We start from the raw sequence: 142,655 nt of genomic DNA on the forward strand, positions 1-142,655 counted from the left end.
TGAAATCAAAAAATAAAAGGCCCTGAAGTGCTTCGGGAATCTCACCCTTCCCAATCCATAGGGTGCCTCCTGAGTGGCTCGCTACATATGCGGCCACCCAGTCGGCCGCCCCATTAGCTTCATGATATATATATGCATAGCCTGAAATATAACACCCTCTCTCACCATCATCCAAATATTGCGGAGCAGGGGATGAACTCCTCTTTCACTGCTTGGGCCCTGTTGGACCCAGCTGATCACCGTAGCCGAGTCACCCTCCAGCAATACTGAAGTCGCCTGAAGCACCCGTCGTACGTAACACATACCCATCCAGGCCGCCAGCAGCTTTGTGCCAAGAACCGAGGTATCGAAAATCTGATAGACCTCCGCTGCCACCACTCTGGAGCTCGGGCCCCTGATGATGAAGCCAGCCCCTCCCCTCCTACCTCCATCCAATACTGAGCCGTCAAAATTGATCTTGAAAAAACTCGGAGGTGGGGACTTTCAGGTAAAGAATACCTTATGAGGAACTGCCAAAGCAATGTGGGGGCCCCAGATGTTCCGAGCTATCAACGGTCTATGGTCTAGATCAGCATGGATGATCTCTGCTGCCTGTGCATGAGCCCGCTCCATGACGAACTGCGGGGATGGACTAGACTCATCAAATATTTGGGTGTTCCTAGCCAGCTATACCTGATAAGTTATACAAGTCGTCCTAATAGCCACGGGACGCATCTGGAGGATACCAAACCATCGCCGAACCTCCTCGAGAAAACAATCCCTCCGACTCCAAGTGTCCCCCGAGATCCCTGACAAGCTCCAAGCACCCCTCGCCCACACACACTGGAATAACACATGATCCACCGACTTGTCTACCCCACAATCCAGACACAAGAGAGAGATGCTCACTCTTCGTCTACTCAAATCTGAGCAAGTCAGCAGGCGCTCCTAGGCCACCTTCAGAGGAAAAGAGTAATCCTCTGATGTAGCCCAAACCCCCACACCTAGTGACAATCTAAGCCCGACTCTGACTTTCGCTAAAGAATTCGGAAAACATCGCCGATCCCGACTCTGGCTCTACAAATAGTGCTCCAAACCCTAACATATGGACTAGCAGATCTCGGAACAGGGAGCACCCGAACCCGCTCTGCCAAGTGCTCTCCAAACAACTGGCCCAGTCTTTCGCCATCCCACTCCGCCACCCCTGGCATGAGAAGGTCACACACCTAGAGCCCCGTCTCCCCCTCACCGCTAACCATCGTCGGCCACAGTCTTAATGGAAGTGCATCCACCCACAGGTCCTCCATCACATCAATGCTCTGTTCGTCGCCGATCAACCACCTGGAGTGCGCCAGGACCAGAGGTAAGTATCCCCCAATCTATCGCCACATAAATGTCCTCCTCCGACCACCCCTTGCTGCCCATTAGACTCTGCCCAGCCATATCTAACCGTCATGACCTGACTCTAAAATCCATGCGGCTCCAATACGAACTGCATCGCCCGCCATGCCAAGAGTGCCTCGCGCCTCTCCACCAGTGACTACACCCCCAAACCATCCTCGCACAGTGGCTGACAAACACACTCCCAGGCCACTAGATGTATCACGTGGCTCCCTTAAGGAGCCCTAAAGGAAGCTCCACATAAGCCGCTCAATCTCCAGCAACACCATCTCCGGCACGATAGTGTGTGCCATCAGATAGATGGGCATGGAGCACAGAACTGACCTAATTAGCATCAATCTGCCTATCATGGAGAGTGATGATGCCCTCCATCCTTCTAGCCTGCTCCGCACCCTCTCTACCAGGGTAGAACACTCTGCCACCCGCAACCTCCTTCTTGTGAAGAGAACCCTAGGATAGACCAGGGGCCCCACCTGCTTCTGCATCCCCAAAATTGCCCTGACCTCCTATCGCACCCTTCGCTCCGTGCTCGGATTCAAGTATATGGCTGACTTTTGGAGGTTGACTCTCTACCCGAACATCATGCAATACTCTGTCAACACCCCTTGTAGGGCTCTCGCATCCATTGCCCTCGCCTTAGCAAGTAGGAGACAATCGTTTGCGAAAAGCAAGTGAGAAATGGGCCGGGCGCCAGGGGTTAGACAATAGGCTACCAACTCCTGGTTCCCACAAGCTGCATGCAAAGTAAGAAAAAGTACATCAGAGCAAATGATAAATAAATATGGAGACAGAGAACATCCCTCGTGAAGCCCTATAGTAGCTCGAAAGAAGGGCGACGACGTGCCATTGACCAAAATAGAAAAGCTAGGCCCCTGCACGCATCCTAGAACCCAATCAATCCAAAGCTAATAAAATTCGAAGCTCTCAAGCGCTGCTCCATATCCAGCTTTACAGCCATCAAACATCGTCTCCTCGAGGCTCGCTGTAAATCCACCATCATCTCCTAGGCCATTAAAATATTATCTGAGATGCTCCTCTCCCCACAAAGGCTCCATACTCCTGGCTGATGACTCTCGGTAATAGGGTCTATAATGACTCGGCTCCAAAGCATCCTGACGCTTCGGTATCAATGTGATGTAAGTGGCCTTCCAATCATCTGCCATCACTGCTCGGTTGAAGTAAAGCTATACTGCCTCCACCACTGCCCTCCGAATAATGCACCAATACCTCCGAAAGAAAAAGGGTGGGAACTTGTCCAGTCCAAGGACCTTGTCCTCGGCAAGGCCCCATACCGCCTCCCGCACCTCTATCTCTGACATCGGCCGAATCAAGGCACATTTTCTATCTCTGCAATTCTGGCCTCCGGCCTGGGGAGCTGACCAATCTCATGTGTCCCACTATCCTCCATCCACCTAGACCTGAAGAACTCTACTAATATCTGTCTCATTGCCGAGTCCTCCTCCACCTGCTGGCCCACCCTAACTCTCAATGAGCAGATCATGTTCCTCTGCCTCCTAACAATTGTTGATCGGTGAAAGAAGCTGGTATTCCGATCTCCATCCTTGACCCTCTGTACCCTGGATTTATGTCTCCAAAGATCTCCTGCTGGTGTAATATGAGTGGTGGAAAACTAGTGAGTGCCGCAAATCCGCCATATCAGCCTCCGTAAGCTCATATATCATTTTCTTAAAATATACATATAAATAGATGAAAAACACTAAATGGCATGATCAGATTCATATTTTATAACAAAGTTATTTTGCATCAAAGCATTCATAAAACTATTTTTCATAATAAAGCACAATTTTTATGACAAATATGTTAATCCATAATTTAAGAAAAGTATGATATTTCTACGAGCAGATTTTATGCATAGAAAATATGATCATATAAAAGATAATAAGGAGTGCAAGATCTACTTACAAGTTTGAAAGCTATTGAGGAGTATAAGATTTACTTATCTCTTTCCTTTTAGACCGTCAAACTTCATCAGGCTACTCAGTTAACCCTATAAAAATATTAAAAGCAAAATTAATTTTTGTTTGACAATTTTAATCAAATTAAAATAATAAAAATAGGGACGAGCATTCGACGATTCTAGGTGTGTCAAGTCTGAGCGATTCGATCAGTAAATCATAGGGCATGGACTCGATCAGGACCAAGGTTAATCAATATTATTCATTAATGAAGATTTCAAGGACATACAATAGGGCCAGAATGATCGGTCCAGTAAGTAGCCTGGACATTAGGGCGGATCAGGACCCTTTATAGGGGTCAACTTAGGTTCGTAGATCAGGTCGACATGACCCGATACTGGATTCCTTAGATTTCTAAAGAAAGTAAATAGAGAGAGGAGAGAGAAGTAGAGAGGAGAGAGAGTAGAGAGAAGAAAGAGAAAATAAGAGAGAGGAGTAGAGAGAAGAGAGAGAAAATAAGAGAGAGAAAGAGAGGGATGGTTGGCTCTCTCCTCCTCTTCTTCTTCTTTCTTCTTCTTTTCTTCTTTGTTCTTTCTTATCAAAAAAGAAGAGAATGCAGTTGGCAGGTGGCTACCGTGGTCATAGTCCAATGAAGTAGCCATAGGTGGCAGGGTGGCCAATAGAGGGCGGACGCGGCGGCGGCTAGGGCTGTTAACGAGCCGAGCCGAGCCGAGCCCGAGCCTCCGCAGGCTCGACTCAGCTCGTTTCACAAATTTCTCGGCTCGGGCTCAGGCTCGGGCTCGGTACCGAGCCTTGTATTGGGCTCGGGCTCGGGCTCGGGCCCGCCCCTTCCCCATCCCCATCCCCGTCTCTGTCTCCGTCTCCGTCGGAGAGAAGAACGAGTAGCCGAGCTCAGTTCTGACGGTTCGTCGTCAGAGAGAAGAATGAAGGAAAGAAAAGAAGAAGAAGAGAAGAAAAGAGGAAAGAAAGAAAGAAAAAAAAGAGAGAAGAATGGATTCACCTCGTCGCGTGCAGCAGCCGCCGGCTTCGGCCACGAGCACCACCGGCACGAGCGTCGGCTGCAGGCACTGCCGAGGATGCCACGAGCGCCGTGGGCTCGGCTGCGGGCGCCGCCGGCCATGGCCCGACCCTCCCGTGCGAGGGACTCCCCTCCTTTGTCACAGTCTCGCCGATGGAGCCGTGGAGGAGTCGGCAAAGAGAGGAAAAGGGAGGGGGAGAAACGGAGAAGAAAGAGGGAGAGGGGCCTCGGGTGTGATTTCTTTCCCAGCAGCGGAAGGAGGCGGCGAGGCATCGGCGGCGGAGGAGGAAGGCGAGAGGGTAGGGGAGGGACACCCGATGCGCCGGTGCGGGAAGCTTCTGGAGAAAACGAGAAGAAAGGGGAAGAAAAAAAAAGAAAGAGGAGGTGGAGGGAAGGGTTAACGGATTGGGTTTGGGTTAACGGGCTGAGTCCGAACCCGAACCAATCCAATTCGATTTAAAGAAATTAAATGGATTTGAGTTAGCTCGGGTTGGGTCTAATTTAAATCCAATTGGGTTCAATCAGATTGGAATTTAAATTGATTAAGCCAAATAAAATTTAATTGGGTTGAGTCCAAATTTAATTGGGACCCAATTAAATCGTTAATTGGACTGAGCCCTCGTTTGGGCTCGCGAGCTGCTCGGGCTCGGGCTCGGATTTAAACGGGCCTCATTTTGGGCTCGAGCTCGGGCTCGTTTGACTAACGAGCCGAGCTCAAGCCGAGCTTTTACCGAGCCGTGTCGAGCCGAGCCCGAGCAGCTCGGCCCGTTGACGGCCCTAGCGGCGGTCGACTAGGCGAATTCAACCCAAAATATGGCCGAACATAAGAGTTTTGGGCTCGATTGTCCTCGAATCCTAGCTGCTCGTCGATAGCTGGGGGTCCGACTTTGGCCAAGGACTGATGTAGGGTAGCAGCCGTTGGTTTCGGCGATGAACCCCGACGGCGGCGGTGGCCGGAAAATAGGAAAAAGAGAACTGAAACAAAGGTACCCTATTTGGGATGCAAATCTAGTGATTACGGCTCCAATCCATGGGATCGAAAACCCAAAACACAAAGGAAAGAAGAAGATGGAGAGCTCGTACCTCAGTCCAACGAGGCTTTCCAACGACTCTTTCTGACGACAAATCGAGGAGGAGGCTCGAAGAAGAAAAGCTTAAATTAGAGGATTTCTAGCCTACTCTTGAGAATCTCAAGGAGGAGGATGGGGGAGTCTTAAAAAGACAAGAGTCCTTGTTCTATTTGCCTTGAATCGCCGATTTTTCAGGCGCAATAGGCTTCTACGATCGGGAGGAAGAAGACTCCAGTTGGAACTGGAGTCTTCTTCAAAGAAGAAAAGCTTAAATTAGAGGATTTCTAGCCTACTCTTGATGGATCTCAAGGAGGAGGATGGGGGAGTCTTAAAAAGACAAGAGTCCTTGTTCTATTTGCCTTGAATTGCCGATTTTTCAGGCGCAATAGGCTTCTACGATCGAGAGGAAGAAGAATCCAGTTGGGAGTCTTCTTCCCCAATTTTTCCTTATATGCCGTGCATGTGAGGCATCACGGGATCATGGGCTTGACCACTTCGGGCCGGCCCAAGATCAGGTTAGCTGACTGCGCTGGGTTCTTACATACGCCCCCCTTAAAATAACTTCTTCCTCGAAATTAACTTGCTTAAGACTTATGCTTTGAAAGTACTCAACCATCCCTCTTTCGCTATGCAACCAACTCTTCTAAGGCTCAAAACTCTGGACTGATTTGTATTAACCCAAACTTCTTCATCTAAGTGATAAGATTCTTAAATAAAATATCTATAAGAATAACTTTCTTAAGAGAGATGACAACACATAAAGGCTTGTTCAATTCTTCAAATCTGCGTTCCAAAGAGGTAGAAACTTAGAAGATGCAAAGGAATAGAAGAATCACATTATGCATGAACATTTATAGAGTTATCTAGAATCATACTTGTCGCCACTTAATCACTTGCACTAGCATCCTGCTAGGTCAAAGCAAACACTTGTGCACTTCCTTTTTGTTTTTGATCAACTGGTTTGGTAGGTTTTAGATTATCCTTTTTCTTGATATAGCAATTTCGTGCCATATGTCCCACCTCGCCGCATGAAAAACATGCTCCCAACTTCTTAAGACAAGGTCCATGATGACTCTTGCCACAATACCCGCAAGTATCTAATCCATTCTTTTTGTTAGAGTTGTTTTCTAAATTTTTGCACTAGTCGTTTTGAGTTCCTGCGGGTCTGAGCTTCTTTTTGTCACCCCTTTTCTTCTCTGATTTCTTCAACTCTAATTCGACCTTCAGGACTCTTTCCATCACATCTTTATAACTACTGAAGAGGTGATACGACAAACAAGATCGGATCGGAAATCTTAGACCCTATTAAAATTTATTAGTCTTGCTCCTTTCGGACTCTAAGAGTTGGGGACAGAATCGGCCTAACTCATTAAATTTGTTTGCATACTTTAATATTGTCATGTCATTCTTCTGCCTCAAGGCCAAAAACTCATTCTTTTTTGCTAATTTTACTGACTCGAAAAAGTATTGATCATAAAGTATTTTCTTAAACTCTTTCCATGTCAATTGGTCATCCTCATTCCCATTAGCAGCTTTTATAGTAGTCCACCAAAACTTAGCATTTCCCCTAAGCATCAGTATGGCCATTCTAACTTTTACATCATTGGGGTACTATAGTGCACCGAACTCTTCTCCATCTCCCGAATCCAAGTCTCTATGGTCAAAGGATCAGCTCCACCCTCAAATATTAGTGGGTTGAGCTTTCGGAACCTCTAATAATAGGACTCTCAAGCTAGTGTAGGTTTAGAAGCGGCCTGCATCTATTGCTGCTACTGAAAGATCTAAGCCACCACCTCGCAAATTCCAGCAATGTCTGCCCTAGTGGTTGGTGCATTTAGAGCTTGCTCAATCGGCTGGTTGGCATCTCTTCTCGCAACCAGTCTTGCTCTTCTTCTAGCAGCAAAATTTGCTAAAACTTCTCCTCTCTATTGGTCATTACCATGAAAGTGAATTCTTAGGTTCTTCGGTGTTTAGCATGCTGAATTTTTTTTTTTTTTTTGGAAACCATGGCTGAACCTGATCGGGTTGCCTACGTACCCCTTCATAAGGGGGATCAAGCCATACGTAGTTCTTTTTAAGTTTTAAAACGCAGCGGAAAAACCGAATCAAACAATTTAATTCATGCATGCTTACAAGATCAAATCTAGAAATCAGCACCTTAAGAACATATAGGATTATGCCGGAATCGTTTAAACAATTATGCTAAAACTTTTATGCATGATTAACTATCAGATCTGAAACTTAAGAACTCTATTCCAATTAATCTCCGAATATCCATCGAATGGATTCTGGAGATATCTCCGTGAGGAGCCCCAAAAGAGGGTAAAACCTCGGAGAATTGGACCTAGACCTTGACACCATAATAAATGATTAATGCTAGATTAATACCTTTTATGATGGATGAAAGTTGTGAATCTGATTCTTGACTTCACAGCCACGCACACGAATGGCCTCTACGAGAAGTACACGCGAAGTCCTGAAGGATCTTCTTCCGCAACAGTGCTAGCAGCTGCAGAACACTTGAAAGCTGAAATCTGCCCGCCGGAATTCAATCAACTCTTGATCAATCGTCTTGAAGCAGATAGAGATGAGGTTTGTAAGGGAAGTAGAGGACTCAGATCTGATCTTGAATCTTCTAGATATTCACCCTGAAAACCCTATCTAAAATGGAGAAGAAGAGGAGGAGGAGGCGGGTGAGGAAGAAGGCTGCAATGGATGTGTTTTTGGTGCTCATGTTTGACCCCTTTTAATGGCCTCCGAATTTTCATTCAAAATTCGAAATTTATTTTCAGAAAACCTCTTTTAGTTGGCACATGCAAAGAAATAGGAACAACCCAAATCAGATCTCAACCAAATCTGATTTAAATTCAAATTTTAAACACATGTGCAAGAGGGAAGGAATTTGAAATCCATGCGGCAAGGTAAAACACTTCATAATTTCGAAATCACCTCTTGAAATTCGAATTTAATCCATTCAAAAACTCATACGCCACCTTGGCTGATGGTTTGAGTGATTAAAATCATTTAACACATTGCTTAATGTTTGAATTTAAATTCAAATAACAAACAATGTCGCCATGTGTCAAGCAATGGGTCCATGTGCCATGCAATAATTTTGGTTTATTTAAAATTCATGAAATCCAATTCCATGTCACCAATAATTGCCACATCATCTGAGCCTAATCCCCTTGGGTTGCACCTAATCAAATTTGGTCAAACCCGAATTAAAATAAAGCAATTTGGTTGAACCCAATCTAATCAGGTCAGACCCTGATTGAGCTCAAATTGAATCCAATTCAATTTTGGCTCATGCAAACTCAATCAAATTGAATTAATTACTTTGTGTTGGACCTAATTCAATTAGGTCAATCCCCAATTAAGAACAAATTAATTTAAAATTAATTTGATCAGCTTAAGTCCTTTTTGGTTCTGACCTAATCCAATCAGGTCAAAACCCTGATTGAGCCCAAACTTGAATCCAATTCAATTTGGCTCATCCTTAGCACAATTACTCAATCAAATTGAGTTTATTAGTAATTTAATTACTAATTAATCCTTCAATAATTACTTTAATTATTTTATAAGATAATTTGCCAATCAAATTGACCAAATTACTCCTGAATGATTCTTAATCATTCATCAGCTTTCTTGATCAATCAGGAATCTTCTATGCGTGTGACCTCATAGGTTCGAACCTAAGCCGGTAGTATAGGAACAATTTTCAACACTAATCGATGTGACCATCTAGCAATGGTACCCGACGTCCGGATAGGTTGAATATATGCGAAGCAAATATTCTGGAACCCTGAACTATGGTTACTGTATAATTCAATCCCTTTGACTCCTAATGCCAGGATGACTTAGAGCTCACTGTCAACCCTATAATTAGTACATCCATTATGTGATTAACTTTAGATATCCCGTGACTCCTCACTGGGATTACCCTGGCCAAGGTTTTGCTAAATTAATCACAAGACATTATCTCCTGTTTTCAGGAGGGGTCAATTCCATCTTGACTCACAACTGACTACGCAAGTACTTGACTGCACCCAGTGACCTTCCGTCACTGAATTAGAAATTCAGGTAGTCCGGTACCAAAGTACAGTGAGTTGCTTGCTAGTCACAGGTTGCGGTCTCAGGTCAGAGGGCCAAACTTATACCCATATCCACTCGGAACATCTCTCGACAGTAGAGCGTTCCGGAATTGGTCACGTTTAGTGAAATGTACTTCTACACTTCACTTGTGTGGCATACCAGTGTCTCCACACTCCTTGGTTAAGAGGACAACCAACGTATATGTCACACAACGACCTAATCTCGATAATGTTGTCGTCCTAGTAACAACATATCATTTCGTCGCAAATAAGTTTAAGGACTCAAAGATAAATCCTCCTTTATCATAATATAAGTCCTAAGGACTTCATCATATAAGAGTTTATTTGAAGATGAAATGATGAATAATGCCAAATAACACTTTATTAATTTGTCAATTCATTTACAAAATTCAATCATCAATATGCTGACGATTGACATTTAGGATACAAATTCCAACATACCACCCATTAAAATACTAACATTAATCAATTTCTATGGTTAAGCAACAGTAAAATTAAGAATAGCTATCTTTTCTTATTCAACTACACGGAATCTAACAAAACGAGACATAACTACCTATTGTTACACTTTAAGTTTTACCCACAATCAAACCTATTGCTCTGATACCATATTTGTCATGCCCTAGATCCGAAACATGATATAGCCATACTACCGAGGGGATACAGTTTACGATAACATGAAGCTAACATTATATTTAGTTTTCAATTCTATTTCATGTATAATAGAATAAATAGAAATCTAATTTCATTATCCATTAAATAAAACCAATATTGGTTCAAAGCATTTAAATCTAAACATAAATACTAGATCCATAATATTTACTATTCAGAAAATTACTAACTACAAATTCACAATCAATTGAAAAACTAAAATTCTGCTCTGCTATATAGATCGCCAAACTTGCTAGTGCGAACTCCAAGCCAGGACCATCCTTCATTTCTATCGACCCTATTTGTCTGGAGAGAAAAAAAAATAGAGATATATGAGCGACACAACTCAGTAAGTAAACCTCTAACTATCTTACCAGATCAAGCATAAGTTTTTGTATGTCAATGCATCATTTAAAGAAAAATAACGTATATTACAAAATAAAGCATTTTATAGTACAGTAAATTAAAATATGTCATAAAGCTAATCATGCATACATAAATCATTCATATTTCATAAGCATGGCTCTAAGTTTATTTTGCAAATAAATGCTTAAATCATAGTACTATGGTCACTTTATACCGTGATAGGCTAGTGTTCGTAATCGATATAGATTCATATTTCGTATGCCAACTTTATACTCGTTGTGGGGCCAGTGTTCGTATGGATGTTATTTCTGGATGTCAATTTTTTTAATTTTAAAAATCATACATAGCTATCTGAGTGTCTTTAAAAATTTTATATCTTTTTTTAAAAAAATATACATATAAATAGATGAAAAATACTAAATGGCATGATCAGTCATTTCACAACAAACAAAGGTATGTTCCATCAGATCATTCATGAAACCATTTTTCATAATAAAGCACGATTTTCATAACACATATGTTGATCCATAATTTTAAGAAAAGTATGATATTTTCACAAGCAAATTTTATGTACGGAAGACATAATCAGTTAAAAGATAACAAGGAGTGTAAGATCTACTTACAAGTTCGAAAACTAGCAAGGAGTATAAGATTTACTTACTTCTTTTGTTTTAGACAATCAAACTTTACTAGGCTATTCAGTTAACTCTATAAAAATATTAAAAGCAAAATTAATATCTATTTGACAATTTTAATTAAATTAAGATAATAAAAATAGAGAAGAGCGTTTGACGATTTGAGGTAGGTCAAGCCTGAGCGATTTGATCAGTAAATCATAGGGCATGGACTCGATCAGAATCAAGGTTAATCAACATGGTTCATCAATGAATGTTTCAAGGATATTCAATAGGGCCAGGATGATCGGTTCAATAGGCAGCCAAGGCACCAGAACAGATGAGAGCCCTTTATAGGGGTCAACTCGAGTTCATAGATTAGGTCAACAAGATTCGATATTGGATTTCTTAGATCTTCTAGAGAGAGAAAGTAGAGAGAGGAGAGAAAAAGTAGAGAGGGAATAGTAGAGAGTAGAGAGAAGAGAGACAAAATAAGAGAGAGAGGAGTAGAGACAAGAAGAGAAAATAAGAGAGAGAAAGAGAGGGATGGTTCTCTATCGCCTCCTCTTCTTCTTTTCTTCTTCTTTCTTCTTCTTTTCTTCTTTCTTATTTCTTATTAAAACAGAAGAGAAAGGGGGTGGCTGGTGGTTGCCGTGGTCATGGTTCAGTGAAGTAGCCGCAAGCAACAGTGGCGGTCAACATAGTGAGGCTGACGACGGCGGTCGACCGGGCGAATTCAACCCAAAATATGGCCAAACATGGGAGTTTTGGGCTCGGTTGTCCTTGGATCCTAGCTGCTCACTGGCGTCTAGGGCCGGCTTCAGCCAAGGACTGATGCAGGGTAGCAGCCGTTAGCTTCGGCGATGAATGCCAACGACAGCGGTTGTCGAAAAATAGGGAAAAGAGAACTGAAATAGGGGTACCCCGTTTTGGATGCAAATCTAATGATTGTTGGCTCCAATCTGTGGGATAGAAAGCCCAAAATACAAAGGAAGGAAGAGAAGAAGATAGAAAGCTCGTACCTCAGTCCGACGAGGCTTCCTGACGACTCTTTCTGACAACGGATCGAGGAGGTTTGGAGAAGAAAAACTTGAATCAGAGGATTTCTAGCCTATTCTTCGATGGATCTCAAGGAGTAGGATAAGGGAGTCTTAAACAGATAAGAGTCCTTTCTCTATTTGCCTTGAATCGTCGATTTTCTGGTGCAATAGGCTTCTGCAATCAAGAGGAAGAAGACTTTGCCTGGGAGTCTTCTTCCTCGATTTTCCTCACGTGCCACGCATATGAGGCATTGCAGGATCGTGGGCCTGGCCACTCCGTGCCGGGCCACGATCAGGTTGGCTAACTGGGCTAGGTTATTACACTTGAATTCCCTAGTCATATGCACACTTTATTTCTAGAAATTTGTAGAATTAATTGCTGCCTTTCTCCACCGCCTGAAGGTACCCGAGCTCTCCCACTCTCATTTACTTCTTTTTGTGTGTGCACATGTGGAAATGGCGAGTCCTTGTAAAATGCCTAATGTCATGTTAGAAATTCGATATTAAGCTCATGGATTTGCAGATCTGAATTTCATTCTATCTTCTTGACCTCTTTGCGCTTTTCTTGGGAGCCGAATACAATGTCAACTAGCAGAATTATTTGAAAAAGACGCAGGGTGGCATAAGGTTTTCATTCGAGGTCTAAATGGGTGACATCAATGGGAGAGAATGCTCACAGCCTTTTGCCATCCGATTATGCTTCATTCCTCGGCCTTTCTTCCTCCCAACCTCGCAGCATTGCATCTCTCAACCCATCAAGACCCCTGGAAAGTGGGCCTTCCTTGTTGAATTTACTTGATGGTGTTTAAATTTTTGGTGTAGCAACATGATAATAAAGGTTTTTTGATGCACTTAAGATGTTTGATGGTTTGCAAGTTTGAAGGTTGGACATAGACTGGGCTGTGACAATGTGAGGGGTCCAAAGGCAATCCCCTGGTGAGCGGGTGTGAGCGGTGCTTAAATCTTCGTGCGACTGAATTACGGTCGTTCAGGGATTTCCTCGAATAGGGGGTGGGCGAAAGGGATGGCGGCACCAGAGATGGAGAGGAAGACCTCGCCAGAGGAAGGATCACATGGGTATCCCAAGCAAGCCTATGCGGGAGTAGGGGAAAATGGCCTGTCGTGGTCGGCGGTGGCAAGAGGAGTACAGAGTCGCCCGTTTTGGACGAGCCACCAGATCCCCGCCCGGGATTTGGAAGCAATGCAAAACCGGTATAGCGACGTGCTGGAAGTGGCGGAGGACAAACTGATGGAAACTAGGAAGCAGTGGAAGGACTCGGCCGTGTTGATCCGGAGTCTAGGGAGAGTTGTCCCGGCTGAGTGGGTGGTTCGGGAGATACGGCGGGTGATGAAAATGGATGACAACCCCAAAATCTTCCTGTTGATGGATGGATTTCTTACGGTCTGTTTTGCTTGCAAGGAGCTCCGGGAGATGGCGTTGAGGTGGGGACCGTGGATGGTGGCGGGGCAACTTCACGCTATGGAATGGTGGCATCCCAATTTTGTCCCCGGCTCCGATGAGCTTAGCAAGGTGGTTGTTTGGATGCAGTTGCCCCGGCTACTTATAGATTATTGGGAGAGTTCCATCATCCTTCAAATAGCGGCGAAGGCCGGCAAGCCCCTGGCGGTGGATGAGGTGACGGAGAAAGGGAATAAATTGGGCTTTGCAAGAGTTAAGGTGGATTTCAAGACCCCGCTGAGAGGAGGAACCTTTATTAAGGGGGAATTGGAGCGGCCGAAGAAGAGATTTTGGCAAGCTTTCATCTATGAAGACCTGCCAAATCCGTGCTACAAATGCGGCAAATTGGGCCATGGTGAGGCCAACTGCAAATCACCCTCCTTGACTATGCAGGCCAATGACTCAGTGGAGATTCAGGATGAGGGGATGGAGGATGATGGGATTACAGTTACAAGGACTGCCACATATGGCAGGGCTAAGGGGGTCGGCCTAGTGAAGACTCTAGGGTATGGCCCGTGGCTGGTCACCCATAGGCTTCGGCCGCCGCAGACGGCCAAAGGGGGAGGGCAGCTGAGGAAGGCGATGGCGCCTAGGGTTGGAGCAAAAGTGGTAGCTACACCGTTGTGGTCAAACCCGTCTTCATCCGGGGGGGACGAGTCTACCTGAATCACCGGTGGATTTGGATGGATGGCAGAAGCCGTCCAAAGTAGCACGGCGGAAATCATCGGACAAGAACCCTGGAGGAAGTTCGAATGGCGGCTCGAAAGGAGGGGTGAGTCAACTCAGACAAGTGCTGGGAACCCAGGCCGAGTTGAGTGAGGTGGTTAGATCGGACATCCCGGGCCAGCTAACTGCAGGCTGGGCCGGGAGTCAAACTCTTTCGCGACCCATGGCTCCTAACGGGCCGCGGGTGGTGAAGGCGGGCTTTGGCCGGCATAAACCTAATGGAGGGCCGGTTTCCGAGTCGGGCGATTGGCCGGACCGAAGCCTAACTTCCCCAAGTCAGCCCAGCCAGCTCAAGCAGGCCAAAAGCCCGTCGAAGCATACAGCGAGGAGTTCAGCTGGATCCCGTGGCCCACCTGGCTTTCCCTCTGCGACCGAGGCTTCAAGAAGACGGGAGGTAGGAGCTCGCCAGAGGAGTCGAAGCTCCCCCCCCCCCCCCCCGTCGGGTGCGACGGCGAGCGCCCGGCCACCCAAGGCCACGTCGACGACCGGAGGTGGGCATGAAGACAAAAGCAGCGAGGATGGACAGGCTCCAAGATGGAGACTCATCCGCACATCATCGGCTGGGGGCTTCATGGTGGGTAGGTTGCCGGTGGATGCAACGACGGCGGCGGCACGAAGGCAGGTCGGCCCTGATGCAACAGTGGTAGGGGAAGGTGATGCTATCAAGAAGGGTGATAGCGGCAATGAGAAGGGAGGCAGCAGTGATCTTGGGAATCCAGGAGATGGCATTGTGGACACTTCATCCCATTTGGCATGGGCATGCAGTGGCCCAAGCCATAGTCAGTTACTGAGACAGGTTCAGGCAGCAGTGAAGAAGTTGGCTTCAGAGGAGTTCTGTTGTGAAAAAATATTGGATAAGTATAGTGGGATCGGCTCTAAGAAAGAGAGCCGAACCAGCAGATTGGGTTGTCAATGAAGATTATGCTTTAGAATTGTCGAGGGGCGGGGAAACCTACGTTTGCCCCGGCTTTCCGGAGGTTAGTGCAGCAGCACAATCCAAATATCTGTATTTTGTTTGAGACTCGATTAGTCGGGAGGAGTATCACAAGAGCTAGAAGAGCAGTGCTGAGATCATAGGGATTCTATGCCGTAGAATCCCATGGGTTATCTTGAGGTATCATTGTTACTTGGAAATTGGAATGTTGTGAGATGGACATCTTTAATGTGAGTAACCAAGAGGTGATAATGGTGATTTCGGAGGGTAGGAAAAAACCATGGATATTTGCAGCAGTCTATGCGAGCACAGAGTACAGGGTTTGGAGGGTACTATGGGAGGAGGCATCGAAGTTGGTGGACCAGGGAAAATCAGTACTGATAGCAGGTGATTTTAATTGTATTGATGGCCCTGAGGAGAAGATGGGGGAAAAGGATTTCTCCTACAAAAGAAAGGTGAGGAAATTTCAGGAGTTCATTATTGCAAATGGGCTGATAGATTTGGGTTTCTCAGGGCCAAGATTCACTTGGTGCAACAATTGATAAGGCCCGACTAGAGTTTGGGAGAGGCTTGATAGGGCATTTGCCACTGCTGGTTGGATTCAGGATTTTCAAAATTTCCACGTTAGTCACCTGCTGAGGATAGCATCGGATCACAGCCCTATACTGGTAAGTATTGAGCTGCCCATTTCATTTCATTGCCCTTTCAGGTTTGAGAAGATATGGATGTGCTACCCTCGTTCATGGGATGTGGTGCGTGAGGCATGGGGTATGTTGGTTAGAGGGGACGCTATGCATCGAGTGTCCCACAGATTAGAGCTGACTAGGAGACGATTATGGAGGTGGAACAGGGAGGAGGTAGGAAACATCTTTAGAAGGATTGAGGAGTTAGAGGATGCCATTACCAGGTTACAATCATTGGAGGCCTCGAGGGATTATCGGCGGACGAGTTAATAGAGCTTAGATCTCTCCTAGCTTTGCATAACTCTCTCCTTCGCCAACAAGAGATCTTTTGGAGAAAGAAATCAAGGGTACAATGGATTCTGAAGGGGGATAGGAATACCAAGTTCTTTCACCAGTCGACACTGATTAGAGGCAACGGAACAAGATCATAACTATTAGGGAAGAGGATGGACAGATCACAGAGGACCCGAACACGATTCGCAGGGTGCTGGAGCAGTTCTTCATGGCTAGATGGACTGAGCAAATAGAGAGTAGGACTCTGATTGACCTCTCCATGCCTTCAGAGGGAGTTTCAAATGAGGATACATCAGCACTGATTAGGCCGGTGTCGGGGAGGGAGATTCAGGAGACGGTGTGGTCCCTAGCTTGGGATAAGGCACCCGGGCCGGATGGCTTCCCACCGGTGTTCTTTCGTAGGTACTGGTCGATAGTTGGACAGGATGTGATTAAGGCCATCCAGCAATTTTTCAGTACAGCTACGATGTCTCCGGAGTGGTAGAGGACTTTTGTTACTTTGATGCCCAAGCGGCAGGATGCCACCGAGCCGAGCTACTTCCGGCCGATCAGTCTATGCTCCACATTGTACAAGGTCACAATGAAGATCTTGGCAATGAGATTGAGGGATATGTTACCCAGGATCATTAGTCCAGAGCAAGAAGCTTTTATAAGGGGGAGGAGCATATTAGATAACATCCTAATTGCCCACGAGGTTATGTTTGAACTCAACAAGGCTCCGATGAGAAGATGTCTTATGGGGGTCAAGCTTGACATGGAGAGGGCATATGATAGGATGTGCTGGAATTTTATTCGGCATTCTCTGCAGAGCATCGACTTCTACGAGACATTGATCAGATGGATTATGGGCTGCGTGAGGGTGCCCTCCTTTGCCATTTTGGTAAACGGTACGCCCTTCCGTTCTTTTGTTACATCTATTGGGCTCCGCCAGGGATGTCCTTTGTCCCCCTTGCTCTTTATTATTTATGCAGATGCACTATCCAGAGCTCTTCGACACGCCGTGGATTTGCAGATCCTGGAGGCTTACAGGCCAGTGCAAGGGGCTATGTCGATATCCCATTTGCTGTTTGCCGATGATTGTTTATTATTGTCAGGGGCGACCAGACGACCGCCTATGTGATTAGGAGGATCCTTTGGGCATATTGTACTGCTTCTGGCCAACGGATCAATCAGGCCAAACCTACAATCTTTTTCAGCCCAAAGACCAAGCCTCATGTCAAGGCCAAGATTATGGAGATTTTGGGAGTAGGCGAGCAGAAGGGTACACTGAGATACTTGGGTATTCCGATTCCGGGACAACGATTGCGCAGAGGAGACTGGTCCTCTCGGAGTTCAGTATCAGACATAGGATTGAGGGATAGCAGATGCATGCACTCTCCATGATGGGTAGGGTTACCCTGGCGCGGTCAGTGCTTAACTCCATTCCGATATATGTTTTGTCTAACGCCATTCCCCCCGTGGCGTCATTGATGTCAGTAAAGCAGCTCATCCAGAATTTTATCTGGGGAGGCGAGGCAACAGAGGCAGTGTCCATTTGATGGCCTGGGAGGTGGTCTGCCAGCCAGTTAGGTATGGTGGATTGGGTGTGCCATCATGATGAGAGTACAAAAGTGAAATTTTCATACTATCACAATTAATATTAGAGCTAATCTTTATTAATAAAATTGATTAATTAATGTTTTATTTGTGTTTGAGTGCTAGTAATTCAAAAGACCCAATAACGCTGGATTTGAGCCCAATGCCCGGCAGCCCGAGCTCAACAAATTTTCCAACGTCTGCAGCATGGGGGCTTTGAAATTTCCCAACTTCTCAACTGTCCGTGACCTCCCAGAACATGCAACAGGATCAACATCCCATCTCCTCTGTTTAGCAACACCCCAACAGTTTTCTTCATCCCATCTACCGTGGCTCCCAACAAATAGAACACGCGTCCGTGAGGAGCTTCCCAGCATCTTCAAAACCGTCCGTGTGGCTCTCCAAGCGGCATCCGATCGTTTCATCTTCAAACTCCCTTCCCAGCGAACAAATTTCATCCATCTGAAGAGTCTCCAAGCGATCATGGCATCCGATCGGTTCATCTTCGAATTCCCTTCCCATCAAAACAAATTCCCAACGGCAGCAAGGGAACTCCGAAGACCAAACCGTCCGCATTCAAGCCATCAGCCCGTGTCGCTTCCACGTTCAATGCTCCCCATCCGTTCGGTTCGTCCCAGCAGCGTTCCAGCTTCTCCAATCCGGTGAAGGTGTCTATAAAAGGGGATTGAGCTTGCATCAGAAAAGAAGGAAGCCAGGGAGGAGAGAAGGACACGGAGCAAGGGGGAGAGGCGACCAGGGGGATCTATCGGCACTTTTCCCAGCCGGACGCAACAAATCAGGAGGAGGAGGCCGGATCCATCCAAGTCTGGGCGAGAGAGGAGAAGAAGCCAAGAAGGAGAAGCCACGATTCATCATCCAGCCGGGCCACGGAGGGGAGAAGGCAGCCGGGAGAGAAAACAGAGTGCCCTGTTTTCTGAACCAAAGAAAGAAAAAAAAAAGAGATTTATACTTTAATTTATTTATTCTATGCTAATCCCTTTTATAAAAATGCTTGCATCTCATATGGATAGCTAAATCTCTTTTAGCTAAGGCTAGGGAAAAGCCTAACATTTTCTTCATGTATTTCCTTTAATCATCAATGGGATTTTAATGTTTTTGATTTGATTTATGGTGCAGTAGATTGATAGAAATTATTTCAAACTTATATATTTTCTTTGATTTGTTATTTCCTCCGGGTATAACAGATGCTTAGAAATCCCTATAGTTTAAAATAGAATTATTGTAATGCTGCCCATAAAACTAAATCTATTTTATTATGATTAATAGATGATTTTAAGAAAAGAATGATGAAGTGCTAGGCTGAATCCTAACGCCTTAGTTATATTTTTGTCAATCCGAATATTATTTAGCCTTTAGTTTTTGTTCACTGTCAAATCCCTGTGGATTCGATCTCGGACTCACCGAGATTATTACTTTGCTACACCCTATACTTGGGGTATTCTACATTTAATTTTCCTTTTAAAAAGAGCAAGATTAAAATCGTAGCAAGTTTTTGGCGTCGTTGCCGGGGATTTGCAACGTGCGAACGAGAACAAGGCTGCAAATTTTAATTTTTAATTTCTAGTTCTTCAATTTTTCTTTATTTTTAACAAGATTGAAATTTTAAATCTTTTCAGATTCAAGGACGACACAAAGCAGGACTAGTAACGAGGAAGATCAAGATCAAATTTTTGGATTCCTGGAGTGAACAAACTCCGGCCGTGAGTATTTAAATTATTTTTCCTATTTTGTTCATACTAGTCCTATTTTAATTCCTAGATTAGAATTTTACTCTTGTTAAAAAAACAATTATTAATTAAAATAATAAAAAAATAAATAAAAAAAATTAAAAAAAAATTAGCTAGTTTGCTTGATCAACTATTCAAATGCAATTTAATGTCATGACATAAAATGTTAAAAATCTTCTTGATTGTTGCATATAATATAAAGCATTTGCATAAAATAATCTAAGGGCTGAACCCATTAAAAAGATAAGGTCGGGATTTCATCACTCGTCCTTAGCCCAAAAATCATCCCAGTGCATAAATATCCTAAGCCTAATTAAAATCAACTACACGTTGGCCCCTAAGGATATTCGAGCTCAATAGAACGAAGACCACTGAAAGTTGCACCAATTTCGCTCTATGGCCTGGGTCGATGTCTAGGCAAGCTTTGACCCTCTAAGTGATTGAAGGGAGACAGTTTCTGTTCGAGAAAAGTGAATTTTAAGTGGGACCTTTGCTACACGCATTGTGATCCTTCCACTTACCTGGGAGCTTACCTGGTCGACTAAGGTTACTAGACCGGATTGGAGGCTTAGGTGTCATCTTCAAACCAGTTAGGAGCTGTCTAGAATTTTTAGGAAAATATTAGAAATTGTTGGGTGATGTTTTAATGCATGTTTAATTTTAATTAAATTTTTGTTTTACTATATTAGGGTGTTTGTTTAAAAAAAATCAAAAAAAATAATATATATATATATATATATATATATAGTTTATGCTGTTGTGGGAGAGAGATAAAACGAATAGATTATTTCGAGTTGAATCAAGAGATAAAAATTTAATTGTTCAAAATTCAAATAATCAAATGGAAGATAATAATAGTAATCAGGGAGATAATGAATTTCAAAATGATTTACCTATTAGAACGCTTCGTGATTATCTACAACCCACTAGGACCAGTACCCCATCCTGTATGGTTATTCTTACTGCTGCAGGAGCTTTTGACATGAAACCAGGAATAATCCAATTCCTCCCAAAGTTTCACGGACTTGATTCTGAAAGTCCCTATTTGCATTTGAAAGAATTTGATGAAGTGTGTTTAACACTTCATTTCAATGATGTCACTGAAGAGGTAGTTAAACTTAAGTTATTTCCTTTTTCTTTAAAGGAAAAAGCTAAGTCATGGTTTAAAGGCCTAGGACCATAGCTACCTGGCAAGAAATGACAAGAGAATTTTTAAAGAAATTCTTCCCAACACATAAAACAAACACACTTAGAAGAAATATCATGAAATTTGCACAAAAAGATGGAGAAACATTTTTTCAGTGTTGGGAAAGATTTAAGGACCTTCTGCTTGCTTGCCCACATCATGGATATGAAATTTGGAGGGTCATTAGTTTCTTTTATGATGGTTTGTCCTCCAATATGAGACAATTTGTAGAAATGATGTGTAACGGTGAATTCATGAGTAAGGAACCAAATGAAGCCTGGGATTATTTTGATCTTTTAGCAGAAAATGCACAAGCTTGGGATACAATAGATAAAAATCTAAAATCTAAAATAGCACCTAATGCAAAAGGAGGAATATATCTTATTAAAGATGATAATGATGTCAATGTAAAAATTGCTAATCTGACTAGGAAAGTTGAAGCCATGGAATTAAGCAAGGCCAATATAGGAAAAGCACAAACTATTGTTGAAAGTATATGTGGAATTTGCGAAAGTAATGCACATATGACTAAGGATTGTCCTACAATCCCTGCTTTTCAAGAAGTGTTGCATGATCAAGCAAATTTCACCAATACTTATAAAAGACCATTTTCAGAAACATATAATCCTAATTGGCGAAACCATCCTAACTTTAGTTGGAGACATGGACCCACTGCCAATGAATCTCAAGAAAATTCTGTTCCTACTCCTTATGTGCCACCACATAGGAAATCCCTTGAAGATACTTTGCAAACCTTCATGGAAGGACAGACTCAAATAAATCAGAATACAATGCAATCACTCCAAGAACTTAAAAATTCTGTAGGTAGAATTGAGGCTCAACTCAATGTTAGGAAAAAAGGGACATTTCCAGCCCAACCTCAATCTAACCCAAAGGGTCAACATGAGGTCCATGAAGCAAGTTCATCCCAACCAAAATTTGAACAAGTTAAGTCTGTCACAACCCTTCGTAGCGGAAAAATAATTAACAAAGAAATTCCGACAAAAGATGACAAACCTGAAAAATCTATTGAAAAGAAGGATGAAGATGAACAAAATGATTCAATACCCTATCACAAGATAGTTGCTCCATTTCCTCAGCGCTTGCTTGCAGCTAAAAAGGGAATACCTGACCAAGAAATTCTGGATATCTTTAAACAAGTAAAGATTAGCATTCCTTTATTAGATGCCATTAAGCAGATCCCATCTTATACCAAATTTTTAAAAGATCTTTGTACCATAAAGCGAAAGCTTTACGTACAAAAGAAAGCTTTTCTAACTGAACAGGTAAGTGCTATTCTCAAACACAGCACCCCACCTAAGTATAAAGATCCTGGTTGTCCTACCATATTTTATATCATAGGAAACTTCAGGATACAACGAGCCCTTCTTGATTTAGGTGCAAGTGTTAACTTACTACCCTATTCAGTTTATGAACAATTAGGACTTGGTGAACTAAAACCCACCAAGGTTACTATCTAACTTGCCGATCGATCTATAAAGATACCAAGAGGAGTAGTCGAGGATGTACTTGTCCAAATTGATAAATTCTATTTTCCAGTCGACTTCAAGTATTAAATACCCAGCCTGTCATGAATTGTAACACTCCAATACCTGTTATCTTAGGCCGCCCATTTCTAGCCACTTCCAATGCTTTGATCAACTGTCGAAATGGAATAATGAAAATATCATTCGGGAATATGACTATAGATTTTAATATATTTAATATTTGCAAACAACCCGACGAAAATGATGAAATTCATGGAGTTAATCTGATCGACTCCATTATAGAAAATGCTCTTGTCCCATCTCTTTCTTCTGATCTGTTAGAAACATGCCTAACTCATTTCGGAAATACAGATATCAACCAAAACTTTAGAGAAATCAGTGCTATATTAGATTCAGCTCCTTTGTTGGATACAGATAGGTGGAATTTTGTTTTGAAGAATTGCCCACACGCAACAATAGTCCTCTACTATCTAGTGTTCAAGCACTTAAACTTGAGCTAAAAACTTTGCCATCTGAGCTCAAGTACGCATACCTTGGTCAAGAAGAGACTTTTCCTGTGATCATATCATCCCAACTCGAACAAAGTCAAGAATTAAAATTGTTAGAAATTCTCAAGGAACATAAGGGAGCATTAGGGTGGACAATTGCTGATATCAAGGGAATTAGTCCCTCAATTTGCACTCCTAGAATCCACCTAGAAGCTGATGCCAAACCTTCTTGTCAACCTCAACGTCGATTGAACCCAAACATGAAGGATGTGGTTAGGATAGAAGTTCTGAAACTTCTGGATGCGGGAATGATTTACCCAATTTCAGATAGTAAATGGGTAAGTCCTACCCAAGTGGTCCCCAAAAAATCTAGTATTACTGTAGTCAAAAATGCCAACAATGAATTAGTTCCAACTAGGGTCCCCAATAGTTGGCGTGTATGCATTGACTATAGGAAACTTAATTCTATCACTAGGAAGGATCACTTTCCTCTACCTTTTATTGATCAAATCTTACAAAGGTTGGCAGGTCATAAATATTATTGCTTCCTAGATGGCTATTCCGGTTATAACCAAATTGCAATTGATCTTGAAGATCAGGAAAAGACCACTTTTACATGTCCTTTTGGCACTTTTGCTTACAAGAGAATACCATTTGGATTATGTAATGCTCCTGCAACCTTCCAAAGATGCATGCTCAGTATTTTCTCTAACATGGTTGAGCGCTTTTTGGAAGTCTTCATGGATGATTTTTCGGTTTTCGGCTCCTCTTTTGAAAACTGTGTGGACCATTTAAGGCTAGTCTTAATTCGGTGTGACGAGAAGAATCTAATCTTAAACTGGGAAAGTGCCATTTCATGGTAACTAGGGGAATTGTTCTCGGGCATGTTATTTCATCTGAAGGGATTGAAGTAGACAAGGCTAAAATTGACTTAATTGCTAACTTACCCAACCCAAAAACTATCAAAGATATACGCTCATTTTTGGGTCATGCAGAATTTTATAGGAGATTCATTAAAGATTTTAGCTCAATATCTAAACCCTTATGTAATCTCCTTCAAAAGGAAACCCAATTTGTGTGGTCTGAAGAATGTCAAAAAGCTTTTGATAAACTTAAAAGCTTGCTGACTTCTGCTCCCATCATGCACATCACTGGTGGCAAGACGGGAGGCATTGGTGATGCGGCTTGCAGCTAGCTTTCTGTTGGAGCACGACAGCCTATGGTCCACCCTGATGAGGACGACGTATGGTACTTTATCAATTGGTGCCCGGGCAGGACGTCATCACTCCTCCATCCCATCTGGAGGGAGATGTGTGCTAGAGCTCTACTGGTGCTACCGACGATTCGGTGGGCCATCGGGGACGGGACTTCTGTTGATGTCCTCGAGGATAGCTGGACGATAGAGCTACCGATCAGTAGACTACCGACCATGGTAGACTCAGCCATGCTGGCAGAACACAGAGTATGTGATTTGCTTGTTCCAGGTGAGGAGAGATGGAATGAGGGATTGATCCGGGAGGCCTTTGGGGAGCAGTTGGTAGAGAGGATCCAGGCCTTACTGATTCCTTCTCTGGTGGAGCCAGATAGATTGGTCTAGATCCCTTTAGGTTGGTCAAGGATGCATGCCAGAGATCTTTATGCTTGAACCAGCAGAGAACCAGACAGGCAGATTGATGGAGGATGGATATGAAGGATGAGGGTGCACCCTCGAATAGCGCTATTCCTTTGGAAGGTAGCTTGGGGCTGTCTTCCGACAAGGAGTGTGCTTACCAGGCAGGGGATAGGGCTGACTCCACTATGCGAGGTTTGCCCGGACGCTGAGGAGACTATCAGCCATATAATTCTTCGATGCCCTTCAGCTAGGAAGATCTGGAGGAGCGCACCTGTGCCACTCCCTCCGCTGTGGGAGTCGGCAGAGGATATGCTTCGGTATTTGAGCGATTCTACCCGGAGACCTAGCATTGCAAAGACAGGGATTGTGGCTGCTTACTTAGCCTATCATATATGGCTAGACAAGAACGACCTTTTGTTTGAGGGCAGAAGGGCATCCCCACGGGTAGTGTTGGATAGAGCCCTTCGGCATGTAGCGAAGATTACTATGTTGACCACATCGACTTCATCTGGGAGGGCCAAAGATATCTGGGGTACCTGCACTGCTGTCCCAGCATCCAGATTTATTTACTTCTCTTGGATACCTCCACCCCCTGGTTATCTCAAGGTGAATTTCGATAGGGGCATGACTGGGAAGAGCGCATCGGGGGGCGTGGATTTTGTGATCAGAAACCATAGAGGCAGACTTATTGCAACTGAAGGGCGGAGCACAACTGGGTTGACTATTGTGGGAGCAGAGTTGCAGGCAACCTGAGAGAGTATTTTGTATGCGAGACGAGTGCTAGGGGCCGACAACCTATTCCTCGAGGGGGACTCATCCATTGTGATTGATTGAATCTGGAGTGTAGACAGATATGAGGATGGACACCCGTTGATACGAGACATACGCAGATTGGTGCGAGAGTTCACCTCCTGTCACATAGCTCATGTATATCGAAAGGTGAACAAAGCAGCAAATTAGATCGCCTCTCATGTTGCCCGGCATTCTGAAGAGATCATCTGGTCAGATCCAGCATGTATTCCACGCCCTTGTTCTGTGTAGTTACACTTGACATGGCAGATTGTACTCACGTTAGAGTTATATGAAATCAAATGCCCCTTTGACCTAAAAAAAAAAAAAATTGGACATAGAAAGTCCCGTCAAAGAAAATGAAGGCAACCATGTCAACTATTACTAAGGTTTTGAGTGATAGCTTAGAGAATGTACCCCAATTTTTCCTGTCCACGAGCAAAATCTCAAACTAGGAAGCCCGCATTGAAAATGTAAGATAAGCAAGTATATTGTTTGAGAGATAATTAGTGGATGATGGTCTTTGCTTTAGGCTACTTTGCAGCTTTTAATATCTATTAGAGGATGTAAGTGGATCGAAACCATCCAAGGCAACTCCCGGAACATCTTTCTTCCTATGAATCATCGCAGTTGGTATCATTAATGCGGTGTCCTTTGGAATCACCAGATTTTCTAAGATGTATCTTGAGCATCCATTCTCTTGATCATTACTATGGGCTATAGAGCCCCAAGGCTTCCAAAAAGACTATGGTAAACATGCAAAAAGATATGATTACCTAATCACTGGAAACGCACAACATGCAGGAGGAAGTATCTTGTGTTTGAAAAACGCACCAATTTTTAGCTTGCTGAAAATATCTGCATTGGAAATTTCTATTTCGCATTCTCCATCCCCTAAGCCTCTCCCGCCATTCCTTGTTTGTACACAAGAACAGTCGAAGTTAGCAAATGAGAGGCAGTCTCCTGCCCAACAAAGAAGAATGTCTTGCACTCATCTATAATTGACCTTCTTGCTTTCAACCAAAGTTCTGATCTGCAAGACTCCATCATGAACCCAAGCAGATCACTTCCATAGCTGGATTCCTTGGAATCTAAGCCGTGTATGACATGCATCAGTGCATTCCTCACTCTTCTTTCTAGCATCCACTTATGTAGATTTCTCCTAGTGGGAAGATATCTGCTAACAAAAGATATGATTGTAGCTTAGATTTGCTAATTCATACTACAGGATTATCTTGAAAGAATAAAAGGAGAACTAAGTTACTTGTAATCCAAGAACATTTAGACAGAAGAGTTTCTGCTGCAAGCATCTGGATCTCTTTCCGTGCCAGAAAGACCTCCTTTCCCATAACGAATATTTTCATATCATAGTAGAAATGGAGCTACATGGGGTTTGTCCACCAAGAATTTCTGTATACAATAGTATCAGTAGAATTCAAGGGGAAAAAGAAACCCTCAGGAGAAAAAAAATATATCATTTTTTTACCGAGAATTTATTGATTTGCTGATGCAGAGATCAAGAAACACATAGGTTAGGGAACCTTCCTCCTCTAATCTTAGACTCGTTGGGGAGGCTATAAAGGGTTCGGGAAACAGTGGTGTCCGTTTCATTTCCAAAAGACAGCAAGCAAAGACGGACTTTGGTGTCAGCAAGTTGTCAAACTTCCATGGAGTCAATGTTAATGAGATGAGAAACACAGCAATCATCAACAAATAGAAACTTACGGATGCCTATAATGAGTCATATATCGAGCCTTTGGCCAAGTTACCTTTTCTCATTCTCGAAACATGATCAGATCATGAAGTTGAGTTCAAAGAATGAACACATCAGAGAAGCTAAACTCACAAAGTGCCCAAGGAACCATAGAATCCGTTCCAAATCCCTCTCAACTCTGCAGCACAGTCAAAATCAATTGGTGGTGGGCAGATGATCCAGTTCAAAAGTTTTTAAAGGATTATCATTTTTAGTCTTCAAAATTTAAAGTGATAGCTTGGCTTCATTGATCCTATTTGCCTATGTAACTCATAATTTGTAGTGAATTTCGATTGGTTGCAATGATGTCGAAAAGTTTTCAGTTGATTTGTAGCAAAGATCGTAGATTTGCTGTGCGAATGTGACATCCAGGGCCATCTATTTGCCATGCCTGTGAAGTAATACAATTCTTCATGCATCTTTTTGGCAATGCAAATATTAGCCTGGATGCCTGGGTTTGATTCATTCAACATACCTCATACAGATGGGGAATTAAGAATTTCCGATTGCCTCTCTTCAACAGCTTCAAAACGGAAATAAATTCTTCCGAACAAACAAAGTTCAGCAAATTACGGCATTAGCTTCATTGGGCCTATTGAAGCACTTGGACTGGTCGGTGAGGCTTTGGAGCTGAAATACATAGGAGTTCATAAGAGCATATTATTACAATTAAATAAGCCTAAAAAACAAGACAAGAGTCAAATTAGCCTAAAAAACAAGACGAGTCTCTATAAAAGACATTGCAACTCCTGTGAATTCTGAAATGATATATGAATGTTTTAGAAACAAGTGCACGCCATTATGATTGGAGGGTGTTAGCTTAGGTTCTGCCAAATTGATCAGGGTAGCTTAAAAATTCATATATATAGACTGTCAGATGACTAGAAAAAGAATTAATCCACTAAATGCTGGGAATGCATTCTCTCAAATTAACCAGCACTTCCTGGAGGTCCATGCATCATGTCGTGATGAAACATGATCAGGAAGCTAATCATGGTATTAAAACTTCTTGTCACTCTTTTCAGTATTTCTTGCACCAAGAATCAAGTTTCTTGAACCAAGGAGATTCAGTTGAAAGAAATTGGCGGATTTTCTATCAGAAAAAGGAAAAAAAAATAGACAGGTTATCAACTCCCTGAACATGATCAGGAAGTTCTGAACTTGCAGCATGTAGGTCGGCCTATATCTAAACCATGCTTGTCATGCATCAAACCAACAGGAGTATGCAAGTGTGTGCATTTCAAGTGATATGGATTTTATGAGTGTAAACAAGCCGAGCTCGATGAAGCCTTGGTCCAATCAAGCCTGGATTGAAATTAATTTCGAGCTCGAAATGCTTGTTCAAGCTTGCTTTGTTTATTGAGCTCAATTCGAGCCTAATTTTGAGCCTAACCAAACACAAGTCTAAACGATCAGCTTGCAAATCCTTATTCAAGCCAGAAATTAATTCAAGCTTGATCAGTCTGAATTAGTATTTAATGGATTCAAACATTAAAACATATACCAATAAAGGTCTTAGTTATAAAGAAGAATTAAAAAAAAAAAACTAAAAATGTTTATTGACTATGGTGCTCTACAGAAATTGAGCCTTATTAAGCCAAGCTTGAACGGACCAGGTGTTTTATGGCTTGGCTTGAAATTATTTTCAAGCCTGTTGCTGGTTCAAGCTCAGTTCATTTAGTTTCAAATCAAGACTAAACCGAGCTTATATTGGCCAAGCTCAAGCTATTCATTTATTTTGCCACCTCTATATGGATGCAGCTGTTTCTTGCTTTAAAATGTTCTTCTGATCATCTATAGATATGATGCAAAGTCAAAATTGGCTTACTCATAATAAAATCTGTTAGGGTGATGCAAAGACACACAAATACATATCTGTGATCAGTTGAGGAACGAAAATTGCGGAACTTTCATAAATATGGTGGTGAATCCTAATAAAAAATGTATCGCGCTTGTGAGACAAAAATATAAAAGAAGAAATTGAACCTTAAGGGCTTGTTTGGCATCGCTTTTATTTCTTATTCCTTTTTTTTAAAATAAATTACAAAAATCAAGACAAAATTCATATTTGGTACTATTATTTTTATTTTCTATTTTTGTACGATTGCTTTCATTATTTCTAGAAAAAATGAAAAAAAGAAATTCTTACTTTCAATATATTCAAGAATAAAAACCTCATGCTTTTTACCGCCACCACCAACACCAACGATACGCCGCCACCATTTGTCGCTAGCATTGCCACCCTCACAACCACCACCATCGCTAATGTTAGCGCCTCCACCACATCGTTGGCATCTCCACCACCATCACGGTCGCTAGCATTATCACTGTTGTCACCACCTCCATCACACCACTGCCATCCTCTTCATCGCCTTTGTCACATCGTTGATGCCCTCATTACCATCACATTGCCACCAACTCCACCACTACTGCCATCACCTCCACCATATCACTACTGCCATCATCGTCACCTCCCCACTATACCACCACCACCGCCTCCACTATCTCCACTGCAACTATTACCATCTCCACCACCATCGCAATGTTTGTTTTTTTTTAAAAAAATGGCAATACAAAACATGTTTATATTTTTTAAAAAAATGAAAAAACAAAAGGAGGATTTTGTTTCTCTGTTTTTGAAAATAGAAAAAGTGAAAGTGATGGCAAACAACACCTAAATGTTGGATCAAGTATATACGGGATCCAATAGCAGATAATATCATAGTAGTTTATGGATATATTTGTTCAAGAAGATTGCTAGTGTCATTTAAACTATGTGGATTAAAATAATTTAGACTAAGATGTATAATATCTATAAGGTGTTCCATTTTGAATTTCAAATCTGTCAAGTTCCAACTACAGTGAATGATTAATTCATCATCATGGTCATTCTTGATTTCAAGCATTTCAGTGAGTGCTACTTGTTTGATGTGTACATTGGATGGTGTAACAATAAAATATTGATGCTTTTATAGATTTTTAAACATCATCGCAAGTGCAAATCACAAAATTGATGATTTGCAATATTTGTATAGAATCAAAGAGATCTTTCTTTTTTGTTTTTGAAAATACAATCAAAGAGTATTAACATCCGGAAAAGTAATTAAAAAAAGAAAGGCACTAGCAATGTAGGTACCATTTATCTTCTAAAAGATTAAAAAGTATTAGTGTTACATGTTTTACCAGTTGTATTGTTATCAAAGTACATGACATTTTGCAAGTACCTACATCTTACAACAAGCTCCAAAACCACTCCTATAATCATATTATGTTGGATTAGTCTCGTTCTTCATGGAGTCTTACACTCTCCCAACATTAGAAACCTGCAAAAACTAATGAAAGTATCCTAGAATCTAATGCATATCCAAGTCATCAACCTGCCTCCAATATGGATTCTTTGAGCTGGCCTCGAGAGCATCTAACATTGTCTAAAATTACGACTCACATGAACAAAGGAAGCTGAGTACTGAGAGCTGGTACACCTGGCCCATGAAATCATGTACTATTTCGAAAAATTTAAAAAAAAATGGCATTGATGAATTGGGGAAACATAAAGAGGCTTCCAATGTAAAGAAGATTGTATGATCAAGTGTGTTATTATGATGATCTAGTAGATGGTCCACCAAAATTGTGTGATGGACACAAAAATATTAAAGAGGGCAAGGAGCGAGAGAGAGAAATTTTATCAGGTTGTGCTAGAAGTGAACCAAACCTTGAAGCTGAGTGCTGAAAGGTGGTACATTTGGCCCATGAAATCATGTAGTACTCCAAAAAATGAAGGAAAATTTACATTGAAGACTTGGAAAAACATAAATAGGCTTCCAAGGTAAAGGAGATTATATGATCAAGTGTATTACTATGATGATCTAGTTGATGGTTCACCAGAAATTGTATGACGGGCACTCACAAAATGATTAAGAGGGAGAGGAAAGCAAGAGACGGAAATCATATCAGGTTGCACTAAAAGTGAACCAAAACTCACATTTGGTGAACGATTTGAGAAGATATCTACATAAATTGTTGAATTATGACTCACTGACTCTATCAAAAGTAAGGTTTAAGCGAGCCATATTATGGATGCACTTGTGATGCATGCCCCAGTTCATTTTTTCAAAATGATGCAGAAAGTTAAGTTCTATGTCATAAGACTAGAAAATTTTTGGTGAAACATGGATGGTTCATCATATATAATAAGATCTGAAAAAATAAGAATTATACTACATGACCGGAGAAGTTTCGTCTAGCTGATTTACAAAATTGCAGTGAAATGCAGAATTCAACGATTATTCTTCAATTAAGCTAAGTTACAATGGACTTGTAAGAGAGGTCGAACAAATCAAGAAGGATGACAATGATCTCCATGAATCTGTGTAGATTTGCACCAAAAAGTTCAATCAGGGAGGGGACCTTTTTTTCCCTTTTTCCTTGTGTCCTTGATCAGAGTACTTAGGGAAAAGTTCTAGAGCTCTTCTCCATGGATTTGGAGAGAGCATTTGACAAAAGCACAACAGGAGCTGATGGAAGAAAGGCATATGACAGAGTTAACCATGCAATGGACATGTATGAGAAATTAAGTAATTGGTAACATACTTTCTGAGACAGGGAAATCCATCTACTTGAAGTCCAAATCACAGGACAGAAAAATGCTTCTGGTCCGCTATGCACACATGAAACATTCATCATGCCCATAACTGCTGATTTGGCAATTGAGGCCCTGTGTATAGAAACAATCTTGCGAGTTGCACCAAGCCCCTCTTGCCACATGGCAATTGTTTGTCTGTAGATAACATCAGTCCCATAGCATGACTCTTACATGACACCATTGAGCCTCTATTCTGCAGGAACCCACCATGTGGCATGAACAACTCCTAGTGGGAGGGAAAATAATAGTTCTCCCAACACTACATTTCCACTGAGGTATGAATTATGAACTTTATGTTGTTCTGCAATACCTATTGGTTGTTACTCATCTCTGAAGACCTATGCATGTTGATCTAATGTAGGTTATTGTGACTCAGATTTTAAAGTAGTTTCAGACGATAACTTTAGAATTAACTTTACAAATATTAAGGAAATTTTAAGCTAGTGGTATGTATATGAAGCCAAGATGTATAATGGCCAAAAGTACCATTGGGATTTCCCTGTTCGTAGAAACTTCGGAAAAGAGCAATTGCCTCTTCCGACATGAGTCCCCCGGTACATTTGAAGCCCTTATGTGGTAAAACTCCTTCCCTGCCATGAAAAGAGAGCAATTTAACAAACCAATAAAGGAATCTATACCAAAACTTTGTGATATTAAGTTTCTGGATGTGAATAACAAAGCATATAGAACTGAACTAGTTTATCCAAGTCGAGGCACACGGTTGATTAACACCAAACTCGTTGGAAGTAGTTTGCAATAAGAAATTGAATTGTTCAAGCATATTGGAAGCATTACTACTAGACATTGGTAAAAAATGAGTTGTTTATAAATTTAAATAACATTCAATCGGGTTTGATGCAAACAGAATCCTACACAGGACAGCAATTCTGGAACAACTCAAAAAATCCTGGTTACTTCTTGAACAGGAGAAAGGAGGAAACCGTAGGTAATGAATTATGGTTCCAGTATAAAAATGACAAGAAAAGATATAGGTTCAGAGTACTGACAATTCTCAATTCAAACTAGTCCCTTACTGAAGCAAATGGGCATTAATTATGCATAGAATAAGTCATGAAGATTTCCTTCAGCAATAACATGGTCCAAATTTCATACCAAAATATAAGTAGAACATACTAGGAAGCCATGATGACCTCCTCAAGTAGAAACAAGTGTCATTTTAAAGAATACACCCCCAGTAGATAAAGTTCGTAATTAATAAAATGCCAAATATCATTGAAACTATGGTCTGCCGAACCGGTCTGAATCGGCCAGTTCGGCCCGGTACAGACCGGTCCGGCGTGGAACCGGTACCCAGACAGCGTGGATACCGGTTCCAGCTATTTTCGGGCCGGTACCGACCGGTACGCATGCGTACCGGCTGCATACCAGTCTCGTACCGACCCGTGCTGATGCGAACCAGCCGGTTCGCACCGGTAACAATTTTCTTTTTTTTTTCCACAACGCGTGTGCTGTGGATTTTAAGCTACAAGCACGCGCACTGTGGTGTGAGGGCGCGTGGCCCGAAGGGCAGAGCGCCCCGTGCGCAGGGCAGGGCCGCGCTCTGCGCGGTTTCACGACGCGCGGGCGCGATTCCCCGCATCGAGAATCACCCCACGCGTGATTCCCCTGCCCGCACGGGGCAGCACGTAAATGCCACAAAGTGGCATTTAGCATAAATGCCTTTAATGCCACTCTGTGGCCAGCTCGAGCGCGTCCGCGCGCGTCCGTGAACCAAAAAAAAAAACAAAGACCGGTTCGTACCAAACCGGTTCTGGAACGAACCGGTCTCGAACCGGCCCGGTAGGCGACCGGTATGCCTATCGGTACCGGTTCAGCGTACTTTGATTGAAACTATAGTGACCGTTTAAGACTACAAATTCTAAACAGATGGAGATCACTTTAATGTAGCACACCATTTTGGAAGCAAACCTGCACAAATTCTTGGAGCCGCTTTTGTGTAGCGACAAAATAGATCCACATCCTCCAAATTTGTCATTAGCACAACCATAGAATACCTCCCTTATTCCTGTCCAAAGAACCAGAACAGTGATCACATGATAACTGTCATGACTCATGACTCATGAGTACGCTATGTAAACTGGAAGGCTCAAGCAGGCAAAGTGAGCTAACCAAGAATGGATAAGGCTGTTGCACACATTATACAAGGTTCACATGTAACATAAAGATCACATCTTGAAAACTTTTCTGCAATTTGTGATTGGTCAAGTCCAATCTTTTGCCACTTTTCAAGAAGAATATCAATGGCTTCCATTTCTGCATGTCTAGTAGCCTAAAGATAAAGAATAAATAGAGAAAAAACAAAAACTGTTAAACAAGAAAAATATGATTATTTGACAAAAATCCTTTCTTTTGATTTCTAAGCATCATACTTTTTCTATCAACAATAACTAACTTCCATGTTCCAATAAACACACAATAAGAATTTAAACATCTACGCTTGAATAAATTATTCATTGAATAAACAGGCTATCAACAATTAAAAATAGTACTACAATATATGTTATATGTGTATATATAGGCACACAATATGCATGTGTTTGTGTACTTGAGGTAGACCAGGATCGAAAGACGGCGGGGGCGGGGGGATTTAGAGACGCCTAGCCTATGCGCCAAATGATTGAAACTAGGTATTTTAACTGGCCACCTAAAGATGCAGGCTAGGAGTCTCCAAATTATATGATTTTTTTATTTGTAAGCAGTCTAGAGGTAGTAGATTGCATTTAATCATTCAGATCAGTGTACCCCCCTCTTCCAATTTCACCCGATTGGATCCAACTTCATATCCAAGCAACCAGAGCCTAGTTCACCCACATATATTCCATTAAGGTCCATTTTAACACCCTTATCTTTCATTTATCCTCCTAAATAGGCCAACCTTTTACCTGCCAATTTCCATTCTCCTTTTTAAATTCATTGATTTTTAAGGCTTTATATGTTGATGTGTATTTAACCTTTAAGGCTCAACATTTACATGGTTTCAGTTATAATCACAGTCTTAGAATATTGTCTTTATACCAAATGAAGTATAAACTGAAAGGTTATTGACAAATGCCCTAGATATGCCATTATTACCCCTTCTACTTACATTTAAAGCACTGATTGAATGATCAACATATCCTCCAACTTTATTTTTACAGGAATGAACCAGAAGGGTGTTTAGGTGATATCATAGCTATGCATGAACCATCTTCATACACCCTATACGGATGATATCCCAATCATACTTGTGCATCTCTCTCTCTCTCTCTCTCTCTCTCTCTCTCTCTCTCTCTCTCTGCGCACATAGGTGTCTTTCTATGTGCGCATGTCTGTGGAGGAGAGAGAAAGAGGGGGGAGAGAGAGAGAGGAAGGGAGGGAGGGAAGGAAAGGAGAGGAAGGCTACAATATAGTGCTGAATTCGAGCTTGGCCCTCCCACCACTACTAAGAATTTGGAAAAGAAAGAAAATAGTTAAACTTGAATCTTATCAGTTAGGAAGTCATCTAAATAGAGAGCCACCATACACTTCGTGTTTCCTGGTCTATGCATTGAGCAATTACAAAATTGACAGATTTAATGTTAACATATAATGGTTTAATTTAATTTGTGGTTTAGAAGTGTCTAAGAATAGGATTTCATTGCACAAGTGCTTAACATATTAAATCATGATCAGAACTGTAGACTCTCAATTTAAATTGCATTCATGCCTTTTGGCACTCCACTTCCTCTAGGTCTATTTCCAAACTAGCAAATAAGAAACCTATGGAACATTAAGTTTTTTCTTATTGGAAATTGTAAATGTTGTCTGCCATACCTAATACAGTGCATTCTCAATTTAGACAGCCATCATGTATTTCAATTGATATATAAGCTCAAATTCTTCCACTATAATTGTACAAACAAAGTGAAATATTTGACATCTAATTCAAACATTATTTACATCTAAATAAAGAAACCATGCTCAGTATTTCTTCTGTGTAGGAGAGGCAGCAGAGAAAATTAACTTCTTTCCTTAAGATATATATCTACTGATTTAATATAATATAGATGGGAAAAAAAAGAAATAACTAGTAAAAGAACTTAAAGATCAAAGCAGAAACCATCTTAGTTGTTCCCAAATCAATACATACATTTCGTGTGACGGTGGTTCGGTTGCTACCAGAGGAAATAACTTTGCCATCCTCCACAATAACACAGCTAGTAGCAGGAAAAAGATAGAAGAGCGACAACCTTAGTGAGATTGACATAAAATGTTATAAAATAATAGCATGACATAAAGTGCATAATTGAGCAGAAATTCCTTGTCAAACAAGGAAATTTCTCAAAAATATAAATAAATTTCAGGATGCAGAGTTAACAATAGGTACCCTACAAATCAAAAAAAAAAAATCTTGCTTCATACGCAGGTAATAAAAGTGATGTACAAAACCAAAACATATTTGCAAATCTTAAATGTATGGGAGGATTCAACCACAAGATGGATATCATCTGCATTTAATTATACCATTGGAGTTTCAAAATATGATGTAGGCACAGGAAGCAAAAAGAATATACTGTTTTAGTACCAATATTGTAAAAGAATTTTGTAGGAATTGCCTGCTTTATTTTTGACTTTGCAGATTCAGACCGCTTTGTTTTAAGAATGGCCCTGTTTTAGAATTCAAAGATGCTCTTGCCTCTGGCCCCACAGATATACTCTCGCCTCTGATGGTGCATTGCATGTTTAACAAATATGTTCATTCTGGATTGAGAATGTCATTCACTATGAAAATGTGAGCAATCAACACTGCTTCAACATCTGAAGTGTTATGTGTTGGTGCCTCGGCAAGAACATCGAAGCGGCCCAAAGCGGCAATCAGGAAAATAAAGTGGGCCATTTTTGTGAAATCCCCATATAATAAAATGCTATATAATGGTTATATTAAGAAAAGGTGGCTGAATGCTGGAAAATGGAAACTAGCTAATTATTAACAATACTGGATATTTTGGCTATTGTTTTAGAGCTCACAACACAAAAAACTCATTATTTATGCTAACTAGTATATTATTTGAATATTTTTTCCCTTTCACTGTCAACCATCATTTCAGTCTTATTCATGAAAAAATAATAGAACCAGCTTGAAATCTTGTATTTGGCATTCCAGAGGATCAACCTGTGATGATTGGAAAGTTGAAAGCAGTACCCAAGTTGCACTTGGACAAAAGTAACAGAGAATCAGATGAAAAGGTACGTGCACAAGAAACAAATATTGAGGAGGCTCTAGTAAGGAGAGGTGATCCAACCTATCTAAAGAGGTCTTCTTAGTGGAGAGGAAGATCTAAACTAACAGATACAGAAGTTTTGCAAAGAGATGTTTGTATACCATCATCAGGCACCTGCAGATGTAAGTGATGCTTTAGTCTCAGCATATAGATGAGATAACTAGAACAGTTTATAACTACAATTCATCTTTTAATAAAGACATTATGACTATCTCTTTACAGATAAATAGAGACAAACATAGGGCCGCTGAAAACAATTGCATTTGGGTCCATTATCGGTTATCTATCTGCATCCATATTTATTCAGCAGATACAGATATGGATATGGATATTAACTAGAACTTGCATCTGCATTTGTTCTAAACAGATATATATAAGAATGAGATATTGATCATATTCATATTAAATCTAAATTGGTATGGATATTAATTGGATATACTTCAGATACAAATTAGAATTTTGAGCAAAATTTGATAATGCAACATTCGATTATAAAATTTAGGCAAAAAATGTTCTTAAAAAGTAAAGAATGATAACTACCTTGCATGGAGTCCTCATATAACTAACAGCCTTCATTTTGGTCATTATGAATGTATGCTCATGTATTTCAATGTTAGGAAAATCCCTATGCACAGTTGCAATAAAAGAAGATTTTTTTATTGATCTGTTAATTATCAGGATATCCAAACTTGAGAAAATTTCATAGTATCTATGCATCTGAATACAAATTTAGAAGGAAAAAAACCCTTAATATCCACAATTTGAATCCAAATCCAGATTTAAAAAAAAAACTTATAATCCACATCCATATCTTTATCCGGAAAAAAAAAGTTATCGCTCTATCCAAATCATATACAAATCCTGTTCAATTTAAATTTTTCTAACTAAATCCAATCTGATTCTGATACCAATTCAGATACTGTTGGATCTATCCCACTTTCAGCCCAAGATGGAAACAAGGATATAAGTATGTTACACCATAGGACTATATGTGTCAGTTTCCAACAAAGAGATAAGTATGCTATACCTTACCAATTGCATTTAGGTACTTGTTTCAACAAACAAGAGCTAATCCAGCAAGCATCTAAAATTTCAGTTTTGACAAGAGTTTGAGAGAAAATTGAAAATAGAAGAACTATGATTTCTCAGATTCACAGTTTCTAGGAAGTCATGTAGGAGGTTGCACTATTAAATGTATTACAAAGTGATATATTAAATTTTTCTTAGCAGTCAAGATCATGACCTTGCACTATTATCACTAGTTTGGGAGAAGAATGAAGAAAGACATTGAGTACATCCCCACCTCTTCAAGGCAGAAGTAAGCTTTCTTTATCTATTGGCTCATTTCTTCTATCAGTTCTCATAAAATATTTCTTTGCCTTTTAATTAGCCAAAGATATGTATATTCGGAAATATTAATAAACATTAATAAATCTCTCAAGCTATAATCAACAAGACCTTTTTGAGTCTACGATAGTCAGATATTTTTCATATGTTTCATGCAAAACATGTGGCTTGTAAGAAACCATATGTGTATGAAAGGTAAACAAGTTCCATCACAAATGATGCATGATGAGTAGTATCTAACAACCCAAAACTAAATCTTCACAAAAGACATTTTACTGCAGATGAATATTTTTAAATTATGCTTCTCAAGGAAGGAACCAGTTGCAACCTATAATTGTACCTTAAGGTAGGAACCAGTTACTACTACAGAAGATATTACATACATATTTATATGTAACTATTAGATAGAACTGTTATTTAGAAAACTTATAAGCTTAAGAATTGGGTATAAATTCTGGTAGCTTAGAGATGGCATTGCCTTAAGTTTAAGTTTGGACTTTGAAGAGGTTAAGTTATTGATAAGATCATAAGAGGGTGTCTGCTGTGTACACAACTGAAGAATAACATCCAAACTTGCTTGTGCCAAGTACCAAGCCAAATGTGAGAGTTTGCTATCATATCTGATGAAGTTTTACTTTCAGGGTACAACCTCACATGACTAAAGAAAACAAAGGAAAATGGAGATGGAGATCTCGAAGGAAAGAAGTAAATTGTTTACGGTAGATATCAAGGTTTTAAATGCTCGTACAATGCACATATTATTTGTCCATCAGAATGGTATGGTATTGATATGGTACCAGCATCAACAAAATGCACCGAAACTGACAACATCAAAGAGAATAAAAAAATGTGTACTCCAGTATGCAGATATTCAGATGGTTTTCATGTCCCCGCACCCATTCCAATGCCAGTTTGCATTGGAATAGTATGGTACCGTTCAGTTTTAGCAATTTTTCAATCCATGGCAGCAATAGTCTGTGCAGCTTACAAGAGAATCATGATGTATTTGCAAATTCAATATCATTTTGAATTTGTAGGAATTCTAGATCAACAAATTTAGAAACTATCCCTAGAGATATCCTTTGTGAACTGAATCACTGCAATTATATAAACATCTTGGTTCATGATCTAATAATAACAAAAGAAATATTAGGTCAACAATTTTAAATACAAACATGGATTATATACTTCACGCTTGGCTTTGGGTTAGAACAAATTAGATAAAGGTAAGTACCCTCCTTGAACCATAAAAACAAAATACCACTTTGAGAATTAAAAACATAAGAAACATAAGCAGTGATCCGAAATTAATGTAGTTGTGGTGCTCTTAGAACAATAATTACATACTGAAGGAAGAAAATTAGCCTTGTTTGGGACTGTTGTTGGTAGTGAAGATTTTATAGATTTTGGGAAGTAAAGCTTCTACAGAAAACTGTTTGCTATTTGATAAATACATTTCTAAAGTGCCATGAAACTTTAATATATGTTTAGTAACCAAACTGAGAAAGTATTTTGGTGTAACAAAATGACTACAAAGGATGTTGCACAGTATTGTACAGTAGAGTATAATACAATATAATATTACATATTATTACATATAAAAATATTATTACATAGTATGATCTTGTTATAGTGTAATATAATGTAATATATTATTGTAATATAATATAATGTAATATGATATAATATTATTATGATGTAATGTAACATAATATTATATTTATATTACAATAATATGATATGATATGATATAGTAATTAATTATTATATTATTACGACAGCATGATGTAATATAATAATGTAATAATATATTATATTATATTTATAGTATAGGATTATAATATGATATGATTGATATGATATAATATAATATAAAGTAAGATAATATAATGCAATAATATAACTTGGTTAATGTTTGTGCATTATGTTTCAAGCAGATATAGATATAAATATGAGATTTGTTCACGAGCATTCCGGTCATCAAGAGAATTTCATTAAAATGAAAACATCTTTCTGACATCTACCAGAAAACAATTTTGGGAAAAGGCTCCAAAATGGAGCTTCTTCCAAGTAGACCTTTTCAGTTTTCTGGCAAGCCAAAACAATTTTCAGATTTTTTTACCAAACACCACCATACCGTCCAAAAGTGCTTTTGAGGGACTAGAAAGTTTTTTCTGGCTTCTCAAAAGTTTTACCAAACAAAACATAAGCCGCATGTAGCCATCATTATCTCTTAACAATATCCATGGCTTGTCTTTGGGTTAGAATATGGCAGATAAAGATTCAAGTATCCTACTTGAACTAATATAAAAGAACTACTAATTTGAGAATTAAGAACACAACAAACATAAGCAGTGATCAGGAGTTAATTGGCCCAATTGTGATTGTTTTTCAGATAACAAATACATATGAAAGGAATTTATTAGTTACATAACACCATCATTGTCTCTTAAGAATATACATGCACTCAGTAACAAGTTTGACAAGAAACCATCATTGACATTATCAAAGCAGTAGAAATATTGACACCAAAAATATGACTTATACCATCTACAAAGCTAGTGTCGACCAAGGTCGGAGGAACTGGTACCGGGCACCGTACCAGTTCTCCGGCGCCAGCGAGACAACTCGGTACGGGCCGTGCCGGGCCCGTACCGAGAAAGGGCGTGACACCGTGGGAGAGAGAAAAAGAGAGAGAGCGAGTGAGGGAGGGAGGGCCGAAGGAGGGTGACGGACGCCGGCGGAGGGCCAGAGGAGGGTGACGGATGCCGGCGGAGGACTGGAGGAGGCCGCAGTAGGCGAAGCCGTGGCCGTTCCGTCTTTCGAACGAAACAAGGGTTCGGTCGCAGCCTCCGCCGGCCCTCCGCCGACATCCGCCACCTCTCCTTCTCCCTCCCTCCCCCGCTCGCTCTCTCTTTCCTTCTCCTTCTTCGGCTCCGGTGAGTGTCTCATTTTTACAACTGAAACCGTACTAGTGAGTCATTGGTACAGCTCGGAACGGGCGGAACCACCCGGTTCGGGACGATTCCGCCGATCTTGGTGTTGATATATAGTATCTACAAGCTAGGATATTAAGGATGACCCATATAACATGAGTCATTTGCGATTGGTACTAATACAAAACCCTTCTCCCATGTATTAATCTTTTTTAAATAGGTAAAAATCTTGAAAAATGAACAAATTTATGCTCCTAATAAACTGTGTACTCCTTGTGAACTTTATTTGAAAAACGAAGCAACAATTTAATAATGAAATGTTCTAAAAGAAATACAATTAACTTACCCAACAGGGATTTCAAGGTTGTCCAATGCAAACTTAGCCTAGGAAATAGGAGAAGAAAACAAGCAACAATGAGGAGACAAAATAATTTTCTAATATTCAAAACATATGGCATTTGAATGAAGCATTAGCATAAGAGAATCGAATATGGACAAGCCTTGGTATTTTGTTTAATATAAATTAACATAAATCATCATTGAAATAAGGCAACCCCAGCAAGCAACTACCATAGGATTACTTGTAGCAAAACAACAAATAAGCTAAGCTCACTATGATCCACAAAAGTGCAACTGCCCTCAAAACTTCATTAGTCAAAAGAAGAAAGAGAGATAAAATTGTCATCCTAGAACATAACACAACTATTTAACAAGAATGTCTATCGGAGATTATAAACAAATAAACAAATATATCTGGAAAACCTTTAGCTTAACCAAAACAGAATCAAAATTCACCAAATATGCACCAAAGGTTTCGCTGAGCTAAATGCAACTACATATAGTACATGTCTATAGTATATCAGCCAACATAAATAACATCTAAGAAAAGCATCTAGTTTCATTAACATAGGTTGTTCCATGGATGTAATGGCTTTTCTTTTATTAACTCTATTAGCCACAACTTCGATTGTTCTTTTAGAAATCCCATTAACCTATGAAGGAAATCAACAAGCTGTCCGGCGACTGAGTCATGTATTTTCATGGCCTTAAATTTATTGACGCCTCTCTATGTGCAGGTACTACCAGCAATTGACAGTTTCAAGATGGAATAACCCATAGTTTGCAGCTCTCTCCTCTATGTTGCATTTCCACAGGGAGAACGAAGAATAGATCCTCACCTTTAGGTTGCTTAGGAATAAACAAGGGAATGAAAATAAGAAAACAGAAAGAAAGAGAGAAGGCTTCTCTCAATCGATCAAGAGGAATATAAAAGAGAAAAATAAAATTGGAAAAGTATGAAGTCTACAGAGCTTTGAGCGCACTTAGCTGTATTGGGCTCTAACTGAAATCTGACAATAAGTAGACCACTCATCTGAACATTGGTTGTGATAGGCACAAAGAGAGAGCGCCAAGAATCCTTATAAAGGGCCTTCTCAACATTCAACAAGCCAAAAAAAAAAGGAAAAAAAAGAAAGTAAAGAAAAGATCTTAATTGGCCTCCAACATTTGAAAACACTCACACAGGCTCCTGTTATTGATAAGCCTTAAACAATGCAAATAGAAATGGAAAATGAAAAAAAAGGAAAAAAGGAGAAAACCCACATATCAGAGGCATCCTCCTAGGACAAGGTGAAGCAAGTGTGCACACGTTTGTGGCATGTAGCCTAAAAGCCCATGGTTCTACACAAGGTACGCGAAACCGACTGAACCAGCCAACCGCAGAAAAGGAAAAAAAATCGACGCGCGCATGTCCGCATTTTAAATGCCACTCTGTGGCATTAAATGCCCACACGGGGCCACGTGGGCCCGCAGCCCCATGCGAGGAACCGTGCGCGGGCATAGTTCCCTGCGCATGGAATCGTGCGCGAGCACGAGCGATTCCCTGCTCACGCCGTTCGAGCAGGCTGCCCCGCGCATGGACGCCCCTTTTTTTCCTTTCTTTTCTTCTTCCTCCTTCCCAAACTCTCTTCCTCTCCTTTCTTACCCTTTCTCCTCCTCTCTTTTCCTCTCTTTCCCCCTTCTCCCGCGAACAAAGAAGGGGCGGTGATCCTCATCGGCCCGAGGGAGGAGGTCGGCCCGAGGCCCGGTGCGACAGGTAGGCTTCTTCTCCTCTTCCTCTTCTTTCTCTTCTTCTTCCTCTTCTTTCTTCCTCTTTCTTCCTCTTCTTCTTCCTCTTCTTTCTTATTATTTCTTCCTCTTCTTTCTCTTCTTTCTCTTCTTTCTTCCTCTTTCTTCCACTTCTTCTTCCTCTTCTTTCTTCTTCTTTCTTCCTCTTCTTTCCTCTTCTTCCTCTTCTTCTTCCCCGGTGTCAGTATCGGGCTTATACCGGTTCGCACTGGTACCAGGTTGTACCAGTGCGAACCGGTGCGTACGGGTAAGGAACCGTTCGGTTCCGACCCCAAAGGGGTCGAAACCGAATTCCATGGTTGTACCGTACCGGTGCTGGCCAATACCGGTACGATACAGACTGAGCTGGTCGATTCACCTTAGTTCCACCAAAAGGGGAACCAAGGGAAGTCTCATATATGTGTATGAAAATTCCCTAATTTTGCAATAAAAGAAAGCAAGAAAGCTTTGAAGCTTAGAGAATTTAAACAGCCACTCAAGAGAGAGAGAGAGGGAGGAAAGCATCTAGAAAAATTCAAAAAAAAATCAATAGCTCAAATTCCAACACATTTAACTCTTAATGCGAGCATATAAAAGACAGTCTCACAACTACTAGAAACCACGATTGTTCTAGTTCTTTCAATCCTAATGATCTTTTACAGTGAAAAGCATGAAGTCAATAAAAAGTTGAAGCAAACATTAGCAGGCTAAGAGTACAAATCTCATTATGATCCTTAAGTTTTAGAAATGATAAACAAATCTTTGAGATTGCATTTGTTTGAAGTTGTCTCTCACAATGAAGACAACAATTCTATCATGGATGCCTTGTCCGTCCAAAAACTTTTGTGGATGACTGAGGTCCTCTTCTTACTTGCGCTGGACAATCCTTCCAATATTCGACCTACGTGCATCCTACCTACCAACAATTTTTCCACCCCCCTTTCTTCTCACCATTCACTAAGGTTCTCTTTCTCCATAAGCATCCAACAAAAGTACCAACAACACCGGTGAATAAAAAGAAATAATTTCAAACGGTCAAACAGGTAAAATCAGGTTTAAGTGTTTTTCCTGCAATTTAATCAAGATATATACGTGAAAGTAGCCAAGAAAACAACAAAACATGGTATCAAGAGCCCATATACAGAATATAAAATGTCTAGGCACTGAAAAAGAGGTCCATATTACTTGAATGGCATTAAAACAAAACAGATTGTTTCTAAGTGCTCATGATCTATGAGACAAACTTCAACATACATGCTCTAGAGCAAGCTCCATAAATTTATGCATCAACAAGGCCAACTGTACTATAACATGCCATGTTGCAGAGGTATGGAAATAAATAATAAAAATTAGTGATCCCATCTGTTCAAATGATACACTATTTTGGCCCGCATAACATCCATGAGATTTAACTTTGGATGCTGAAGATGGCAATCAATAATGAGTAGTCATTCAAAATATTCATCAGATGTGTACAAATTGAAAGTAATAGAGAGCAATGTTATGCTAATGAATGATTATAAGCTTTAAGAAGTGCAATTTACAACTAAACACTTGAAACATGCAAAGGATCAACTCAGCCATACTCTTTCCTGACCAACCAAATCTTAAAGAAAAACAATCTGCAATGAACCCACAAAATTACCATATTAGATGATAATCATAATAGCAATAATTCAAAAGGCAGCGCACAATCCCATTCAATGAAAAACTTTTTTACTAGTTACAACTTCAGTATTACTATTTCTATTTTTTAAGGCATTTATTTAACCTTGCTTGGAGCTGTTGCTTGGTGCGATGATAAAAGGCTTGGACTGATGAGGGCAATAACATGAGATCAAGTCTTGGGCAGCCGTATTATGTAAATGATACCAAAGGTTAGGTATATCCCCAATCCAAACCTATGGTAGAGAACATAACTAGGCAATGACCACAAATTGCAGAGACCATAACTAAGCAATGGCCACGAATTGCAGGGACCATTACTAGGTAATGTAAACCTACTTAAACTTGTGCATGTATGTGAAGAGAGGTGCCGAGAAGGTAGAGGAAGGAAAGGAGAGTACCTAGTGGCGGCTGACAAGCAAAGAAGGGAAGAATCGAGCTCATACTGTAATCAGCATACAGAGGGCTAGCTTAATGCCCTTATATGGAGGCCCAAAAATAAGCTCATCCAAACCTAGTCTACATTAGCCCAGAGCTTAGGCACAAGACTAGTCGAGTCATACACTCATGGCCCTAAATTTATTGAAACCTCGGTATATGTGCAGATACAACCAGAACTTGGCAGTTTGAAGTATGGTTTAGAGTAGTAATATCAATTCCTATATAAATACTATGCTGGTGTAATATCGATACAGATAAACTCGTGGTATTGACACTCGATGCAACCCTATGCTAAATATTTGTTTGCTATCTATGTGACATGATATGGCCAGCATTGGGTGTTTTGATTCGATATAGTGAACCATTCTTTCAAGAACACAAAATAGCTGAACACAAGCCTATAATACAAAATACAAAATGCCTATACACTAAACAAAAGGTCCATACTGCATCGCATAAATGGCATTAAAACAAAAAAAAAAAAACTGGTTCTAAGCGCTTATAATCTATGAAACGAACTTTAATATACTTGCCCTAAAAAATGCTCAATAAATTTAAGCATCAGTGGTGAATCCATTCCTACCGATAATGCCATCTAACAAGATATCAGAACACGTCATGTTGCAAGCATATTAAAAGAGAAAAAAAAAGAGACAAAAAGATCCTCACATGAGCCTTCTTGACATGCAGCAAGCCAACAAAAAACAAAGAGAGGGAGAGATAGATAAAAAGATCTTAATTGGGATTCAACATTTGAAAGCACCCACATAAGCTCCAGATATCAGTAAGCGGGATGAGCAACAAAAAGAGAAATGAAAAATGAGAAGTCTCACATGTCAGAGGCTTCCTCCTATGAAGAAGGTGAGGTGAATAAGGCATGTGTCTATAGCACGACCCAAAAGCCCAAAATTCGACCAAGAGGTATTCAAGGGAAGTCTCATACATGCACATTTACAGAAAAGTCCCAGATTTTCCAATACAGCACCAAAAGAGAGAGAATTTTTTGAAGCTTCCAAAATCAGAATGCCTGCTCAGAAAAAAATAGAGGCAAGAAAATATCCAGAAAAATCTTGAAAAAAAATTTATAACTCAAATTCGAACAAGTTTAACTCTTCATACAAGCATATAAAGAGGTGTTTCGACTTATACTAGAAAGTACAAGATCAGTACTTTGAATCCTGATGATATTTTACAATAACCAAAAATATATAGACAATAAACAGTTGAAGCAAACTTTAGTTGGCTAAGAGTACAAATCTCATCATGAACTTTTGAGATTGCACTTGTTTGAAGCCGTCTCACACAAAGAAGATGGCAAGTCTACCATGAATGCCTCATCCTTTAGACAAATTCTATACATAACTAAGGTCCCCTTCCTATTTGGGGTGGATGATCCTTCAATATTTTCACCACTGATGCATCATTACTGAGTTTCCCTTCCAACTTCTCCTTCTTCCTTTCTTTTCACCATTCATTAAGGTTCTTTTTCTCCATGAGCATCCAAAAAGTACCAATGAGTAAATAGCAATATTCATAGACTGTCATATTGGCAAACCAAGGAAAAAAACAGGTACAATCTTTTTATGTTGTTTAATTAAGATATATACACAGAGCTAGCCAAGAAAACAACCAAACATGAGCCCAACAGATAGAAGATAAAATATCTATGCACTGAATAAGTGCTTATAAACAAAACCAACTAATTCTAAGTGCTTATAAACTACAAAATGAATTTTAACATACCTGATCTAGGGCAAGCTCCATAAATTTTAATGTAGATGGTGAATCTGCTCCCACTGACAATGCCATCTGACTAGATATCAAAATGTCATGTTACAAGCACATATAAGTTAAACAAAAAAGTGATTCTACATGTTCAAATGTTATACTATTTTGGCATGTAACATCCATGACCTCTACTTTGAATGCTGAAAATAGTACAGTAATCAATATTAAGTAGTCAATCAAATTATTCTTCAGACTTGCCTCTGAGTTGAAAGCAATAGAATTAAAACTAGTGTTATAAGCGTCATTAAGTACACTATGATTGAAGGTTTGAACTATGCAAAGGATCAATCCAACCATTACCAACCAAAGCTTAAGAAAATAATCTACACACACTAAACCATCAAAATCAACCTGCCAGATGATGATTAGTTGTAGTACATAAGAAAATGTGCAATTCCCTACAAAGAAAACTTTTTACTTATTACTCAACTTCATTGCTCAAGTTAGCCCCAAGAAGAAGAGAAAAAAAAAACATATTCTGTTTCTAAATCTATTTCTATTTTTCAGGGAGGCATCTATTTAACCTAGTAAAAGAGAGAAGTGCCATGGAGGTGGGATGGGGAAGGTAGGTACTGGATGGCCAATAGGTGGAGGAGAAGAATCGAAGATGATTCGAGCCCAAGGCAGGCCCAAAAATAAATTGGGTCAAGTATTTAGTTTGCTCCAGCCCAGAGGCCTAGCCTAAGCTAGTCTAGTGAAAGGAACTGCAGTCTTCTCTTATATACACACATAAAAACCAATGATGATCAAAAGAAAGGTGAAGGCATTCAATGAAGAAACAGAGCGAGAGAGAGCAGCCATCTAGGAACCACTGAACATCCCAATCGTGGATCAAGAGAAAATGGAAACACTTCCATCGCAAAAAAAAAAAAACAAAAAGTTCCCAAAAACTAAAATCTTAATTTGTATACATTATATTTTATTGGGATTAGGTTAGGACCAGCTAGATGTTTTCTTTGGGAAACATTAAAAAAGATGTATATATAATTACCTCTCAAACCCTTTGGCCGACAAAAAGCTCCTTTCAGATTGAATTGGACAGAGCTAGAGTTTTGGGACAGAAGAGAGGAGCAAGTGAGAGCACAAAAAAAACCCTAGCCAATACCGACTAGACCTATTCAAGGGCAAGGGCAGGCCGGGTTCAGGCCAGGCCCTTTACAAGGCATAGAATTTTGTTTTGACGGCAACATAAGGCTCAACAGGGCCTGGAAATGGTAGTGCTACTTTCAGTGTCACCAGAATCATGGATCTTTCTTTTTTGTTGGTAAGAACCAGAGAGGATTCTGAAAGAATTAAAGAAGTTCCAGAAACATTATATAATTTACAACGCATAAATAGCTTGGGGTTTCAAGCGATATCAAATATGTACCATGTAATGCGGTGGCTAGCATCTATATCCTAAAAGGTAGAAAGGATTTTAAGATCTGATCATCTATATAAGGAAGAATTTCATCAACCAGATTAGTCCAATGGATCACAGACCATTGAGGAGGGCAAGATTATAGTATTTCCTTCCTCCTTGGGACGAGGAACGAGGGATGCCGACTTCCACGCCCCTCCTCTTCTAACGGAACCAACGCCATCACCATTACAGCCATTAATGATAGAGAGAAACTGCTCTCTTGCGAGAGATCTTTGGAGAGGAAGAGACGGGAAAAGAGCTTCGTTCCAATTACCTCCTCTCCTCACCAACATCTGGTTTGCCGCCAACATTCTCTTGTTATTATTCTTACTTTCCAACTTCTTATAAAACTATTTTTCCAATCAAGATAATTACAGAAAATATTTAAAAAAAACAAAAACAAAAACAAAAGCCCTCTATTTCTGCCCTGTATCACCATCGCCCTTCCTTTATCCTTTTCTCTCTCTCTAATTCCCTATTTCGTGATCTTTTCATAAATCTGGTGGTCAAAGCCTTGAGGAAGGGAAAAAGGAGGGGGGGAAAAGAAAAAAGAAGAAAAGAAAAAGAAGGGAGGAAGAGAGAGAGGAGGTAGGAGAGAAAAACACAGAACAATTTCCCGACCAGCATTCGGAGTTTCTTGGTTCTCACCTAGTCACCTTTCCCAGGCCGAGGGCTGCGGTTGAGGGGGAGACGACGGCGGCGACGAAGGCGGCACAGTGGTTGATCGGGAGAAGAACGGTAGAAGAAGAGGAGGAGGGCCGTGCTGCTCCGGCTGCGACGGGAGAGGAAGACGATGAGGAGGGCAACTGCCGGCGACGATTAGAGAAGAAGAAGAGGAAGAGGAGGTGATCTTGAATCTTGATTCTCGAAGACGAGGAGAAGACGAGAAGGGTCTTCGGCTATTTAAAAGGTGTAATTTACAAGAATGCCATGACTAAGTTTTGCTGTTTAATTGGTGACCCGAGGAGGTGAATAGGCTTTCTCATCAATCGGATGTCGATCGTCGGGTCTCTCTTGCTAAACCCGACAATCAAAATCATGTGGTTGAGATTCTTCCGAATTGCTAGTTCTTGTTCATTTAAAAACATCAAAAGCTGGATATGTGATTGTTCGAAGGCGAATCTGGTGGTTAGCGGGAGGTTAAATTTGGGTTTAAGTTGGCCTACTTCTTGTTGGATCTAGAAAGATCATTGCCCAAACACGATGATGTTGTTTTGCTTTCTTTTAGTGATGAAGTTTGAGATATTCTGATCCCATTAAACATAATTTGATAAACACGCCTTCAATCAAGAATGTGAATATCTATATTTTGAAATTAAAAATTGATGGAGATTAGGTATATTTATGAAGATTGTATATGTAACTTAACCATTCGGGTTTAATACAAAAATATGTCATCATACCCTCTCTTCTTTTTTTTTTTTTTCTCTCTTCCTTGGAGAAAAGGAAGGGCATCCACTTGACCACCTGCATTAGAAATCTCTAGTAGCTAAGTAGGGGTGTGACTATTAGGAGAAGTGCTAGGATATACTATGGACACGTTAATTAATAGAAATGGAACCTACCTAGATATGCTTGCTGCAAAAATTTTGCTTTAGCAATGAAACTTGTAAATATGGAGTGATTCATTTAGTGATTAAAATATTTATATTGTGCCTCATTTGTATATATTTATGGATTTTTTTTCTCCATTTTCACCACTTTCTTTCTGTCAAGATCTCCATACTCAAAAGCCAATTAATTTGCTATCGATAATTTGACAATTTAGCATGACTGCTATCAAAAATCTTGCATAACTTGTAACTATTGATTGCGGGATTTTTTTATTTTTTTAAAAATAAAATATCATAGTTATACTCTTTTCTCATTTGTAAAAAAAAATATTCAAATCATTAAAAAAATCTAAGTTTATACTAGATTCTTTTTGGGCCAAAAAACAAGAATTAGTCAACCTTTCTCGCAATTTTATGCTTTATTTTCTGCTTATGCATGACATTTTTCATATAAATCTATATGGATCACAATTTAAAACTACTAAACATTGATGTTTTATATAGTATTTTCAACTATTCTCCTTGTTCTTATGTTTATGTGTGTTTTAGTCGAGTTTGGTATGAATTCATGAATAAATTAAAGTCTCTCCTTTTTTTACTTTTTTTTTTTTGGCTAACTCCATGGACTTGTTTTTCTTTCTTTCGGATTCTATTACTCATTAATTTTCACATAATTGAGTGTTTTCTTTATGACCTGCTCTTTTAGGTTTTATGCATACTTGATTTAGCAAAACTTGTCTATCAAATAACCCCACTAAATTATCATTAGTTGCTGATCCATTCAAAATATATTTTTTTACCTTCTAGGCTATTCCTAAATCAAATAATAGCTATGATCCTTTCTATCATCCTCCTGGTATTGAAAATATGAAGACCTTCCTAGCTCTCTCACAATGTTAATAGTCTAGCCTAGGCCCATAATTATTCATTTATTTTCATGGTCATAAAGAAAATATTAGTCTAAAATCAATTTGATAATACTACTATTCATTGAAGTTTTGATCTTTTTATAGTCTTCTTATTGATTTTTATGGTAATTAGTCATGACATTTGCAAATTTGATCCATGTTTTCATTAAAGTTAGGATAGTTGTTGCTATATGTTGAAGAATTTTAATGCATTTTGATAGAGAAACATCAAAAACTATCTATTTTTTGTAGCGTGATACATTAAGCACTAAATGTTGTTTGGTGTTCTACTTGACTTATCGCTTTTACTGATGTGTTAGAAATAATGGAAGACTAGCTCCTTGTTATCATGCATTTGGGTTGATGAGTTGTCAAGAATGGCAACCCAAAATATTGAAGATATAGTTTGGGGCTATTGGTTATGACTACGCTTTTAAAGATTTGGCAGACCAATTGTCTAAAGAAAAAATTTTCATTCTTTAGAGTATTGCCTCCAAATTATTTGTAGGTTTTTAACAAGTACTTTTGTTTTCTTATTTGCACTTGCATTTCTCTTCAAACTTTCTTAGAGATACAAAACAGAAAAAGGGTTGCTAGTAAGTCCATAATTATTTGTATAGTTCAGTTCTTATATTAGATTTGCTAGATCTCCTTTCTTGTCACATCTTTAGTAGCTTTAATGCACATTTCAATACTCACAACTAATAGCAAAATCCTCATAAGTTTAAGAAGAAAACAATAATTTCTTTAAATGAAACAACCTCTTTTTCCAAGTTCACTTTACGAATACTTGAATAAATTAGAAGATATATTTAATGCATTTCTTGGAAACATAAGGAGTATAATCTTATTACTCTGTAAGGGAAGGAAGCCGATGATGCAAAATATGGCTAGTTTGCATAACTCCTGTGACTATATGATTTGGCATTTAAAGTAGAATTTTAAGTGCAACTTTATAAAGTGATCCTAGTTAATATGTATGCTATGTTTCATCATAATCTTTTTTCTATGTGTGTATCGTTACTGAATGACATGAAAGTCCACCTCTTGTAATGAAGGTTATCTAGTTTTTATGCATTTATCACTATTTAAGAGTTCAACAATAAATCTTGGTAGATCACAACTATTAGAATCATAACATAAATCCTCCAACCCACCAACTCTTCTAGTTGTGCTCCTAATACATTAAACAAATATATTAAAAAAATTATTCAACTAGACCTCAAACAAGCAAAATGCCTATGGCATCTTAATCTTTTACAAACAAATAATTCCAACCCCACCCCATTTTTTTTAAAAAAACTGGGATTTACAAAATCAAGAAAAGCTTATTGGTTTCAAATATACCTCACTCGCATGAAACTAACCACTTAGGATCTTCGAAAGAGCTTTTTATGTTACTTTATATGCTTTTTTGAATAGCCAATGAAATCTAGAAAGTTGGATTAGCACATTGAAAATCTTCGAAGCATAACTTCATCATAAACTGAGCCATATACTCGCAGTGGTGTATACTGTAATATCCAAGCCCAATACTAACTTGGCCTAGTATTTTCAGGCCCAATATAAGAGTATGGGGTCAGGTCATTAAATGGGCCAACTTGGGCTCATGGTTGGCAGCCCATTTGAGGGCTACCACCTCATGCTGCAGGTTGAGGTGACGCACCCCAGCTGGCCAGTAAGGAAAAGGCAAGTTGTTGGACCCCCATTCATGAAGAAGGAGAGGTTGCCACCTTATGCCCCTAGCTAAAGTGATGGGCCCAGCTGGCCATGGGGAAAAAGCCAGCTGTAGGCCTTCCATTCACTAAGGAAAAAGAGGGTGCCACCTCTCCGAAGTACACTATTTAAGGGAGGTTATTTAAACTTTCCATTTTAACCACTAAGGAAAAGGAGTTGAACCTTGGAGCCGGGAGCTAGAGGAAAGGAACCCTAGAGCCTGAGGAGTTGGGAGGAGGGATTGCTGATCACTATAGAAACAAGGTAAAAACCTTGCACATTTGGTAATTTGATTTGAACAGAGAAGGAAAGTCCCTCTGTAGAATGTTTCTCCCCTCTGTTTCAACAGTGAAATAGAGGGAAGAAGTTCAGACACAGAGAAAAGTAGGCCAATGAGTCTAACCTCAGGCCAGGCCTGCGCACAAGGGCAGGCCATGGGCCGCCCTGAATATAGCCCTGGGTTGGCCCAGGCCTAGTAACAAAACTAGGCCGAGCCCAAGTAGGGTGGGCTCAAGTTTTATGAGCTATCTAGGCCGAGCCCAACTAGGGCCGGCTCAGGTTCTGTGAGCTATCCGGGCCAAGCCCAACTAGGCTCGGCCTGCGGGCACCTAGGGCACCGCAGGCTTGGCCGCCGTTGCCTTAGGGCACCAAATGTGGCCACAGGGCCACTAGGATCTGGCCGAGCCCCACCTCTTCTCCGATGAGGAGGTGGTGGCGCCACCACAGAAGGAGGAGGAGAAGAAAAGAAAAAGAAAAGAGAAAGAAAAGAAAAGAAAGAATAAAATAAACAATATATATATAACTTACTGGACCTTGAGCTTCATCCTCCGCCATGACCGAAGTAGGAGAGGGAGGCTCCCGGAGACTAAACCTCCCTCCGGCATCACTTCGAACGGGGGCTTAGCCCCTCCCTACCCCACTGATTCTACCCTGGGAGGTACACCCCTCGACCACAGTCGCTAGAGCGGCTACAGGCTAAGGAAGCGTCGGCTGCCTCATGGGAGCTCCCATGGGCTCATTCGTACCTCGAGGACCCTGTTCGACTCCTCCGGTGTCACTTCAGAGGAGGTCCAGGGCCCCCTACCCTCTTCCTTCTGCCGCTCCGAGGTGGGAGCATCTTCCGGAGGAGGCTCAAACCCCACGGTGGCACGGCAAGAGGGAGAAGAGGTGGGGGGGGGCAAAGAGAGAGGGAGGAGGGAGCATGGGAAAAGGCCGGAGGTTTCGGCCGAAGGTGGAAGAAGAAGGAAGAAAGGGTTTAGGGTTTCCAGTGGAGACGAATGAGAGGGAGAAAGGGAGGAGAAGGGAGATGAAGAGGCGAGAAGCCTCTAGAAATAATGGGACCCTTAATGGGTTCGGCCTGACAGGTCGGATCCAGGTTCGGGTCCAAAACTCGTTAGGCTTAATAAACAATAAATTGGCTTAGCCAAATATGACTAAACCCTAGCCCAATCGGATTGGGCTAAGTTTGGACGAGCCCAAAGTATTTTAAAATGATGGGTTTTAAAGTTAATTGGATTCGACTAAATCCAAGTAAACCTGAGTTCTAAACTAGGCTAGCCCTAATTTGGGTTAAGCACAGGTCCAATTGGGTCTGAACCCAATTCAAATTAAAACAATTTATTGGGCTCGGGCTAGCCTTAAACCGAGCCCAAACGCTGGACCTACTCTAATTAAGCCAGCTGGTATTGGGCCGAACTTAGTCAATTTTAAATCAAAAGCCCATTTGACCTCGCGGGCTCAGACCAACCATTAGGCTAAGCCCAATCAACTTAAAGTAAAGGATTCAATTGGTCCCTGCAGGCCAATTAACTTAAATTGACCCTAGACCTAGGATAGGCTCAATTAGACCTTGGACTGAGCCTAATGACTTAATCAGAAAACTAATTTGACCCAGAAAAGGCTAGACCTAATCATGAACTAGGTCTAGTTTTATAATTAAAGACCAAGCCAGCCTATGTGAACCTAGCCTGGTTTTTGAACCGAACCCGAAGGCTCCAAAATTGGGTGAATTAGACTTGGGTTAGTTCTGGATTGAACCCAAAAGCCCTATAAACAAGAATTAAAAAGGAAAAGTTTTAACCTAAGTCCCCAATATGGAAGGGACTCAAGTAAAACTCCTGAATAGGGTCTTAATGACCGATTAATTATGGAATTAGGGGATACTTACTAAATAACCACCCTTTTGACATAATAGGTGATCAAAGAGCCGATTAACAAGTTTGAAGGGATTTTGAACGAATTAAAAAAAAAGAGTAAGTAACTTGCCTTAATCTTATTACTTTATGGATCATGTATATATCATGTTTTAAAGTATTATTCATGCAATTTGCATTATGCATGATGATGTTATAAGTGCACTAAATATAATATTTGTGGTATAAACCTAAGATCAGATGTTAACTGTCGTTGATGTGTTTTCTCTCTATCTATGTGTACTATTTGTGAATAATACTATTTATGGGCTCTCAGATGCTATGGATGGCCCCCGCTAGTGGGTAAGAATAACTGAGCATATGGCCCTCGCTAGTGAGAAAAAATAACTGAGCATACGATTCTTGCTGTGGGAGTTAAGTACGACCGTAGTTATAAATCTGAGTGTGTATATTTTAAACTATGGCATACCAATATACAGTTTTACGATGCATTCTCATGAAAAGATATGTTGGTATATACACCGATTTACCAGCTCAGTATGAATATTTTATTATGAAAAACTATTATATGATGTACTTGTTAGCTTCTCAAATTCTGCTTAAAATGCTTAATATTATATTTGATCCAGTAAGATTATGCATGATTACTTACTGAGCCGTGTAGCTCATACCCATTTATTTATATTTTTCTTTCAGATCACCACCAGGGATAGCAGTAAAAGACTCATGCATTAGGGTTTCTTTCATTTTTGGGTAAATATACATTTTTGTACATAAACTGTTTAGAAGCTCTGTACTTCGAAATTTCTATTAAGTTACACTATAACTGTTATATATGAAAGTTGGCAAGTTTAACTACCCTATTATTCATGTATGAGGTTTCGTGCTATCATGGGCGATAGTCGGCGATGGCACGACCGTATCACGGATCCGGATCCAGGTCATAACATTTAATGGTATCAAAGCTTTAGGTTTAACAAGATTATAACCTTAAGAATCTTGGGTAATGGGTAGTTAAGATTATCATAATATATTAAGATTATCATAATACATTAGTCGAAGAAAGTAATTTTTTGTAATCCCATCTTAAATTTTTGATTGCTAGGTAGCTGTAAATCTAACGCTATATCCCTACCATAGTCTAGCACTATACCCTCATCCATTTTCATTTTCTTTGAACAATAGTATGAAGATAGTAAAAATCTTTGAATGTTAAGGCACCTACACCTATGCTACTCTCTATCTTCTATCTGACTATCTTTTCAACTAGCCCAACGTTGATGGTATGCCTGTGCATGCATTCAAATCTTGCTCGATTAGGCTTGACGGACTGTCTTTTATCTTGACCAACCGAGCTTTTTGAGGATCCTAAGTTTCTTGGCTCATCTGGAACCAGGAAAAAAAAAAAGAAAAGGCAATAGCCATGTATTTTCATAATTTAAGTATCTTCTAATAGATATACTTCTTTCCTACTAGTACACATATAATATATGCTTTCACTATTTACTGGTACAATAATAATATTAATTTTGAACCACAAATCACTTTTAAAAGAAAATTGAGATAAAAAATTGAATTTAAAACATATATTATTTAAAATCAAAATTGAAAATAACGCTCCTTGTTTATTGTATAAAATAATAATAAAAATATAGAAAATAATGATCATTATTTATTATCTTAAATGATATGTCACAACAGAAATAATAGAAAATAATAAAAACAATAATTATTATATTTTTTACACCGTTAGCTAAAATGATTACAATAATGGCCATTATGAGGGTTATAACACGGTTGCCAAAACCATCCGATATGCCCATACGAGCGCAAAACGCCAAAACCCCAACCATGGTATATCTGAAAATTTTAATTACCGCTCGATGCATATCCACGTGTCATGCCGTTTCGCCCACACATTTCTTGTGAATACCCACAGAGAAAAAGAAAAGAGCACGCCGCGATCTCAGCTCTCTCCCCCCACCACTGCTCAAATGTGGGCGTCCTCAGGGTTCCGGTCCTCCGCTTCTCCGGTGTCCGCTTCTCCGCTCGCCCTCAAGAAGAACCCCACCCTGTCGACTCCTCGGCCGATCTCTCGCGCTCTCCCTCGTTCTTCGTTTCCACTCTCAACGAGGTTAGATTTTAGTTTGAATTCCTTCATTTTTTTTCTCCTCTCCTCTGAGACCGCACGCTGCAATCCTCTCGTTTTATGGTTGATTTTTTCGAGAACAAACTCGTGGATTTTGTGTCCCAAGTTTCCTACTTTTTAATCTCAAAGTTAATCGATGAGAATTCAAGAACAATCAGATTTTTTTTTTCTCGAATTTTTAGTAGACTCAATGCCCAAATTGCTTCATATTTTATTTTTCGCGACTGATGAATTAATATGCTGGAATTCTGCACGAATGGTTTCAAGAACCAAGAATCCACTGCTTTTGTGCGGGTGGTATGTATCGTAATCAAAATTTTGAGTTTGCTTCCTTTAATGCCTGTGAAGTTTAGGGTTCTTGTAGTTTGAACGCTAGAGACGAGCTATGCTAGGAAGAGATAGAAAATTATAGCTTGTAGGATTAAAAAGCCGCCTGTGGAAAGGGATAGATAATCGGATATGTTTTGGAGTTCCAGAGGGCCCGAAACGATTATGTCGTACAGTTATTTTCAATGCCATCCACCTAGAATGGAGTGATTGTTATAGTGAAGAGTACAATGATGTATGAATGTGAGAGATGGATCAAGCATGGTAAATGGGTCGAGGCTCGTCCTGCTTGTTTTTGAAAGAAAAAGTTACAGATGAATATAGGTGTGGAGCATTGACTGTCTGTGGGCTATGCTTTAGGGTATTGTACAACAGAAGCAATAGAAGGATGGTGCAAAAATAAATTTGCAGACAATTGTCATCATGGTACGCCGTACCATACCGAACCAGATGGTATGGGGTGTATAGTACTGTACCAGTTTGGTACCGATGCATAGTACGAAAGATGTATCGATACTCGCTACGCTGAACCGGCTCCTATACCATGCATACCGACACAGTAATTGGTGACACCAATATGAAGCTTAAACTAAGATGGCGTACCTTGATTGTCATTGCTGCTGGACAAACCAAGCAGTAGCTTTCGCAATAAAAAATCATGCTATTGGTTAATCTTGCAACCAATTTTGGAAGCTGGCTGATTCTACAACTAGAAGGGTAGGGAATAAGCAAGATAAAGCAATTGATTAGGAGGTGTAAATGGTCTAGTTGCTTGGTTTAGGGCTCTATTTGTGCAGTTTGTAAGTGAAAATCTCCTGTCCATTTTCAGATTGGCAAAATATCATCTGTATGAGTGCATTCTGAGTCCCACATCTAAGATAAAGAGAAATAATGGGCCACCCGAAAAAAAAGTCCTGCATGTTACTGGCCTTTATGTTCATGCAGTATGCAATATTATCCATGCCACTTGTCTTGCATCCATTTGATCCTTGATTAGAGTGCAGCTTTTGTTGTGTAACCCTTCGCGATCATCTATTAGCAATTAAGTATTGGGTCAAGCTTTCATAGGCTTGGACTTGAGTGTTCCATCCTAAACTAAAAGAAAATTTAGGCTGACTCATGGCTACCACATAGAGCTTTGTCATTTTATCCAGATAGAACAGAATCGTAGTAATGGTACCTTTCATGGATCATTGTAATTTTTCATAAAATGCTTGGTTGTTTATGATTGTACATGAGGAAGAAGTGACGTTGAGAAGTACTATGCTTGTATAAAAAGATGAGCTATTTCTTAAATGGTTGTGATCTCATTGTGTGTGTGTGAGAGAGAGAAGCAGATGGGTACCGGAGTTTGGTATTGATTTTAACATGGCTTCACCGTTGAGGCATTACAAATATATATACCATAATATGCTCATCAAAATAGAATAGATTCTTGGCCATGGCACAATATGAGGGTATCGAAAAATGGAGGTGTGAGACATGCTTTCACAAATGAGAATGGATAGAAATAGTGCAATTGGAAAGAGAAGTTTGTTCTCTAATTTATGTTTAAATATCCTTAAGGAAAAAACTTCCTGTTTGTGGAGAAACTGAGATATCAAGACATTTCTTCTAGTTAAGTTTGGTTGAAGCATGGCTTGGTGAAGTGAAATAGTCATTGAAAGGCAATGTTCTAGCAATTTGTTGATCAATTTTATAGAAATACGGTGCCACATCATTTTTTTACAATATTTATCAACTCTCTAGATGCGTTGAACATTAAATTTCAACAGCAGGATTGGCTTTTGTGTAAAATGAACTTTTGAACTGTATTTCTGTTGTAATAGGTTAAACAGCTGTTCAAGCTCTACTTTAAGGAAAAGCGCTCTGTTATAGTTTTGGCAGAAGTAACTGTGTCATAAACTTAGTTTCAGCATAGACTGCAATGCCTTGTGGCTGGTCCCTGCAATGTGATAGTGAACTACTTGCTGGAGAGTAATTCTCGTTTCTTAATGGTTAGGTTGAATTCACTATGTGATACAGGCCTAGAAATTGATTGGTTGTTACTTCTTTCATTCAACTAATTTGAGCAGTTTACAATGATTCTTGGAGTTTTATGGTTCTAGATATCTCTTAATGGTTCTAGATATCTCTTATTGTACCTAAACCTGCACATTTCTTAGTTGTCTACTTTGGAGTAAGATCCTTTAGTTGTTACAATTGTTATGATTAACATTAAAAGGTCTGCTGGTAAATTAATTTTAGGTAGGGAATGGATAATTTCAGTTGCTCTAACTGTCTCATGATTGAAGAAGCTCTAGATTTTTTGGTTTTGTCTCATCATAAGCATTTTTGAACTTCAACAATGATGATGGTCGCCAATTAGATATACATGTGGTGACATGTCTCATCCATTACCCCTTTTATAGGATCAGTGTAAGATGTAGTTACGCTGCGCCAGATATCAGGGAAGATTCCTCTTCTGTTCCAATAGATGTAGTGGCAGATGTAAAATCTGAAAAGGTATGTACTTTAGCCATGTTTTATTTCATATATCTATGCATGCATGCGTGTTACTATGCATGTATATAATCTCATTTTCACTCCATTACATGTAAATCTACATCCATACTGCTATAAAATAATGTGATATTTTTTTTCTTAGATTGTAGTCTTGGGAGGCAGTGGTTTTGTTGGTTCTGCTATTTGCAAAGCTGCGGTCTCCAAGGGCATCGAGGTTGTCAGCCTAAGCAGGTGCATTAGTTTTCTTATCATGAGGGTATTCTTTTTTATGATTTTATATTTTCTATTGAGGTATATTATATCCGAAGTTACTATTCATGCTTTTTGTTTTAACAATATAAACCTCTCTCCCCCTCTCTTTTCCTTTTTCTATGCTGGGCACTTTTTATATACTAAAGTTTAGGTAATTATTACAGGTCAGGGAAGCCTTCTTACTCAGATTCTTGGACGGACCAAGTCACATGGATGGCAGGTATGATCTTATACCAAGTTCTGGCTTGAGTCTGCATCAGTTGATGCCTATAGTGCTTATACAGGTCTCTTCAATGCACAGTTTACAACTTTACATTCTATAGTTATTTTCCTTTAACAAAGTAATAATCATATGCGGTTATTATTGGCAGGAAAGAATTTATGGCCAAGTAGGTTTTTTTTTTTTTTGAAAAGAAACTGCACCCGAGTGCCCACACTAACTAAAACAAGTGCACATGCATGGAGAGATATGAACGCAGATTTTTTTTAGCAAGATTGGTTTGTATTAGATAAGCAACACAATAGGTTGGTTCAAATCATTGGAGGAGAACAAGGCAAGAATTCTATAGGAAGATAAAGCTAAGGCATAATGACTAGAAACAATAAAAGTCTGCAAATGGAAATATATTTCAAGGAAAATAATAAATATACAAAAGCTATATGATGTGGCATTTAACAATAGGCATATGAATACTTTTATCAAGATTATAGTTTAAGGACATTGAAATGTTAGCAAACAGATGCCAAAACTGTAGAGGTCGAAGTTTGCGACTGAGGATTTGTAGTGAAGAAAAAGAAGGGGACATATATTGCAACAACATACTTAATAAGGAGGCGATCTTAAGGACTATGCAAGGGTAGAACAAGGATTTTTCATTTCAGGAGACAACAATAAACGTTTATTATAACTTAAAAAGACATTCTAAAAGAAACCAAATTCTTGTGGATAGACTGTAAAAAATTATTACAGTTGTGCTCAATGTTATTTAGTACAACAAAAATCATCTATGTTTGAATATTACTAAACCTTTCAATATTTCTTTTTGCAATCTAAATAACCAAATAATTTGTGAGAAACTTGCTCTTCATTTTGTTTCAAAGTTTCATTTTCATGATATTCATGGCTGCGAATGCTTGTTCCATAGTTGCTGTTAAAAGTGGAAGTCAGTATGAGTCTAAGCAGATGATTTATGTGATGATGGATCTTTGATTTTCTTGTCTTCACCACTCCATGATAGAGTTCACAAATTGATGATGCATTTTGAAGTTTCAGGCATATCTTTCATAGGGCTTTAACTTTTAATCTTACATGATTTATCTCTTGTTTGATGAAGTCATTTTGATAAAATTTTCAACCATTTTAAAAATATCATGAATTTTAGACAATTTATAACCATATTTGAAATCTGATCCCATGTTGAGACTAAAAGTTCCTTTGTGTTCTCACTAAATTTGTTGTTTAATTCTTGCAACTTTGAATCAACTCTAGCAACAAATACATCCAGCTGATAATGATGTTCTGTAGTCATTTCATCATGTTGATTCGGCATTCATCCTCGACGAGCAGTATAGTGAGCATGCATGTCAGGAATATTCATATTACGCTTCTTTAAAAAGATATTATCTTTTCAAGCCATTTTCTTTGAACTCTTGAATAAGTTTTTGTGTTAAAAAGATTAAGTTCATGATATTGAGAATTTCTTGAGGTTGATGCTGAAGGATCTGGCATAGATCATCCGTGCCCATGAATTCTCTCATGAGATGTAATATGAAGACTGACTTGAATAATGTTACAAATCACAAGCAGCATTTGCACATTCTCTTTACACATATGTTGATCTATCGTTAATGATATTCTTCAAAACTGCATAAATTGCATTGTACATGTTTAATACACCAATATTGAATCAAGATGTGAAAACCAATATGTCTCTCCAGCTCGCTGCAGGTTACCAATTAGGTTAGTCCTTTTATAGTCCCAATTTCATCAAGTAGCAGCATATTTGCGATCGTAGCAGCTTGTAACCCTCGAGCCATTTGCAAGAAGCACTAACAATTTTGGCTGAGCCCAATGGGAGACTGGCTAAAATTTTCAGTTTCCATCAATTTAGGCCAGTTTTGGGCCGATTTCAGTCCATTTTGGCTGAAACTGGGCAAACCTTTTATTGTTTAAAAAGTATTTTTGTTTACTCTTTTATAATATTCACTAACATTATTCAAGCATCAGTATATCCTTTCATATGCTAGTTCAATCACACATTTATCTATAAGGCATAAACCATTAACACATGTTTGTGAGGTCAGATTTGAAACATTGCAACAAAGCTTGGAAGTGCATCAAAAAGGAGCATGAGGGGTGGGGCGCTTGTTGTTTTTTGCTTTTTTCTTTTTCTAGCTTTATATAATTATTTGTTGATATGATGTGATTACTCATAAAGAAAGGATTATTTTTAACAGTGACTAAGGATCCTAGGCAGAGCATGTAGTGTCTCCATTCTAATCGATTATATAGGTATTGTTTGAGACTTAGAGTACTTTGTACTAAAATATTATTCTAGCCTGAACATACGTAACATGCAAACTTCAAAAGAAAAAAAGCTTTGGGAGGAAATGGATATATGATATTTTTAAAATCTTAAAACTACCCAAGCTACATAAATTATGAATCTAAATAACCCATAACAACATATATTTTTTTTAATTTTTGGATTTTTTGGCTCTTTGGTTGAAATTTCAAAATTTGGAGTGAAACTGTTGAAACCGCCAAAACCTCCAAAATTAAGCTCTACCTTGGGGACTAAAACTGGAACTGAAACTGAGTTTTAAAACCTTGAGAGTGATTATACTTTTGATGTAGCTCAAATGATCTACCTGTCGCTAGTATGTATCTCCTATTTTGTTTTCATATGATACAACAAGGACATGTTTTTTTGGGGTATGGTTCAAGTCAAACTACATTTTATGTCCACAACCCTTTTTAAGGTAAATAGAACTCTCATTTGGCCTTCATCATCCTATATGCCCTCACACACACACACACACACATAGAGAGAGAGAGAGAGAGAGCCTACAAGAGAGTGGGGAGATCTAAAACTCTAGAATATCTGTGGTCATAACATTGACATATCTGTGCCCCCTTTTTTTTTCATGATTGTACTGGCATCTGCATTGTGTCATCTTTATATCTTTTATCATTGTCCATGCTTCATAGTGCAACATATAGATACCAATGACAAATGGAACAATTTTACTGCTAACGATATTTATGTAGTTGCATAAACTTTTTGGTCCTTTGCAGGATGTTACATAAATAACATAAAAGTTATCTTCAAATGCATAAACCACAATGACTTTTTTATGATTATAAAGCATATCACCCAGCTCTCTCAATTTAGAGCTTGGGTTGCTCTTGCTATGTGATTTTGGAACAAACTTTGAGTAGGTTGTTTTATGCAAATATAAATATAGAAGCTCGTCTATCAACTTAAGGTCAAGGGAACAAACCATAATAGCATGTAGATGAACAAGTAAAATCACAACCTTTTCCCTCTAAGAAACCTATATGAAAATCAACCTAGAAAACTGGATTCAAGTCATCATGATGTAGGCCATGTTGGTGGTTTTAGGGCATAAATGTATTTTTTTTTTTAATTTGAATCCGTTTTGTTCTCCTGGAAACTAACTGAGCCCTACTGATCGAGTTCTCATGTCTGAATGTGAATATATCACCAAAACTATAGAACCCATATTCCCTCAAGAAGAATATAGAAGAGAACAATTGCCCTCATAGTTCTGGAAGTCCTTCCATATGTAGACTTTCAAATTATGAAAAACCACAATGTTGCTATTGCTGAACTTCTCTATTTGACCGTTGGAATAACTTGGATACAAGAAGATAATGCAATAATTTGCCTCTAACATTGATTATGCAGCTCTCTATGGGAGTGGATTTTAATGGCTTGCATTTTCTAATCCTCTTCGTGCATAGATGAAGCCATAGTTCCAGAAAGAAATATACAACCACACAATTTATATTGAAATACAAAGTAAGGGTGCCTTTTCTTCCCATCATGGAAGATGGTAAATTACAAAATTACATGTGGAGGTTTTATGCTTCTGTCACAATGTAGTTGTCTTTGAAATTTTAGTACATGATAGACCATCTCTAATAAAAGAGTATCTTAAATATACATGATCCTCTCTCCATCAATGAATGCCATATATTCGCTATATCAGTTTTCTCATTCCATATCCTAATAAGAACTTTATTATTTGCATAAATTCTACTTTTGAGTTCTTCTGTAAATTTGTTATGGACATTTTGAATCTGCTCCTAGTTTTTACTGATCTTGTTTCCTCTGGCCTTCTAGTACATACCATGGCTTGTATGCCTTTTAAGCTCTCTAATTAGAATATGTCTATAATCTTATCCTCTGTCATTTTCCTTGTCTCTACTAAAATTCGTTGATCAATGCTCATTAGAATTCTTATATTATTTCTGTTTGCTGCTTCTCTACTAAAACTCGTTGATCATTTCTTTCTTTTGCTTTTTAAGGACTTGTTAAAACTAGGGGTCCATTGGGTACGTGTGGAAAGCTTTTTGATAAAATGTATTTAATCCAGGCCTAAAATCTATGCAGGAGATGTTTTCTATGCAAGATGGGATGAAGTACTGGTTGGGGCAACAGCAGTTGTTTCAACCCTTGGAGGGTTTGGAAGTGAGGAACAGATGAAGAAGATAAATGGTGAGGCCAATATCTTGGCAGTGGGTGCCGCAAAAGATTTTGGTAAGTACTTTATGTCAAGCTTGGTATCTTCGTAAATAATGCACTGGCTCCATTTTAGACTCGAAAATGAATCATCCTTTTATTAGTGAGCTGTTAGCATGTAGTTACATTTAGCGAAAGATCCTTTCTTCAGTCAGGTAAAGCTGCTAAGTTTTAGTCCCAGTTAATTAGAAATTTACAGAAAAAAAAAGCAAAACATGCCTAAGATATATTTAAGGTGATCATTGGCATTGGAAGAAGGTTTAGCTCTTACCTGTCATGGAAATACATTTTAATAAAAAGCTGAATGCAACTTATGGCTATATAATGTTTTTCTTAGGAGGAGATTTTCTGATAATTTCTGTTCTTTGCATTTCTAGTGATGTGACATTTCATGGTGATAAAAGAATTCTTAGTTCTGATAACTAGCCACGTGAGATGATCACAAGTTGTAAAATAAACCATCTCGAAGTGTGGCCGGAGTTTTATCTATGCGTTGTGTTCGAGTTTGTTTTTTTGGAGTAATATTTGTGCCTAAAAGATGAATAAAATCCCTATCGAAGTTTGCCCTCTTCCTTCTTCCTAAGCTCTCTTCATGTATGGGGGGGATCTGTTGAAGGCATTTCCTTGGATAAACTTAAGTTGGCTAACCAATAATGTGGGATTCCTTACTGGTTAACTGGCCTCCTAGGTATTATGGCAGGTCTCTCTTCCATAGTTACCTCAGGCAACAAATGTGACACCACATTCACATAAAATAGTTGTCTTCTGAGAACTAGTTGCCATTTTTCAGAATTCGCTGCCATGAGAGTCTATTTTATATAGCTTGCGAAGCATTGTGAACAAGGTTTTTGGGTATTTTGAGAATTATGAGTTACTGATTTTCTTGAGGGTGGATTTCCTAGTTTTTCCTCCTTTTCGAACCCTCTTCAAACTCTTCTCCTTTCTATATCTGCTCTTGGAGAAGCTATGGAACCCCACATTCTCTCTTATTGGGTTATTTGAATAATGGGTCAGAATTGGAGGATCTAATCAAGGCAGTGAATGCAAAATATGAAGCATTGGCAGAATATTTCAGAAGGGTGATGGTAATATTAGAGAGTCAACTTTCTCCTAAATAATTGAATCCTTCTTCTCAACTTCCACTTTCTATAGTTGATTATCATGAAGAAGCTGCATATCGGTATTTCATCGAATTCCTCAAACTAGAGGTAAACCCCAAGTTTTGTATTCATATTTCTTCTACTTTTGAATACGAAAAGACATATAGATATTTCTCTAAAGTTGGAATGTTCTTCCTTTAGAAGCTCTTGATTCATCTTTAAGAGTGGATTCTGTTTTTAGAGATGCAAGTATGCTTTCTAAAGATGTAAATTCTTTTTTGCAAAATCTTTTAAGAGTACTCCTATTCTAAAAGAAAGATGAACCACGAGTTTAAAAATGGTAGTGGAAATTTATCTAAGATCATTGTTAATAATGGAACTGTTAGGAACATGGTTTTGAACAAGGTGGCGATATGGTGGAAAATCTCAATTTAGTGATAGAGCCAGAAACATCTCCATGTTCAATGGCTTGGATGAACAATCATGTGAAAATCATTATTAAACATCAAAGTATTATCTCCTTTCCATCAACAATAGGTACAAAGATCAAATAATACGTGACATCATTCCGATGATTATCACCCATCTTGGTTTAGGCAGACCATGGCTATTGAATGCCGTCCATGATGCTTGACATAATTATTTCCTTTTAAAACATGAAGGGCAAAAGCTCACAATTGCATCAAAAAGAAGTTATTTTGCTAATGAAACTTCAAAAATCTAAGGCAATGAATTCTTGGTTCTTACAATGAAAAAAAAAAACGAAATAAAGTATCTTGGAACTAGGCCTGTCAATGAGCTAGCTGAGCTCGGCCCAATGCAGGCTCGAAGCCTTGCACCCGAGCCTAGACTATGCCTTAGGTTATCAAGCCCAAGCCCAACATGGCTCAAGATATTTTTTTTGGATTGCGCCGAGCTCAAAATGGGCCTTATCTGTATCAAATTCTCTACTTGGGACTAGCCCAAAGACTATTTAGCTCATGTTTCCATGCTCGAGCCTAGCCTTTGATTCTATCATCTAAGCTTGAGGGCATGATTGTCTTGGTTCGGTCCGTTGACAGCCCTACTTGGCTACTTGGAACTATGAAGATTGGAAAGGAAACCAAAGTAAACATCTTAGAACTTGAGGGCATGTTCGTCTTGGCTAAGGGATTTTGATGTACCATAGATTCAAAGAATTGTTAGATTGCACAATCCAGGCCTTCCACAATCTACATGAAACTAGCAAACTTCTGCAAGGTGCAACTTTTTGTACAAGCATCGGATATCTATGATCGTGGAGTTGGTGGATTCCATAATTTCATATCTTATCCTTATAAAAAGTGTCTTCTAACTGCTCTTCTCCCTTCTGTCTTTTTATTTTCTTCTCTTGATAGAGAGGGTAATAGATAGAAGAAGAGAGAATATGAAATAATGTAAAACAAGATTAGCAACATAATAAAATAGAAATAGGAAAAAAACATGGCAATCCTAGGTCCATTAGCTTCATCTTGGATGTGACTAGTATGTAAAAGATGTAATTACTTTACACATATATTATGTGTGAATGTATATGCATGAGGAGTACTTTTGTCCTTGTAAAACATATTTGCTCTAGAGAAAGTGAGAGAGTAGCAGTTACGTTGGTTGAGATGCGTCGAGTTAGATACAGGTGGTCAAATATATGTCAACCCAAACCCAATCTTTTGATTAAACAGGCAACACAACCTGACCCGCATGCCCTGTTTAATAAATGATCAAAGTAGGTTAAATATGTTAGGCAGGTCTTTAACAGGTTAGATGGATTTTAAACAGGTTAAGTGGGTCTTAAACGAGTCAGGTTATGAGTCGACTCAAGGATTAAATAGATCGAAATGGGTTAAATGGGTCATGATTCTAAATCTAAACCCAACTTGTTTAATAATAGGTTAGGTTGGGTCGACCCATTTACGACTTAACCTGTTTATGCTAAATTTCAATCGGCTTAAGGGGGATTGGGTTGGTGAGTTGGATCATTAATTGCCATCCAGAGAGAGGAAGAGTGAGAGTGAGTTAAGTGTACAAGTATGATGCTATTTTGTTCTACTTTTATGTTTAATGCAAATTATTTAAATGATTTTGTCTGCAATAAAAGAGAGACATGTTCAGCTAATCCTTCAAGTTCTCATCCTAATAGGAGTTCCGAAGTTCATTCTGATTTCGGTACATGATTACAATCTTCCGTCATTTCTACTCACCTCGGGGTATTTCACTGGCAAGAGAAAAGCCGAGTCAGAGGTCCTCTCCAAATACCCAAATTCCGGTACTTAAAAAAGGCTTTACCTCTCCTTCAAGCAGTCACCACTTGGTACTATCCTATCAATGTTGGACTCAGCAATATGTTTGAAATTGCCTCATGTTTCAACAGGTGTCGTGTTTAGACCTGGTTTCATCTATGGTAAGAGAAAGGTAGATGGCTTTGAGATCCCACTTGATGTTATAGGTGAACCATTAGAGAGACTACTGCTTGCCACTGAAAATTTTACAAAGCCCCTGAGCTCGCTGCCTGCATCTGATCTCCTGTTGGCACGGCCTGTGAGTGTCGATGATGTTGCATATGCAGTGATCAACGCAGTCATGGATGATGACTTTTTCGGCATTTTCACAATTGAACAGATTAAGGAAGCTGCGGCAAAAGTGCGGACATGAATTTGGTGCACTCAGCCAATGTGACTGCTCGACATCAATTTTCAGCATTTGAACTCGTTGACACATCAGTCATAAGCTCAGGTTGCCTCCAAACTACCAATTTGAAGTCTTTAGTTGGGAGCTTAATCTTTATGATGAGGTTTCAAATATTCCAATCCTCCATGTTGTATTGCTTGCATTCTTTAGAGCAAAAAGGGAAGAAATTCTGGTGAAATATTTTACCCTTCTACATAGGCTAGCTCAACTATCCTCTCCATCAGCACTTCACAGAATAATATGTTGCTGAACTTTCTTTCATCAATTTACTGTATGGTACATATATATAAATATATACACATATATACATATACATACATATATGGATGTGCATATGTGTGTATACATATACATGCATGCATGCATATATGTATGCATGCATCTTTGGACTTTTTCTCCTTGTAAAGAAATAAAGTGGCAGTGCTACATTCTGGTATGGAACTTGGAAATTCCCTTCCGAGCACTTGCTGGGGTGCCAACTAGCAGACCTCGATCTCATTGGCATATAATTGCAATCATATACCCTTTTCCCAACTATTTGGGGTTGGCAGCCCCATTGGCATATACTGTTGGAAATATATTTGTATGCTGAGTATGAAAATTCAAATTATGCGATCCAAAAGCATTTCAGAAAACAGTTTATATAAATAAAAAATGTCAGTCTGATCGCATGGCAATCATGTTTAAATAGAATTCTTTATTTTAATCCGGTTTCTCATGATGAATTCTATTCATGTATCAAGTTTGTCTAATTTCCTTGTGTAGACTGTTGTCAACTGAAGGAAATCCAAGGGAAGCTGCATTTGATTTCTGAAGTTTAAAGTGTGAAGGTCTCAAAGTTAGGTTTTCTATCATTTAATTACACTTTGATCTATGGAAATCCAAGCATGGGATACTAAATCCTGACTCAATATGAGCAAAGCAACTAACCGAACTGGCTTGGAACCAATCGACCACCTTCTTTACAGCCTTTGGTTTGGTCCTGATGAACACTTATCAAATCAGTCCTTGAAGACTGTAAATATAGTTTTGCTGTTATACTGATTCAACCTGTAGTTATAAATAAACAAACCATGGTAACAAATCTCTCTGGTTGTCTAGAATTTCATGATAAATTTTGAGCCTTTGTAGAGAGAACTAGAAATCCATATGTGCTATTTATTTCATAATTATTATCTAAATATTAAATTAAAGTGAAGATATCATGGCGATGAAAAGAATGTGTTATTATCTTATCATTTTGTAACGTCACTATTGTTACAAATTTTTATTTGCTTTACTTCTTTGTCGCAGTTAGATCAGATTAGGTCTCATCAACACCAACGTCGAAATCTTGAGGCCGACTCATAAATTTGTTGAGACATATGTATAGCCTCACCGCATTTTTGGGATCAATTTCAAAGCTGCTGGTTCGGGCTTTAATTGGATTGTGACGATCCTTGCTTCATCAATTTCGAGCTTAATAAATTATTAATTTGGCTGAAAACTACTTGTATTTCTAACTCACCCTCAATACACCAAAACTAAGGGAATATCTTATAATAGTGTTAGCACAGGAATTTGCATGCATGTGCATATCGCACTGTCTGATTGTCTCTGTATTTGTCACTACTGAGCTATCTGCCAAACTCTGCATGAATCAACATCAAAAGAAAAGTATACAATGATCTTAGGTCCCCACATTGAACACTTTTCTTTCAAAATCATAAAACATTAGAGAAAATCCAATCAGATGTTGCTAGAAATGGATCAAACTACACCATCTTGCAATATAATTTCAATGTACAACGATACATATGTTCCACATAAAATTTCAAGAATATCATTATCAGGAGACATGAAAAAGTCATCAATTGTCATGTCTTTTTCCACATGTGAACTATCCATGCTCCAACATTCTCCAACAATAACTAATTATGTATAGATAAAATATAAAGATTAGTCTCTTTTTTTTTCATACTTTTTGTGTAGAAATAAAAAAAGAAAATAGAACCCAATCTTTTCTTCTTTTTTTTTTTGTAGAAAAAAGAAGAAGATGGTATCGACCTTCAATGCATCATGCATATATGCACAGAATGTAAGCGCATTTGCCAACTCTCATTGCAAGCAAAATATTAAAAAAAAACATAAAGCATTTTGTCTTTATTATAAAATTAATATTTTAAAAAATAACAACATGAAAAAGAATAGAAGATTGGAAATAAGTGTGCGGAGCGAGAGAGAGAGAGAGAACGCATGGAAGGCCCCAATCATGAAGCAATGGAGTGCCAAATCATTTCCCTTCCTGGATCCTCTCTCTCTCTATAGGTTGATGGGTCCTTTTCCTCTTTTACGATTTGGCTTTAGTACGAGAGTGCATGACAAACAGGGTGGGGACACGTGGAACAGATATCTGGATGGACGGCTTGTGATCCTGTGATCCCCACTTCGACAGATGTCAAATATTATCCCCATGTTTGTCTATCTTCATCTTTTCTTGCAACCACATGAGTGGAATATTTTTGAGCAATTCTTTAATAATTGAAGTGGTCCACCATTTTGGATCTAGGTTTTGGATTCTTGTTGATGAATCTGGCAGGCTCTAGATTTTATGAGCTTGATTCAACATTTCGAGGCTCTACTTTGTTTCACCTTTGCTGCTCCAATTCTAGTTTCATGGAATGTAATAACATCACAGAACTAGGTTTAAATTGTTGAGGACTCGATCGTTTGAATTAATGCACGTTATGAAATGGTTTTTTTAGTCTAGAACATGGATTGAAGAGTAGCTCGTAAGCTTTATATATGTTATTATTAAAGCAATACCTAGGATTTAAAACATGGATTTAGAGGTGAGGTTCCAACTAAGCTATAAGCGTTGGCGACTAGCTTATTAACTCGAGTGGACGGCTTAGCATGTTGTTAATGTTGAATATTGATTTCATGATCCTAACTTGCTAAGAATGCACAATGGACTATCATCTGACAACTATAGCTAGCCATTTAGAAAGTCAGGCTCGTTTTTGAGTAGGACTCAACCTTTTGAACCGCTTTTCTTTTGTATGACTGGATTAATTAGAGCCTATGTAGAAAATATGAGAAATTACATGCATCATGTGGCCGTGCATGCAACCAATCACAGTTGCTCGTTTTTGTAGCGGTGAACTGCGATGGGTGCTTGATGAATAGGATCTGCAGGAACGAGTGGCTGTGATTGGTGGCATGCATGGTAACATGGTGCATGCCTCGTAGGATATAATTTATTGGAAAACATAGAGAAAAAGTGTGCGTTGGAACGATATGTTCCAATAAGCTCTTGCTATTTCTAGTCTATTCCTCCGAGGCTTTACATCTATCATGCACATACTATAATTAGCTCTCTTATTTTTACACAGTACCAATTATTAGACCACTGTGCCCTCTACAATATAAATTGTCTATCTACGCATGGACATCTGAAGTCTTCCTTTGCTGCATACCACTATATTGTTACAGCGAATAATTTGATAACTATTTTGTGCACTAATGCTATGTCTATTAAGCATTATCTCATATATGCACCCACCTCTGGATCCCATCATTGTATCGTCGGTGCCCACTTCAACTTCAAGATGCGAACATGAACCCTTCTTGACATTAAAACAGTTTGATTTACGCTTCAATCAGTTCATTCTCATGCTCTCTTTAAACATCGAGAAAGGGAAGGAAAAGCATAGAAAATATGAAAATTAGATTGAATAAGCCTATCTTGAGAGATGATTGCCCTAGATTGTTGTATGTGAGCATGGACCTTCTCCATATCAAAACAATTTGAAAATTGTACTTCTGTAAAGGAAAGGAACAAATAGAACATATAAAAACGAGGTGAAATATGCCCATCTCCAGGGATGATTATCCTACATCATTATATTTGAACCTCTCTTTTTGTTTACTTCTCTTCCTTTCTTATATAGTAGTTCATAAATCTATCTTCACAAATATCATCTTCTGCTATAGGTATGAATCTCATCTCATTATTGATTAAATCTTGAAAAATATCTTATGCTGATTGTTGATCCACTAATATTGAGCCTTCTAAAATTTTGACAGAGATACCTTAAATCTTTTTAAGGATCATGTAAACTATATATATATATATATATATATATATGTATGTATGTATGTATGTATGTATGTATGTATGTATGTATGTATGTATGTATGTATATGTTTTCTTAAGAATGTCGTATGTGGAACTTGAGAATTTTTTTTTTGCTGGTGTACATTCAAATGAAAATTCTAGCTCTAGGTGGGCCCACCACCAAAGCATGTGGCTCTTACTTCTTGAGTTGGATTATATATGACTTGAGGTGTGATGTTATTTGTCAGCAAGATGATCAAGTTTTATGCCATCCTATCACACTCTAAAGGAAAAGACGACTTTGTGGATAACCAAAGATTTTGTTGTATTTCAAAGATGATGTCACTAAACATGTTGCATTGAATTTTTTGTTGGTGACAAGCTCTTATGAGGAAATAAACTAAAAATCTCACACCGAAAAGTGTTATATATATATATAACCTATATACTGAATGTGTAACTTTTTAATTACAGTGCAAATAAACAAGGGAGCAAATAAATAAATATGAGTTGCATGTAAATAAGCATGATTTTCTTCTTCTTCTTTTTTTTCTTTAGGGAGTTACATTTCAAACAAAAAAAAAGTTAAGCTTGTGCAACCTGCAACTATTGCTCAACCTAGGCAAAATGAGAATTTTTCAACTATTTCGTATGACATTTTTATGCATACAGTTCACATTGTCGTATCATAATCCAATGAAATCAACATTTTTACTCTTCCACTCAGGCTTTTAGGCATAAATATAAGAAAGTGAAGCAAAGGAACAAGTGTGGAGCCTTGCTTTTTGATCAAGCGAACCTAAGCCCACCAAGTTTCAAAGGAGCTGCCAAAATGCGAACCGAAGACAGTGAAGCCGGACAGGCACCGAGCTGGTGAGGTCTAATGTGACCCGAGCTTAAGAGATAAGCTGGAGAACAACAGTTGTGGTGGCTGAGCTTGGATACAGTCTCGCACCGGCAAATTGATATGAAAATAAAAAAAAAATATTTATAAAAATTTGTTTGAAAGAAGATCCTTCCATATCTAAGTCATGGGATTAAGCCATGGGGATTGGATTTCGGGTTGGGGGGTGATGTGGGGTCGGAACCCCGACACCAGCCCACACACCGGCCGAGCAGGGAAAGCATCTGCGTCCCTCCCGAGGTATTGTCCGCTCTGGGATTGCCGCTTCGGGTCTGCGGGAGGTCGCCCAGGGCCGGAGCCCAATGACAGTCCCAATGACAGTCCCGAGCCCTGACGGCGCGGGGGTCCGCGGAGGTTGCCCCCTACCCTCACGGTTTTGTCCTATAAAAGGCGCCTCGTGAGGAAAGGTTTTAGGCCTCCTCATTATAAGGCACAGACCTTTCCGCTGATTAGCCGATGTGGGACTAAACTGGGAACCCCATCCCACAACACAGCCCCCTCAGTGGGAAGGTCTGTGCGTGGCCGGGGCCCTTCCTCTAGCGCCATCTGATGTGGGGTCGGAACCCCGACACCAGCCCGCACACCGGACGAGCAGGGAAAGCATCCGCGTCCTCGCCGAGGTATTGTCCGCTCTGGGATTGCCGCTTCGGGTCTGCGGGAGGTCGCCCAGGGCCGGAGCCCAATGACAGTCCCAATGACAGTCCCGCGCCCTGACGGCGCGGGGGTCCGCGGAGGTTGCCCCCTACCCTCACGGTTTTGTCCTATAAAAGGCGCCTCGTGAGAAAGGTTTTAGGCCTCTTCATTATAAGGCACAGACCTTTCCGCTGATTAGCCGATGTGGGACTAAACTGGAAACCCCATCCCACAACAGGGGAAAACAGGGGACAGTACAAAAGAACCATTCGATCACCAAGTGGACGCTTTTGAGATGTTTTGACTCCCAAAACAATGTCTCAGTTTGACAAGGACGAACCAAGCTTGCATCCCCCAGGCTAAGTGCGGGCGAAGGAGCCTAGGTTGACCCGGGCCCACCATCAAAGGAAAGAAAGGTCTCAAAAGGTGACAAAGGTAAACAAGCACAGCTCTCTAGGGAAATCCTGGGGAAGAGGCAAAGGCGTGGAGGAGGGCCCGGTGAAAACAAGGCGTCAAAGAGGCGTCACCTCACTGTGTCAGGCCCTTGACAGGAGTCTTCGTTTTTGCTGCCTGCCAGCGTAGGGAAAGGGGGAGATGGAGAGAGAGAGAGAGAATTTTGGAAGCTTATATAAATATCATCATAGGGTAATCATTCTTTTATAATTTGAGAGCCTCCCAAGCCCCATGAACTGGTTTTTATGAATGGAAGGGAAGGGAGAGAGAGCGAGGGGGGGGTGATACTGGTACCCCTCTCTTTGAGGTCAGTGTCAGGAAAGATGAGAAAAAGATAATAAAGAGGAAAAGAGAGCTCTTGGGTTGCTGCTGGGCTCTTAAAAGCTAGGACTGTTTATGTACCTTCCACCACTGGAAAGAACCCTTTTATCGTTCATTTCTGCCCAAAGGAGAAAAGAAGCGAAGCTTTAATTTCCTTCTTATCTAAGAAAGAAACCTTGCTGCTTTACTGCTTTTATTTCATCTTATTTTCTTTTCTTTTCTTTTATTCACTTTGTAAGTTGTAAGATTTATAGGACCTAGATTAATTTGTAATTTGGAAGTGAATAGCTTAGTACCAGGAGATAAAGTAATCTTTTTTTAATGGCAGAGTAATGCTTGCAAGTCTCTCATCTGTGTTAAAATGAGACACCTCTACCTGTAAATCTAGCTAGAACTGTTATATATTAGTTTCGAGTACCTAATTGTTTTGTTTAAAAAAAATGTCTATATAGTGTAATTATGAAGCTATAAAAATACCTTTGCTTTTAGATGGCATGTCCAAGAAATGTCAACTTGGTGATGAAATGGAAGCTTGTTTTTTTTAAACTAAATAGGGACTTATATCGAAAGAAAAAAATATCTGCAATCCAAGTGGATAATCAACATAAAAATACCAAAACACATCAATAGGAATAGTAAGTATAAAAATAAACTATTTTTAAACATAATAAATACTACAAATATAAACAATAACAAATATTCACTTTAATCTGATAGCTAACTAAAACATCCAATTTATCCCATGGCTGATCTGATTGAGAAAGTTAATGATCAAGCAAAACCCAAGTTAAATCATGAAGATTTGACACAAGGGTATTGATGATGTGATTGTGAACTTGGCCCAAAACATTAAAGAAAAATACTCTATACTCCTTTCTTTTTTGCTCATCTATACCCCTTCCTCATGGTTATAAACTTGTTATACTTACCAACAACCTACACAAGCACTCATAGGCTTTTATCTCCATATGGTTGCTCTAGGACCATACACATGCCTAATACTTACAAGAGTTTTTCATTAATTTAACATTTTTCCTAACTCCTAGTCCCACTTTTACCCCTCTCTCTCTCCCTCCCCCCCCCCCTCTGTGGCTGGCTGGATGGTAAAGTGAAGTCTTCTTACTCATAACCGAAGAGATGGTTATGGAGTAGCAAATAAATTTCTCGCATAACGAGAAGCTGGAGGAGTCAGGCAAAAAACCTATTGAGAGAGAGAGGGGGGGTGGATTAAAAGCAGCAATAATTGCTTACAAGTTTAAACAAAACAGACAGAACTCTGACACGTGGATTAATTATAGAGAGGGCCAAGCAAGCCCCACCAAAAAAAAAAGAAAAAAAAAACAACTTATCAAATATGAGATTACTACTCTTAAGCTTGATTAATTTCTTTTCTCCTTGGAGTGGACTCTTTTTTTTTATTGAGGTTTATCAATAATTTTTTATATTAAATGAAGGTGGTCTTTTTTTTAAAAAAAAAAAACAAAGCAAACTTGTGCATTGGCAACAAATTGAGTAATTAAGCATGATATGCAAATAGCCCTCACAGAAATCTGTATGGGCATTCAAGAATTTTTGTTTACATATTTTTCCTAATAAACCATCATAGGACCATGTACCATTTTTTTGGTAAATCTGATTTATTAAACCAATCTAGTGTAAATATGTCCATGAGAATCAAACAATAAAATATGCAAGAAATCAAAAGGAACATCAGTCTCAGTAGTCTATAGTACAGATCTCGTATGATTAGCTGCATATAACGCCATCCAGTTCGCAATATTATTTACTTCTCTATAAATATGTGTCACCTCATATACATGTAGAGTAACTTCCATTCTGCATCAATTCTGTATCAGAGAATGAGAATTGGCATCTAATGTCGATGATCTTGATAATCACCCGTCAAAGAGTCCCCCTCAGGACCATGTACCATTCACATTTGCATTTGAATCTAAGAGTGGCAATGACCATGGTTAGAAACTCCCAAGCTCCCATGTAAATTTCCAAGTAAATTGTTTGGATATGATCGATAATTAGCTAGAAAACGTTTCTATTCCTAGAATAGGACAATGCAATCGACATGTATCTTAATGGGACCAGCTTGGGGCGGCAGAAAGTGATGGAAGAGGAAGGGATAGGTGTCACTGAGGAACATCCATCAATCTCTTCAGGACCACATATATCCAGCTGGTCTAGTAGCTACCAAGTTACATATATTTATTGGGTCACCCCTAACATGCTTCCCTTTTGTTCCATATTTAGTAGAGACTCCTGAGGAAGATGTACAAAATAGATTAGTTTTCTTCAACCATGACAAATTCTGACCATTGGAACACCTATTAACGTGGCCCATGTTGCAATCACAAAGTGCACTTTCCTGCTTCTCTTTCTCCATCACATTAATGAGGATTATGGAGCAAATGCATTTGTTTCCCCCTTCCATTTTTAATAGATGAAGCAACTTAGGAGGAGCTTCCTTCTTGCCAACATTGCCAACAAGAGAGCAGGGTAGCTTGAAATGGCTCAATTCATAATGTCATGTTTGAAATTTGCTTCCCTACTTGCTTTATGGTAACATGGTATCAGAGCAGAGGTCCTGAGTTCGAACTCTGTCTCCTTATTTTTTAATCTCATTATTAAAAAAAAAATTCACATGTTGGGCTCACCCATTAAAGAAAAGTCTGGCCCACATGTGAAGGGGAGTGTAAGAAAATATAAAATATATAAACAAATCTATCTCATCCTATTAGCTTAAGCTTTTGGGAGAAGTGGTAATTTCAACAGTATGCACTAGATGACTTTCCCCTTTCATAGTATATTGGGTATCCTTTAATACCTTATAGGTTAAGAAAGACACATGTTGGGTTTCTGTCCTTGAAGAAGTTTTAGTGAACCATGGTCCATAGATGACATTTATCTTTGATAGGATGTTGGGACCAACCTTTTTTTCATATAGTTTAAGAACACATGATATGGTGGAGCATCTGATAGGGTTATGTCATGATATATGTAAAAAGTGGAAGAGACCCTAGACCATCTGGGATATCTAAATCGAGGAACTTGACACCATCCATCTACTACAAAACAAAGCATGATAGGCTGACCTCACCTTGACTGCTAGATAAAGATCAAATATTCACCCTATGAAGGCTAGCTGAAGGATTAAGCTAGCTAGTTCAAACAAGCATTGGCCAGAGATCATTTTGCCTTGAACTATTTCCTAGGCCACCTAAGGAAGCATTTGCCAAGGGCAAAAGAGACATCCCACAGTCTTCTGCTGGCTTTGAGAAAGATCCAAGAGTTGATATACTCTGTAATGTGAAGTTTCTCAAGTTCTATAAATGGCCTATTGTAAAGCATCTTAACATGTCTTCATCTGTTTCTTTCATCGCAGCTTATCGGTTTCTTATTAGTATCCCTAATATATATTTGCTTTCTTTCGGTTGGCAAAATCATTGTGTGTCGGTGGTGAACATCTCTTTTAGCCTTGATACCAAAGATGAGTTAATAGAAATACTATTATGTTGATCAAAACACTGTGAATATGAGTTTTCTCACCATGTTTCATATGAAATTTCTCACCATTTTCAGAAAATTGAGCAATCAATTGTTTTTTTGGATTTCTATAGATACTACACAAAAAAGAGGAAAGAAAATGAAAAGAAAACAAAAGGGAAAAACTTTAATCCAAGTAATAAACTTGTGCAGCAAAGAGTAGCCATAGACTTGCAACCTGCTAACATGCAAGAAAACCTTTAAACTCCACCTAAAAAAAATATCCTTTCTGCATGGAGAATGCTTTACAAATTAAAAGACAATTCCGTAGAACATTAGAGGTCAAATTGGGAGAGAAAAATCCCCATGGTGTAATTCATGCTAAACATGGTCATGATGTTAAACAAGCTCAACATAGATCTAGAAGGGGAATAGCTATAGTAGACTATTAATGAAATTTCTTGCTGGCCCTTGCTCTTAATGAAATTTCAGCAGATGTACATGAAAACTGGACCTTCATAAATTAAACAAGTTTAAACTGTAGAATATGTAGATAATGTTGGGAAAATGCAATAAAAAAATAATGACGCCATAAATTTCTTTTTCCTCTTTGTGTAAGTAAATAGAATATCACTCACAAAGCAACAATAATCTCTACACAAGTAATTATTAAGCAAAATAATTAATCAATCCACAAACAAGAAGCAACACAATTTTTTAACGTGGAAAATCTTTCGATGTGAGGAAAAAAAACTTCAGGATCTAGTCTTGCCAAAGAATTTTACTATTTAAAATAATGGGATTACAATAGATTCTTTCTAGTTTAACTAGAGGCTACACAAATATCATCAGAATTGAATCTTGCCTTCTATAATGAGAACATTCATTACCAATAAGGCAGATTTCAACAATAACCAACACAATAGAGGATGTATCTTACCGAGTATTGATGCTTAAAATAATCAATGAAGAAGGCTTTTCAAAGATCAAAACCGTTCAATCTTTAGCTCTCAATATCAAAAACAACATACTAAAATTTCAGCCGAATCAGAATAAAATCAACTATTTGATCATCCGATAAAATAGCACCCTTTTCTTTCTCTTCTTCTTCTTCATTTCCTTTTTGTTTTCTTTTCTGTTTCCTACAATCCACGTTACTCGGTTTTCCACAATTACTACTGGTCCAAGCTGTTTTGGAAAACAAAAATACTGCTACATTATCTTATCCTCTTTTTTTTTTAATTTTCAAATGATGTGGGTTCCACATAAGGAGGGACCACACTAGCCGATAATAAAGCTAAGATCTAAATTCTACTGAGAATTACTAAAATATGTTTGCCTGCAAGTGCTATTAGATAGCAGGAGGTCAAGGTTCCAAAATCCTATAACCCAAACCAATCTAATTATTGAGGGCCCTTAAATTGGCAAATTCACAGATATTTCCGCCATTATTTCATGAACTCACATGGGGCATCACTTCAACACCTAAAAAATGTGGCACAACTTTTAGATTGATCATCCACCAAATCAATCAAGATTTATACCATGTAAAGTACCGACGATTGGAATTAGAAAGCAGCTATTTTGCATGTTTCTTGCCAATGCATTTTATGCAAATGGAACTTCTTTCTTTTTCCTCTCATGTTAACCCAAAACAAAGATGCATCTTGGGTCACTAATCTATGGCATGATATAGTACTCAGCAATTAAGTTTTTGATAGTGTTTCTAAGAGGCATAGATGATGAGTAGTGTGTATTATCCACTTCAAAGATGCCAAGAATTCCAAGACTGCTTGACTTAATTATTGATGACAAATTATTTTGTAGCTACACATCACTACAGGAAAATGAGCCTTTCTCAGCATTTTTTATAGCCTTTACCGACTCCTATAAGCGTCGGTGAAAACCCAGCCGACGCTAAACAAAGCATCACAAAAGCGTCGGCGGTACCTGAGTGGGAAAAGTTTTTGCCGACGCTAAGCAAAAGCGTAGGCAAAAGTCAAGCTTTATCGACGCTTAGTAAAGCGTCGGTGTATGCTGTTTTTCCGACGCAAAAAAGCGTCGACATAAACTAGAACTTGGGTAAAATCTATTACATCTCGACCTCGGATAGGGTTTGTATCTTTTGCATGAAAGAAGAATTTACCTCTTTCTCAGGCGGAGGGAGATGGGATCGGCCGGTTGGCGCCGCAAAGGAGGGAGGATGAGAGGAGGATGCGGACGGTCGCCAGGCACCGGAGAGGAGGAAGCAGGAGAGGAGCTTGGCGTCGGATGTCGCTCGGTGCCGGAGAGGACAAGAGATGGGGGAGGCGGTGGATTGATGTCGGCGCCAGAGGGAGGAGGAGAGGAGAGTGGCTTGGATTCGTGGCTCAAATCCAGAAGATGGGGGAGGCGGTGGATTGATGCCGGCGCCGGAGGGAGGAGGAGAGGAGAGTAGCTTGGCTCAGATCCAAGAGACGGGGGAGGCGGTGGATTGATGTCAGCGCCAGAGAGGAGAGGAGAGGAGAGCTAGGGCATCGAGAGAGGTTTGAGATTGGGATCGATTTTGAGATGGTTTTGGCCTCCGACGACGCTTATAAGCATCGTCGTAGGTCCGGTTTTCCGCAACGCTTAAAAAGCGTCGTCGATTCCAAATCTCTAACGACGCTTTTTGAAAGCACGGCATAATTTAGCGCAGAACCAAAATTTTCCGACGCTTTTTCCTAGCGTCAGGAAGAAAACGTCGAGAAATCTTATTTTTTCTGTAGTGCATGCATGATCTTACCTAATGAAACCATAATTATAATCACTTTACATCTCTCACTTCAAGGTAGCAAATGCTGAACTGATGATTATGGCTTTGGCCAAACTATAAGACATAACTATCCCTTGTCATTTTTATAGATGCTTAATCTCTTCATTGTATTTTTTTTTATTTGTTGGGAAACTGTAAAGCAAAGCACGTGCACATGCATGATAATGAATAAAACCTGCCTTTTGTGCTTTATGACAGTAAAAAGAGAAAACCCCCTTCTCTCTCTCTGGAATTCTGAACCAATTGAACTTCATAACTTTGTAGAGCACAGGCTTAGGCTTTCTCAGCTTTGGCATCAAAGATATGCTTTCACACACATACACATACCCCCCCCCCCCCCTCCTCCCTCCTTTTGCTTTCCTTTTGTCTCGATGGTCTCTTCCTCTCTCTCTCTCTCTCTCTCTCTCTTTCTCTCTCTCCCCTTCTTTTTCTGATGCTTATATTGGCATAGGATACTTGTAGCAGCTGATAGAATCTTGTTTTGAGGGAGCACTTTAAATCAGTGCGATCTTCCCAACGTGAACTCAAGATTGGGCTTGTTGGGGCTCGATGTCTCCGAGAGACATGATGAGTTGACATCTGATAAAATTTCAATCCTTTTGGATTGCATGTCCTCCTGCAAAATTATATGAAAAGCAAAGATTTATTGCACCATTGTGATCATTTATACCAACTAATTGCATTCATATCATCAGCATCTGTTGTAAATAATGTACATTGCGTTAATGAGAGCCATGGAGAACATTGGTTGAATGAGAACCATGGAAAGTAAAGTGAATTTTCCTAAATGTATTGTTGAGTTTACCAAGACAAGGCTACACCTTTAGTGATGTTTGTCTGCTATTTCCTTTCACTAAGATCTTTCCCTGACCATAGGGGACAGAAAAAGAAGGTTTTAGAGAGAAATTGTCAGCCAGAGCACTCAATGCTCCAAGGGTAACAACCATAGTTTTTTCTTATTTTCTTTTTTCTTTCAACTTAATTAATTAAACATTGATTAAATGCTTTGTGCTACTTCTGTATCTAAGATGATCCAGGTGAAAAGACAGACTACAAATCTGGTTTAATTGTGGATGTCATTGCCAAAAATGTCTAACGAAACGAGAGCTTACCTCGGACGATGGTCATTATGTCGAACTTAACGCAGTGGTCAGTCATCTACATATTTGCCAAATGTTATTTAGATTTGTTCCTTGTCAGCCCATTCATTCAACAATGGATTGGTTAAAAGTGATAGATGTGAGTAAAAGGTTACCAGAGGGTACCTTGAAGGAATGCATGCTCCCTGTGGTTGAATCACTTGGTATGCCATTATACCAGCCTCCCCTGCTGCAAAATCATATCATCATCAGTGAAAATCCATGCAATTATAAGAATAGAAAGCAGTCTATTCCTATCAGTTTGTCATGATTGAACTAAACTTGTAATATATACATTACCCACTAGAGGAAGCTGCAAGGAAGTTTCAAAGGCCTAAGCTTTTGCACCCTCAACCTCATGGGGGTGGGGGGACCCTTTTCAGGCGTTTGAAACCCCACTAAAAGAAATCCCACAGTTAGAATTGTCCCTTTTGAAATAGATTTTCAAATGGACCTTTGTCTTGGAATGAGGGAGAGACATGGCCTCTTTACTGTCCTTTTGGACTGCTGAAAGGGATCATTGCACTATGATGGAGGTTCATTAATTTGTTCATCTGATCCTGGACAGGTGGAACAAAGCTATAATCTCTGACCCTTTTTGTGAGCACTTGCATGGAGGTTGATAGTGGGGGAAGAAAAGGAATGAAGGATAGGGGCTTTATAAGCCTAAAGTGTTCATTAGTGTGACAGGGCTTATGGCCATAAAGAAATGGCACATACTTTGTTAACCCTATACTATACTCTCTGACTGCTGTGAGAGTAGCAAATCCCTTCAGCTAACATTTATTCTTTCCATTAAACTTGGCTTTAATCTAGTACCTTTTCTCTATTAAGTCGTGGAATTTTAGCAGAGGGACTACCTACCACTAATTAAGAAACAGATGTTGATGGACACAAAAGATGGTTCTAAATAGGTGATGGCTAACTTCTTCTACTCTAATAATTCCTGCAAAGGAAAGGAAGAAGAGAAGTCCTATAGAAAGCTTTTCTACGTTTTATGCCTTTTTTTATGAGTCTTTATGTAATTTTTTTCTTTTTGCTGACTAAATGTTACTGCACTGATAAATACAGAAGCCAATCAGAATCAAATAATTAATAATGCGGCACAAACTTTGTGACAAAAGGAAAGATAAAAAAAGAGGATATAAAAAGATGAAAATCCTTAGTTCAATCTCCAATGGCTTCTGAGGTCAAAGAGAGAACTAAGTCAGCCACAGACCACGCACCAATCCCAAGTTTCTAGTGCTTCATTGACATAAATCAGCATATTTCTTTCCACTAAAATTATGAAGATGTTCTTTTTTCCATTCAATATTAACTGCTGTAGAAGAGTATGAAACGTTCCTGGTTTTGTTTCTCAAATTATCTTTTTTCTTGAGAATATTTGTTTCTCAAACTATCCCTCAGTCTTATTTCTTCTTCCTGCTAGCTAACTTTAGTATAAAGATCTAAGTTTCTCAATGCAATGCTTACAGATTTTGTGGAAAAGGTTTTCCTTCTTGTGATGCGTAATAAAGGCAACCACAAGTGTAACAAGAATCAATCACATATTAACAGGTTAGTAGTATGAATCACACATTTTGGCATGGTCAGCAATAAAGGAAAAAAATCTATTTTGCACCACAAATGGGACAAAACCAAGGCTTGGAGCAACATTTTCCTCCTCTTCCACTGATATATGTGCTCGGGCATGAATTACTACTGAAAAGATCCTATTTGTACCAAGCCATAGGTTCCAGAGGTATCTTTTAGCAAAATATTTTCTGATAAAAATATAACTAATCTTTACAAAAACAATGTAAACAAGAGGAATTTCGCAACCTTGAAGGATTGCTCCATAGACCACTGAAATTGTTTCCATGGTGCATAGCTGACCTTCCATGCTGACCTGACGGCTCTGCGTCACGGCGCTTGTGGAGATCGAGCAAATTGTCATCAGAAATTTCTCCAGTTGACCCATTCTCAAACCCATCAGATTGGCCTAAGACAAAGAGAAACAAAAACCAATTATTTAAATTGTAAAAAATAAGATTATACTACATAAAAATTTGAACTTATGCAATCCTTGGAAGGAAGAAAATCTGCATTACCTGAAGAAACTGCTGGTTTATCAGTATTCTTCACGGTCCGATACATCTACAATATATAGATATCATGATCACTATCCAAGCATGGCATAGAACGTTCAAAACAAGAATTTTTGGACTATTCTTTTTAATCACACAATATTTGTTCAATTCATATATCTATTTGGCACAGTGTTTTCCTATAGCCTTTTCTTTCAGTAGCATGCTTTCTGCCTCATGTGTTAAAGCTGCTACATATGCTTGCATAACCCCAGAGAGAGAGAGAGAGAGAGAGGCTAAAGTTGTTATAAGCGATGCAGTCAGGGAAAGGCAAGGACACTGTAATGTGTAAGGAAAAAGAAATAAGGAAGAGTTCCTTTCAATACTCCCCTCCATCAAGTGCAATACCAAAACCGAAATGTGAGCATTAGAGAACAAGAGGTTTCAGTGCTTCCACATGAGATTCCATATTAGCCAAGTTGGTAAAAAAACAAGAAGAAAAATAACACTAGTTCTAAAGAAGCAGATGGACCTATAAGCTTGAAGGAAACGAAATGAAAAGAAAAGCTAATTAGCTTTCCTTCATTAATCGAACAAAAAATAAGGGGAAAAAAAAGAGAGAAAAAAAATTGTCTTCCAAGAGCAACATGATTCCTAAGAAATTAGAGGGTTTCCTCACCTGCAAGTGAGATTTCACATGAGCCAAGGTAAGATCTTTAACATCCATGAGCTCAAGAACTGACTTGGGTGTGGCTCCTATAGCCAAAGAATCAATACAAAAAAGAATACACAGATGAAAGTTAAGATCATTCCAAACAGCTCTCAAGAATTATACTAAGAAATTCACAAGAGAGAAAAGAATAGGAGGGTTATCATACTCTCATGTCCTCCCAACAGCTCGACGGCATGGACGAAGCGGGCATGGAGTGTGGTTGTCCACCGCATCCTCGGCGCTCTCATGCTCCGCTTCACGGGGAACCTCGACGACAGGTACCTCGACCGCGACGCGCCTTGCGGCGCAAAGTGAGTGAAATTAGCAGCAGTGGAGGAGGAGTCGCACAAGGTTTGCTGCTGGAGCTGTGGGACTAAAGGAAAGGAATTAGGTTGATGCTGGTACACGGGAATTCCCCTTATAGGCCTCATCAAGCCAAGGTCTTGGTGGTAGCCTTCACGGACTAAGGGGTGGTGGTGGTGATGGTGGAAGTGGAGGTGGTGGTGGTGGTGGTGGGGATGGTGGAGGAGACTGCTGCTCATGGTGGTGGAGTCTGTGGCACTTGGGTGGGCTAAGGAGAGCTCGGAGGCAGCCTTATCGGGCTCTGCAGTAGATTGGTTGGTGATGCTGTGGAGATTCCTGGTAGTGGTGGAGGTGGCGTTGGAGTCCATGGCTCTTCGCCAAAACCCTAAGTCCAGGTTCTCATCTGCCTTCCTCCAACTCGGTGTGGGAGTGCTATTTGGTGGGCTAATCTGGAGTGATAGGTCTGGCTGTGCTTGGAACAGCTCCATTTGCTCACAAAGAACACTCAAGATCTGGATCTCCTCTTTTATCTTCTGGCTCTCTTTCTCGTTCTAATTGAGCTCTTCTTCTTCTCCTCTCTTGCTTCTATCAGTCTCTCTCATGTACGAGAAGAATATATTTTTTTCGGATGTGGGTGTGTTTGGAATGAGAGGGGTTCTGCTCTTGAGATGGGTAAGATGTATAGAATTTGTGTTTTCTTGGAGTCATGGGTTTTGTTACTTTAGTTGGTTAGGTATGGCGTATAGGAATTCTTTTGTTTCTTTGGAAGAATAGGATGTCCCGATATGGGCTAGAACTGTAGTAAGTACTAACATGAGGGGCAAAGTTGGTGTGGTAAATGACTTTGGTGTGGAGTGAAAAGAGGTTGGGCCTTGTGTTGCTTGTGGGTACTATGCGAGGAAAATGACACTTGATAAGGTTTGTGTGTGAGAAAGAGAAGAAATAAATGGGTAAATAAATGTGTCCAAAGGTTAGATTCCTTTTTACCTCTTTTCCATATGCATTCTCTTTGGGAAAAGCGATTTTTGGTGAAAAGATTTAAATCATTAGTATATTTCTCCACACTATCGAGGGTGCCACCACCTCTATACATTGAATGATGACAGTTTGGTTGGTGGTACATGCATTCCTTGGACCTTTTGTTCCACTTAACACTGGTTTTGACCACTTCAAACCCTAATTTTCATTCTTTTCTTCCCGTTACTGCTTCCTACTACTTGTAATCATTTACGGATGGAACAGAAAGTTGGACACCCTCGTTCTCATATCCAACACGCATCATTTGTATTGTGATTTTAAGTCAATGTCAAGCCTATTTGTCTACAAAGAGACATGAAGTCTTTTTTAGTTGCATCCTTTCTCTCTCTTCCTGTCATCTCCTGAGATATTGCTCTATTAAATGGGCGCAGTGTATCTGAAGAAAAACTTTGACACAACTTCATAGAAACCTACCTTGTTCCATATGTTCTTTTTGATGATTGGTTAAAGAGTGGCACCACTCCAGTCCTGCATCTCTTAAAACATTAAAAAATCAGATCATTGTGATTTATAGACAACAGTTTGGGGATGGGCTTATATATTTAATGCTTGACCAAGAGTAAAGGGATCTCACTCTTTTTTTTTTTTCTTGGGATAAGCAAGGGATCTTACTTTTGATGTTGTGAATACTGGAGGACGTTCAAGAACTATCTTTTGCTATTTCTTATAAAAAAAAAGGAAAGGATATAGAGAAAATGCGTTACTGTGCTTTGAGTTCTATTGTGATGCTAGGTGCACCAATTGGAGTGGAAGGTGGTGGTGGCTTGAGCCACCTGCAAAATGTGCTTTGATTTTTTTTTTTTTTAAATGGACAACACATATATTTGTGCTTTTTTTTTAAAAAATGTATATTTGGTTCTATTGTCAAAAAATATAAATACATTAGGTTCTTCTAAATTGGTATGACATTATAATGTTCTAGTAAGTAATAATTTTTTCATACTTTGTTCAAGTTGTTAAACATTTGAAAGCTAGCTATAGAAAATTTTCTTGTAGTTGTACCCAAAAAAAAGTACAATAAAACTTGCTTGTATGGTCAAGAAGGACATTCATTTAATAAAAAATTAATCCTATAAAAAAATAAAATTGTGCAAAACATTATTGTTTGAATTATTAATTCTAAAAGATTGTATGAATCCACAAAGGTCCAAGGACCACCAGAATGGTAAGCTTGACATCGTTTTTTTTTTTCCAGCATTTCTGTGTGTGTTGTTGCTTGATTCCCATGATATATAGCATCATGCCATAATTCATTAAAGTGTAAAATGACCACTGCATTAAGCACTTCACTTAATTCTTGTGATTAATGACTAACCAGCATTTTTTCAATTCCCCCTACTCTAAAGATCAGGATACTTCATTTTTCCTTTATTTCTCTCTCCCTAAATTTTTTTGTTGCAATTAGCTAGTTGCTACATTTTGCCCTGCATCTTAAGATAGGTTTCATAGAACTTGTTTAACTTCGCAACTTAAAAGGCGATCACATATTCAGCATTTTCTACATAAAATTAATTGATCAAATCCTGATTAAAGATGGTAATGGGACTACCATTATATATATGGTGTGATAGATATGTTTGTGGCCTAAGCAATAGTTGCTTGGCTATTACCTTGAACCTCCATCCCCATGCCTAAAATGAGGTTAGCTGGCAGGTGGTCCGCATTATATCATGCATGGCTTATTTTGATATATCCATTTTCCTTTCTTCAATGTGGAACAATGGGCATAAAACCACATACAATTTCTTTGTCCTCTCGTTCAGCCTCAACTTGTACTTTTGCATTGAATTTCTCTGATGTTTTGCAATAGGAACCTAGCAAGAGATGCTTCATCATCTCTTATCCAAAGCAAAAAATGGTGTCAGCCTCATAACTTTATTTTCATTTGTTACAAAAGATCTCTAAATATTTTACCATGAAAATTTGAGTTAGAACAAGGTAATGTCAAAAAATAAAAGGGTATTGCTTCTGAATTTAAAATTCAAGACCATCTCATGTATCCACAAGGTAGTATTGAGGCAATATTTCATGGAAGCTGATCTTTGACTTGGATTGCAGTCCCTGCTCCACAATGCATGGATCCAGGGATAGCAACAGTTCCCACCCAATACTGTAAAAGAGTGTTTTGCTTGTAGAAGGAAGACCCAAGGCTTTTAATGCCTTCCAAGCTGCTGGTTGGGTCCATGGCTTTGGTGCCCCTCCTATCATAGATTTAGTCTAACATGGCCTTGTGCCATAAGGTCATGGAGTCCCTTCAAGTGGCCCACCGTCAAAATAACCCGGCGAGGAAGGAATAAAATAATCCCAACCTCCATTTCCCCACAGCCTACCGTATCTAACGCCATGCCTCTATTTCTCTCCTTTGCATCGCATAAGGAAATCCTCCAAGGGACCCTAAGTTCAAAGTATGACATATCCATGAGGTTAGCATCTGGGGATCCCAATGGAGAAAAGACACGACATGTTGCTAAGAAAGCCATAGTTCTATTAAAAAAACGGGAAATAAAAAAATCCACTTAGTCTTCCAGAGAATTAATGAGACAGCATTGGAAGTCTACGCCTGTGCGTGGTTGTGCAACTGCCTTGCTTAATGGTAATGTCTCTAGGTACAAACAAGATGTCAGCAAGTGATGTTTTGTCCTTGTTATCAATAAAAAATGGCGATAGCTTCAAGTCATGGCTAGTGGATTATTATAATAAGAGATCAATCAATGTCAACTCTTGCTTGGGAGGCGAGCATTAGTGTCTGAGGTAATGCAATGTTTAATAGGGTTATAATGCATGTTTAATAGGTTTAAGAAGGGAGGTAGCATTTGACCACCTTAGATGAATTGGATGCCATTTAATGTGCTATGTTTTTCCTAGACCATGTCTTTGGTGAGACCCCAAAAGGAATCTTGATCCAAGGCTTTGAACTTTTGTTTTTACTTTTGAGTCATGCATGGAAGGATCATATCATGTGGTTGTGATGATAAATATTAGCAAAGAAGTGAATCTTGATCCCGTATGAGAAGGTCGCGAGTGATAAATTCTTCTAACAATTATTCTATCTTCTCCGGAAAGGCAATACAAACCTAGTGTTAGATCTCAACCATCGTATTCAATTGCTGGCGTAAAAAGTAGATATTTTAAAAAAATTTCTTTCTGCGAGCTTACGATTTCATGCAAATCAAACATATTTTCATCAAAAATAAAAAAGAAAAAGAAAAATAAAAGAAAAGAAGAGATATTGACGCAAATTATTCAATTGCTGGCGTAAAAAAGTAGATATTTTAAAAAAAAAAATTTTCTCCGAGCTTACAATTTCATGCAAATCAAACATATTTTCATCAAAAATAAAAAATAAAAAGAAAAATAAAAGAAAAGAAGAGATATTGATGCAAATTATGCCCATAATTCTAGTTTTAAAGTCTCAAGGGTGACAATGCTTCTAGAACAAGTTCGATGTCCTAAAGAAATAATCAATAGCTTCTTTAGCCATGGCCATCTTTTAGAAGTGTTGAATCTTACATCATTGAGAGGCCTAAATTGGATAAACTCAAGTTTTTGGTTGTAGACTAATCAATATGCACAATGTTTGATGCCTAATTATACTAAAAATACTTGTCAACCTATTCAAAGACTACCTGCGTAGGATTATATCATAAAAACAAGCTTTGGTAGAATTAGGCATATAGAATGGAGTCTAGATGTATCTATAATTGATGCACTCTATGGCAGACAAGAATAAATACTTCAGGTAGGTTACCATCAAGGTTTGCATAAAAAATAAAATTGCATTAGGTTGGAATCATTTTTCCGATAAGTGGTCCGCCGAGAAGTTGGTTTGAATTAAAAATGTTTACATTGGATGAAGCAATGCATCAACCATGTTATATATTTGATTGCTTTCAATGGCATATCCATCTATTCTTCTCAATCAATAGGACTGACACAATTTTATTTCCATATTTTTATTTGGTTTGTATTTACAAAATAGAAACACCTGTCTTTAATGACAAAATAAAGGTAAGGTAGTCGATAGCATCGCTAAAATAGTTAATCCACGAAACCTTGGCATCAAGCAATTTTTTTTTATTAATCAGCGGTTGCTCATAGTCAGTATCTGAATAGTTATTATATGGCTTGGAAATAAATTATCTCTTTATTTATTTATTGCACCTGCCTAGCGAATGGTTGGACTAATCTTTCAAAATTTCCATATTATATAAACTAAGAAAAATCTAATTGTTCTATAAATTCACCATTATCTGTTTTTGAATTCTATTCATTATCTAACAAAATTTTGACCAATGACCATGGTATTATCCATATATTCTCTAAATGCAAAGCCCCAGATTATAGTTTACTTTTCCCATTGTGGCTGTGTACCCTCTAAAAAGGTATTTATCATGTATTTACCTTCATTTTAAGACAGATTGCAATCGTCAGACTAAGATTGATAAGACTAAAATAATTTTTAGGAGACTTCTAAACTTCTTGGATTCAATGTAGACACTTGTTTGATTAGTTGGGCAACCATCACTAATTAAAGATTGGTCCGCAACTTTCGTCTAAAAAACACCAATTCTCACCGGAATGGATCTATACCTACTAAATATGAGGGCCTTCTAGCGTAGTGACATAACACTAGTTAAGTTAAAGACTCAATAAAATTTAGGATCTGTGTCTCCTTGATCTATTTGACCTAGTGACTTAACACGATGGATTAACATTTGGGTTCTTCAATGATAGAAATCATGTCTGTAATATGCAGAGTAAGGTGATTTTGACAATAACTCTGAAGAGCTGAATAAGTTTAAAGAAGTCACCTTCTACCTATGAAATTGATAATGTGTGTGATACTGTGTGGGTGTTTGGGTTGATAAGAAGAGGGAAAAACAAAAGAAGGAGAAGATGAAATCTCTGTATATTGAATTATTCTTTATAACAATATGTACATCTATATATATATATACATACTGCCTAATTATGTGGCCAATAAGGAAAGTGAACCGAGAAAGAAATATCGATCAAACCATTATGTCATGCAAATTGATCGATTTGCCCAAGGAATACTAATATGCTTATGAAGTCGGAGTTGAAGAATTCTTCCTATACCCTCTCTACATTTATTATTAATTGTAAGATTAATTAAATGTTTCGAGCTATATTTCCCCTCGATATATCTCATATCATATACTGATAGGATGGGCCCTTTATTAATAGCATCCTATTTATTTTGTGTAAAATAATTAGACAAGATATTAGGCCATCATGCATCTAGACACCCATTTTGGCCCCGCAATCACAAAATCCATTCAAGGTTTCATGGTCCCATCATAGCTGGACTTCATCAGCTTGATTCCATTCCAAAGTTGTCTGGCGGGGAGAAGAGCATTCAATTGTGTTTTCTCTGATGCCTCCCCCGCCCCATCACTGTTCAATAGTCAGATGCGCACAAATCTTGAGGACTCCAATGGTATTCATGGATGATCCAAGCATATGTGAACCAATGGATCCCTATGTCATACTGAGGGAGTCCAAACATGAGCAGAGTGACGCAATGGGCCTTCTTTGGTTCACGGAGCGGGACCCACTCTTCAGAGGGGTATGTGTCGGTAGCCAATTAGTGGCGTTTGCTGTTCTGTGGGCTGGTGGGCCGTCAATAGTGAAGCAAAAGAGGTACCACCCTGTCCAATAACATGTCGGCTTTGGGTAGAATGGGTCACAATGGCCTAGGCTCTTATAGTGGGCCTATTGTTGGGCTTCGTAATTTTAATAATTCAGAATTTTGCCCAAAATAGCTAGCTATACGTCCTCATCAAGCTAAGGGTCCAAATTTAATCACAAATACTATGATCAGCCTGTGGTCAACCCTCAATAAGCCGTGTTGCAGATCGTAGTCCACATGGGCATGAGCCTGATCCACTCTGATACCATTTGTAACAACATAGGATCTCATCCCAAATAGCTAGCTGGAAGTTAGTATTTGGGTTTCTTAATCCTGTATAAGTACGCAATATCTACTCAACGAATAATTGATGTGGGACTAAACACACGCCCGTACGTCCTCATCAAGCTAAGGGTCCAAATCCATTCAAATCTAATCACAAGCATCTTGATCAGCCTGTGGTCAGCCTCAATAAACCCGTACTGCAATATCTCCTAGTCCACATGGGCCATAGGCCGGGTCTGCTCTGATACCATTTATAACAACCTAAGATCTCATCCAAAATAGCTAACTGGAAGGTATTATTTAAGTTTCTTAATTCTGTATAAGTACCCAAGATCTGCCCAGCAAATAATTGACGTAGGACTAAACACACACTCGTTAATATCCATATTCCATAAATTTGCCAAATTATGGTGACAAACTGAAATATTATTCTTTTTGTAAAATATTTGCAATATTACGCTTATATGGTTGAACCTGAGAAAGGCCCAAGATATCAGCCTACATCATAGTACTCTTTGATATCTCCCTTTGATAGTTTTGACATAATAATCAAATCATAATTAATTTTATTTTACTCTAATCCTTAGGTTACTTAGTGACAATCTTTGCGTGTTATGGGAGCTACTGTATGAATAGGCATTATGCAAAATATGTCCATGAAGTGTTTCCCTATCCACATTATACTATTGTGATATTATCATCATATCATCGCAATTTGGAAATAATGTTATGATAATTCATTGTAATAACAGGATAAAGTATATCATCTCCATGTGCAGATGTCTAAAATTTGGACAACCTTCTAGTTTCACTATTTATATAAGTTGATGATGTAATTCATATATATCTTTCTTTCCAGCTAAAATTACTGAATAAAACATGATGTAAACTGAAGTTTAGCAGGGCATTTTTTGGAGTTGCCATTTCCAATATAATCCCAAAATCCAGACTGCTCATATGTATCTGCCCTAAATTCGGTCAAATCAATTGATTCTCGGGTATCATCATGATAGCATTTTGCGGATTTGAGCTTAAGAACATCAAATTCTTCAACATCCACTCAAGAAAGAAAGAGATGCATTTATATACCTCATTTGTTGCATGTTATCTCAAATTCCAAGAACATGCTGAAATTGGACATTTGACCAGGTTATAGTTGCTATGGAGCAACAGAAGTCTAGGCTCCTGGCCTTGTGCAATTTGCTTGCTATAGGTTTTATTCCTCTTTGATGACCTTGTGGATCTCAGAACATATTGGATCTCCTTTATGCTTGTTTTAGGAGACATGACCAGCTATATCTGACAAATATTCTTCATATCTAAAAAGAAAGCTGAAAAGAAAAGCAGAAAGTGGAACATTTGGTGATATCTTTCCATGAGAATCTTTGTTCTAGTTGCACCTAGTTTTTTAGTTCCATGTTTCTCTATCAAGTGATTATAGAGAAAAAAATTCGATAGAACTAATATAACATGAAAAGCACCCTGAGAGCAAGGTTGTCAAATGAGTGAGCTCTTCGCGAGCCAATTCGATTGACCTCAAAATTTGGGGGCATGCTAGAACCATAACATAGGCTTCTAGTTGAGCCGAAATAAGTAGACATAATTTCAGTTCAAATTATTTTTAAGTTGTCGAAACGACTAATTAATCAGAATGGCCATCTGCAGTTGCCAAGATGGGGTTTTCTCCATTCAAATGTCGTAATCATGTGAGAGAGCTAACTAATGAGTTGCCTTTTGGAATACCACTTTGCATGACAATGTCTGGAAGCCTCCTTTCTTCTTGGAGAGGTAGTGCACATCAACCAAGACTCAAGTCTCTGAAGCAGTATATTGAGCGCATTGCAAGTGCATTCCACTTCAAAGCTATGGCATTCTCTCGCAGCTATTGCCTCTGCTTCTATAAACTTGGGGCCTGAAAAATTGTAATAGATCAAACATTATGGGACTGCTATCACTTCACCTTGTTTAATTTTGGACTCCTAACTCCCATTCCATCCAATTTTTCTGGTTTTCTCCACATGTACCATCAAAGTTTGCTTTGAGTCTACCAGAAACTGGAGTGAGTTCCACCTTGAAGCTAACCCTTGAATTTCATTTATTCATGCACTATGAAATCCATGTTATAGGTTTTCTATGTTTTATAGTGATTGAAAGAGCTTGGAACTTCTTGTACCATATAAATTGCAGTCTGAGTTTCCATCCACAAAACAACTTACTTTTAGGCTTCCAGTATGAAACAACAAATATTAGTTTCCAACCCCCATTCGTTGTTCCTTATTTTTCCAATCACTGAAGGCTTGTAAAAATTCTTTCTCGCGATCACCTTGAACTAGCATTGATAATAGATTAGTGAACTAAGCAACACTCTAGTGGCCACATAACTCCATTCAAATTTGGGGTTTGAGTCCTGGTTGTCACAACCAAGTTGTTTGGACCTAGAAAATTTACCACAATTGAGTCATCCTTCCTTTAAGAACATTGACAATAGAATTGTACCAAGTGGATAGTCAAGCATGAGCTACCATGCTTTTTAAAACTACAGGGACTCTGTTAGTTATGTCCTATGAGTATTGAAGTCATGAACAGATCAACTCAATGCAATACCACCTGCTAAGAGAAGGACATAAACCAGTATTTCCTGTGGGATACAATGGTCTTTGAGTGGACAACAGCAAGGTTGCAGAAACCATGATTCCAGTCTCAGAGTGTTTATGCTGGCAAACCAAGACATCTAATAAATAGTATACCAATTTACTTCAACCAGAATAATTAGATACCCGCATCTATTATATTATTGAAACCCTTTGGGGCGTGGAAAATTTGGTCAGCTTTCCCATTGACCAACTTATCTATATTTTTATGCTTGTCCATATTGCTGAGTTACTTTCCCAAGAAAGTATTTATCCACAAAATGAGGAAAAGACTTACCCACTTAAGAGATGGTAAATTATTTTTCTATCAACCGATAAAACAGCCTTTTTATTTTATTTGTAAAATACCCCTAACTCTATAATAATAATATTATATATAATAATATTTATATAATAAAAGATATTATGGATAATATGGATAGATCTTAGCAACTTATCCGAAAAAGTAGGAATATAAAAAAAATATAATTAACAGATTCTGAGGTCACCTTCCGTTGTATAAAAAATATGGGTATTTTTTTTTCTATCTAAATATTTCGTGGAAAATACTTAGAAAATTACAGATTGCTGACTAGGTTTTTTCTCTCCCAAAAAATGGGCCCTTTGAGTAAACTAGTTATACCCATCAAACCTCTATGCCAACCTCACAAATCTATCAAAGTCCACATGGACCACAGAGAATAACATTGGGTGAGCCACCAATGATTCATGGAAATAGCATGAATGCCCATGTCAAGCACTTGGCATAACACCTGCAAAGATTCAAACAAAACCTCCTGCGACCACTGATTGACAATCCAGTTTGCCAACTCGATCATACATGAAGAACAACTAGTCACATTTAATTGATCTTAACTGAAAGGGAAATCAGCATATATACCACTCAATTGGAATTATCGCAGAATGAACCACTATAAACCATGCATGTAATCTTTTAAAATAAAAATCTTCTTCATATTCTGTAACATGAGAATGGCACCGACTGCAAAATGAGCTGCACATGAACTAGATGGAAGATGTTTTCAGAACTGCAAGAAGTGCTGGGACTGAAAATTCTACATAATAGCAGATACACCAAGGAGGCCAAACCTCAACTTAATAATTATGATGGTCTTACACCAAACTCTTTTTCGGTCTTCTGCCTGAATAAACTGGGAAGATTGGTGCGCCATTTTTGCATAGGATTAACAACATTATATCTGGGGAGGGGGGCGGGGGGTGGGGGAGAAATAAAAGACTAACAGATAGCATCTTCCACATTGTCCAAGCAAACAGCTGATCACATGCCCATCCTATCGAACATGATATCTGTACTTTTCGCAACAGAGTGCTCCAAAGAGCAAGACTTAGGAGGATGATATCCCTCCTTTTTGGATATCCTTTTTGGGTCAAAATGCAAAGGAACTACAGCAATCTATTTTGCATTCCATTCGAGTTCTAAAGCATAAGAAATATTTGAAATTAAAAAATGACAGAAAAAGAAGAAACTGTAAATCATTTTGTATTTTATTCGGTATTCAAGGTATAAGAACAATTTGTGTAAACGAATTGAAGGAATCGAAAGGGTAGACTGACCTACAAGACAGTGGAATGCCCACCATCAAAAATTGATCCATCAAAAATGTAAAATTGAACTACCAAAACTCCTCTATCATCTTTGGCAAGGTCCCCTGACCCACAAAGGTAAAAATACTACTTAGGCCAAGAACCTCGACTATTTAGTCATGCCAGCACCTCTATTAGAGGCCTGCACAAAGAATCAATTACTCGAGCCTTTCGGTCCTAAATCTCTGTTAAGTGATTTGCCACCCTAAGTCCATGCTTTTCTGATTTCTGTAGTTAGAACACAGTAAGAAGTTCTAGTTAGCAGCAGCCTGACTCATCCTTCTAAGACTTTTCTGAGAATCCGCCCTGCTCAACACTACCTGTCACCTTGAGAACTTTCGGCCCAGAATCCATAAATGCTGATTCCCTGATGGTGTCCCCCAGGCTAGAATGGTGAACTTCTTTTCTGTTTTGCACTTTAAATTTCAATTTCGTGGCATCATCAATTATTGCCAGCTTTGCATCCTGTGGAGGTTGCCTATCCTTTAATGATGGCAAATGCATAGCTCTTTCATCTGAACGGCACCTTCGCAATTGTTTAAACACCTGGAAGTAGTAAGCCATGTTTTAGTATCGTAGCAAGAGAGGAAAAACCAAGATGATAATCATGTCTTTAGTTTACTCAAAAAAGAAAAGGGATAACTGCAATGTCAGTTAAACTACAAAATAAAATGGTTGAAAAAAAAAAAAAAAGATTGCACTGTATACTAACAAAGATGCATAAACACAAGCATACACACTTCTGCTTCTACATACACAAGCACTCCCATGCAAGCCACTCATTCAACCTGCACACCTTGTCCTTCACTATCATGTCCACACCTCCATCTGCTCCACCCATACAAACCAGCTCTCCATGGCAACCACCTATATAACCATTCCATAACAATAATCATAACCATTCAGCTCTATCCCAATCATTGGGATCTTGCAACTCCCTACATTCCCAAGCAAGCCTTACCCTATGCTTGCAATCTGACCCATGTATCAATCACCCCTCCTAATCCTATGAGTCTTTTTGCGTAACCTTCTCCACTCCCCACTCCTGCTGCTGACACCACCTCTAGTTTAACTCTTAGGGCCCATTTTTAGAGGGTGAAAAACTTACCTAGGAATCTGTATTTTTCTGAATAACTATTTTTCAGGCAACATTTAGATAGGAAAATAATTTATCCATGTTCTTTTATGCATTGAAAAATAGCTCCATCTGTTACCCATTTTCTTTTACATTACTACTTTTCTGGATAAGTTGCTAAGATCTATCTATATTTTTCATAATATCCTTGTTTATAAAAATATTATATTATATTATATTATATTAAATTGTATTGTACTGTATTATATTATATTATATTACTATATGATGATACAATATTATATTATATATTATGATGTATTAGATTATATTATATATAATATAACATTAGGGGTGAATGTGGGTTGGATAGCATCCATCTACATCCGTTTTCATATCTAAATCTATCCGAATATGAATAGAAATATGAGCATCTTGTTAATATCTATATCCGTCAAAGAAAAATGAATATAGAAATATAATAAACAACTATTTGATCCATATCTGAAAATCCAATTTTATTTGAAATCCTATTTAATTCTATATAGTACTCATAAAACTTCTAAGAAAAATATATGACGATATTAACATGCTATTAACTTGATTTACCATCTGCCTAGTAATATCTTTGATTATGTGTTCATAAAGTTTGATTATTCAACTTATATCTCTATTTATATTCGTATTTCTAGCATCTGATTTGTACATGTGTCTATTTAAAACAAATATGGATGCGGATATACTGGTATCCAATCCAGTTTCAGCCTAATATAACATAAAATAATATATAATATAATATAGATTATATATATTATATTATATTATATTATATATTATGTCATTATATTATTGATATTATCTCATTATTATAGGGTTAAGGGTATTTTAGAAACAAAATAAAAAGGTTATTTTTTCGGCTGATGGAAAAATGACTTACCCAACTCCTAGGTGGATAAGACTTTTTCTTTATTTCATGGATAAATGCTATCCATAGGAAAATATCTTACCCATCTAGAGAAGCATGAGAACATGAGTAGGTCAATAGAAAAGTTGACCAACTTTTTCATGATATTTACTGCCAAAGAATAGGCCTTTAAAAGTAGTCACAAGCTAGTTGGAAATAGGTACCAGTGAAGGGGGAAATGATAGACTACAAAATACAGGTATAGGGATAAAGGTTGGCTCGGCAAAAGTAGTCAGACACATAGTTGAGGTTGAAAGTGTGGGGCAAACAAACAAGAGAGAATTGAGGAGACTTCAGGTAAAGTGTGGTGGATTTTCTAGTCTAAAACAAACAAACATCTTTTCAAGTCCAAAATTAGTCTTTGATTTAAATGAACAACACCTAAAAACATGGTCTCAAATTCTGATGGGACATCTTATAAGACACCTGAATGAGGTACCGACCCGAGTGCTAGGACAGGACCGTCCCACCATTATCCCAACATCCCGCTTGGCCTATCTTGGGACACCCATTTCCTAAGTATCGGGACAAGGCGGGATGGTAGCACATCTCATTCTATGGGCAAATCGGGACAACCCCATCCCACAGGACTTAAACCCTTTCCTAAAACAAATTGAAAGTGCCGATTTTAGCCTCCTTCCATACATCATTTATTACCCAAACAACTGATCTCCAATCTATGAAGAAATTTTATAAATAAACATTTACACAAACTAGGATATATCCAAGAATAACTTTTAACTATTGAGAACTCACCATAAGTAGACTGATATTGAGAACTGGAGGTGCAGGAAAAAACTGAAACATAAGATCTAAACAATGACCTCAATATATGTTCTTTTAAAGACACATCTTAATTTCAATCACAAGGAGACCCCATTAGAATGAGCCATTGACACAATTCACCCAGCTATTTAGAATGTCTAGAGAAACTTAGTTAAATTAATGAAAAGGAGAGCTTGAGGATCAGCATAAGATAAAGAACTAGAATAATGTTAACAAGCTACAACTTGAGCAACAGTAATCTGATGCAGAACTCAGACACAACAGCTAGGCAACATGCTCTGTTTTTCAATAAAGTAAAATCTAAATCAAATCCAGCTGATGGTAACAAGTCAGTTATCTACTCCAGAACATATGATCTATTAGACTAGTTGTACTTCCCCTAAATAAAAATATAAAAGGAAGATTTAAACCTATCATCGCAATATGAACATATTATTTACATTCCAGTAATATCTGTGTACAGATCACCAAGGTCACAGAACCCACCATGCACATGTACAATTGGACAATTGCTGTCATTATGGGAAGGATGAATTGCTTACCTAGACAACATCCATATCCTTTTCTGCAGTTTCAGTGAATATCTACAGCATATAGAAGCTACAGTAACCCCCATGTATCACGACAGTCATGTAAAATATCCCATGAGTTTACTAAGCATATATCGACGTCAATCTTTACTTATTCAAGATCATCATTTTGCTAAGATGATTCCACTGTCATATGTTTCCCTTGGCTTTTAAGTTGCTTGTTTCCTCAAGTCACAAACTATCAAGATTTAGCCATTGCTAGCAATCATCATTTGGTGAGGAGGAAGGTATTGTGTGATAGCATAAGTGCTCATAAAAATTGTACTTAAGATGTCCCAGAGTTCTTTCACAATATAATTACAACCATGTGACCTTTTCAGATATAGAGAATTATTGCCCTGGTAAGTTGTAACACTTCTTACCAGCTCTTGTTTACTATGTAAAAATAACCACAAGGTGTGAAAGCAGTGCAGAAGAAGACAACGCTAGTGAAATTTTGTAAGCACATAATTGCACTAATCAGCCAAAGTACATAGTGACTATAAAATACCTGCTTTTCAGGAAGCCTTGGGCTCATCATGTCACTTTCTGTTTTCCTTACTATGCTCATAGTTGACCTGCGTTTGACTCGGAATATTTCCGAATCAGAATCATCACTGTCATGCAGGACCGAAATAACACTGGAATCAGAATGATAGGCAGCTCTACATTTATTGGGTGGCAGAATTAGTTGGATGGGTCCGGAAGCAGTGTGTGAGACATTTCTGGAACGCTTAGTTGGGACTAACTTATCTCTGTTAGAATTTGTGCATCCCTACATAAAGAGATGAAAAATTATGTTCCAGAAAAATCAAGATTATCAAGATATTAACATATCATTTCTAAAAATGAATAAAAAAATCTAATATCTTGTGAAAAACTGAAGAAAATGCAAACAAACGACCAACTACTGTCTTCTTACATTATTGTACAGGGAAAAGCCATCAAGTAGTTCTTGAGATGATGACAAGTTTGATACTGCAGAGGAGAGCATAGAATCGACTGCATCATAATTGATGCATTCCCTTTGTAAAGCACAATCTAAACTTTGTGAATGGATCTCTGGTTGTTCCTCATTTCCATTACTTGCTTTGAACTTTATGTTGCAATATGGCTCATATCCATCTCCTTCAGTAGAAAGGAAAAAGTTAGGTTGCAGACACTGGTCATCTTTTACTTGTTTCTGAAATTCTCTTAATATTCCATCTTCCTGCTCAAACTTCTGGGATACAGCCTCCAATGCCAAAAGGTCCATCCTCAAAAAGACAACACGATTGCCACCACAATAACAGCTTTTTATCTCTTTCTCTGTCATATAAAAATATGATATAATCAAATCACTTATAAAATCATTTACATACAGACAGAACTCCCAAAAAAAGGATCATTCTAATCTATACCATGATAAATGCAGATAGGCTGTGCATTACAGTTGCACTTGACATAAGATATATAGCAGTCACGTTGGCAAAGGCTGCAGAGTACTGTCCCAGGAACATCTGGAGAATAGCGCATGCAAGCTCCTAATTTCATCAGGAACCAGTGAGCAAAGTGCTGGGTTCGCATTAATTGCACAAAGGGAACCTTGACACAGCGTTGAGAGGGCAAATCTTTAACTAATGGAGCAAGATTTGTGGCATCAAGATTTGACAATCTCCTATAAAGAAGCATCGCTTCCTTGCATAGGAGCTCCTCATATGGAAGTAATGGTGTCCTGTTAAGAAGCGCATATCGCTGGCTAGCCACAGACCCAAGTGGAAACCAATCACCGATAGCAAAGTTCACTGCCTCTCCACAATTGAAGCCTAAAGTTTAACCGAAAGAACAGTAAGTTAGAACAATTTGCAAGTACTAATATGATCGCTTGATGCATTTGCATAACTTTGATTTGTTGCATCAAACATTAACGAAGACGAACATAACATCTCACCATGACTAAAACCAGCATGATATGCTCGAGGAAAGGTTATAATAAACTCTCCAGGTCTCTGTACAGCTTTATAAACAGGAACATCATGCTCTAACAATATATTGGGCGGAAACATGGTTGTCTTTCCAATGAGTGTGTCAAATACTGCATCATCTCCATCAGTAGATAAGACCTCATGAGCATATACATGCTTCTGAACCACTTTTTCAAAGCTAGAAGCAGCATGTCCTGGAACTCCATACCAAGTTTTAGATGCTCCACAATGATGGTAGTTGATGCTGCCAAAAAATGGTTAAAAAGAAAGTTATTCATCTCACAACATAAAGTGCAGATAAGAAATGATGGCTAAGATTCTATAGGTTATTCTTCATACCTATACAGGTAATGGTCTTCCACATGCCAAGCAAACATACTAAAGAGCATACCAATGTACAGCATGGGATCTGTTACACCCTGTAATACATCACAAAAATGAAAGAAGAGACTTAGAACATGGAGTGATTATTTTCACCGAGTCTTCAAAAAGTTCAAATGATCATTTGCCTACCGGGATAGCTTCCCCTAGCAGTTGCAATACAGAGTTGGGAAGTCTAGAAAACCTCTGAAAACAATAATAAAAAATAATAATCATTAAGCAGCAAAACAACCTCTTAGTCAATGTGCAAAAAACTGCCATGTTGGATTAAGTGTAAAGTAGAAGACAGATCTGTGTGAGTCAACTAGACATCCTGAAATAATCTACTGAGACATTAGGCCACAGTTCATTGGTATTTTGTTCCATTTTATTTCAGCTGAAGCAGAAATGCTCGTCTTAATCATGGATTGAGTGATCACATGTCAGTAGCTTGACGGCCTATCACTCAATGGTGCATTCCATATCATGCCAAACCATTGCTTGGCATGCACTGGCATGGCTGTGTGCCAAGCACTAGCATACAATCAGTAATGCACTCATGCCAGAAAGGCATTGGCGTAGACCTTACAATGAAATATTGTGTTCGCAGACTGGCACTATAATTCATGATAGTCTACAATATCCTAAGGTGTATACCACATGTGTAGTCTACACTCTACAGGATATTTTCTAAACATCGTAAATTAGTGTTTCAATTAAATGCATCATAATTCATCTAATTCAAAAACAAACAAAAGACACAGTACCTTATCATAATCAGTGAATAGCTATAACTAAGACAATTTATAGCAAATTGGTTTTCAAAGATTCACTGCTTATTTAAACAATTTTTAGATAACATAATGTGTCTCAGATTAGAGTGCTTTGATTTTCGGAACAACATGCTAGAACATAAGCAAAACAAGTATATATCCATTTTAGCTTTCCCATTTTGTCATATCTGGCCAAGGTTGACATATATCCATTTCAGCTTTCCATTAGTCGAACAAGGACCCAAATTGTTCCACATGAAATATAAGTGTCTAGAAGAAAAGAAGAAAAACAACACCTTCAAGTTCCACTTGCTTTTTCCAAGTTGATCGCTAGGAGAAGATGAGAAGGCACTACCATCTACGTCGCATGCATACTCCACGAACTCTGTCTTGCCATGAGCAATTTCATGCCAAAATTCCTCTTCCAAGTACTTAGCTGGTAGGCCTCCAGCACTAGAATAACGTCGAGCAAACACATTGTTTGCCATCTTCTCAAACTCCTTGAATGTATAATTTCTGAAGGAAATGCAAAAAGTCATGCAATGTAGAAAGTAGAAGATCAACAATCACACTTACACTTAGTTGCTCACATTCCACTCATGAAAAAGGTGATTTTGTCATTTGTATCCCACTCAGCAAGGCGCAGAGGTTGTACTCTAGTAGTGAACTTAAATCCAGCTTTCTCCTTCAACAACACAACACCAGCAGGCACAGAAGCATTTAACGGGGAAATGATCTTACATATGCCTGAAACATGATAGCATGATATCAGCTCCTACAGTTTTCAAATAGATATAGGAAAAACAACCATTATGTGAACTTCAAGGAACATAGAGAAGGGACAGGTGACAATTTGCCAAACTGTCCTCCACCTGCTTTCACAAGTCACAACTCTAACTTGGCAATGACTAAACTACCTAAAGTCACATCGGACCGTCGAGTTACCATTAGATTAGAGTAAAAAATGGAGTTTTCAGTTAACCTTCCTGTGAATATTTCAAAATTTAATAAAGGTAATCCAGTAAGTTGACGAGTTTTTTTTTTTTAATCCCTAAATATTGTGTATCAAATTTCACTATGTAAATGCATGAGTGTCTTTCTTTTTTATTAGTCAAAATTATGCACATTTAATTTTGTAGTCAAGACCAATGACATCAATGAGAGTGAACCTTGGCGCAACAATAAGGTTGCTCCATTATGACCTAAATATCATGGGTTCGAAACTCAGAAGCAGTCTTTCCACATATAGGGGTAAGGCTGCACACAACCTAGAGCTGATCAGGGGTCGGGCTTGGGCACGACAAGGTCAAATTTCAAATAGACCCGGCCCGAAGAACGATTAAAATTGAATAGAGTTTAGGCTCAAGGCCCGGCCTGTGATCAACTCTAATACAACCTGACCCTTCCCAGACCCTGTAGAGCGGGAGCCTTGTGCAATAAGTCACCCTTTTAGACCAATAACATCAATCAAATAGTCGATCTCTTTAAGGTAAACACCAAAAGTATATTATTATTTCAAGAAAAGGATTATCATTGATATCAAATGCATGAGCTTCCATTACTTGTAACTGGATATGCAGCATTTTGTGCAATAATAGCATTGTGTATCATTCAATTCGATAATAAAAAAACAAAAAAAAAAGAATAAAATGATTTTGGCCTCTGCTGATACTATCAGTAATATAGTAAGGATACATTGCATAAATGCACCCATCTCAATTCTCATGAAGGCAAGAAATGGCCTTTTTAAAAAATGACAAGCTTTTAAATAGAAGAGAGATTTTTGTCAAGGAAACATGACGTGAGAAGTCAAACCATATGCCATCATTTCTGATTAGGAAGAAAGAACAATATATTTAATAAAATAAACATCAAAGATGGTTTCTACTACGTATTTTCCAATCAGTCCATAATGATATCAATTTCATCACATAAAGCTAGATGGCAACTAGAATGTGATTCTGTACCACTAGTAAGCATAGTGTCAGCTTAAAATGTAATTACAAACAAGAGAAACAGAAAACATATGACATTACCAAATTTAGATGCTACAGGAGCTATCTTCTGGAGATAAATTAAGGGATCCTCAAACTCCTCCTTCGTTGGACAGAACACAGGACATTCTGGAATCTCATTGATCCAGTCAAAATTTGACATGTCAAATTTTTCCACCTTATGCTTCGGACAAGCATCCTTCAAAGGAGCACCTAAATGAGAAAATTCATCAGCATTTCTTTGCATTCTTGTCCAACATGATGTGGAGGTTCTCAAAGCATCCTCACTACTTCTAGTCAACACATTTGTGACATCTTCCCCTCCAGGGGCTCCAGACAACTTCAAACGTTGGAGCTGTTTACGTTTCAGAATTTCTAATCCATTTTTAAACTCTCTCGACAAAGGAGCCCTTCCTTCAACCTGTCAAAAACGAGGGACTAAATAAGATCAAAATCAAATGAGTCAAATAAATTACCAATATCGCCTTACATTTCTTCTGTAAGAAGAATTCATGAAAATAAATAATTAAATTCAAAATTTGCAGCTTTTGTGGTTCAACTTCTATAAAAATATTTTGTCATAAAGTAGCAAAACAAAGTGCAGCTTCTGATGTGGGGAAAACAAGCATAAGTGGCTCTAACACCTGAAGGTCAAGAAGGGGAAGACCTTTACATTCTGATGGATTTAGGTCCTCTAGAAAACCAAAGCTGAATTGCTGGAAGTTAAAATCAGATTTGACTATATGACGAAATTCCATGGAAACTAGGCTTGGAATAACACAGCTAAATGAGATTAGGTAAGATTCCAGTGCCTTTTCACATCTTAATGGAGGCTTTATGGGAAAATAGGTTAAACTCGGTTTAGGGATGATAAATAAAGGAGGATAAGAAGATAAAAAAAAAGGAAAAGTGTGGACAAGATTAGTTCAGGCTTTTGTAATTTTTTTTTATATAAAAAAAGCAAGAGATTCAAGCGCATGTGCAGCTCATTTCATAAAATATACAAAATAATGAAGACATGCTTTTCTAGATGGAAAGATAGGTGGATTTGTAGTCATGTCGAATTTCAGTTACAAGTTAAGCTTTTAGCACCTTGGACAGCTGGCATGTTGGATTTACCAAATTGGGTGTTTAACATTTGGTATTATAGCGAGCCCAGCACCTTGAGTTAGTTTGCATTGCAAAGGAAAACAGTTCTGAAATGGGAAAAAGTGGGCTAGAACTACTAGAATTGGTGTAAAGGGCTGCCAAGTACAAATAAATAGACATGTCATATGGAAGGACGACCTAGACATGACCAAAGTGAGATCCATTACTAGAAAAGACTACTTCAACCAGAACACGAGGGCATGTCAATCTACTTTAGTACTATAGAAGGCTTTTTGCCCTTTATCAAGTAGGCATTTTAGGTGTACTCATCTGGGCCTTAATTAATCATGGTGCAAATTCTAGATATTGCCTTTTCAGCAATCAGAAGGTACAAAACCATGGATCATGTATAGCATTATCATTCTAAATGGGATAATCTGGCTATCTAAGAAGTTATCTGAAAAGTAGAGACAAGCAAATCTCAATTGATAATTCAGCCATACAAGATATGGAATATTGGTCTGCTCTTGGGAAATGCAAGATACGAAAAAAGTAAAAAAAATCAAGATCCCATTGAACTCCATGACAGATTCCTGCATAAATAAATAATAAAATATATGTTCCCCTACCCAATATAGAGAAGAGAAGCATGTCATATCCTTGTCCTTAGGGCTGAAGATTTGGAAAATACACTTAAAGATTGCACTGACCTTCCTCAAGAGAATCTACACTAGCATGTGAGCCCATTGACCCAACATCTTCATGAATGTCTGGTTGTTCAATATCTCCATAAATATTCTGAGGGATATGAATTATTCTAGAATGTTAGATTTACAGAGAGAGTTGATCATAGAATGCAGCATCCTTGGAGACACAAATAGACTATCAAGATTTACAAACCTGTGCAATAGGACATGTATTATAGAGGTCCCATACTGGTATAAAATTTGAGAGCACTTCAACAGTGAATCTTCTAATCTTTCAAGTTCAAGCCATGCCATTGAAGTGCCAACAATCAATTATATGTTTTAGAGCATTAAGTGCCTATAGACTGCCTGCTTTTTTAACAGATATGCTTTCGCATGTGAATAACTACCAATCCTTTCCCATATATGGCCCTAGTGATGAGGGACAATAGCCTGCACAAAAGCTGCTTTAGCACCAATCTTGAGGCATCATGTCATCACCAAAATTTTTAGCCCCAGCATGATGGTACAAGAGGTCCAGTCCATTTACATGCCCAGTCTCAAGGAGGGTTGCAAATGGTGCAATATCTACAGTATTTGACAAATAATTTATAGCAAATCTACATCAATAATTTTCTCAATGCAGGAGGATTCTAGGATTTCGTAAAGTATTCAACATAATGGACAACTTCTTGGGATATGTGGGTTACCCATCTTTAAAAAATAACAAGAAAATATATTGCACTAGAGCTTACCAATAAAACATTGTGATAATATAACAAAAGTTTATGCACTACTAATTTAAAATCAATCCTAGATGAGAACAAGGGACAGTTGCTCTGCCTAAGAGTAGCACAAAGTGGTGCAAGAAAGACAAAGGCCAAAAATGTCATTCATGGGTATCTACGAAGTTCTAGAGCACCATCAAACTAAAAAACTTGACTAAGAGTCAATCATAAGTTTGTAAGGCAGTTTATGATCATCATCATCATCATCATCATTGACCTTGATCTAATATTGCACGGTTCAAACCCAAGATCCATCTTCAAAATAACTCATCAAATTTAACAAATAGAAAGTTGATCTTAATCTTGCTGAGACCTATCACATGGCTCTTATTTGACATCTTGTTTTGCATGTGATGATTGCGGAAAATCATTAAGGGGAAAATGCTAGTCTTTTTGAGTTGTACCACTGTTCCTATGCAGCAGGTTGTATATTTATCCTCGAGAAGTCCGTCAACATAAGGCTTGCAATACAAAATCGGTATAGCTGCAGCACCACATCTCTCACGCCAAAAGGAAGAAAGATAAAGGTCAGTCCTAAATTGGAGTTCTTGCAGGCAACAGGTAATTAATGGCAAGTACGTTTTGCTCTTACCTTTCCCTAATGGATAACTACATTAATTTCATCACTTTTAGTGCTCTCCATTGAATTCTTCTAGTCAGCATAACTGGTTAAAATTTAAGATTTTTCAAGAATTAGAAAGGAGAGAGACTGCTTGTGATTTGATCAGCACTTCAAACAAATTGTATAAGAGGATGGATATCCAGATATGGCACACATATAAGATCTTTTCAGTAGCAACTTCTCCAAGAATTCCTCGTTCCCCCCCTTCCTTCAATGTTCATCATGCACATCACTCAACCAAACAACTTCCAGTGAAAGAAAGCCATTGCAGTCATGTAATGATTTCGTCTAACCAGAAACAATAATTTGATGGAAATCGTTTGCTTAAGATATGATAATGACTGCTGTTTGATCTGGATTGACAAGACTCACCTCTCTCGATCGACCTGTAGCCGTTGCCCTCCTTGTACTCATGATGTTCTCAACCACAGGAGGTTCGTGCAGCTCCTTGTGCTTTCTCAAGCTCCAGATGACGTGCAAACACAATCTAGGCAGACCTAAGACTCAAAACCTTAACTCACAACTCCCTTCCAGGCATTAAAATCTCTGAACTGCTTCCTTTATAAGGAGTTGGGACGCATTGGTGTATAAGTTGGTGAGAAAGCCCCTTCTTGACAGACTCCGACTCAAACAAGGATACATGTTTCTCCTTCTCAAAGTCTAAATTGTTGCAATTGAGGAAAGAGAAAAAGAATGGAAAGAGACCAAATCTATCAAATCTAAACGGAAAGTAGAAAATTTATCAAAAAAGGAAAGGAGAAAATTTCCTTTCTTTTTTAATAATCTAAAAGGAAAAGGAAAATTCTTCTCAGTCATAAAATTCAAACGTTAGCATTGGTTAAAAAAAGAATATTAAGGAAACAGAAATCCAACGGCCAAGCCACGAAACATATTATCCACTAAAAGAAATAAAATCCGAGCCGATAGCAAAATCTTTTATCCATATATATAAGAAAAAATTCAAAGAAGAAAAAGAAGAAGAGGTCAAAAAATAGATATATTTGGGAGATCTCAAGCGCATACCATCTCATACCGATCGCCGATCTCGTGCCACTCGACCCGCCCACTCTCGACTCAAGAAACTCCAAAACCGAGCCCTCCGACGAAGAAAAAGAACCCTAGAAATCGAATCCTACCTTCAGAGTCGAATAAACGGTCGCTCTTCTCGAAGAGGCAGGCCACATTCCCCACGCAACAACGAATCAAGCCAAGATCCGGAGCTCCCCTCCGAATCCAACCGAAACGTCCGAGAATTCCCCCCAGGAGACCGAGCCACGACCGGAGGACGCCGGAGTCCGCCGGAGTATTGTGTATACCGTCGAGGAACCGCCGGTACTCAGGCCAACGAGAAGGGCTTCCGGCGGCGGGGAGATATAGGAGGGAAAGCGGAACGGAGGACGAGCTTGTCTCCCTTCTTTAAAAAATATAATAATAATAATAATAACGGAAAAGCTCGCCGATTCCGTTTCCCGTTTCACACGTGTGGTAGAATTCACACTCGAAGGCGTTTGTGTTTTTGACAAATAACCGCTTTTGACTTCCAAAATGACTGATTAGTCACTACTCGCATCACCAACCTTCAAGACTTTTCAATAGTTTAGGTTAGCTACTACATATTTGCTTAACAACTCTTTAAAACTCGGTGTCTTTAAGACTCAATGTTATATTTATAATATCCCCAAAAGTTATCGAATTTAATGTAATAATGAGATAAAAAAGTACCAAATTTTTATAAATAATCAAAATGCCCAATAAGTTTATTAGTTCATTGTTACGATGATTAGCCTTTTGGAATGTTCTCAGAACATTCTCATGGTAAACCATATCATGCTCTAGCAACAAATGCTATCGATCTAGGGCCTTAAATAGTTTTTTGACTCCAATCCTTCTATATCCCTAGTGCCGAAGTCCAACCAAGAATCATCATTACCTTGATACAGTAGATCCTTCTTTTATTAGGGAGAAATTAAAAAAAAGGAGATAAAAAGTATGGTCTTCTATGTGCTTGCACACATCTCCCATTACGGGCTCGTTTGGTTCGCGGGAAGTATTTTCCCTCCTAGGAATATAATTTCTGAAAAATAAATTTCCAGGAAGAAGATACCTAGGAAAGTACTTTTGGCATGTTTGGTTGACCATGGGAAAGTGACAAATTTCCAAAGTGTTGGCCATCCATTTTTCTGAAAAAGTTATGTATAATTCCTATTATGCCCTTAATAAAAATTAAGTCTTTAATGCCTCTTTAATGCTTCTTTAATGCTGAAGGGTCTTTTTGGGATAAAATAAAAATAAAGTGATTTCCGCATCATGGAAAAGTAACTTTCCCATGTTTCTCATGGAAAAGAGTTTTCCATGAAATGTAGGAATCATATTCCCATAGGATTACAACTTTCCATCTCTCTCCTTTGAAAACTCCAACCAAACAAGAGGCATCTCATTACTTTCCCATTGACCACACTTTCCCCCCTTCTTTTTCCGTGTATCAAACGAGCCCTACATTTTGGCATAAGAAAGAAGTTTGGAACAACTAATTGTCTAGGATTATCATAGCCATTGCTAACTAGCGAGAGAAAACCCATACGACTACGACAACATTATGAACCCTAACAAATAGCAAGTGCTTTCTATGTCTGTTTTCCACTTCTAGTGGTTCTAGTAATTATTACTTGTAGCCTTCGTGCTATGCACATCATAAACATGATTGCTCTACAACTTCAAATCGATAATCATATTCAGCCTTTGGCTTGTGCTAACCATCTCTCTTTACTTAGTCTACAATACAATATTCTGCGCTTAGAAATTTCTGAGAGCGGTATGATTGTCTCAATCTTTTGGCTTGCTTATTCACATTATGGCTGAACTCTATTTGTTCAGCCTGGCTCTCTACTAGTAGTACAATTCCATAGCCGCGCTTTATACAGATTTAGCAAGAGTTATATGATTTTAATCTGTTTTGATTGTTAAACTTAATCCATGTGGTGCTTGCTTCTAGTCGTCAGCTAGATTGTTACGACAGTGTAAATAATAAGTTGAGAATTTTTTTCCTCCTTGATCGAATCAGATTTGACCACCTTATTTCTTCAAGCCAAATGCCCCCCTTTGTCTCCAATTTTAAAATTAAAAATAAAATATCTTTAATATTTAGCACTTAGGAAAATTAGTACTATTTAAACTAAAATACCACGAGCAAGAGTCACGTAATTCTCACCTAGTCTGATTCTATCAAATTTAATCCATGTGGCACCGTCAACTAAATTATTGAGATGTAGGGTCAACAATGAGTTTGAGAATTTTTTTTTCTTTTTCCTAATCAAATCAGATTTGACCATCCATTTTCTTTAAGCCAAATGCCCACCTTTTCCCCAAATTTTGATACTAAAGATAAAATATCTTTGATACTTAACACTTCTTAAAATTGGTGACTTTTAAACCAAAATGCCACAAAGAGGAGAAAAGGAATAAAAACTAACAGCAAAAAAGCCGCCAAAAAAAAAGAATGCTCCCAAGAATATGTTGCTACAAAAATGCCGGAGAAAAGAAGAACGAAAATAGATTTTGACCTTTTTATTTTGGTAATTTTTCTTTGGAGCCAACATTTAAAACTAATGTAAATTTTCCTTTCCCATCTTCTTTGTTCAATTACATTTTATTATCTTCTCAATCAATTATTATTAGAGTCTTGAGCCATGGCTCAGGAGTCAATCTCCAAGAGTCAGGACCAAATAGGCAAATATAGACCCTGCAGGACTATTAGGTCCTGACTCCACGTCTCCAAGAAAAGAAGGGACGTCAAAAGAAATAAGGTAGCCTAGTGGGAGCATGGCCTTACTTACAACCAAGTAGTTTTGAGTTCGAAACGCACGGGCGTCGATTAAATTGTGGAGACCGCATGCTCCCTATGTTAGGAATTGTATCCTAAATGTCAATCGTCAGCATATTGATGATTGAATTTTGTAAATAAATTGACAAATTAATAAAGTATTATTTGGCATTATTCATCATTTCATCTTCAAATGAACTCTTATATGATGAAGTCCTTAGGACTTATGTTATGATAAAGGAGGATTTATCTTTGAGCCCTTAAACTTGTTCGCGACCAAATGATATGTTGTTACTAGGACGACAACATTATCGAGATTAGGTCGTTGTGTGACATATACATTGGTTGTCCTCTTAACCAAGGAGTGTGGAGACACTGGTATGCCATACAGGTGAAGTGTAAGAGTACATTTCACTGAACGTGACCAATTCCGGAACGCTCTACTGTCAAGAGATGTTCCGAGTAGATATGGGTATAAGTTTGGCCCTCTGACCTGAGATCGCAACCTGTGACTAGCAAGCAACTCACTGTACTTTGGTACCGGACTACCTGAATTTCTAATTCAGTGACGGAAGGTCACTGGGTGCAGTCAAGTACTTGCGTAGTCAGTTGTGAGTCGAGATGGAATTGACCCCTCCTGCAAACAGGAGATAATGTCTTGTGATTAATTTAGCAAAACCTTGGCCAGGGTAATCCCAGTGAGGAGTCACGGGATATCTAAAGTTAATCACATAATGGATGTACTAATTATAGGGTTGACAGTGAGCTCTAAGTCATCTTGGCATTAGGAGTCAAAGGGATTGAATTATACAGTAACCATAGTCCAGGATTTCAGAATATTTGCTTCGCATATATTCGGCCTATCCGGACGTCGGGTACCATTGCTAGATGGTCACATCGATTAGTATAGGAAGACGTTCCTATGCTACCGGCTTAGGTTCGAACCTATGAGGTCACACGCATAGAAGTTTCTAGGTTGATCAAATGGCTGATTGATGATTAAGAATCATTCAGGGATAATTTGGTCAATTCGATTGACAAATTATCCAAAGCAAAAGTTGCATTAAATAATTATTAAATTATTGGAGAACTAATTAGCAATTAGATTGCTAATGAACTCAATTTGATTGAGTAAATTGGGCTTAGGTTGAGCCAAATTGAATAGGATTTAATTTGGGCTGCATCAGGGTTTGACCTAATTGGATTGGGTTCAACCCAAGTAGATTGAGCTTGACCCAATTGATGGGACTTGACCCAATTGGATTGGGCTTGATCCAAATCAATTAGAAGACCTTATTTGATGAGGATTATGAGTCCAAATAATCAGAATTGGATAAGGAGAAGAATTCCTAAATTTTAGGAACCCATCCTTATCTTCTTGGAGAAGAATGACACCTTAATTTATTCCCAATATTTTCTACGCCTATCCTCTTTATTTTTGGCCAAAAATTAGCGTGATAAGAGAGGAGGCGTGGGAATATAATTCCTATAAAAATGGTGCCTTAAATCTTTCTAGAAAGATTTAGATGAATTTCCTAATTTGTAGGGATTGCATGGTGCATGAAATAGGGTGGTCTGCTGAACTTGAATTTTGAATTCAAAATTCAAAACCCCACAAAATCCTCCACAAATATGGGATGGTTGGCATGAAGTTAGGTAGGAGAGCAACATTAAAAGGACCTCCATCATCTGGTGGTCGAATTCAAGGAAAAAAAAAGAGAGAAAAGAAGAAGAAAAAAGGGAAAAGAAAAGAGAGAAACCCTAGTTCATGCATGGAAAAATTCTGCATTCAATCTAGCTGATTTCTTCCTCCTCTAAGTCCCTCGCGCCATTAGTGTTTGGGGTCCCTGATAAGAGTCTTTAGATCAGATCTAAGTCCTCTTCAATCCCTTTAAACCTTTCCTCCAAGTTCTTCCAAGAAGGCGGATCAAAAGTTGATAGCATTTGGAAGATCAAATTTCAGCCTCAAGAAATTTTGCGCAAGCTAGCACTTCCGCAGGATTGGATCTCTTCAGGAACTTCGCGTGGACTTCTCGTAGAGGCCATTCGTGTGCGTGGCTGCGAAGTCGAGGATCAGATCCACAAGTTTCATCCATCATAAAAGGTATTAATCCTACATTAATTTTTTATTATGGTGTCAAGATCTAGGTCTGATTCCCCGAGGTTTTACCCTCTTTTGGGGCTCCTCACGGAGATATCTCCAGAATCCATTCAATGGATATTCGGAGATTAATCGGAATAGAGTTCTTAAGTTTCAGATCTGATAGTTAATCATGCATGAAAGTTTTAGCATAATTGTTTAAACGATTCCGGCATAATCCTATGTGTTCTTAAGGTGCTGATTTCTAGATTTGATCTTGTAAGCATGCATGAATTAAATTGTTTGATTCGATTTTTTCGCTGCGTTTTAAAACTTAAAAAGAACTACGTATGGCTTGATCCCCCTTATGAAGGGGTACGTAGGCAATCCGATCAGGTTCAGCCATGGTTTAAAAAAAAAAAAAAATCAGCATGCTTAACACCGAAGAACCTAGGATTCACTTTCAGTGGTATCAGAGCAAAGGTCCAAGAGTTGTGACCGATCTTCGGAAACTCTCACGCGTGATCGTGTGACGAAGCGTGGCTCTCCGTCCGGAGGCGTATAGAGATGCGTGATCTGATAGGTATACATGGGTGTCACCCTATTTTTAATAGGAACGAACCCATGTAGGAGTGGAGACTCCCCCAACAGTGGTATCAGAGCCAGGTTCATGTTTAAACTTTTATATTTTAATTCTTGTAATTAAATCTGAAATCATTAACATATTTAGATTAGATCTAAAGTATTTTTTATGATTGATTTAATTTCTGATTATGCATGATTAAGTAGATCTGAAATTTTGGATGCATATGATGCATGTTTGTGTTAGAATTAGTAACATGAATAAATCTGAAATTATAATATTATTTAGATTAGATCTAAATAAAGTTTATGATTTATATGATCTCTGATTTTAATGAACAAATCAGATCTGAAAATAAAGGTGAAAAAATAAATACATAAGATGTATGTTGTTTGAATTAATTCATGTTGTTGTGTATATGTGATGCATGAACATAAAACATAATGACTTAAACATGAATTAAATCTGATTATATGTGATTAATTACAAAAACTCAGATCTGAAAATGTGTTTTAAGAACTGAAAGATTATAATTAATATGTAATTAAAAAGAAATATGCAATGATCAAAACTTTCATAAGTCTAAACTTAATTGAGAATTAAGTGTTATGAAATAGAATTGTAACTCAATTAATTGACATTGCATAATTCTTTGGGCATATGGGTTAGCTTGAATCAAGTTCTTAGGATTGGGTTAGACCTAAGATTAGAATCAAACATGGTCTAATTAGAGTTAATTGATCAAATCTAATTAAGTAGTAACTAGATTAGGTCAAGGAAACTCTAGGTTAAATACAATAGTTGTAGATTGATCAATTCCATGTCTTTGATTAGACCAAGATGGAACTTGATTTAGGCTTAGAGGTGTAGCCCGAGTCATTTGAGTAATCAAATCAAAATTGATTAACCAGTCGGTGTCTAAGGTAAGTTTGGCAGTTTTGACCGGTGGTTTTTAATTGGGAGCTACTCGCACTGATTCGTCTTTGTCGAGTTAATGGCATATCCCTTCCACCGATCTCACTTACCTGGCCGACATGGTCAATCACATTTTGATTGGATCACTTAATGATTCGAGTTAGCCCATGTCTTAAGGAAAATCAGTATGACTGATTTAGGTGTCTCCTTAACCGGTTTGAGTCTAATCTGATTTGGTGAAGTTAGTGGGAGAAATTAGACTAACCGGATCTTCTCATCTATCCTAATTATGAAATCCTCTAAAATTATTAGGTCCTTAAAATGAAATGGTTATGGAGATAACTAGGTCATAGCCTCCCATTAAGTTGGGTGATAATGGGTCCAATGTTTTGATAATTATTGGAGGCGCCACATGCCTGGTACTTATCAAGCATTGGAATTGTCATTCAATATATGATGAGTTAAGTGTACCTTCAATAGGCGGTCAGGTGAGCCGAGCCACACTCGGGCTTGATCGTCTATTAGTTGATTAGACTTAACCCTATCATTTAATGGTTGGACCTGACTAGGGTATTCGGTGGAGGCGCCACACGCCTGCCGGAAAACCTAGGGCAAAATTATCACTAGAAGTTGCTTGGTGAAGCAACTGGTTTAGAACCTACCAATAGGTGCATATAGGTTAGCCGAGCCACACTCGGGCCTATATGCGATCTATTGGGTTCTAGTGCCCACTAAAGAATTAGGAGTAATTTTTCGAATTTGAGGTAGAGGCTACCAATTTGTATAAAATAGTGGGAGTATCTTTAGACTAAAGTCCAAGTCTACTGTGTTTAGTCAATTCATATACTAATAGCCAAATTTTCTTTTATGTAGAAATGGCCACAAGTTTGTCACTTCGCTCATTATTGGATAATGACAAGTTGACTAGTCCCAACTTCAATAATTGGTATAGAAAGCTGAAAACTCAGCATAGTCAGACCAAAAGGATTAAGGATGACCAAAGTCAGGCAGAATGCTTCTATTGTAAGAAGCAGGGGCATTGGAAGAGGAATTGTCCTCAGTACCTTACCTCACTTGACCCGAACAGGCTAAGCAAGAGAAAAGGACAATTAGTTGCTGATCAAGGTATTTATATGATAACACCTTGTAATTTCTCTATATGTGATAATTCGACCTGGGTATTAGATACTGGAAGTCCGTTTAATATATGCAATTCGTTGCAAGGACTTCACGTCAATGATAGATTTGAAAACAGCGAGAGATTTCTGAATGTTGGAGATGGAAGATCTGTTCCAGTTCTAGCTTTAGGAAATCTCAAACTTATTTTCAATCTCATTTAGTTGTTTTGAGTGATTGTCACTATTGTCCTACATTCTTATTGAATGTAATTTCCGTAGGCCTTTTGGCCATGAACGGTTATGAAATTTCAATAAAGAAATGTTCTTGTGATATCATTATGAATGGTGTTACTGTAATGAATGGACAATTGAGCAATGGCATCTACTTGTTATCACAACCTGTTAATGTAATGTACACGTCAAGTAAGCGTCCTAGAATAGATAATGTCACGGATGTCTACCTTTGGCATCATAGGCTAGGTCATATTAACAAGAATAGGATGAACAGGTTAAGTAAAGAGGGAATCCTTGATGTTAATGATTGTGAATCATTGACAACCTGTGAATCATGTCTTCTTGGTAAAATGACCAAATCACCTTTTACCGGAAAAGGTGAACGAGCCAGTGATTTATTGACCCTTGTACATTCTGATGTATGTGGGCCAATGAGCACAGATGCTAGAGGTGGGTATTCATATTTCATTACGTTTACAGACGACCTTTCTAGGTATGGTTATGTCTATTTAATGAGACATAAATCTGAATCATTTGAAATGTTCAAATTATATCGTAATGAAGTAGAAAAACAAACTGGAAAGAGTATTAAAACTCTTCGATCAGATCGAGGAGGTGAATACCTCTCCAGTGAATTTTTGACATATCTAGGAGAAAATGGGATTCTCTCCCAATGGACTCCTCCTGGTACACCACAATATAATGGTGTGTCAGAAAGGAGAAATCGAACTCTATTAGACATGGTTCGATCCATGATGGGGTTTGCTGATCTGCCCATATCCTTTTGGGGATATGCACTTGAGTCAGCCTGCTACATTCTAAATAAGGTTCCAAGTAAGTCTGTAAATAAAACACCACATGAGATGTGGACTGGACGTAAGCCGATGCTCTCTCACTTTAGGGTTTGGGGGTGTCCAGCGTACGTCAAACATTTGAAAACAGACAAACTTGAACCCAAGTCTGACAAATGTTTCTTTGTTGGTTATCCTAAAGAAACTAAAGGATATTACTTCTACTTTGCTGAAGAACAAAAGTTGTTCGTAAGCAATAGAGCTGTTTTCTTAGAGAAAGAATTCCTTAGTGAAGGAACTAAAAGCTCTAATGTTGAGCTTAAGAAAGTTCAACATGTAGAAGATCCGACACCATCTACTGAACCAGTTGAGTCGGATTTGATTAGATCAGATCCAGAACCCATATTAAATGCACCATTAAGGCGATCGGGTAGAGTACCACGTCAGCCGGACAGATACTAGGGTTTCTTGGTCCGGGACAGGGATCCTATCGAACTTGATGAAAACGATGAGGATCCGATCACATATATGGATGCAATGCAGAGGCATGACTCTGATGCATGGCTTGGAGCCATGCAATCCGAAATGGAATCCATGAAGGTCAATGATGTATGGACATTAGTTGACCCACCAGAAGGGATTAAACCCATAGGGTGTAAGTGGATTTTCAAAAGAAAACGGGGCGCAGAAGGAAAAGTAGAGACCTATAAAGCCCGTCTGGTTGCCAAGGGATATCGTCAACGTTATGGTATTGACTATGACGAGACGTTTTCTCCTGTGGCAATGCTCAAATCCATTCGGATTATGCTTGCGATAGCAGCACACTTAGATTATGAGATCTGGCAGATGGATGTTAAAACCGCTTTTCTAAATGGAGATTTAGAAGAGGAAGTGTATATGATACAACCTGAAGGTTTTACATCTGCAGATGAGTCTAAAGTGTGTAAGCTTCAAAAATCTATTTATGGATTAAAGCAAGCTTCACGGAGTTGGAATATACGTTTTGATAAGGTAATCAAAACATATGGCTTCATTAAGAATGAAGAGGAACCTTGCATTTATAAATGGGCAAATGGTTCAGTTATTATATTCCTTATTTTGTATGTGGATGACATTCTTTTAATCGGGAATGACATTCCTGCATTACAAGGAATAAAGGTTGGCTATCATCTCAATTTGCCATGAAGGATTTGGGAGAAGCATCTTACATCCTAGGGATGAAGATCTATAGAGATAGATCTAGAAGATTGCTTGGATTATCCCAATCCACATACATTGATACTATACTGAAAAGGTTCAGTATGATTAATTCCAAGAAAGGCTATCTTCCAATGGGCCATGGAATTAACCTCTCTAAAAGGGATTGTCCGACAACCTCTCAAGAAAGAGAGAGTATGGATAGAATTCCATATGCTTCGGCAGTGGGATCTATAATGTATGCCATGACATGTACTAGACCAGACGTGGCATACTCACTAGGAGTAGTGAGCAGATACCAGTCTAATCCAGGTAGCAACCACTGGAAGGTTGTAAAAACCATCCTTAAGTATTTGAGAAATACTAAAGATCAGTGGCTGGTCTACGGTGATTCTGACTTAAAACTTGAGGGATATACCGACTCAAGTTTTCAGTCAGATCAAGATGATAGCAAGAGTGTGTCGGGATATATCTTTACTCTTAAGGGTGGGGCCATCTGCTGGAAAAGTTCCAAGCAGCATACAGTGGCAGATTCTACATGTGAAGCAGAATACATCGCAGCATCTGATGCAGCCAAGGAAGCCGTTTGGTTGCGCAAGTTCATCACCGAGCTGGGAGTGGCACCTTCCATTGATGGTCCAGTTCTTATATTTTGTGATAACACTGGAGCCATAGCTCAGGCAAAGGAACCTAAAGCACATCAGCGGACCAAGCATATTCTGCGACGCTATCATCTGGTTCGAGAGATTATAGAACGAGGGGATATTGATCTTCAGAAGATTGACACAAAAGAAAATCTGGCTGACCCATTTACCAAAGTCCTCGGCATTAAAGAGTTCAACGAACACAAGTCGAAGATGGGTATTAGATACTGTGCCGATTGGCTTTAGGCTAAGTGGGAGTTGTTGGGAATTGTATCCTAAATGTCAATCGTCAGCATATTGATGATTGAATTTTGTAAATAAATTGACAAATTAATAAAGTATTATTTGGCATTATTCATCATTTCATCTTCAAATGAACTCTTATATGATGAAGTCCTTAGGACTTATGTTATGATAAAGGAGGATTTATCTTTGAGTTCTTAAACTTGTTCGCGACCAAATGATATGTTGTTACTAGGACGACAACATTATCGAGATTAGGTCGTTGTGTGACATATACGTTGGTTGTCCTCTTAACCAAGGAGTGTGGAGACACTGGTATGCCATACAGGTGAAGTGTAGGAGTACATTTCACTGAACGTGACCAATTCCGGAACGCTCTACTGTCAAGAGATGTTCCGAGTGGATATGGGTATAAGTTTGGCCCTCTGACCTGAGATCGCAACCTGTGACTAGCAAGCAACTCACTGTACTTTGGTACCGGACTACCTGAATTTCTAATTCAGTGACGGAAGGTCACTGGGTGCAGTCAAGTACTTGCGTAGTCAGTTGTGAGTCGAGATGGAATTGACCCCTCCTGCAAACAGGAGATAATATCTTGTGATTAATTTAGCAAAACCTTGGCCAGGGTAATCCCAGTGAGGAGTCACGGGATATCTAAAGTTAATCACATAATGGATGTACTAATTATAGGGTTGACAGTGAGCTCTAAGTCATCTTGGCATTAGGAGTCAAAGGGATTGAATTATACAGTAACCATAGTCCAGGGTTTCAGAATATTTGCTTCGCATATATTCGGCCTATCCGGACGTCGGGTACCATTGCTAGATGGTCACATCGATTAGTATAGGAAGACGTTCCTATGCTACCGGCTTAGGTTCGAACCTATGAGGTCACACGCATAGAAGTTTCTAGGTTGATCAAATGGCTGATTGATGATTAAGAATCATTCAGGGGTAATTTGGTCAATTCGATTGACAAATTATCCAAAGCAAAAGTTGCATTAAAATAATTATTAAATTATTGGAGGACTAATTAGCAATTAGATTGCTAATGAACTCAATTTGATTGAGTAAATTGGGCTTAGGTTGAGCCAAATTGAATAGGATTCAATTTGGGCTGTATCAGGGTTTGACCTAATTGGATTGGGTTCAACCCAAGTAGATTGAGCTTGACCCAATTGATGGGACTTGACCCAATTGGATTGGGCTTGATCCAAATCAATTAGAAGACCTTATTTGATGAGGATTATGAGTCCAAATAATCAGAATTGGATAAGGAGAAGAATTCCTAAATTTTAGGAACCCATCCTTATCTTCTTGGAGAAGAATAACACCTTAATTTATTTCCAATATTTTCTACGCCTATCCTCTTTATTTTTGGCCAAAAATTAGCGTGATAAGAGAGGAGGCGTGGGAATATAATTCCTATAAAAATGGTGCCTTAAATCTTTCTAGAAAGATTTAGATGAATTTCCTAATTTGTAGGGATTGCATGGTGCATGAAATAGGGTGGTCTGCAGCTGAACTTGAATTTTGAATTCAAAATTCAAAACCCCACAAAATCCTCCACAAATATGGGATGGTTGGCATGAAGTTAGGTAGGAGAGCAACATTAAAAGGACCTCCATCATCTGGTGGTCGAATTCAAGGAAAAAAAAAGAGAGAAAAGAAGAAGAAAAAAGGGAAAAGAAAAGAGAGGAACCCTAGTTCATGCATGAAAAAATTCTGCATTCAATCTAGCTGACTTCTTCCTCCTCTAAGTCCATCGCGCCATTAGTGTTAGGGGTCCCTGATAAGAGTCTTTAGATCAGATCTAAGTCCTCTTCAATCCCTTTAAACCTTTCCTCCAAGTTCTTCCAAGAAGGTGGATCAAAAGTTGATAGCGTTTGGAAGATCAAATTTCAGCCTCAAGAAATTTTGCGCAAGCTAGCACTTCCGCAGGATTGGATCTCTTCAGGAACTTCGCGTGGACTTCTCGTAGAGGCCATTCGTGTGCGTGGCTGCGAAGTCGAGGATCAGATCCACAAGTTTCATCCATCATAAAAGGTATTAATCCTACATTAATCTTTTATTATGGTGTCAAGATCTAGGTCTGATTTCCCGAGGTTTTACCCTCTTTTGGGGCTCCTCACGGAGATATCTCCAGAATCCATTCAATGGATATTCGGAGATTAATCGGAATAGAGTTCTTAAGTTTCAGATCTGATAGTTAATCATGCATGAAAGTTTTAGCATAATTGTTTAAACGATTCCGGCATAATCCTATGTGTTCTTAAGGTGCTGATTTCTAGATTTGATCTTGTAAGCATGCATGAATTAAATTGTTTGATTCGATTTTTCCGCTGCGTTTTAAAACTTAAAAAGAACTACGTATGGCTTGATCCCCCTTATGAAGGGGTACGTAGGCAACCCGATCAGGTTCAGCCATGGTTTTAAAAAAAAAAAAATCAGCATGCTTAACACCGAAGAACCTAGGATTCCCTTTCACCCTACTCGGACACGGGGTCTAGAATGGTGAATCGCTCTGCTGGTAGCCTCGGTGGTGCCATGTATGACGTACTCATACGTGGTATTCATGCCGAAGCCTGGAGGGGTAACCGAGCCGGGCCTACGGGTGGGAAGGGTATGAGTAAAACCGGCCGAGGTGCCTAACATACGGTCATTTTTGCCCGCATCGAACATTCTCCTGGCAGGGTGGGGGCCCAGTGGGGGCTGCTACGCAGGGGTATGCTTGTCCCTTCCTCCCTCCTTCCCCCTTTTTTTTAGCAAAAAAAAAAAGAAGAAGAAAAAAACAAATAAGCTTAGGTGGTCATGGATGTCTCCATAGTCCATACCAACCCGACAAAGGTAAAGGTGGGACCCAAATGGCCTTTGGATCCCCATCTCTCTCTTATCCACCTTTTCTCCTGATCACCAGCTCCATTTTGGCTATAAAGTAGTCCTTTGTTTGTATGCATCCCATTCTTTGTCATTGTCTTCTATTGTGAAAATATTTAAGATTAAGCTGTTCAACCTCAAATGTAGTCCTTTGTTTATATGCTCTTCCATTAAAACAAAGCTCAGCAAAAGAGGAAATAGTATAGAAAGGGGCATGTTCTTGATGCCTACAATTAAGAAATAATTGACTAAGCTCGCCCTTCATGTATCGAAGTAGAATAGAACTCTTGACCTAACAACCTCACAGGGTACCTAACCCTAAACCATAACTTCTTTTTTTTTTAATCATATTGGGTTGTTGGGTGAAGGAAAAGATGAGCTGAGAACTGGGATTGCAAGCACAGATTTCCATGACTAACTTCAATTCCATGACATCTAATGCAAACTTGTTATTGGAATACCTAGAGTAAGATTGGTTAGTACGATGTAATGTTCCAAAAGATAGTGAACTACATATAAAACAATGGAAATTAATTGGAATTCTTGGTCAGGATGCTAATTACATGTTGAGGGCCAATTTTAATCTGGCCATCTCTTATCGAGATTACAAACTAATGAGTTGGGTTTCATGCAGATTATCTCAACTGATCTATCCATGATTTATTGGACTAGAGCTCATGCAATGGCACAAATTACTTGATAAATCTTTGAAGTGGTTTGAGCTCAAATCATCTTAGGCCCACTGTTGGGGGGAAAAATGGACCACCCCACAAAGACAATTAAAGCACCCAAATCTAACAGCAAGGCCGAGCTCATCCAGGCCGAGCTCAGAAGACCGAGCTCATGCAGGCCGAGCCAAGCTCAGAAGGCCGAGCTCGTCATCCACATGCTGCAGCCACGACCTGCAGCAGTCTCATCCAGGCCGAGCTCATGCAGGCCGAGCCGAGCTCATGCAGGCCGAGACCAGAAGGCTGCCGAGCTCAGAAGGCCGAGCACAGAAGGCCGAGCTCAGAAGGTCGAGACCAGAAGGCCAAGCTCATTCAGGCCGAGCTCATGCAGGCTGCCGAGCTCAGAAGGCCGAGCTCATCCAGGTCGAGCTCAGAAGGCCGAGCTCATGTAGGCCGAGCCGAGCTCGTCATCCACATGCTGCAGCCACGATCTGCAGCAGCCTCATGCAGGCCGAGCCGAGCTCAGAAGGCCGAGCTCAGAAAGCTGCCGAACTCATGCAGGCTGCCGAGCTTAGAAGGCCGAGCACAGAAGGCCGAGATCAGAAGGCCGAGACCAGAAGGCCAAGCACAGAAGGCCGAGCACAGAAGGCTGTCGAGCTCAGAAGGCCGAGCATAGAAGACTGCCGAGCTCAAAAGGCTGCCGAGCTCAGAAGGCCGAGCACAGAAGGTCGAGCTCAGAAGGCCAAGACCAGAAGGCCGAGCACAGAAGGCCGAGTATAGAAGGCTGCCGAGCTCATTCAGGCCGAGCTCAGAAGGCCGAGCACAGCAGGCCGAGCTCGTTGTCCACATGCTGCGGCCATGCCCTGCAGTAGCCTCACCGCACCATGCTTTACTTGCCGGCCACGCCACGACATATCAACCAGGGACCATACCCTGCTACGACTGTCAACACCTCACTATTCCCAAGAATGGACTGCACTGCGCGCCACAAGCAAGCTCTGGCTGTACGCCATCTCCTCCCATGATGGGAACGGGCCATCCACGGCAACTCATTACTTCCACGCCCACGTGGAATCGTGACGGTAATCTATTAATTTGTCCAGTCACATCACAGGTAACCCTGGCACTCCCCCTATAAAAGGGGAGCTTCTCCCTCTAAAAAGGGGCTTCTTCCTTCCAAGAGAGGGTTTCGAACTTCTACATACAGTTCCTCTCCTTCTCCAAAATTAAGCCCCCCTCTGACTTAAGCATCGGAGGGCCGGCGCCGGAAACCCCGGCCACCGGCATTTTGCAGGTCTTCCGGAGGACGCCGCTCGCCGACGGACCGCCACCCACCATTCTCGCGCTGGAGCTCCTCCTCCTTAGCCGACGACTGCCCTCAGGTCCAATTTCCAGCAACACCCACTTATAATGTGGATGGTCCAAATAATCTAAATAACGAGCAACAAGAGGGGGAGGGGTTGGGGTATTCAGTGCTTAGGCCTCATTGAGCTACTTGAAGATGGCTAACCCAACAATGCCTAGCATCATATTCAAGCACATTTAGTTTCAATATTTCGATTTGAATTCGATATTTTAAATCAACCCAACTGGCTTCATATATTGGATTGGTTGGATCCAAAGTCCTATAGTTTCAAAGAAATTAAGTACCAAAAATAAAAATAAAAATATGGTCTATGCAATTTATAACTAAAATTTCTCATATGAATTAATAATCAAACATAACGAAAAATCAGGCTTGAAATTAAGTTCAAGCCAAGCCAAAAATTGACTCGGTTTGATCAAGCTGGGCTCAATAAGGCTTTAAGATACTTATTAGTGTATATATAATAAAAAATCTAAATAAAAATATTATAAGAAAAATATCCTAAAAGGAAACTCTCAAAAAATTTTAAAGAAGAATCTCAAGGGAAAACTAAAAGGAAGCCTAGGAAAACAAAAAAAAGAAAAAAGAAATTCCAACCTGCTATAGCGATATTTTCTGTTCCATGTTCTACATCATATCCCAATATTTGCAAATTTTAGGTTAAGCTTTTTAAAATACTTGGATTAGTCAAGAAGACAAAAATATTAATATTGCATAGATAACAGACCATCAGATTAATAATTTAGTTAATGTATATTTATTCGTTAAATCAATTAAATGTCAGTTAGCTTTAAATTAACCAAGCTTGAATCGATATTGATTCAAGTCTCAATCAATTTTAATCTAATTTAAGATTACAAAAAACTAATCCATAGGCTCATATTTAGTTTGGTCGGGAAGTAAGGTCAAATTAAGCTTGAAATAATGGCAACCAAATCAAATTATTTTATATCTTACAGGACATATATATTATAATTTTATTTTACATTATATTTAAAGCATTTACTATTACTTAAATAACATTTAAAATATATTAATTCAATAATTTAACAAATTATCATATTAATAAAATAATTAAAATCGCTTATCAGTTGTGGAAATCCAACTTCAAATCCATGCAACCCGGTCAACGCCCATCATCACCTTCTGTTCTAATTAACGGACTCTATCCAAAACTCTTCTCCTCCTCCGCTTCCTCCTCCTCTCTTATTATCATATATAAAAATAAAGAAGAGGAAGAGGATGAGAAAAAGCTTCCTCAAATCCTTCTCTTCTCCTCCCTCCCTTCTTTATCCCTCCCATGGATAGAGACAGAGGAGAGAGAGAGAGAGAGAAAACCTCATTCTTCTTTTTTTTATTTTATAATATACTTCAACAATTAAAAATATAGAGGAAAAAGGAAATTAAAAGAGATAGAGATGGATCCACATATATTGATGTCGTTTGTTATCACCATATTCGTGGCAACGATGATGGTGACGGCCGGCTTCGACGTGCCACTACTGGCGTTCGAGGAAGGCTACTCGCCGCTGTTCGGTGAAGGCAATCTCATCCGCTCTGTTGACGGTCGTAACGTCCATCTCATCCTCAACCACAACTCCGGTAATCTCAAGACCGTCATCTATTTCTATTTTCCCTTTATTTTTAATTTAATTATTTATTTAATTTCTTATTTGAAGAAATAATAAAATATAATTAATTTATAGGGGCAGGATTTATATCGACGGAGATGTACCACCATGGGCTCTTTAGCGCCTCCATCAAATTACCGTCAGACTATACGGCCGGCATCGTCGTCGCCTTTTATGTGAGTTGACGTTGTTTGGCTTTTATTATTTTTCCTTCTCTCATAAATTATATTGCTCAAGTTAATAAAATTGCTAGAATTTACATGGAAAGGTGGTGTGAGATGGCGGAATTACTCTTTAACGAACTTTCGTTCTTTTTTTAATATAAAAATGTGATTGTTATTTTTTTGAAAAAATAAAATGATATATTTGGTATTTTTATAAATGGCTCATTTGATCATACAACCACATGGAAAAATAAAATAAAATAATTTAAATATATATTTTGATCATATAACTTATTTTCTAATAGAAATTATGCTGACATTTATATAAATTTTTTTTTTCAATGTACCATTAAAATTTTAAACTATATTTAAATTATATAGCTTATTTTTTGATTAAAGATCCACCCTGGTCTTTTATACAAATTAATAAAATTGAGATAACTAAAAAATTAAATATCAAACTTTACAATAGAACTGACCAGAGATAGAGATTTGGCGATAAGGTTGCGATAGAAATAAGGAAACTGAGGAGTGAAAGATAACATATATGGAATTTGAATGTAGGACAGAGGATTAGCTGTAGATATCTATAGATTTGTCTTTTTGGAACAGTTCCTGATGATGATTACCATACAATAAAATTTTGTTTGTGAATCAAATAAATTTCGTTGATCGGCAAATTTGATCGACCCGAAGGAATCTCAAATATAGTATAATTTTTACTATTATTATTGGAATATATTTTCTATATAAAATATTATACTAATTTTGAATGATTACACTACAAAATAATCATTCGATGATTCCACATACAAGCAAAATTAAAAGAATATGTAATATATATAGAGTACATATTTATTTATTTGTATTTCTACCTTAATTAAGTAGCGCTTAAACAAACTGAACTATCTCTACATTTGAGTCAAATTTCGAGCAGAACACGAGTTATGTGGCAGTAGGAGTTTTTCATGCTGCCCGGGCCCCGGCGATACACTTCAAATTTTTCTAATCACACAAAAAATATATGTCAGAAAAATTATTCTGCTGAATTTAGAGGCTGCTGCCAATCCTCTATCGGTCAACTTATTAAACTAAGATCTTTATTTAGGATCTGTTTGGATATTCCTACAGAATTAAGCTAAAAATCCTATAGAAATTGGATCTGGCCTATCCAGCATATATTTTCTAAACAACGTGCACAGATTGTGTCTAATATTATCGAATATGAAGCCTGGCCTAGCTCATGTCAATTGGATCTCTTCCCGTCCATTTCTCTAGGGTGGAAACAAAAATTGGTGAGATTATTTTTTCTTCCTACAGGATTCAGGCTGGCTTACTCTAAAATTTTTTTGTGAATAATGTAAAATGGGCCTTGCTTGGCTTGTGTTCTTATGAATCATATTGGATTATACGGGATTACCCAAACATACCCTTAGTATTATTGAGCTCAATCCTAGTATAGGAGTTATTGAAATTAATGAATATCCAAACTAAGAATAACAATATGGCCTTACCGATCACAAGCAATTATTGGGAATAATTAACAAATGATTGCTGAATAATCAATTTCTTTATGGTGATGAATAATGGATTTTGTATTATTTGTGTATGGATCACCAATGCAGACATCGAATGGTGATGTGTTTGAGAAGAACCATGATGAACTCGACTTTGAGTTCTTGGGCAACATCCGGGGCAAGGAATGGAGGGTGCAGACCAATGTGTATGGCAATGGCAGTGTCAGCCGTGGTCGCGAGGAGCGCTACAATCTTCCCTTCGATCCGACCAAGGAGTTTCACCGCTACTCCATCATCTGGACCACTGAAAATATCATGTAAGCCTTCATAACCCTATGCATCAATTCTCGGTTGTTTGGTAGATATCATGTTCTTTATTCAGTTTCCAGTATACCCATGCTCCCAAGTCTACATCATCAAAATAACAAGCCTTCTCCCATTAATATAAGCTCAAGTGTCTATCTTTTAATTCCACACTTCGGCCTACATCTAAGCATATGTTTGCTATGAACCATTTCAGATGGTCTCTTTTGGCAGTTCACTAATTGGCAGTTCCTTACTTTCTTACACAATTTTATATATCTTGCACTCGTAGGTCCTTTAAACAATGTAACATTATCAGCGATGCAAAGGATTGACTATGATGCCTACTTGCCATGCTTGTGTTCACAGTACCCCCCAGCACCCAACTAAATTTTGTAGGCTACCTTGAAAATTAGGATACTTGGCAGATTTGATGGGCCAAAAATTTGGGTCACATTCTTAATTGTTCCATTCAAAACCAACTATCATTGTTATCGTTACATCCAAAAAAAAATCGAATATACTACAATTATGATTGTGGAGGTTTGCATTCCTCACCAGTCATGCCCTGCTTGATCTATGGTTATTATTTCTCCTATAACATATTTAAGGAAGTTGTTTAATTAATTTTTTTATCATGAAATAAAAGGCATGCATGGGTGGCAAGCATTGTAACAATTAGGATTGATGGTTGGTGGATGGTCTTATTTATACAATCAGACTACTTAGCCTGGCGTTTGAACCATAAATGCACCACATGAAATAAAAAAAGGGAGCAATGTATTTCAATGAAATCCTTTAAAGTACAAGCTAATGACATTCCCGAAGGTTATTACACTATTTTCGGCTTTTTTTTTTTTTTTTCTTTTGGAGCAGTTAGTTTTTGGGACTACGTAAGTCCTGCATGGCAAGCATTTCTTGATTGCCAATTTGCCCTTATCCATGCAGAGCCCTACGTACGCTTCCTCTTTATGCACGTACTAGTCTTGCACCTCCTCTGGTTGCCACTTGCCACAAACTCTCCTACTCCACCAATTCTAGCAGTCGCAATAACACACCTCTTTCTCCTTTTTTTATATCTTCCTCCAGCTTCTACATCGACGACACGCCGATCCGGGAGGTCCGCCGGACCGAGGCCATGGGAGGTGACTATCCATCAAAGCCCATGTCCCTCTACGCCACCATCTGGGATGCATCGAATTGGGCCACCTCCGGTGGCCGCTACAAGGTCGACTACAGCTACGCTCCCTTCGTTTCCGAGTTCACCGACCTCGCCCTCCTTGGCTGCCGCCTCGACCCCCTCCAGCAGATCCCTTCTGCCATGAAGAACTGCAGTGCGGACGATGCCGAGCTCATGGCCACCGGCCTGGCTGCCATGACTCCTGAGAAACGACAGGCGATGCTCGCCTTCCGCCAGCGCTATATGACCTACTCCTTCTGCTATGACACAAAGCGGTACCCGGTCACGTTCCCCGACTGTGATTTGGTGGAGTCGGAGAGGAGCAGGTTTCGGGATACTGGGCACCTGAGGCCTGGTGGCAACAATCGTGCCACAGCTGCGAGACGAGTGAAACCTGCGAAGTCTCGCCGAATTAGAGTTTCAGGGACTTACCCTAAGAAGCAGGCAGATATGTGAGGATGACAGGTTGATGCCTTGATGGTTATGGATGATGGTAATTAATGGGGTTGGCTAGCTCTTAAAGTTGAGGTATTGTGTGGGATGGTCATGGCTATTCCTGGGTCTTTCCTAGCTTTACCTTATCCTTTTCTCATGTAATATAACACCAAAGTGAAAAGTTATCTATATATATATAGGTAGAAAATTTGTGCTATCATTCTTTTCATCAGGCTATAAGATCCTCAATAGACTAAATTAATTGCACACAGAAGTTATAATTTTACACTTTTAGCTCTTTCAAGTTAGAGGTTTATCAAGCATGTATTAACTTGGAAAATTATGGATGGGAGAATTGAGCTCTGCTTAATACTTTTATAGAGGCATTTGGATGTAACTACACTTAACAGAAGTCTCTAAGTTATATGAGCGCCTTTAAATTGTTGGACTCAAATCAGTGGTTTAGAGGCCACATGCTTTCGCTAACAAATCATCTTCTAATTATGCAGCATTTTTTTTTGTATTATTGAAAATTAATTCTTGAATTTCTTGGATTTTTTTCCTTGGATAATCAGCTCCCTAGAGATTTTTCTCAGCTAATGATGTATCAAGAAATTTCGCGATAAGATTATGACCACTACTAGAAAACACGCGTATAGTGATCGGAATTTCCGTCACTATACAATGTTTTCGGTTACTAATACGGAATTTATAACTGGAGCTTCCGTCACTGAATTGTTACAAAAACACGTGTCACTAAATTCTTAGTGACGGCGACGATTCCGTCACTAAACTCCGTGACAGAACCGCTGTCATTAAGCCATTACAAATTCAAGAATTAAATATTTAAAAAATTACGTATTTTTCATCACTAACCAGTTACTGAGTTAGTGAGGAAGGTAACTTGGTCACTGATTTTGTCACAAAATTTGGTCACAAGTTTGATCACTGATCTGTCACAACCTTCGGTGACAAATTTAGTCGTCCCAAACATGGTCACAAATTTTGTCACTAAATTTGTTATTAATCTCGTCACTGACCTAGTGACAAGGTTGCCATCACTAATTTATCATAACTCACTGAGCAAAATCAATTATTAGTAACCAAAATCCTGTCACTAAGTTTATGGCTGCTCGTCACAATACTTGGTAAACAATTCAGTAACCAAATTTGGTCACTGATCACATTCCAATAACCTGGTACATTTAGTACATTGATTGGCTCATAATAATAATATTGTTAATAGCAAAGGCGTTCAACATTGCGCAAAAGTCATTGAACATGTCATTCAAAATAGGCATCAACATGTCCTAAATCCATCAAAATCAAAGTCCAAAAGTATGTCATAGAGATCAACAGAGATTTCATTCCTCCTAGGAATGCAAAGACCTATCATCTAAGGCAAAAGCAATCATAATAAAGCATGATCAGCAGAACCAGAATCACCGTTACTTCCCTGATCTGAATGCCTTGGTCCAAAGCCAATCTCTTCTCTCATCTTTTGAAGAACCTCCTCTTGCCATTTTTTCTTTTTGTGCTCAAGAATACCTAGAAGGTCTTTACGCGTGTACAGCTCTGGAGCTTGACTTGTAGAGGTGGAAGAGGATGATGATTGCTCAATAATTCCCGTGAGATCCTCCAGAGGACTAAAGCTATAGACATGGCCATGTGTTGGGACACCACTTACCTCAAACCACAAGACATAATCACGTAGTAGAGCATCTGAGGTAGAGGCATCACCATATTTTTTGGAGTATTTAGCTGAATACTTTGACTGCCAGTTGATTTAAAAGAAGAGAAAAATATTATGGTGGATCAAACAAGAGATAAACATGAGCAAGGTCAATAATATATATGAATCATAAAAAAATTATACTTATCATGACAGCTTCACTTTTCTTATCCATATATCCTCACATGCCTTGCTTTGTCTTATGCGTCCAATTAAAAGATTCCACTATTGTTGGCTCCCTACCGAACTTTATTTTCTACAAAAGAGAAAAGAAAAAATTCATTAACATATAATGGGCTGATTTGAGATGATTGAATAATAATATGAAAATTATTATAGAAATCTAATTGAATAAAGATATGTACCAGTCGTTTGTCATGATTGGCAAATGCGATTGATCCTCCACAATATTTAGAGATGCTACCATTCTTCATGGTGTTTCTATTTCTTTTGTTGGCTTTTGATTTCTTCTTCCATTCTGGGAAAATCCAAATGTCAATTAGTGACCGATCTGTCACTAAGTTCACACCACGGTGACCAAATTCCTGTCTGTCACTAATCCATCACAAATAGTGACTGATAACGGGCCATCACTATACGCTTGTTTTCTGGTAGTGGACCTTTTTCTATCTACAAAAGAAACACATGGGGGTTATGATGCAATAGTGCTATTTATTGTGGTTTGTGGTGGTAACTTCTGCTCTTGTTTATTATTCATGCCTCTCTCCCATATGCGTGTCTTAATGTGAATTAACATATAAAAGTGCATCAACGACTGCATATTGCAATCTTTTTTTTTCTTTATTAGCTAGAAAATATCTCATCATATGAATTCTTCCAAACTTTGGAAAATTCTTCTTTTTTTTTGTTTGATAATTTTTTTTCTAGGAGATTTTGTTTATGTTGTAACCATTAGAGTTAACAATCATGATCTTATCCTTCCAATGGGTTCTCCTGTGGTTTCCATCCTTTTAATTTGTCTCAGAAAGCTCTCCTCTCAGGGTAACCCTGCGTACTAGGGTGAGGAAGATGGCCCGGGGGACAGCTATGGTTCTTCTAGTAGGAGAAGTAATGAAGTATACATAAGGGGTACAAGAGGGGAATATCTGAATCTCCTTCTATTAAATTTCTATGCTCTCTTCATAATTCTATAACGTCTGGGGACTCAAATGGAATTACTCATCCCTCTCGTTATTTTGATTCCTAAGAGGTTCCAAAGGTAACCACTTTAAGTTCCAAAGGGCAACCGGGATCTTATGTGGTTACTTTGGAACCTCTCTCTTGTTGTCTTCTTTGGTCCTGGTTTTCTGTGACTGACGCTTCTCTCAACCATTTGTTCTGGTTTGCTGTTATTATCATCCAAAACCTATCATTATTAGTCGGTATTTGCTATGATCTCCTCGCTGGTGTATTTACTCGATTGTTATTGTGGTTGCAACTGTTGGTTTTCATGATCACTTTGCCATAGAATATTATATTAGATTACGTTCTGTCAACGGCCATCGAGGGATCCAAGAGGGAGATCATCTCTCTCGGCCCTTTCCTGCTCATTTGGGTGGTTGATGTTCTTAACACGATTCTTATTAAAGTGGCATCAATTAACTTGGCCTGGTAACCATCATCTTGGAGCAACTAAAAGCCTGCAGTATATCAATAACACCATTATCTGCTACCAAGCTTCCCACCTTCACATTATCAATCTTAAGTTTATACTCCTAGTTTATGAAGAGGCTTCGAGTCTTGCAATTTAACTTTCCCAACATTATTACGGTGTACATTGGGGGTGCATTTGGTCTGTGACTGGAATTGAAATCGGCATTAGAATTGCCATGGACTGGAATAGTAATCAAAATGGCCATATTTCCCAATGCATTTGGGTTTTTTTTTTTTTGGTGCATCGGCGACTCACATACACTGGGTGTGGGTGCCACCCATAAAGTCAGAAAAAAAAGAAAATGCATAGAAGACGGGACCGGGACGTTGTTATTCCAAACAAAATTCTATAAATGATGAGCCGCAAAGGATGCCACCCACTTTGCCGCATTGTTTGCCTCATGAAAGACATGAGCAGCCTGGTGGGAGACACAATCCCTCAAGAGACTATGGATGTCATGTGGTAGCTGCAGCCCACCCCCTGCAAGACTCGAATCCTGGATCTACTCGATCACCGTAGCTGAGTCCTCCTCCAAGACATCATGGTCCGCGCCTAGCACTCGCCGCACATAGGAGATAACCTCCTATGCAGCTCTGACCTCAGCACCAACCACAGTCTGATCGAAGATACGTCGGCCCCCAACCGCCCCAAGCCTGGCCTCCGGATTTCTGATGACAAACTCTACACTGGTGTGTCTATTCTTCCTGACACTGCCATCGAAATTCACCTTGAGGAAACCAAGGGGTGGGGGCTCCCAGGAGACAACGGTGGTCCTGGACGCTACAAGAGCGAAATGAGAGCCCCAAATTTTTCTAGTCAGCCCAAGAGATGACAACGTTGTGACGCCAAGGACCTCCGCCGCATGAAGAAGGGCCTTATCCACCACCATCCTCAGCTGCACATCTTTGTGCTCAAAGATTCGGGTGTTCCTATTCAGCCAGTTGTAGTAAGCCAGATAGGTCGCCCTAATCCCCTGCTCCACCAGGACGGGCCTCCGAGAGGACTCCTTCAGAAAGCTCAGAAAATCCTCTATCTACGACCACTACTGTGTCAAGCCAAACAAAGCTGATGCACACTCCCAGATCTGAGCAGCCCGCTGACAACCAAAGAGCACATGGTAGATAGACTCCTCCATCTCCAAACAAGTCAAGCAGTCCGGGGTTATGCTGATCCCTCGCCGAGCCAGGACTTCACTGGTAGGCAAACACCCCCAAGCAACTTTTCAAACAAATAAGGCCATACGAGGGTGAACACGCAACCGCCAGTTCCAACCCCTCTCAATCTGCCGTGCCACCGGTCTCCTCACCAACTCCAATAGGTCCCTCATCCTCACCTTTGTCCTGCCAGTTCGGCCCCACACCCGCCTATCCTCAGTCGCACCCACCAGGAGCGGCATCGCCAGCACCCGCTCTGCTATCTACTCTCCAAAAATCTGTCTGACAAAGACATCATCCCACCTTTGCTCTCCTGGGACAATTAAATTGCCTACTCTACTACCCTCAAGCCATCGGGGGTCAAACAGGGTGGTCCATCGACATAAAGGTAGGTCAGCCAACCAACAATCCCCTAGGAGGTCCACCTCTCGCCCATCACCAATGTCCCATCTGATCTCTGATTGCACTCCAAGAACTCAGGAGCAAATTTCTCTCCAGATGAAGAAACTCCGCCGACCCACACGTAAAGCTGAAGGATCCGTCGGACCCCTGTACTTGGCTCTCATAAGAAAACCCCAGAGGCTCGTCGGCTCCAGTATAAATCTGACTGCCAACCTAGTGGCGAACACCTCCCGCCGCTTGGTCAGAGAGTGAATCCCCAAACCGCCCTAGCTGGTACCGTGGTTGGCACACCATGTCCCAAGACAACAAATGGACACCACTGCTACTCCCCTGCCTCCGCCAGATGAAAACCCTGAACAGGCGTTCCATGCACTGTAGCACTCCAACGGGCACCACAGTATTTGTTAGGAGGTAGATGGGTATAGAGCTGAGCACTAACCGCACCAAAGTGATTCCGCCCATCATGGACAAGGTGCTCACCTGCCACCCCTCCAGCCTATGGTTGATGCTCTGCTCTACGAGGAGGCAGTCCCCCCGACGAAGACGATGACCGGTAATCGGGACCCCAAGATACCTCAAGGTGCCCTCCTATTCTTCAATCTCCAGGATCGCCATAAAAGACGCATTCACCCCAACTTGAACCTTCGGGCTGAAGCAGATAGCCGATTTTGCCAAGTTGACCTTTTGGCCAGATGCACCGCAATACTCCTCTAACACCCTCCGCAGCGTCAAGGCCGAACTCCTCGTCGCCCGAGCGAGCAACAAGCAATCTGTGAACAGCAGATGAGATATCGGGGGCATGTCTAGCACTAGGGGTGTGTCCAGCATTTGGTTCATGAATGAAATCGAAATCAAAATCGAAAAATCAATTACATAGAGGGGTATTTTTGACAAATCAATTAAATAGAGGCATATTTTTGAAAAAGCAATTTTTAAAAGAAAACTTGGGGGAGTGGGGGTTTGAATACTGAGGTGAAAGTCGGATTGAGTGTTAGAGGATTAAGGCATTTCTATTCCCTTCTGGAGGATTAAGTCTTGGACTCCCCCTAACCAAATAACTTGAGTGGGAGTCGCATTCCATTCTCATTCTAAAGCCCAACTCCTCTTAATCGAACGTATCCTACAAATATCTCTCAGCTGAATGAATATCTTGCATGTTTCCTTGGCTGCTCTCTCTTCTCCATTGCTCCCACCTGCCTGGGTTTGCCTCTCATACCCTTCTCCCTTCTCTTTTATGGGGGAAGACATCCTTTTAAATCTTTTGCTTCCCTCCATTGTAACTACATATAGGTCTTTCTCTTGTCTTGTTGCCTTGGATTGGATTAGAAGGCAATTGTTATGCAAAGGTATACAAAGTCTTTCTCCCCTCTTAGCTTTAATTAATTAGAAAATTGTACATATATAGAAGAAGGACGGTGGATTGGGAATTCTTAAGTGATTTTAGCAGAGCTCTTCTGACCAAGTGGAGCTGGAGGTTGTTTTCTCATGGGGAGTAGCTCTAAAGTGATCTCATAAACAAAATCTATTATCAGAAAGCTAGCTTTTCTTCACTCAAATTAAAGATGTACTATCTCAATTTGGAGAAATATCTGCAAGTGTTTGAACCCTTTATGGATTAGTTTATTCTTTGCCCTTGGCGATGGTGATAGCATTTTTTTTAAAAAAAAAAGGGGAGGCTACCCTCCTGTTTTATTAGAAAAAAATATGTACATAGAGAACTTACAGATATCAGGCTTGACCTTTAGCCCAGATGGCTGAGATCAAAGAAGTGGAAAACTAGAAAAAGGGAGATATCCTGCTCAAGCGTATGGGTGTGTTGTTTGATTTTTTGACTTAGGAGATAGCCGAGATAGTCGCCAGACTGCAGACTCTAAGCTGCTAACTTCTGATACAGATGATTATCTCCTGAATAGATGAAGGCTTTAAGGCTTTTAACAACTCAGATGCTGCAGTCTGGAGTTTGCCTGCAAGCATTACTTACCAGCTTTCGAGCGTTAAGGTGCAAAGCTCTAAGATTCTAGAGGCCAAATTGGCCTCAAAACTGAATCGATGATTATTCCTTTCTTTCCATAGTTACTAGATGATTTGATGGGGACATCAGAGCCCTTCATTCAGATGATCATGAGCCCCCGGATTGGGTCCATTTGAGTCCGAGTCATTTTCTTTTATTGCATTATTTGCTTTCGTCTTAGTCAACTTGGCCAGTTATTTTGTTATTAGACTAGTCATGTGGTTTATGTAATTTTGTCAATTTAGTGGACCAATTTTGGTAAGGGATTAATTGATGTAAGGGTCCGAATATGGTTAGTGTCAATTGATTAATTTGGTCAATTGATTACTTGACTTGGTCAAGATGTAAGGTCTATATAAAGACCACCCCTCTTATGTATGAGGTAATTGATGATTGAATAAAAAAAATCCTAGCCTTCTTATTCTTCTTTTTCTTTCTCTACCTCTTCTCTTCTTCCTGCGTCTCTATAACCTCTTCTTCTTTCTCCCTCCCTTCTTTTTCCTTTTTCTCTTCTTCCCCTACAGTTATCCGTCATCAACTTGGTATCAGAGCTTCGGCTTTGACCTTCTTGCCAAAGCCCCGATCTAGGTCATCAGGGCCTTGGTTTTCCCGTGGGTTGCCTTCACGTGAAGAAGGTGTTGGGCATCTTCTTCTTCCGACTTCTTCTTCCAAACTGAGATCCAACAAAAAAAAAAAAAACCCTTCGGTGGTCTGCCCACCACCCTTCACCACACCCACACCCACCCTCACAGGTTGCCTCCTCTCTGTCGTGCCTTGCCACCAACACCACCGCTGCGCCTTTAGTTCACCGTTGGAGATCGTCGCGACCCCATGAAAGTGCCGCCGCACCCGAGCTCCCCGCATTGGTCACCGGCTAGCCAAGTCCGATCCTCGGAGGGGATCATTGCCCTACAGGTACCATAACCGGCCGCCGCTCGTCGCCGCGAGCCCCGGAGTCACCACCGCAATCTTTGCCTCGCCTCGCAGCCACCGCCACAAAATCCGGCGCATCCCCAATGAATCCGTCGAAGATTGAGGACGACCAGCTTAACGGGTAAGATACAAACCCGTTAACCTGCCATCCATTAGACCGGATCCGTTTCGGAAGAAAAGAAAAAAAAAAGGAGAAAAAAAGAAAAGAAAAAAAGGAGAAAAAAAAGAAAAGAAAAAAAAATCATCTCCGCACGTGAACTGCACGTGCTCGGCTGCACACAAGCGCTCGTGTCCACGCGCACGTGACTGCACGTGCCGTTCCCCAACAAAAAAAAAGGGCTCCTGTTGATCTTCTTCTTCGTTTCCGCCAACGCTGCCCGAGCACCACCTGCCTCGCTGTCCGTCACCGCTCGCCACTCCATCTTCCGCCGCCATTCACCGCCCCATCTTCCGCTGTCCGCCTTCCGCCATCACCCGAGACCCCCACACCGCAGCGCTGCCTCCTTCCTTTCGCCGCCCTCTGTTTCATCTCCCCGCCGCCGCCAAAGCTCCACCTTCCACTCCCCTCCGTGTAATCAAGGGTTCGGTTTCGAAACCTATTCTACCGCCACCCTCCCCACCTCGCACACATCTTACTATCCCTCCGCCGCCCCTTCTTCTCTGAGCCGAGTTGATGGGGACATCAGAGCCCTTCATTTAGATGATCCTGAGCCCCCGGATTGAGTCCATTTGAGTCCGAGTTATTTTCTTTTATTACATTATTTGCTTTTATCTTAGTTAAATCAATTTGGTCAGTTGTTTTGTTATTAGACTAGTCAACTGGGTTTATGTAATTGGGTCAATTTAGTGAACCAATTTTGGTAAGGAATTAATTGATGTAAGGGTCCAAATTTAGTCAGTGTCAATTGATTGATTTGGTCAATTAATTATTTGACTTGGTCAATTAATTACTTGACTTGGCCAAGATGTAAGGTCTATATAAAGACCACCCCTCTCATGTATGAAACAATTGATGATTGAATGAAAAAACCCTAGCCTCCTTCTTGCTCTTCTTCTTCTTCCTTCTCCTCTTCTTTTCTTCCTACGTCTCTATAATCTCTTCTTCCTTCTCCCTCCCTTCTTCTTCCTCCTTCTCCTCTTCCCCTGCAGTTGTCCGTCATCATGATTGTTGTTGTCAAGCTATCCCATAACACCTTTGGATAGTTTGACAATAGAGTCTTTCAGCAGATAGTCCATAGGGGTTGGTTGAAGGGATGCTCCATGGGTTAGTGAAACCCAAACCTGTCATGAGTACTCACATGTCAAGAAGAGCTGATCTACATCTTCTTCATGTTCTCCACATGGCAAACAAATTAAGCGGAGGAGCTGGGAACTTTCTCTTCTTCAAATTATCTGCAATTAAGATTTCATGGTTATATACAAGCTAGTTAAATACTGTTAGAAAAATGTAATCAAGAAATAATGATGCCGCAAAATAATCCTGCAATGACAGTAGAACCGATACCTTTCCTTCACAGTGTAGATCCCTTTGGAGCTCCATTTCCATATTACAGTGTCCAGCTCCTCACTTATGGTGACTGTACCCGAGAGTGTCAATGGACCTGAGTACTCTTCCGATGCCATAGAAATCAATGGTTCGTGAAAAGGACTCTTAAGGTCCTTAATTTTGCTGTAACAGCTCTCTTACAGAGATATCTGGATTGGATGATGTTGTGGTCCAAATCTAGCCCGAGGGTGACCATGCCGGAGGAGTTGGAGGAGCTGCCGGAGTGCGGAGGAAAACGGGGAGAGTCACCGGTGTTTCCGGTGAGGGCCCTCCGATGCTCAAGTTAGTGCCGAGCTTTGTAGGTCCAGCCCAAAAGTTCCTTAAGCATTATCTGTTGGGGTTCTTTATAATCCTAATAGGAGCACTTAAGTGGTGGAAATATGACCCGTTCCCATCATAAGAGGGAGTGGCACACAACTTGAGCTTGCTTGTGGCGCGCGGTGGAGTCCGTCATTGGGAATAGCGAGACGTTGACAGCCATAGCAAGGTATGGTCCGTCCTCATCATGAATGGGAATGGCGCATAGCCTGAGCTTGCTTGTGGCGCGCGGTAGAGTCTGTCCTTGAGAACGGCATAGGCACGCACATGGGTGCGGCCGTTGGTGAGGTCAAGCTCGTCGAGAGGTCGCGTCAGGCATTTGCTAGTCGGGTGCTGAGGCCAGCCTAGCATCCCGGGCTCCGAGGTGTGCTCGGTTGAGCGCCCTGGGCTCAAGGGTCGGGGCGTATTACTAGAGAGGACGCTCGAGCTTGGTCGGGCGCGTCGGCGAATAAGGAGCCCCGAGCTTGGCTGGGGCGTGTCAGCGAATAAAGAAGGCGCCCCGAGCTTGGTCGGGGCGCATCGACGAATAAGGCGTCCTGAGCTTGGCCAGGGCGCGTCGGCAAATGAGGAGGGCGCCCCGAGCTTGGCCGGGGCGCGTCGGCGAATATCCGAGGTTGAAGGAGCTTTCGGCGGAGTCTGAGGTCGGGCTGATTCTGGGCCGGACCGAGGACACGTCCGGTCAGCGTTGGTATCTGTTGGGCCAAAATTGGGTGCCCCCTTTATTATGGGTTGGACGATCCATTTCGCTCCCCATCAGATGTCAACAGGAACAAGCTCGAGAATTGATACTTAAGAGGTTTGTTTCAATCCCAATTGCCGTGCCAAAATGCAATTTGCCTACCATGTCCCAATTTAAATCTGAAACTCGAACAGAAGTCTGATCTAACCTTTAAAACATTTTTCCAAGCAGCGACGCCAAACATAGATTCCGTTCGGATCAACTTGGATGAGTGATGTAGATTAAAAATTAATCTCCTGCGTGCACTGTCTTGATCACTAAAATACCTCCACCACCTTTTCAGTAAGACACACTGATTGAAAAGCTTCAGATTCTTTACTCCAGGCCCTCCAAATTGTTTAGGCCTGCATACTTGTTCCCAGCTCGCTAGGAAGTACCCCCCTCCACATTTTTTGTCCCTCCAACAATAAATTCTTCTTGGGGGAAATTTCAGATAAATTCTTCAGGTTATTGTTGGAGGTGGCCAAGAGGAAATGACAGATGCATCTATCAGTCGATATCTTATCTATTGAAATATTGCAAAATTTTCTCTTAAAAAAACATGTGATTGTTAGATAGCAGAATGACTGGTGCAATGAAAAATTTGGTGTCTGAGTTTGCTATAAATGGGTTTTAAATATTGGCAATGGGACAGTTCCTTTCATTACATTTTGAGAAGGTGACCAAGCAGATGGCATACAAATCCCACATGATTTGCTTATAAAAGGTTGCGATAACTCTGTTCAGCATATTTCACAAGCAATTTATCAAAAATTTGAAGATAATTTTGATGACCCTTCATATTTAAATATGAGAGAGAGATTGTCACCCTTATGAATAAAAAAGTTGACGAGATTAATTCACATATACTTTCTTGAGTTCATGGATGTATTTAAGCTTTGATACAATATGTAAATCTTTGTCATCGACTGTTGATTCTGAGAATATTTTTTATCCCATTGAATTTCTGAACTCTTTAAAATTCAATGGAATCCCCCATCATGATTTGTGATTGAAAATAGGTTGTCTAATAATGTTGCTATGGAATATCAACCAACGTGCAAGTCTCTGCAATGGTAGCATGTTGATGATTACTCAATTGACTCCAAAAGTAATTCAGGTGGCGATCATCACTGCTAATCATGTTGGCATCAAAGTGCATATATATCCTCCCGTATTGAGATGCAGGTCTCCAAAACAAAATGACCATTTATCTTTAAAAGAAGACTATTCCTAGTGAAACTTTGTTAAGCAATGACAATTAACAAATGTCAAGGACAAACTTTGAAATATGTTGGGATTTACTTACTTAGACCTATGTTCTCTCATGGGCATTACACATTGTTGTGTCCAGAGTAACTTCGCGACAAGGTTTCAAAATTTTGATTGAAAATAATTCTATAATTTTGAATAATTATATAAGAAATATTGTTTGTAAAGAAATTTTTAGTGATCTACCTTTAGGTACTATTTTTTTATATAGTTTATAAAGAAAATGATTTTTTCCGTTTATTAGTGTTGTTTGATTAAGTACTATCTTTTATAAAAAATAGGTAAACAAAAGAATGGAGTGCAACTTATTATCTGCATTGATACTAGAAAAATGTAATTGGAAGATAAAAGTAAGGTGTGGGATTCCGTAATCCCGAATATGGAAAATCAATTGATTAGTGTTGATTGTATATTTCTTGATGAGGAGGTATATTTCTATTATCTCATTGATGATATTTTTCTTGCTTGGCATATATAAATCAATAATATATTTCTTTTATATGTAGGAAATTTCTATTCAAGCATCCACACAAAAAGAATATGTTGGTCAGTTCAGAAGCCTTCTTATCGAAGGAGATGTATATTATTTGGAAAAATGTAATATGGCACAAAAAAGAAAAAATTTCTATCCATCAATCTATGATCTATATAAATAAATGG

The 142,655-nt window shown here is 39.1% G+C and overlaps 5 protein-coding genes and 1 non-coding gene across 23 annotated transcripts; 2 read left to right on the forward strand and 4 right to left on the reverse strand.

The window, feature by feature from the left end:
* Nucleotides 1–10,248: 10,248 nt before the first annotated feature.
* LOC103716370 (tRNA-specific adenosine deaminase TAD2) lies at nt 10,249–49,463 on the reverse strand. 11 transcript variants are annotated; one of them, XR_003387436.2, is made up of 13 exons: nt 49,183–49,462; nt 47,088–47,153; nt 41,479–41,516; nt 35,718–35,784; nt 33,719–33,878; nt 33,518–33,614; nt 32,075–32,178; nt 27,422–27,576; nt 26,963–27,085; nt 26,680–26,767; nt 26,458–26,603; nt 26,028–26,370; nt 10,249–10,477 (listed from the first exon to the last, which is right to left on the reverse strand). XR_003387436.2 is itself a non-coding variant. In XM_026808198.2 (8 exons), exons 2-8 carry the CDS (start codon nt 47,151–47,153, stop codon nt 27,539–27,541), a joined length of 570 nt encoding a protein of 189 aa, XP_026663999.1. In that variant the 5' UTR covers nt 49,183–49,463; the 3' UTR covers nt 27,255–27,538. The 11 variants fall into 11 exon arrangements, 1 of the variants encoding a protein (XP_026663999.1); XR_005506618.1 differs by having other exon boundaries at nt 26,680–26,855; XR_005506621.1 differs by having other exon boundaries at nt 26,919–27,085.
* LOC120104361 lies at nt 20,856–20,962 on the reverse strand. The gene has a single exon (XR_005506768.1). It is a non-coding gene; the product is annotated as a small nucleolar RNA R71 (small nucleolar RNA).
* Nucleotides 49,464–56,809: 7,346 nt separating the features above from the next.
* On the forward strand, nt 56,810–69,105 carry LOC103716369 (uncharacterized protein At1g32220, chloroplastic). 2 transcript variants are annotated; one of them, XM_026808197.2, is made up of 8 exons: nt 56,810–56,998; nt 59,752–59,845; nt 59,988–60,076; nt 60,262–60,317; nt 64,738–64,884; nt 68,122–68,247; nt 68,353–68,519; nt 68,601–69,105. In XM_026808197.2, the coding sequence occupies exons 1-8, from the start codon at nt 56,859–56,861 to the stop codon at nt 68,631–68,633; spliced, it is 852 nt and encodes a 283-aa protein (XP_026663998.1). In that variant the 5' UTR covers nt 56,810–56,858; the 3' UTR covers nt 68,634–69,105. The 2 variants fall into 2 exon arrangements, with proteins under 2 accessions (XP_026663998.1, XP_008802556.2); XM_008804334.3 differs by having other exon boundaries at nt 56,811–56,998; nt 68,353–69,105.
* Nucleotides 69,106–81,503: 12,398 nt separating this feature from the next.
* On the reverse strand, nt 81,504–86,309 carry LOC103716375 (probable transcription factor KAN2). Of its 6 annotated transcripts, none has more exons than XM_039114736.1 (7): nt 85,452–86,309; nt 85,253–85,329; nt 84,598–84,643; nt 84,383–84,488; nt 82,634–82,694; nt 82,481–82,526; nt 81,504–81,984 (listed from the first exon to the last, which is right to left on the reverse strand). In XM_039114736.1, exons 1-7 carry the CDS (start codon nt 86,074–86,076, stop codon nt 81,959–81,961), a joined length of 987 nt encoding a protein of 328 aa, XP_038970664.1. In that variant the 5' UTR covers nt 86,077–86,309; the 3' UTR covers nt 81,504–81,958. The 6 variants fall into 6 exon arrangements, with proteins under 6 accessions (XP_038970664.1, XP_038970662.1, XP_038970661.1 ...); XM_039114734.1 differs by having other exon boundaries at nt 84,329–84,488; nt 85,452–86,308; XM_039114733.1 differs by having other exon boundaries at nt 82,634–82,697; nt 84,329–84,488; nt 85,452–86,308.
* Nucleotides 86,310–96,708: 10,399 nt separating this feature from the next.
* On the reverse strand, nt 96,709–109,864 carry LOC103716374 (lysine-specific demethylase JMJ706-like). Its single transcript, XM_039114737.1, has 11 exons — nt 109,514–109,864; nt 105,348–105,726; nt 103,902–104,058; nt 103,608–103,827; nt 102,692–102,745; nt 102,518–102,597; nt 102,145–102,422; nt 101,615–102,019; nt 101,137–101,522; nt 100,726–100,989; nt 96,709–97,366 (listed from the first exon to the last, which is right to left on the reverse strand). The coding sequence occupies exons 1-11, from the start codon at nt 109,514–109,516 to the stop codon at nt 97,103–97,105; spliced, it is 2,490 nt and encodes an 829-aa protein (XP_038970665.1). The 5' UTR covers nt 109,517–109,864; the 3' UTR covers nt 96,709–97,102.
* Nucleotides 109,865–126,239: 16,375 nt separating this feature from the next.
* On the forward strand, nt 126,240–130,522 carry LOC103716368 (probable xyloglucan endotransglucosylase/hydrolase protein 30). Of its 2 annotated transcripts, none has more exons than XM_026808196.2 (4): nt 126,240–126,627; nt 126,738–126,832; nt 128,446–128,654; nt 129,730–130,522. In XM_026808196.2, the coding sequence occupies exons 1-4, from the start codon at nt 126,444–126,446 to the stop codon at nt 130,274–130,276; spliced, it is 1,035 nt and encodes a 344-aa protein (XP_026663997.2). In that variant the 5' UTR covers nt 126,240–126,443; the 3' UTR covers nt 130,277–130,522. The 2 variants fall into 2 exon arrangements, with proteins under 2 accessions (XP_026663997.2, XP_008802555.2); XM_008804333.3 differs by having other exon boundaries at nt 126,242–126,627; nt 126,732–126,832.
* The last annotated feature ends 12,133 nt before the right edge of the window (nt 130,523–142,655 follow it).

The sequence above is a fragment of the Phoenix dactylifera genome, chromosome 17, assembly GCF_009389715.1.
Source record: "Phoenix dactylifera cultivar Barhee BC4 chromosome 17, palm_55x_up_171113_PBpolish2nd_filt_p, whole genome shotgun sequence".
Lineage (NCBI taxonomy): Eukaryota > Viridiplantae > Streptophyta > Magnoliopsida > Arecales > Arecaceae > Phoenix > Phoenix dactylifera.

Bases quoted from the DNA above. Each gene is read 5' to 3' on its own strand.
- LOC103716370 (XM_026808198.2), bottom strand. From the start codon at position 47,153: ATGGCATTGTCAGTGGGAGCAGATTCACCATCTACATTAAAATTTATG. The intron at 35,785-41,478 runs GTAAGTTAATTG...TCCTGCTACTAG, and splicing joins AACCTTGAAATCCCTGTTGG to CTGTGTTATTGTGGAGGATG. The intron at 33,615-33,718 runs GTTAGCTCACTT...TTCTTTGGACAG, and splicing joins AACAGCCTTATCCATTCTTG to GAATAAGGGAGGTATTCTAT.
- LOC103716369 (XM_008804334.3), top strand. From the start codon at position 56,859: ATGTGGGCGTCCTCAGGGTTCCGGTCCTCCGCTTCTCCGGTGTCCGCT. The intron at 56,999-59,751 runs GTTAGATTTTAG...CCCCTTTTATAG, and splicing joins TCGTTTCCACTCTCAACGAG to GATCAGTGTAAGATGTAGTT. The intron at 68,248-68,352 runs GTACTTAAAAAA...ATGTTTCAACAG, and splicing joins CTCCAAATACCCAAATTCCG to GTGTCGTGTTTAGACCTGGT.
- LOC103716375 (XM_026808194.2), bottom strand. From the start codon at position 86,076: ATGGAGCTGTTCCAAGCACAGCCAGACCTATCACTCCAGATTAGCCCA. The intron at 84,644-85,252 runs GTGAGGAAACCC...TATATATTGTAG, and splicing joins ATGTGAAATCTCACTTGCAG to ATGTATCGGACCGTGAAGAA. The intron at 81,985-82,633 runs GTACCCTCTGGT...ATAATTTTGCAG, and splicing joins GGAGCATGCATTCCTTCAAG to GAGGACATGCAATCCAAAAG.
- LOC103716374 (XM_039114737.1), bottom strand. The intron at 104,059-105,347 runs GTAATGTCATAT...ATCATGTTTCAG, and splicing joins TCCTGTAGCATCTAAATTTG to GCATATGTAAGATCATTTCC. The intron at 102,598-102,691 runs GTAGGCAAATGA...GATGTATTACAG, and splicing joins TGCTAGGGGAAGCTATCCCG to GGTGTAACAGATCCCATGCT.
- LOC103716368 (XM_008804333.3), top strand. From the start codon at position 126,444: ATGGATCCACATATATTGATGTCGTTTGTTATCACCATATTCGTGGCA. The intron at 126,628-126,731 runs GTAATCTCAAGA...ATTAATTTATAG, and splicing joins CATCCTCAACCACAACTCCG to GGGCAGGATTTATATCGACG. The intron at 128,655-129,729 runs GTAAGCCTTCAT...ATCTTCCTCCAG, and splicing joins TGGACCACTGAAAATATCAT to CTTCTACATCGACGACACGC.